This window comes from Emydura macquarii, unplaced genomic scaffold (assembly GCF_026122565.2).
Source record: "Emydura macquarii macquarii isolate MOO-44397 ecotype Brisbane River unplaced genomic scaffold, CSIRO-AGI_Emac_v2 contig_2924, whole genome shotgun sequence".
Classification (NCBI taxonomy): domain Eukaryota; kingdom Metazoa; phylum Chordata; order Testudines; family Chelidae; genus Emydura; species Emydura macquarii.
Window position 1 is genome coordinate 2957281 of NW_027133061.1, and position 137920 is coordinate 3095200.

The 137920-nt window shown below is 49.7% G+C and overlaps 10 protein-coding genes and 1 long non-coding RNA gene across 12 annotated transcripts; 9 read left to right on the plus strand and 2 right to left on the minus strand.

Moving 5' to 3' along the window:
* The first annotated feature begins 10632 nt into the window (after positions 1-10632).
* On the plus strand, positions 10633-14057 carry LOC137167492 (uncharacterized). Its single transcript, XM_067569706.1, has 6 exons — positions 10633-10669; positions 10952-11284; positions 11823-12134; positions 12798-12941; positions 13360-13406; positions 13962-14057. Exons 1-6 carry the CDS (start codon positions 10633-10635, stop codon positions 14055-14057), a joined length of 969 nt encoding a protein of 322 aa, XP_067425807.1.
* Positions 14058-18101: 4044 nt separating this feature from the next.
* LOC137167301 (immunoglobulin kappa light chain-like) lies at positions 18102-21849 on the plus strand. Its single transcript, XM_067569383.1, has 6 exons — positions 18102-18138; positions 18404-18733; positions 19576-19887; positions 20477-20599; positions 21015-21061; positions 21754-21849. Exons 1-6 carry the CDS (start codon positions 18102-18104, stop codon positions 21847-21849), a joined length of 945 nt encoding a protein of 314 aa, XP_067425484.1.
* A 3868-nt stretch (positions 21850-25717) lies between these two features.
* LOC137167520 (immunoglobulin kappa light chain-like) lies at positions 25718-29426 on the plus strand. The gene is made up of 6 exons (XM_067569736.1): positions 25718-25754; positions 26020-26349; positions 27154-27465; positions 28056-28178; positions 28592-28638; positions 29331-29426. Exons 1-6 carry the CDS (start codon positions 25718-25720, stop codon positions 29424-29426), a joined length of 945 nt encoding a protein of 314 aa, XP_067425837.1.
* A 3876-nt stretch (positions 29427-33302) lies between these two features.
* LOC137167370 (immunoglobulin kappa light chain-like) lies at positions 33303-37241 on the plus strand. Its single transcript, XM_067569477.1, has 6 exons — positions 33303-33339; positions 33606-33935; positions 34739-35050; positions 35642-35764; positions 36177-36223; positions 36981-37241. The coding sequence occupies exons 1-6, from the start codon at positions 33303-33305 to the stop codon at positions 37074-37076; spliced, it is 945 nt and encodes a 314-aa protein (XP_067425578.1). The 3' UTR covers positions 37077-37241.
* A 3732-nt stretch (positions 37242-40973) lies between these two features.
* On the plus strand, positions 40974-44640 carry LOC137167406 (uncharacterized). The gene is made up of 6 exons (XM_067569536.1): positions 40974-41010; positions 41282-41611; positions 42365-42680; positions 43248-43387; positions 43802-43848; positions 44536-44640. Exons 1-6 carry the CDS (start codon positions 40974-40976, stop codon positions 44638-44640), a joined length of 975 nt encoding a protein of 324 aa, XP_067425637.1.
* A 3643-nt stretch (positions 44641-48283) lies between these two features.
* LOC137167491 (immunoglobulin kappa light chain-like) lies at positions 48284-52623 on the plus strand. The gene is made up of 6 exons (XM_067569705.1): positions 48284-48342; positions 48614-48943; positions 49733-50044; positions 50850-50972; positions 51371-51417; positions 52528-52623. Exons 1-6 carry the CDS (start codon positions 48300-48302, stop codon positions 52621-52623), a joined length of 951 nt encoding a protein of 316 aa, XP_067425806.1. The 5' UTR covers positions 48284-48299.
* A 7041-nt stretch (positions 52624-59664) lies between these two features.
* Positions 59665-64808, minus strand: LOC137167407 (immunoglobulin kappa light chain-like). The gene is made up of 6 exons (XM_067569537.1): positions 64772-64808; positions 64189-64521; positions 63248-63563; positions 61900-62039; positions 60581-60627; positions 59665-59760 (listed from the first exon to the last, which is right to left on the minus strand). Exons 1-6 carry the CDS (start codon positions 64806-64808, stop codon positions 59665-59667), a joined length of 969 nt encoding a protein of 322 aa, XP_067425638.1.
* A 5127-nt stretch (positions 64809-69935) lies between these two features.
* On the plus strand, positions 69936-78326 carry APH1A (aph-1 homolog A, gamma-secretase subunit). The gene is made up of 7 exons (XM_067569591.1): positions 69936-70528; positions 72318-72488; positions 72794-72867; positions 73410-73532; positions 75048-75175; positions 75716-75839; positions 76558-78326. The coding sequence occupies exons 1-7, from the start codon at positions 70416-70418 to the stop codon at positions 76620-76622; spliced, it is 798 nt and encodes a 265-aa protein (XP_067425692.1). The 5' UTR covers positions 69936-70415; the 3' UTR covers positions 76623-78326.
* A 6078-nt stretch (positions 78327-84404) lies between these two features.
* On the minus strand, positions 84405-102297 carry CA14 (carbonic anhydrase 14). The gene is made up of 11 exons (XM_067569441.1): positions 102060-102297; positions 97582-97602; positions 92809-92988; positions 91031-91173; positions 90212-90307; positions 88812-88878; positions 86884-87041; positions 86463-86589; positions 85777-85797; positions 85205-85289; positions 84405-84885 (listed from the first exon to the last, which is right to left on the minus strand). Exons 1-11 carry the CDS (start codon positions 102118-102120, stop codon positions 84801-84803), a joined length of 1044 nt encoding a protein of 347 aa, XP_067425542.1. The 5' UTR covers positions 102121-102297; the 3' UTR covers positions 84405-84800.
* Positions 87735-118771, plus strand: LOC137167338 (uncharacterized). 2 transcript variants are annotated; one of them, XR_010924095.1, is made up of 5 exons: positions 87742-87866; positions 110740-110834; positions 111161-111342; positions 112717-112917; positions 118588-118771. It is a non-coding gene; the product is annotated as an uncharacterized lncRNA (long non-coding RNA). The 2 variants fall into 2 exon arrangements; XR_010924094.1 differs by lacking the exon at positions 110740-110834 and having other exon boundaries at positions 87735-87866.
* A 2832-nt stretch (positions 118772-121603) lies between these two features.
* CIART (circadian associated repressor of transcription) lies at positions 121604-131259 on the plus strand. The gene is given in 8 exon segments (XM_067569606.1): positions 121604-121733; positions 123048-123197; positions 124974-125555; positions 126400-126475; positions 128877-128955; positions 129807-129930; positions 130461-130539; positions 130542-131259. Coding segments are annotated over 6 exon segments (1467 nt in total). The 5' UTR covers positions 121604-121733; positions 123048-123197; positions 124974-124985; the 3' UTR covers positions 131081-131259.
* Positions 131260-137920: the final 6661 nt, after the last annotated feature.

A 137920-nucleotide genomic window follows, 5' to 3' on the forward strand; every position in this document is an offset into this window, starting at 1 on the left:
TTTCTTTCACTGACACTGGTGTACATCCAGAGGAACTCTGGTGAAGGTAGTGGAGTTACTCTGGGTTTACAGGGGGTCACTGAGAGCAGAAGACAGCCCTTTGTATTTCATTTAGGGCCAGGTGATGAACCTCTCACTCCCACTGGGGAGCCGTTATTCACAGCAAGAATCCCACTGAAGTTCTAGGGAGTGCTCACATCCATCACTTCTCACCAGCGTGGATACAGGTGTGACAATCTGACCCTTACGCTCCATGTTCTGTTACTGGATGCTAAACCAGCCCTGTGGCTCACCACAAGTAACAGTAAAAATATAAAAATTCAGGCCTGATTCTGATGTAAGTAGTGACCCCAAAGCCACAGCTCTACCTGCCTTGGACTGGGACCTCTTTAGATTGTTCCCTCCGCATAGGGTCAGTGCTTGGATGGGAAAACGCCTCTAGCATAGAAGGTAGCTTCACCCATTCAGTAGGTGACACTTTCACCCTCAATCAGCACCAAATTCCCATCCAGGTGATTGGGAGGCACTATGGTGCAGGAAGTGGCACCTTTCAATCAATATGGAAATCCAAATGCCCCATCATCACCCTACAGTCGATCCTGTGAAGGAATGGAGGTGTCAACCCAGAATACAGGCTCGGAGAAATGACCATGGAAGAGGTGGTATTTCAAGGAAACTCCCATCACATCCATAGCATGTTACAAACATGAGACTTTCTGTATTTCTCTCGCTTTTTCTTTCATTCTTTCTTTCTGCGTCTCTTGTTTTAATAAAACACAAACCATTTTTGTGAGACTGTCAATTACAGAGGAGCATTTCTATCACTGTACGTCAGAGTCGCATATTCAGTCTGAAACAGAAAAAGGAAAGATGAGACATAATTAATTTTATTTGGGAATTTCAAAGGGCATCAACTGATCAGCTTTTGTTTTATAAGAATATGAAAAATATATTTCAATGGTGCATATTTCTCTTCAGTCCTCAGTTGTTGTCTTGTCTTGGGTGCTGGGTTTAGTGTGCGTGTGGCTAGATGGTGTTGGTGGCTTGTGATATATGTGAGTTCGGACTAGATGTTCTGGTCCCTTACAGAAATATACACTGTACTATTTCACCATCCCGGACTTGCAGCCACCTCTGGGCTGAAACCCAGCAGTTCTTCCACTAGAAGAGCAGAGAAGAATAAATTCAAATGAAACCTCAGAGCATTCAGGAGCAATGTGTAGATACCAGGGCTGGAAATTGGTCAGGACAATGATTTTAACCCCATGTTGTTACTACATTATATCTCTCTGACATATCAGTGGTGGAAAAAGCAGTTTACCTGTGGCATCTGTCTCATAGGTATCTGATTCCCTCTTTGGACTGCTTTCCCTGTTGGATGAAACAGAGAAAGGGACAGTTATGTGGATGTGTGATGACTGGCTGCTTTATAGCAGTTAGAGTTGTGACTGAGTTACCTCTGGTGGGGCACTTCCTGCAGAGCAAGACCAGCAGCTGGATAAGGAGAAGGATGAAAATACAGGGCAGCCCGGCATAGAGCACAATCATACAGTCTCCTGCATCTCTTCTCTCTGCAGAGCATAAAAAAACTCCTGTCAGAACAGATGAGCAGCTTATCTCTACGTCTCATGTAACACCATGGACAAAGGGAAGTCTTTTTCCCAAACCTCCACACCCATTGCTCTATGTATGTTCTGTAGCATGTTGCCCTCCTTCTGTATGTGGAGGGAGTGGGGTGTGCAAAGGACAGGGGCCTTGCAAAAACCATAGTGGCCAACAGTCTGCCATGCAAAGTCTTTTTCTTTCTCCCTGCCTCCCCAATTTCTCCAGCGTGTGGATCTTTGAGTTTCGTGGTCAGATTCTAGTTGGGTCCTTTTTTCCCAGCAAATGCTGAAGCATTTAGAAAATTAACGGAAGGCTGGACGCAACTGTCTGCATCCCCTGGAATTGGTTTGGTTGTTGAAGGTGCCGATGACACTTAAAAGTTTTGCCACTGTAACGTTGTCTGCATAGCTCCTTCTGGCTCAGGAACTGAAATAAGCTGTGCTGGTGTAAGGCACCTTTATCCTAGTATGACTGTGGTGCACACTAAGGCTTTTATGGACATAGCTATGTTGGCAAAAATTCACACCACGGCCCAACAGAATTACCCAGTAAAAGTGTAGACCAGCCCTAACCCTGCCAGCCTGCTCTGGACATTGTTCCATGGAGCCACTTCCGCCATTGCAGAATTATTTCCTTTTATAATGGCTAGTGCTTTGTCCGGTCCTGTTTACAGGGACTTCCAGCCCTGCCCCTGGGCATCTCTGCCATTATCTCCAGGATCTCACAGTCAGGAAGCTATTCCTGACATTTATCCTGATTTCCCTTTGTTAATTTCCTTCCTGATGCTCCTAGTTATTCCCCTTTTGCTCCTCCCAAATGACCCTTCTGTATCCTTGTTCTGCTCACATGCAGGGAAAGATTCAGGCTGCTTGACCAGAAACCCATTTATTTTTCAACCCTCAATGGTGAGAAATGTTCTTAAAAGGCTGGAGATGGGAAAGGTGGGTGACGGGAATGACCATAACTGCCCGCCCCACAACTCACGCACCCTCTCGATGGTTTCCAAAACCTCTCCTCGCTCCCATTAGTTATCATTCACCTGAACCAGCCTGTCTGATTCTGTCTGTTTCTCTAGCTTGCAGTAGATGTCGCTGACTCTTGGTGCCCAGATACCATGGTGAGAGGTAGGTAGGTTAGGTTTGATGATACGATACTGGACCTGTTTCCTTGGAGACTGTAGCACTGATACGTCTCCCGGCGCTGCTCTCCTTGGCTGTACAAGTGCAGGTTGTCGCCTGGTTCCACCTCTCAGAAGGAATTGTCGTTAGGCTCCAAACACTGAAGACCCCTTTCCCATCTATGGCTCCAGCATCCATCTGACCCTCAGACTCCTCCTCCTCACCAGTGTCCCAGAGAACTGTCGTCCAGGGAGGAGTGACATCAGAGAGCAGGCAGAGCAGAGGAATGACAGGGGGAAGCTCAGCATCCTGCAGGACAGCGGGTACCAGGATGGAAAGTCTCGGCTCGGAGGCATCTAAAAAAGAGAGTTTGACTCACAGAAACTAGAGATTGGAAAAGCTATTGGCTCAGCTAGTCCATTCCCATCTCCTACCCCTGCCCCAGCCAGTGCAGCTTGTTTTTAATGTCTCATGGTTTGTCTGTTCCAGCTGTCAGTGTCTTACAATATGGGGCATCCACCTTGGGAGACTTTCTCTCTCCTTGCTTCTCGGAAGTTTGTCCTGACATGATCATCGTGAATTATTTGCTGAGTGCCGACAGTGTGTTGGGTTCTGTATGAAACGCATAGGAAGAGCTGGTCAGTCTGGTGGTGAAGACACAAGACTGGGAGTCAGGAGGCCTGATATCTGTTCCCAGCACTGTCTCTGACTTGCCCTGTAACTTGTGCCTCAGTTTCCCCAACTGTAAAATTGGGGAAATGATACTTACAAATGCTACTTAGGTGCTTTGAGATCTAGCTATGAAAAGCCTGAAAGAGGAGCCATTCTTACACAGACATAATAGTCAGTCTAAATGTTTCTATTACATTCATCTGATTAGTCTGAGTTACAGCCTCTAGTAGCACCTACAGTAATTCCTCACCTTCCTTTTTAGGGACACTCTTTGGAATATTTGCACAGAGTGCGGATCAAAAATATATAGCTATTACTAGTTGTATTTTTATGTTCAATTCATGCTGTGCTGCTTGAGACAGAGAATAGTCCCTTGTATGAACACATGGGCAGAATCATTTCAGGAAGCTTGGTGAATGCCTGGAAAGGAACCTGATTAATATTAAAGTCTTAATAGGATAGCAGGGCAGGTGAAACATTCCCCTCATCCTGGGCTCAGGCAGTTTCAGAAGGAATCATCTACAAGTGTGAATATCAAATCTGATTGGTAATTTAACAGCCTGCCCAGAATGCAGGGAAATATTAACACCTAGCTTTGATGTGGTGCTTTTTATCCATAGACCTCACAGTGCTTTTACACTGGAGACTCATCATTCCATTGTGAAGATGAGGAATCTGAGATGCAGGGAAATCCAGGGTCAGATTTTCCAAAAGATCCCAGGTTTTCAAAAGCTAGGTTATGATCGGAGCATTTTAAAAATCCGGTCATTTATCTGGGCACCAAAACGGGACATGTTGGGTGGTGATTTCTTTGAAAATCTTAACTTCAGTGCCCAGTGATTAAGGAACAGAACCCAGGTCTCCAGATTTCCAGCCCAATTCCCTGGCTCACTGCCTGGATCGTGCTGCCTCTTTGCACCAAAGCTTATGGCTTAAAGCTGAAGCAGGGGGATCGGTCACAATCTTGCCCAAAAAGAGGATGATTTTTTTTCACATCACCTTCTAGCACTGGGACATCATTGATCTGAGCCATTGGAAACTCACCTGTAACAATTAGTCTGGTTCCATTCCCGAAGTTGGGGTGTAGATAAATGGAGGCAAAGAGGCCACAGTAATAAACCCCTGAGTCATTTCTTTGTACATCATTGATGATTAGAGAAAAAGTTTTTTCTGCAATGTTCGCTTTATTTAAATATTTTCCATCTGGAGGCGCAAACTCGGAACTCTGATAAATCCACTGTAAACTTCCACTCTGTTGTTCGTTGTACCACATCACACTCACTTCTTCTACTGATATTTTACACTGCAGCTGTGCAGTCTCCCCAGACAGCAGCCACAGCTGTGCTGGGCTTTGAAGGATTTGTATCCCTTCTTCGGAGGCAGTCACTGTACAGGGGGAGAAAGGATTGTGTTAATATAGTGAGCACTGGAAAAAGGTTGAGCTTTTGCAATTCACTATAAAGAGCAGAGGATCCAAGAATACGCGAAATGCACCTCTTTGCTAAAGATTCATTTTAATTTTTCCATCTTTCTAGCTATTTATTTTGTTAGGATTCATGTAGCTGTGTGGGAATTACTGTAATGTAACAACAAAAAAACAACCTCCGAGTTCAGAACCCAGCAGCACAGACTTCCAGTTCCCTGAGCTAATCACCAGGCTACAAATATACACTCATTCTTGCCCAAATCAGTGGTAAAAAAACCCTAGTATTCTACTTAATTGTACACCGAAGAGTCGTTTATTAACTTAGCCATTTGTATTTCAAATTCTATTTAATTCATTCTGCAGAAGAGTACATCAGCCCATATGTACTACATCAGCACAGAAAAAAAGATAACTTTTGCATCTAATCCAGAATATTGTCCAGAATCAGAAACTATTTTCAAGGAGTTTGTGCCTGGCATTCAGATTGTTTTAAAACAGAATATTTGATCACCTTTCAAGATTTCAGTTGATAAACTGAAAGATGTGAATTATATCTCCCTCCCAAGTCAATGTTAGCCCCTCTTCAAATTCCAGAAGGTCCTTGTGCAGAAAGTGAGTTGTTTTCAGTGTGATAGAAAATAAGCGTGAAATACTTACTGTGTGGTTGAAAATAAACTTAAAGACTTACTCTGCAGATAGATTAGAATCATCCCAACTATCTGGTGGGACATCTTGTGCATTTCTTCAGTAATGAATAGGTGATGCTGTGAGACAGAGAGACGCCTGCTAGCAAATGGATCTCTTGATGAAAGACTTTATCACGTGGAGAGAAAAATGTTCTATTTCCTCTTAAAGATCTGTGGGGCAACATGCATGACACCAGAAGAGGGCCGGGAGATATTGATAACCCAGTTCAAAATCTTACTCTGAGAGCCAGTAGAGCGAAAGTGGTGGAGAATATTCCTTTGACTCTAAAATCTATTAGAGAAGAAATTTAAGCTCAGACTGGGTAACAGGCTGGTGTGTGTCTAGTGCAATCTGCTGGTTATAATTGGATGCCCATAACAAGACACTCTTTGACTGCAATTCAGGTGGAACAGTTTCTGTGTTTCAGGGGGCGTAAGATCAGATGGAATTAGTATCAATGTTGTGATGGATGAAAACTGTTAAAGTTGTGGTTTATCCCTTTTGAATTTCAGGGGGTTTCCTGGTCCTGCTTGCTGTCTGCAGGGAAGCATGCAATCTGGGCCTAGCAGCTGTCAGTCTGGAAAGAGCCAGCCTGGGAAAAGTTGGGGTGAGTTTTGCTTCTTTGCCTCAGGGAGCAGCCTGCTTCATCTCTCTCTGGTTTTGGTTACTGTGAGTTATCATTCTGGCTTCAAAGAATAAAAGTCATGTTAGGTTGCAACCCTGCAGCAAGAAAATTTGATGTTTATCTATCTTCTCTGTTTGTATGATGTGAACACAACAATTTCCAAGAAGCATATCACATGGATGTCAAGGTTTCCCCAAGATTTTAGCAGGGAATGGAGGAAACCAACAAACCGGCTCATTGGACACCATGTATGTGGGGAAATTAACAAAAATAATATTTAGCTTGTGTGTTAACTATAGATTAAGGAAAGGGTTGAGGGTGGGTTCCTCTGGGAAAGGAATGGATTGGGCTAGAATATGCAAGTAATAGAGTGACCCCATGTGGGAAAATTTGGGGCAAAACCAAACTTTCTGGTCACTTGTTTCAGATATGTGCTTAATGCCCGTTCCTTGGTGTAATGTTCAAAATTGTTTACAGAGAGAGCCAAGTGAGACGCCCACTAAGAGATTCAAATCCATCCCTTTTAAACAGTGTTCACCCAGGCAGTCTGGAATATGGTCATCTCTGTGGTTTGTCTTTACTGGGACGTTAAGGCTGAGAGTTTAAAGCTCCATCGGGGCTTTGGTTGCCAAGCTCACATTAACCTGGCATCCAGGTTGCTTTTTCTAACCTCAGCCTAAATAAAATCCGACTGCAGATCAGGGACAGATCCTCTGCTGAGCCTGGTCTCCTGTTACCCCAAGTTGATCTTCCGGCCGTATATAAGCCAGTCCTGCCTTGAGGCCGCTCTAAGCTGCACCAGCTGGTTATGATTCTCAAGGAGCCATTTGCAATCCGGAGATACCCCGCGTGCAGCATTCTCCGGCCACACGCCGAGGGCTGTTGGGCTGCAAGGGCTGGCTCTGCTGCCTTTACACCCTCTGCCACATGCAGCCAGGTCCTGCTCCCTCTGTGTCACTGGAGCAGCACAAAGGGAGCAGAGCGGGAGCCAGGGTCTGACCCGCGTCTCATTGCACCACATTAAACGTTCCCTGGAGCTAGGTATCAAACTCCTCTACTGGCCTAACTGGTTCACTGGGACTTTAGCACATGCTTGAAAAGAGGAAGGACGGTGCGATTGTCAAGGTGTCAGCTAGGCACTGGGGTCCTCCATTCAAATCGCTGCTCTGCCACAGGCTCCATGTGTGACCTAGGCCGGTCACTTACATCCCAATGACTCTCAAGGGATTTAAGTGCCTTCGTCCCTTTTGAAAGTGGGACTTTGACTCCTACGTCACTTTGGGGCTTTTGAACATGTTACCCCAAATCTCTCTGGGTCTCAGTTGCCCAGCTGTAAAATGGAGATGATGCTTTGTACCTCACAGGGGTAGTCAGGATAAATAAGTACGTACAGAGCTTTGCTGACCTGGAGCCCTAGTGCCATAGATGTGCATGGTACAGGTGCACAGGCATCATTCCATACAAAGTGCCTATGGGCCAGGCAAATCAGCTGAGCTAGAATTAATGCTGCTGCAATTTTGGCACGGAGTTAATGGTGGTGACACTACTCCACAGCCATAGCTTGGGGCTGGTGGGGCTGGGCCCAGCTCCTGATTGGCATCGTGACCCCTTTCACTCGGGGTCAATCAAATTTGGCCTTCGGCACCTACATCTCCATCTATGGAGAGGCGGATGTATCAGACCTGAGAGGTGCAGCGACTATGTGGGCCAGGTCGCCATGCCTGGAACTGGGCCCAGCCCCCCCAACCAGGAACCACCACTACACGGAGAGGGCAGGATGAGCTCGCTTTCAACCCTGACATACAGGTCCCCCGATACCCACCTTTCCATGACAGGTAGTAGTTTTCCTACACCTCTGCCATGAAGTTTATTTATAATTTCCCTGATATCATCATAGCCCTGGCTATAATTGTAACAGAATTACAGTCACGTTGGAGCAGACTCGTGTTTCGTGTGCAATGCAGACATACGCTTAGGCACATTTGAAAATTTTACCCTAAATGCACTTCTTGGGTACAAATTCACCTAACACTTGATTTTCTCCACTACACGTCTATTAAAACCCAAAGAGAACACTACTCCAATCATTTCCATTGATTGATTTGGTTTCCACTTTGTTTTACAGAAACAAATTAAAGCTGATCTTAAAAACCCACAGGCTAGAAGACAAACAGCCACCAGGAAGTGACATGAATTGCAGCACGGGCGCAATGGTTTCAAAGAAGGTCAGAGCCGGTTGCTCAGATAGTGGCACTTGCTTCTGTGGTCAGTTTCAAGCCATTCATTTTGCCACCTTTGTTTTGTTTGTTCAGCTAGCAAAGAGCTTGGGCTGATTGCTTTTTCCGTTCTCGCTTCCTGCTTGTAGTTACCCAGGAAATGGAGATTGCTCCCCCAGTTCATCTGTAGAGCAAATGGTTGGAGCAAAGGAGAAGCAGAGCAGTCCATGAAGCAAACACCAAAATGAATTCACCTCTCGGTAGCGTGAAACAAATGAAATTTCATGGCACAAACCAGATACTTGGAGAAAATAGATCAACGAATAATTCTCCGCTAGGCAGTGGTGGCCTTATGGACAGTGCGCAGGCCTGACACCTTGCTTCTATTCCTGGCTTTATCGTGGGTAAGTCACTTCCTGTCTCATTTTCCCCATCTGTAAAATGTGGTTAATGATACCGACCACCTTTGTAAAACTCTTCGAGATCTGCTTATGATGAACTCAGAATTATTACAAGGGAGGAGCCAAACAACATGCACAAGTATCAAATCCACCCCAGTCAGGGGATTAATCATGGTGTATTGTGCTGCATGAAGCATTCAGTAAACCCAGGATGCCCCTTGCAGCCCCACAAACTCTGGGCTAACAAGGCCAGATCCTGCGTTCCTTGTGCACCCAGCACTATTCCACTCAAATAAACGGGGGGTTTGGGGTGTGCAAAAATGTGGGATCAGTAACTGCACAGTTTGGAGGCAGGTGACCACGCTTGAGCTGTTCTGGATTCTGGAAATGAAGCCCCAGAGATTTCCTTGTGTTGTTTCTCAAGTGAGCTGCAGTGTCAGAAATTAACGATTCAAGATTCAGTTAAAGACCTCCAAGGGCCAGATCCTCACCTACGGCAAATCAGCGTCAGTTCATTGTTTCAGTGGAGCGATGCTGATTGACTCCAGCTGAGGATCTGGTCCCAAAGAACTGTCCAGTATCATGTCACGAAATGAGGTGCAGGGGTGGATAAAACACTGAGGCAGCAGGGACACAAATTAGCCCCGAAGGCCATTTCTCAAATGTTCATCACCCACAGGTGGGGCCACATTTTGAGACATGCCCAGCTCCCATGTAGGGTACGTCTACACTGCGGCTGGGAGCGTAGCTGCTCAAGAGAGGGCACTAAACAATAAACGGAACGTGCAGCGGCTCGGATACCCGCCTTAGTACCGTCATGCCCGATCTCCAGGGTACGTACTTGCATGGCTAGCCCGTGCCCTCTGCTATTTGTTGAGTATTAGCTGTAGTCAGATAGCACGTGGCTGTCTACCCACGCTCCCACCTGCAATGTAGATGTGCCTTCAGGGTACGTCCAGGCAGCCAAAAAAAACCCCCACAGCAGCGAGTTTCAGAGCCCGGGTCAAATGACTCAGATTCATGGGGCTCATGCTACGAGTCTAAAAGTATCAGTGTAGACATTCCCACTTGGGCTGGAGCCCAGGCGACGAAACCTGGTGAGGGGGGAGGGTCTCAGAGCCAGAGCTACAGCCTGAATGGGAACATCTACCCTTCTATTTTTAGCCTCATAGCACAAGCCCTAGACTGTTGACCAGGGCTTTGAGACTCGCTGCAGCCGGGATCTTTTGCAATGTGGACGTACCCTCAGGAACCCACATAAAGACCAGATTTTCAGAAGTGCTCAGCGCATTGGACGCCCGTTGGATGTTGATCTCTTGAGTATCTAGCCATAAGTGTGCCAGTGGGGTTTGCTGAGCCCTCTAGAATATCCTGTTGTTAGTCAGGTGCCTAATAGGAACTGGGCTCTTAAAAAATCTGGTCCCAATTGCGGGTGCTGAGCCCTTGGGAAAATCACTTGCAATAGGCAGCAGGTACAATGCTGTCTACACAATCACACCTTTAACCACTCTTGCATGCAATGGTCTGACCCATCAGAAAGTCCTGGTACGGGCTGCACAGAAGACATGCTTCTGTGTTGAGCTCTCTCTTCCATAGTCTGCACTGTGCCATGTCCTGGTGGTTATTTTATTATGCCGAATCATAACAATATATCCACGTTTGATTCAAATGCAGCAACAGATGATAAGAAATTGTTTGTCCCCAAAGGGTTCTTTAAAAAAACCCAAAAAACCCTGTTAAAAGCATCTATCACCACAGCACATCCCCCGTAGGAGGCGTTCCTCATCAGAACAGACCGGGGTGTTCATCCCTCTTCCAGCTGAGCAGCACATCAGATGTGTGCTTTTAGATTTCATCTTTCAGGACATTGTTTGTTCGAATAATGCTGTTGGCTGAATATCTGCTTTTGTCTTTCACAGGTAAAGTTTTTGCATTAGTCAGAGTGTTAAGCTTTGGAATTGAGAAAGGAGCCTTTTCAATAGGACGTCGGCTTTTGTAATATCTCGTAGCTTAGGACTGTTCTGCTGCAGCTGAGATGCTCTTCCATTCACTAGTGCTAATATAATTTCCAGTGTTCTGACAGCAGAGTATAAATATCATCCAGTTGCATTTGTTTTTGTTCTGATCTGTCTGACTTATTTAGGGCAGATCATAACCTACTGAAATTGACTCTAATAACAAACCCTCTTTTATACCTACAGTGATACAAGTGCAGTCATTTCTGCACCAACTTCAGCTGTTCCTGTTTGTGAACATTAATGATACAGCAAAGATCCAGTGCTCTTCTAAAGAAAAATTAGTAGCAGGAGGTATGACAATGCAGTGGTACAGGAGACGAGAAGATGAGGCACCAATGTTAATTAAGAAATGCTCAGATAAGCAACATGCAAATAAAGTTGCTTGCATATCTGACGGACACAGCTTGACACTGGAAATTTACAATGTCCAAAGGAGTGACTCTGGAGTTTATTACTGTACCGATTCATACAGTAGCTTCTTGACTTTTGACAACGGCTCCACACTGATTGTTGGAGGTAAGGAAACATAACTGGATGTTAAAGAAAGAAATTGAATGACAATGCAGACATATTTCATGTGTGCGTTAAAATCCCAAAAGATGGCGTCACTATTTATCAAAGCTTGAATTGTTAAAAGACAGATAGTCTGAAACCAAAAAAGAGCAAGTAAACATTAGTTGCTGAAAGAACAGAAAAAATGTACTTTGCGCAATTAAAAATATGAAATGAGTAAAAATGTCATCTTGAAGATATTCTGTCTGTCCTATTCAGGGCGCACACTGGGAATATTTGTAACCTAAGAGCAATATTTGAATGACACAATGTCTTGAAATTAGAAAATGTTCTTAGAAATGCATCAGTTTTTAGAATTTCACAGAGTTTCCCTTCTGCTAAGTGCAAATAAGTGTTTAGTTTTGGCTGGATAGCCATTGATTTTTCAGATTCTTCAGTTTTTCTTATTGTAGATACCTTTTTTTCTTTGAGCTATTTTCATCTCAATCAAACTGCAGCTCAGCTGAGCATCACACTGAACTCTCTGCTTTACCCTTCTCAGACAGTTACACCACCAGCAGTCAGGTGCTGCCTCTGGCTCCCTCTCCCCGCAGCCTCCTCTCCACTGGAACGGTTGATCTGGCTTGCCTGGTCCATGGAGTTTCCAACCCAGTTCAAATTTCCTGGAGTGTTTCAGGGGATCTGCTGGAAGAAGGGCTGATGCATTCACTGAAAGCAAAGAATGGCTCCTTAATGTTCATAAATCACATTAGCATCCCCACGGAGATCTGGACCAGTGGGAAGAATTTCACATGTGAAGTTAAATTTAACTCTTCTGGCAAGAGTGTTAAGAAAATTGCCAGATATACTGAAGGTGAGAGATTTTATATTAGCTTCTGGGAGTAGCGGGGAGGAAGATCTGTAGCACCCTGAGGGCTGGCCCAGGAGTCAGCCTGGGATTCCTAGGTGATATGGTGATTATGACGGTAATAAAATAGAATGCAAAGTGTCCGTGGTCAGAGCTACTTTCCTGTAATTTGTAATTAGAGAAAGTTGTGATATGCTGGGTGATATTTAGGAGCAGGCCGGTCTACAGAGAATTTTGGGAAAGGATAAAGAGGAATTGCAGTGCTCACAAGAGAGAAATTTCCTATGGAAACATTCACACCAACCGTACATGTGAAGCACCATCCAGAGTAAAATGTCGACCAATATCAGAGGGAGAAGGGAATGGGGGGCACTGGAGAGAGAAGGGAACAGGAGGGCACTGGAGAGAGAAGAGAGCTGATTTCTGGTCAGATGTGGAGAGGTGATGAGGTGAGGAGAGACCTACAGGGAGGATTTTGTAGATCTCAGGAAGTGCAGAGAAGATTCTCATTACAGGAAAAATCATTGGCCTAAGGAAAAGGGAGAGAGACTGAAAGGTGCTGAAGGTTCCCGTAGCTTCGCTCCTCAGGGGTTAAGGCCCATGGTGAAATGAGGTCCAGGAGAGAAGGGCTGGATGCGGTGGCATCATGAACCTCTTGGCTGAAGTCAGCCACTTGTGTCTCTTTTCTGGCTTCTTCCACAGCCCCTGCCAGGAAATGCACATATCACATTGTGGCCCTTGCGGCTGGTGCTGGTCTGCTGCTGCTGCTGGTGTCTCTGAGTCTGGTCTGGACCCTCTGCCCTTCCACTCTAGGTAATAAACACAGCCCACCCCAGACACTCTCCTGCAGAGAGAAATCCTACTCCCCTGCTTGCTACTAGGGACTGCAACTGCCCCACCCCACACATGAACACACTGCAAATGTCACAACTGCCAGGTCTGATCTCAGAACGTTTGTTTTCTGAATCTTCAGTTTCCTGTGTCTGGAGAATGTCTTTGTTCTCAGTGACAAAGGGAGCGATGTACAAAGGTTTCTACTGCCGATGGCCTACGCACCTTGTCTGTAGTTCACAAAGAGCAGTGGCATTTCTGATGAGCCTCTCTCCATTTGCCATGCATGGTGGTGCCCTGCGCACATACAGCTCAGATGCACCATTAGTTGATACACCACAGCTGGGGGAGTGACAGTGGAGGAGGAAATTTTATTGTTGTCTTTCTTTGTTTCTTCCAGGATTCCAGCCCAGGATCTCAGCACCTCCAGCTGCACAGGAACACCCGGTAGGGCACTTCACAAACTCTCTCTCTCCTAATCAATGTGTGTGTCTCAGGCATTTCTAATTCATCCACCAACTTAATGTATTGGGCACTTGAACTGATTGATCTACAAAGAGAAGATGACAGTGAGGTCCAGCTGTTAGAGTAACAGAAGGGGAGCACAGAGTCATATTGCTAGCTTTGGTAATATACTGTGGGATATTGGGCAAGTGAATTTTCTGGTATGTGTCTCAGTTACCCATATGTAAAAAGTGGATAACAAGACTTACTGGAAAGGATGATCTGAGTTTAATGTTCATTTGTTTCCTCCCTGTCCTCAGACTGTCCATTTATATAGTGTTTGAATGTGACAAAATATAATTAGCAGGTGAGTTCTTAAAGTGAGAATCCTGCCATAGTTTCTATTTTGATATAATTTATAGGAATAGCAAGAGGAGGACAAGAGATGAGAGGGAATTTTTCATCAAGCTAAACGCACTGGGATGTTCAGTTCTGTGTCAGCTTGTATCGCTTCATTTTACAAGGAGGTGGCTAATTTTATTAAATGTCACCAAACAGGATGGAATCTTATACGCTCATCTGGATTTTGATTCACGGAATCGAAACGGGCACATGATGCAGCGATCGGTGAGAGGGAAAAGTGTGAAACCATGAACTATATAATACCTGGGAATCCACATGTGGGAACTGATGGCTGGTTCTCTGCTGATTGGAAGCAGACAGCTGGAAGAAGGCTCTTTCTGTCTCAGTCTCTTTTATTTTTATTTTCTCCACTTCTCTGCTTAGAATATAAAGATCAGAAAATCCCCAAAGAGTCCAGCCTCATCAGGTGGGAAATCTCAATTTGGGATAGAAAGGCATCATGGTATAGATGACTTTACACTTCCCTTGTGTATTAGATTGGAAGCTCTTTGGGGCAGGGATTGTCTAATTGTTCTGTGTTTGTGCAGAGCCTAGCACAATGGGGCCCTGGTCCATAACTGGGGCTCCTGGCTGCTATGGTAATACCTTCATCATCATCATCATCATCGTCCCCCCATCTGCTGAGGGAACCGGACACAGCTGAACAGCTGCCGCTTCCCTACACAAAGATTGAGACCGGATGACAGGAGCTTGCAGAGGGGACGTGCAGCCCCTGTAGATGCCCAGGCTCCCCTGCTGCTCAGCAGGCACGTGCTCCCTTTGCAGTAACGTTACATGGACGTGCGATGGGATTCGGAAGGGGAAGGCTGGAGGCGGGACGGGCTGTGAGTGAGGAGAATCTGTCCCCAAGCCAGTGCTGGACCTGCTACCCCACTGCTTCCTCCACAGGTTGCTGCTTTCCCCCAAGGGCGAGATCCACAGGCCCCATGTGCCAGTTCCTCTGCCCCATCCAACAATAACACACAGTCTCAATGGCTGGAGCTCTCCTAGTACCATTCTGGCACGGTCTGTTTTCATCACAACTTGTTATTTTTCAAGCTGTCATTCTAACTCACTCATTAAAAAGAGACAGCAACCCCACTGGTTATGTTTGTGTTGCGTTTCTTACCTGTTGAATGCACTAAGGTCAGTTACACCACTTGTTGCACTGACATCTTCAAATATAGTAAGGGCTGTTTTAAGAGGACCGTGATCAATGTTCTCCATCTCTACTAAAGACAGGAGAAGACGCCATGACCTCAATCTGCAGTAAGGGAGTTGTGGTTAGATATTAGGAAGAACTTTCTAACTGTAAACGGAGTTAAGCACGTGAGCAGGCTTCCAAGGGAGGTTGTGGACTCCCCATCACCGGAGGTTTTTAACAACAGGTTGGACAAACACTTGTCAAGCACAGTCTGGGTTTACTTGGTCCTCAACTTGATAAATTTTGAGGTCCCTTCCAGCCTGACATTTCCATGAATGCGAATAAATTGAATGACTAAGGGCCTGAATCTGGTCCCGTGTTGCCCTGAGTACTGAACCCAGTAGGCTGCAAGACGGCCCATATTGCCATTGAAACTTAAAATTGTGGTCTTGAATAACTGGGGACTTGAACTCACTGACGATGTCATGATGCTTTCTGGAAGAGGAAAGTAGCTGGCTCTGGTGCCTTAGCTCCCTTTCCATTTGGGTATTAGTGGGGCTCGTTGGAAGTTTTTAGAAGAAACATTTCTTTGTCAGAAAATTCCAATTCATTGAAATGGGCTATTTTTATGGGGAAAGGACTGGTTTTGACAAACATTTTTTTTTACGTGGGAAAAGTTTTTCATAACTGTTGAAATGTTTTGTTTCAATGTTTTGTAAACTGAAAAATTCCAGTTTTGCAGTTGAAAATGACGTCTTGCTTAGAAATCTATGCTGATTATTGCTGCCTTTTTAAAAAATTTAATATGCTGAACATTGAAAGGAAATATTTCAAAAGTGTGAAAACGAAACACCTCCATTCACCCAGACCAAACATTATTTTTGGTTCAAGAAAATTTATTGAGATTATAACTTTTCATCCCAATTTGAGATGGGAAAAATTTTCAATATCTTAAAAATGTTTGTGGGCTGGGAAATCCATTTTCTGCCCAGCCCTGTGATTCCATCGCTATAAAATGGCTCCTGCAGCTGCAGTTGGCTACGTTGCTCCTTTTCACTTCCTGCCCAAAACTACTGTGCAGTGTTGCTGTGGGGCTGTTACACAGCTGCCCCCACTCCACCCCCAGTGTGGATGATGAGATTTCATTATGCAACGTAAGTGCCCAATCCTGCATGGTGCTGAGGCACCTGCTGACCGCCCTCAAACTTCAGCAAAGTCAAGGGCAGTGGTGGGCACTCAGCTACCCTTAAGATCAGCACCTCTGTTCAGTTCCTTCTAGCTCTGCACATTATAAACATGGTCCCTGGGATCCTTAGAGCAATAAATAGGGGGTTGTACCATTGCCAAGCAGTGTTACTAGGAGGGATATAACAGGCTCTTCGAGGAACTGTGCTGGGGAGACATTGTGCTTCAACAGCGTTAAGATTTCTAGGGGCTTATCTGTACCGCTGCTGACAACATGCAGCCTTGTAACAGCAAGCCCAGGGACCTGATTCTCATTTGCACTAAGCCCTTCCACCATGGTAATGTACCGAGGCCTGGAGGTGAGTGTGAGTGTAACTTGTGCTCCCCTAAACTCCTCTTTACACTGGTGCAAGGGGAAGTTGTGTAATTGTGAGTAATGCCCTTGGGCTAGAAATCCTGCAGAACCTTGGCCGGTCCAGCCGTCCTTCGTCAGGCCAAACTCCTGCTTCCATTTCACATTGCCTCAGTCGGGCTGCAGGAATCAGGAGTTAGCCCACATAGCTCCCAACAATGGGGGAAGGGAAAGAAAGGAAGAAGGAAGATGGTCCCCAGTAACAGAGAGCTGCCTGGAAGGGGTTTGTGACAGATCAATCCCCACTTTGCTGGGGGAGCTGCAGCTAGTCAGTGCAGCCTCAAAAATGGGGTCTTGTCTAAGGCAGTGGTTCGCTAAGTGGGGGGGGGGAGGTGCGGAGCAAGGGACAGAGCCAGTCCAGCTCCACGCTTCCCGGAGACAGAAGCATCCGCTGCCACCACCCACCTCCTGCCGCTGCCCGGCACGCACTGGTCATTGCTGCTGCCTCCCGCACTGTAGGCCCTGGTTTTTTTCTGAAAGGGGGGTGTTGGTGGGAAGGGGGGAACGCGATTGTTAGGGCCCATAGCACGGGACGCACCCCCTGGTTTTCTCTGAAAGGGGCCCCCCTTTTCAAAAGGGCGAAACGGGAGCGTGATTCAGAGGTAAGGGGGCGCGGTTATTAGACAAAAGTCCGTGGGCGGGCTCCATTTTAAACGTTTGAGAACCGCTGGTCTAAGGAGAGGTGGCCAGTGCACCGAGGGAATCTGGTCTTTTCTGAGCTAATTGCTCTATTCACTAGCCCATGTTGCCCTCTGTTGTCAGCTGTTTCAGAAGTGACATTGACAGATGCATTTTACATCTCTCCATACTTTGTGGAGCCAGATGCAGCTTTCTAACCAGCCCTGTTCAGTTCATTTTTAGCCAGTTCATTGCTAGATCCAAGAGGAGGTCTTTAACTTCCAATGACTTCAGTAGGAGTGAGTCACCTGACCCGCTTAGCTGTGTTTGAAAATCCCACTGAGCACCTCTCTGCATCTCTAGGCACCTAAATACCTTTGAAAATCTGCCTCTAAGTCACTTTTGAAAATCGTATCCTTCAATTGTCGTATTTCTCAAACATGTCAGAGGTTTCAGTTTGATGATTTAAAGTGCTGTTAAAGTCCTCCAAGCCCAGACTACAAATGATTGTTACAAATCAGCTTTGTTCTCTCCAGGAAGACGGTATGATAATGGACCAAACACAGAAGGCAGGGGAGAGACTTAGACTGGAACTGTCAAAAGACCTAAGTGATTTAGGAGCATTTTCCTTTGAAAGTCATGTTTATACACATATCCATAGGAGACACTGTGCCATGTTCTGGATGTTTAAAGTTATTCTAATTCACTATAGCACATCCCTGTGCTACTGGAATGCACAGAAATTGTACACGAAAGGCTGTACCCTCTGTACAGTCTTTAACCCACCCATCTAGCATCTGTCACCAGAGCACAACCTCCTCGAAGGCGTTCCTCACTGGAAATGACCAAGACACAGTACCCGCTCACTGCAGCAGTGCACTCGGCATCAGCCTCTGGGCTAGTGTCTCAGGATTTTTCTTTTCCTCTTTTTACAAAGATGATCTTTGCCGAGTATCTGGTTTTATCTTCCTTAGGTAAAAGGTCTGCATTGAATTTTGGAACTGAGAAAACAGCCTCTTCAATAGGATGTCAGTGTTGAACATATATCATGTGTTTGGAAACTTGTGCTGGATTTTAATTTCATTGCCATTTACTTGTACAAAGTTATAGCAGGTTATTTAGTATTTAGGTTGCAGAACATAAATATTATCAGATAAAGTATTTCTATTCCTGTCCAGTTCTTCTGTGGCAGTGGGAGACCCGCTGGATACTGACTGTAACAATGTTTTATTTCTCCAGTCCTAGGAGTGAAGTTATTTCTGTACCAGACACAGCAGATCCAGTTTGTTGAAGTTGGTGACACTGCAAAGATCCACTGTTCCTCCAAAGAAAATCTGGAAGGAGGAAGTAACATGTTTTGGTATTTGAGAAGGGAAGGTGAGACACCCACGTGCATTAAAAGGTGTTTGGATGATCAAAATGTAAGTAAATTTACTTGCAAACATGAGACTCATGGCTCAACACTGGAAATCAGAAACATCCAAAAGAGCGACTCCGGCATTTACTACTGTGCATTTAAATACAGCAGCTACCTGCTTTTCGGGAACGGATCCAGGCTGATTGTTGGAGGTAAGGAACCATAGCTTGTTTAAGGAGACTAATGACTGATTGACAAAGCATGTTTCATGTTCCCATTAAAATGTATGAAGATACCATAGCTACTGAGGAACCGTTAAAGGGAAAGCATACTTTAAGATAGTATCTTAAATCATAGAAAGATCAGCTGAACTGAACAATAAATGCTGTGGGCAGAGATGGAATATAATATGCATATTTTTCATAACTAAACAACTTCAAATTTGAAATGCTGAAAATAAGCCTTTGGAGTTTCTCTCTGACTGTTCAAAGCCCCCAGGTAGGGAATTTTTCCAAATTGAAGAGTCATTACAGCATGAAACAATATTTTGAGTTTAATTATGTGTTCTTACGAGAGCATCTCCTTATAAAATTTGAACATAATTTCCCTTCTGGGTAAGCAAGATATTTATTGCGCTGTATCCGAGTTAGTGTTGGCGTGGTGATTTACTATTTCCTTCAGCAGACATTTTTTTCTTGAATTAATGTCTTAGTGAATGATTGCATGCAGTGTTGTAGCTGTATTGGTCCTAAAATATGAGAGAGACAAGGTGGATGAGGTAATAGCTTTTATTAGACCCACATCTGTTGCTGAGAGAAGCTTTTGAGTTTAGGCAGAGCTCTTCTTCAGGTCTGAGAACGACACTGAGTGAATTCCCAGACCTGAAGGAAGAGCTCTCTGTAAGCTAGAAAGCTTGTCTCTCTCACCAACAGAAGTTGGTCCAATAAAAGATATTCCGTCACCCACTTTGTCTCTCAGAGTGAAAGTTTAACATCTTTAATCAGACTGCAGCTCATCTGATATCACACTGAATTTGCCACCTCCTTCTGCTCAGACAGTTATACCGACAGCAGCTGGGTGATGCTTCTGGTCCCATTTCCACATGGCATTCAAGCCACCGGGACAGCGAATCTGGCCTGTGTGATCCATGGAGTGTCCAGCCAAGTCCACGTTTCTTGGAGTGTTTCTGGGGATCTGCAGGAGCAGGGGCTGACACGCTCAGTGAAAGCCGAGGATGGATCTTTAACGCTCATAAATCACATTAGCGTCCCCAGGGACACCTGGGCCAGTGGGAAAATTTTCACGTGTGAAGTCAAATTCAACTCTTCTGGCAACAGTGTGAAGAAAAGTGCCAGGTATCCTGAAGGTGAGTAATATAATATTTGAGGCTAAAGGTGACTCAAATGTAAAATAGGTGTGAAGTGGTTACAAATCAGAACTGTTCAATGTGACTTTCCATTACAGAATGCGGGAATATTTTATGTCTTATTTAGAACTTCTCTAGAGAATTTGGAGAAAGGTAAATTGAGACATTATAGGGACCACAAGACAATGTAGCTCTGACCTCTAGGCAGCTTTCACCCAGACTGTACACATAAAGCCCTGTAAAGAGTAAAATAATCATAAATATCAGAAGTAATGGGGAATTAAGAGACATTTGGGAAGAGAGATGTTTTCCAGTGAGATATGCAGTGATGGAGAGGAGATGAGGGGAGGAGGAACCGACAGGGAGGATTTTGTAGATGGCAGGAGGTGCAGAGAAGATGATGATTACAGGAAAAATCACTGGGCTAAAGAAAGCGGACAACAGAGAGGGTGAAAGTGCTGAATACTCTTGTAGCCTCATTCCTCAGAAGCTAAGTTCCAGCGTGAAATGGGGATCAGGAGAGAAGAGCTGGAAGTGATGTCATCACGACCCTCTTGACTCAAGTCAGCCACTTGTGTCTCTTTTCTAGCTTCCTCCACAGCCCCTGCCAGGGAGTGCACATATCACATTGTGGCCCTTGCGGCTGGTGCTGGTCTGCTGCTGCTGCTGGTGTCTCTGAGTCTCGTCTGGACCCTCTGCCCTTCCACTGTAGGTAATAAACACAGCACAGCCCAGACACTCTCCTGCAGAGAGAAATCCTATTCCCCTGCTTGCTACTGGGGACTGCAACTGCCCCACCCCACACATGAACACACTGCAAATGTCACGAGTGCCAGGACTGATCTCAGAACATTTGTTTTCTGAATCTTCAGTTTCCTGTGTAAGGAGGATGGCTTTATTCTCAGTGACAAAAGGAGCGATGTAGAAAGGTTTCTACTGCCGATGGCCCAGGCACCTTGTCTGTAGTTCACAAAGAGCAGTGGCATTTCTGATGAGCCTCTCTCCATTTGCCATGCATGGTGGTGCCCTGCGCACATACAGCTCAGATGCACCATTAGTCGATACACCACAGCTGGGGGAGTGACACGGTGGGGAGGAACTTTTACTGTTGTCTTTGTTCATTCCAGGATTCCAGCCCAGGCTCTCAGCACCTCCAGTTTCACAGGAACACCCGGTAGGGCACTTCACAAACTCTCTCTGTCCTAATCAATGTGTGTGTCTCAGGCATTTCTAATTCATTCACCAACTTAACGTATTTGGCACTTGAACTAATTAATCTAGGAGGAGAAGGTGACAGTGAGGTCTAGCTGTTGGAGAAGCAGAAGGGGAGCACAGAGTCATATTGCTAAGTTTGGTACTAATTTACTGTGCGATAGTGGGCAAGTGAATACCTGTTCAGTGACTCAGTTTCCCCATGTGTAGAAAGTGGATAACAAGACCTTCTGTACAAGGATGACAGGAAGCTAAATGTTTTATTGTTTCATACTTCACCCTTTGCAGGCTTATTGTGTGGATCTGGGAATATTTTTGGAACTTAAAAGATAAATAGCTATAGGAAATTATATGCAAAGCACATGAAGATTTTCCAGTAACAGGTGCTATGGACCTGATCCAAAGCTCACTGTCCTCAGAATGTCCATTTACATGGTGTTTTAGTCTGACAAAATATAATCAGCAGGTGAGTTCTTGAAGTGAGAATCCTGCCATAGTTTCTATTTTGATATAATTTATAGGAAAAGCAGGAGGACAAGAGATGAGAGAGAATTTTTCATCAAGCTAAACGCACTGGGATGTTCAGTTCTGTGTCAGCTTGTATCTCTTCATTTTACAAGGAGGTGGCTAATTTTATTAAATGTCACCAAACAGGGTGGAATCTTGTACGCTCATCTGGATTTCGATTCACGGAATCGCAACGGGCGCAAGATGCAGCGATCGGCGAGAGGGAAAAGTGTGAAGCCGTGAACTATATAATACCTGGGAATCCACACGTGGGAACTGATGGCTGGTTCTCTGCTGATTGGAAGCAGACAGCTGGAAGAAGGCTCTTTCTGTCTCAGTCTCTTTTATTTTTATTCTCTCCACTTCTCTGCTTAGAATATAAAGATCAGAAAATCCCCAAAGAGTCCCGCCTCATCAGGTGGGAAATCTCAATTTGGGATAGAAAGGCATCATGGTATAGATGACTTTACACTTCCCTTGTGTATTAGATTGGAAGCTCTTTGGGGCAGGGATTGTCTAATTGTTCTGTGTTTGTGCAGAGCCTAGCACAATGGGGCCCTGGTCCATAACTGGAGCTCCTGGCTGCTATGGTAATACCTTCATCATCATCATCATCCCCCCATCTGCTGAGGGAACCGGACACAGCTGAACAGCTGCCGCTTCTCTGCACAAAGATTGAGGCCGGATGACAGGACCCTGCAGAGGGGACATGCAGCCCCTGTAGATGCCCAGGCTCCCCTGCTGCTCAGCAGGCACATGCTCCCTTTGCAGTAATGTTACACGGACGTGCAATGGTATTCGGAAGGGGAAGGCTGGATGCAGGAGAGACTGTGAGGGAGCAGAATCTGTCCCCAGGCCAGTGCTGGACCTGCTACCCCACTGCTTCCCCCTCAGGCTGCTGCTTTCTCCCACGGGTGAGATCCACAGGCCCCATGTGCCAGCCCCTCTGCCCCATCCAACAATAACACACATTATCAATGGCTGGAGCTCTCCTAGTGCCTGAGCCTGCACACGCTGCCTGTTTTGATCACAACTTGTTGTTATTCAAGCTGTCATTCTGTCACTCATTAAAAAGAGACAGCAACCCCACTGGTTATGTTTGTGTTGCCTTTTTTACCTGTTCAGTGCATCAAACTCAGCTAATTGTGTAATAAGAAAAGTGACTTCTTAAATCCTTTAGCCCTGGTTCTGCTCTGCTTTACAGCAGTGTGAAGTTGGAGAAGCTGTGTTCCATTCAATGGAGTTACTCTGCATTTACACCGCTATCTCTGAGAGCAGAATCCAGCCCTTTCTATTTCATTTAGTGCCTATGTTTCTTTGCCAGGATGATACAACAAATGTGGTATGCACCACTTGTTGCACATACGTCTTCGAATATGGTAAGGGCTGTTTTAAGATGACCATGATCAATGTTCTCCATCTCCACTAAAGGAAGGGCAAGAAGTCATGGCCTTAATCTGCAGCGAGGGAGTTGTGGTTAGATATTGGGAAGATCTTTCTAACTGTAAACGGAGTTTAACACGTGAGCAGGCTTCCAAGGGAGGTTGTGGAATCCCCATCACCGGAGGTTTCTAACAACAGGTTGGACAAACACTTGTCAAGCACAGTCTGGGTTTACTTGGTCCTGAATTCAATGACTTCTTGAGATCCCTTTCAGCCTGACATTTCCATGAATGCCAATAAATTGAATGACAAAGAGCCTGAATCTGGTCCCGTGTTACCCTGAGTACTGAACCCAGCGGGGCTGCAAGACGGCCCATATTGCCATTGAAACTTAAAATTGTGGTGTTGAATGATTGGTGACTTGAACTCACTGACAATCCCGTGATGCTTTCTGCAAGAGAAGAGTAGCTGGCTCTGGTACCTTGGCCACCTCCCCCTTTGGGTAATTACTGGGGCTGGTTGGCAGTTTTTAGAAGAAACATTTCTTTGTCAGAAAATTCCGATTCATTGAAATGGGAAATGTTTATGGGAAATGGGTTGGTTTTGATAAACTTATTTTTTAATTGGGAAACATTTTTCAAAATTGTTTAAATGTTTCATTTCGATCTTTTGCAAAATAACAAATTCCAGTTCCCAGTTCAAAATGATTTCTTGCTTAGAAATGTAAGATAATTTTAGCTGATGGATTTAAAAAAAAAATTTAATATGCTCAAAATTGAAAGGAAATATTTCAAAACTGTGAAAACAGAACGCTTCCATTCACCCAGACCAAAAATTATTTTTGGTTCAAGAGAATGACTGAGATTTTGATTTTCATCTGAATTCGAGATGGGAAACATTTTCACTTTCTTAAAAATTGTTGTGGGCTGGGAAATCCGTTTTCTGGTAATTACATCGCTATAAAATGGCTCTTGTAGCTGCAGTTGGCTACATTGCTCCTTTTCACTTCCTGCCCAAAACTACTGTGCAGTGTTGCTGTGGGGCTGTTACACAGCTGTCCCCACTCCACCCCCACAGTGGATGAAGACATTTCATTATGCAGTGTAAAAGCCCAATCCTGCACGCTTAGCACCCACAACACTCAGCAAAGTCAAGGGCAGTGGTGGGTGCCCAGCTGCTCGTAAGATCTGCATCTCTGCTCAGTTCCTTACAGCCCTGTACATTGTAAAGCATTGTGCTGGGATGCTTAGAGCAGTGAATAGGGGGTTGTACCATTACCAAGCAGTGTTACTGGGAGGGTTATAACAGGCCCTTGCAGGAACTGTGCTGGGGAGACATTGTGCTTGAACAGTGTTATGATTTCTAGGGGCTTATCCGTACCGCCGCTGACAACATGCAACCTCTCAACAGCGAGCCCGGGGACCTGATTCTCATTTGCACTAAGCCCCTTTCCAGCATGGTAATGTACCGAGGCCTGGAAGTGAGTGTGAGTGTAACTTATGCTCCCCTAAAATCCTCTTCACACTGGTGCAAGGGGAAGTTGTGTGATTGTGAGTAATGCCCTTGGGCTAGAAATCCTGCAGAACCTTGGCCAGTCCAGCCGTCCTCCGTCAGGCCAAACTCCTGCTTCCATTTAACATTGCCTCAGTCAGGGGCTGCAGGAATCAGGAGTTAGCCCACATAGTTCCCAACAATGGGGAGGGGAGGGCGCGGAAGGAAGAAGAAAGATGATCACCAGCATTAGAGAGTTGCCTGGAAGGGGTCTGTGACAGATTGATCCCCACTTTGCCTGTGGAGCTGCAGCCAGTCTGTGCAGCCTCAGAAATGGGGCTCTGTCTAAGGAGACGTGGCCAAGGCACCTAGAGAATCTGTTCTTTTTCCAGCCAATTGCTCTATTCACTAGCTCATGTTGCCCTCTATTGTCAGCTGTTTTAGAAGGGTCAATGAGAGATGCACTTTACTTCTCCCTCTCTATTTTGTGCAGCCAGACACAGCTTTCTGACCAGTCCTGTTCAGTTCATTTTTACCCAGTTTATTGCTAGATTCAAAAGGAGGTGCTTAGCTTCCAGTGACTTCAGTAGGAGTGAGTCACCTAACCCGCTTAACCATGTTTGAAAATCCCTCTGGACACCTCTCTGCATCTATAGCAATCTAAATACCTTTGAAAATCTGGCCCTAAGTCACTTTTGAAAATCATGTCCTTCATTGTCTTATTTCTCAAACATGTCAGAGGTTTCAGTTTGATGATTTAAAGTACTATTAAAGTCCTCCTAACTGAGACTACAAATGATTGTTACAGGTCAGCTTTGTACCATCCAGAACTACAGTACGATAATGGACCAAATGTAGACGGCAGGAGAGAGACTTAGACTGGAACTGTCAAAAGACCTAAGTGATTTAGGAGCATTTTCCTTTGAAAGTCATGCAGTTTGATTAGACACATATTCATAGGAGACACTGTGCCACGTTCTGGATGTTTAAAGTTATTCTAAATCATTATAGCACATCCCTGTGCTACTGGAATACACAGAAATTATACAAGAAAGGCTGTACCCCTCTGTACAGTCTTTAACCCACCCATCTAGCATCTGTCACCAGAGCACAACCTCCTCGGAGGCGTTCCTCACTGGAAATGACCAAGACACAGTACCCGCTCACTGCAGCAGTGCACTCGGCATCAGCCTCTGGGCTAGTGTCTCAGGATTTTTCTTTTCCTCTTTTTACAAAGATGATCTTTGCCGAGTATCTGGTTTTATCTTCCTTAGGTAAAACGTCTGCACTGAATTTTGGAAATGAGAAAACAGCCTCTTCAATAGGATGTCAGTGTTGAACATATATCCTGTGTTTGGAAACTTGTGCTGGATTTTAATTTCATTGCCATTTACTTGTACAAAGATTTGCAGGGTTTTTATCATTTAGGTTGCAGAACATAAATATTATCAGATGAAGTATATTCTATTCCTGTCCTGTTCATCTGTGGCAGTGGGAGACCCGCTGGATAGTGACTGTAACAATGTTTTGTTTCTCCAGTCCTAGGAGTGAAGTTATTTGTCTACCAGACTCAGCAGATCCAGTTTGTTGAAGTTGGTGACACTGCAAAGATCCACTGTTCCTCCAAAGAAAATTTGGAAGGAGGAAGTAACATGTTTTGGTATTTGAGAGGAGAAGGTGAGACACCCACATGCATTAAAAGGTGTTTGGATGATCAAAATGTAAGTAAATTTACTTGCAAACATGGGACACGTAGCTCAACACTGGAAATCAGCAACATCCAAAAGAATGAGTCTGGCATTTACTACTGTGCATTTCAGTACAGCAGCTACCTGCTTTTCGGGAACGGATCCAGGCTGATTGTTGGAGGTAAGGAACCATAGCTTGTTTAAGGAGGCTAATGACTGATTGACAAAGCATATTTCATGTTCCTATAAAGATGTAACAAGATACCAGGAAAGCATACTTTAAGCTAGAAAGATCAGCTGAACTGAATGTTAAATGCTGTGGGCAGGGAAGGAATATAATATGTGTATTTTTCATAACTAAACAATGTCAAATTTGAAAATGCTGAAAATAAGTCTTTGGAGTTTCTCTGAGACTGTTCAAGGCCCCCAAGTAGGGAACATTTCTAACGGAAGAACCATGACTGCATGAAACAATATTCTGAGTAAATGAAATGTTCTGAAGAGTTCTTCTCCTTATGAAATTGCACACCATTTCCCTTCTGGCTCCTGCAGATATTTATTGTGCTGTATCCTAGTTAGTTCTGGCGTCAGGATTTAATATTTCCTTCAATAGACTATTTTTTCTTTGAATTAATGTCTTAGTGAATGATTGCATGCAGTGTTGTAGCTCTGTTGGTCCTAAGATATTGGACAGACAAAGTGGAAGAGGTAATATCTTTTATTAGACTCACATCTGTTGGTGAGAGAAACTTTTGAGTTTAGGCAGAGCTCTTCTTCAGGTCTGGGAACGACACTGAGTGAATTCCCAGACCTGAAGGAAGAGCTCTCTGCAAGCTAGAAAGCTTGTCTCTCTCACCAACAGAAGTTGGTCCAATAAAAGATATTCCGTCACCCACTTTGTCTCTCAGAGTGAAAGTTTAACATCTTTAATCAGACTGCAGCTCATCTGATTATCACACTGAATCTGCCACCTCCTTCTGCTCAGACAGTTATACCGACAGCAGCTGGGTGATGCTTCTGGTCCCATTTCCACATGGCATTCATGCCACTGAGACAGTGAATCTGGCCTGTGTGATCCGTGGAGTGTCCAGCCCAGTCCACGTTTCCTGGAATGTTTCTGGGGATCTGCAGGAGCAGGGGCTGACGCGCTCAGTGAAAGCCGAGGATGGATCTTTAACGCTCATAAATCACATTAGCGTCCCCAGGGACAGCTGGGCCAGTGGGAAAATTTTCACGTGTGAAGTCAAATTCAACTCTTCTGGCAACAGTGTGAAGAAAAGTGCCAAGTATCCTGAAAGTGAGTAATATTATATTTGAGGCTAAAGGTGACTCTAATGTAAAATAGGTGTGAAGTGGTTACAAATCAGAACTGTTCAATGTGACTTTCCATTACAGAATGCAGGAATATTCCATGTCTTATTTAGAACTTCTCTAGAGAATTTGGAGAAAGGTAAATTGAGACATTACAGGGACCACAAGACAATGTAGCTCTGACCTCTAGGCAGCTTTCACCCACACTGTACATATAAAGCCCTGTAAAGAGTAAAATAATCATAAATATCAGAAGTAATGGGGAAATAAGAGACATTTGGGAAGAGAGATGTTTTCCAGTGAGATATGCAGTGATGGAGAGGAGATGAGGGGAGGAGGAACCGACAGGGAGGATTTTGTAGATGGCAGAAGGTGCAGAGAAGATGATGATTACAGGAAAAATCACTGGGCTAAAGAAAGCGGACAACGGAGAGGGTGAAAAGTGCTGAATACTCTTGTAGCCTCATTCCTCAGAAGCTAAGTTCCAGCGTGAAATGGGGATCAGGAGAGAAGAGCTGGAAGTGATGTCATCACGACCCTCTTGACTCAAGTCAGCCACTTGTGTCTCTTTTCTAGCTTCCTCCACAGCCCCTGCCAGGGAGTGCACATATCACATTGTGGGCCTTGCGGCTGGTGCTGGTCTGCTGCTGCTGCTGGTGTCTCTGAGTCTCGTCTGGACCCTCTGCCCTTCCACTGTAGGTAATAAACACAGCACAGCCCAGACACTCTCCTGCAGAGAGAAATCCTACTCCCCTGCTTGCTACTGGGGACTGCAACTGCCCCACCCCACACATGAACACGCTGCAAATGTCACGAGTACCAGGACTGATCTCAGAACATTTGTTTTCTGAATCTTCAGTTTCCTGTGTAAGGAGGATGGCTTTATTCTCAGTGACAAAGGGAGCGATGTAGAAAGGCTTCTACTGCCGATGTCCCAGGCACCTTTTTTACTTCACAAAGAGCAGTAGCATTTCCGATGAGCCTCTCTCCATTTGCCATGCATGGTGGTGCCCTGCGCACATACAGCTCAGATGCACCATTAGTCAATACACCACAGCTGGGGGAGTGACACGGTGGGGAGGAACTTTTACTGTTGTCTTTGTTCATTCCAGGATTCCAGCCCAGGCTCTCAGCACCTCCAGCTGCACAGGAACACCCGGTAGGGCACTTCACAAACTCTCTCTGTCCTAATCAATGTGTGTGTCTCAGGCATTTCTAATTCATTCACCAACTTAACATATTTGGCACTTGAACTAATTAATCTAGGAGGAGAAGGTGACAGTGAGGTCTAGCTGTTGGAGAAGCAGAAGGCGAGCACAGAGTCATATTGCTAAGTTTGGTACTAATTTACTGTGCGATAGTGGGCAAGTGAATACCTGTTCAGTGACTCAGTTTCCCCATGTGTAGAAAGTGGATAACAAGACCTTCTGTACAAGGATGACAGGAAGCTAAATGTTTTATTGTTTCATACTACACCCTTTGCAGGCTTATTGTGTGGATCTGGGAATATTTTTGGAACTTAAAAGATAAATAGCTATAGGAAATTATATGTAAAGCACATGAAGATTTTCCAGTAACAGGTGCTATGGACCTGATCCAAAGCTCACTGTCCTCAGAATGTCCATTTACATGGTATTTTAATCTGACAAAATATAATCAGCAGGTGAGTTCTTGAAGTGAGAATCCTGCCATAGTTTCTATTTTGATATAATTTATAGGAAAAGCAGGAGGACAAGAGATGAGAGAGAATTTTTCATCAAGCTAAACGCACTGGGATGTTCAGTTCTGTGTCAGCTTGTATCTCTTCATTTTACAAGGAGGTGGCTAATTTTATTAAATGTCACCAAACAGGGTGGAATCTTGTACGCTCATCTGGATTTCGATTCACGGAATCGAAATGGGCACAAGATGCAGCGATCGGCGAGAGGGAAAAGTGTGAAGCCGTGAACTATATAATACCTGGGAATCCACACGTGGGAACTGATGGCTGGTTCTCTGCTGATTGGAAGCAGACAGCTGGAAGAAGGCTCTTTCTGTCTCAGTCTCTTTTATTTTTATTCTCTCCACTTCTCTGCTTAGAATATAAAGATCAGAAAATCCCCAAAGAGTCCAGCCTCATCAGGTGGGAAATCTCAATTTGGGATAGAAAGGCATCATGGTATAGATGACTTTACACTTCCCTTGTGTATTAGATTGGAAGCTCTTTGGGGCAGGGATTGTCTAATTGTTCTGTGTTTGTGCAGAGCCTAGCACAATGGGGCCCTGGTCCATAACTGGGGCTCCTGGCTGCTATGGTAATACCTTCACCATCATCATCGTCCCCCCATCTGCTGAGGGAACCGGACACAGCTGAACAGCTGCCGCTTCTCTGCACAAAGATTGAGGCCGGATGACAGGACCCTGCAGAGGGGACATGCAGCCCCTGTAGATGCCCAGGCTCCCCTGCTGCTCAGCAGACACGTGCTCTCTTTGCAGTAACGTTACACGGACGTGCAATGGTATTCGGAAGGGGAAGGCTGTATGCAGGAGGGGCTGTGAGGGAGCAGAATCTCTCCCCAGGCCAGTGCTGGACCTGCTACCCCAGTGCTTCCCCCTCAGGCTGCTGCTTTCTCCCAAGGGTGAGATCCACAGGCCCCATGTGCCAGCCCCTCTGCCCCATCCAACAATAACACACATTATCAATGGCTGGAGCTCTCCTAGTGCCTGAGCCTGCACACGCTGCCTGTTTTGATCACAACTTGTTGTTATTCAAGCTGTCATTCTGTCACTCATTAAAAAGAGACAGCAACCCCACTGGTTATGTTTGTGTTGCCTTTTTTACCTGTTCAGTGCATCAAACTCAGCTAATTGTGTAATAAGAAAAGTGACTTCTTAAATCCTTTAGCCCTGGTTCTGCTCTGCTTTACAGCAGTGTAAAGTTGGAGAAGCTGTGTTCCATTCAATGGAGTTACTCTGCATTTACACCGCTATCTCTGAGAGCAGAATCCAGCCCTTTCTATCTCATTTAGTTCCTATGTTTCTTTGCCAGGATGATACAACAAATGTGTTATGCACCACTTGTTGCACATACGTCTTCGAATATGGTAAGGGCTGTTTTAAGATGACCATGATCAATGTTCTCCATCTCCACTAAAGGAAGGGCAAGAAGTCATGGCCTTAATCTGCAGCGAGGGAGTTGTGGTTAGATATTGGGAAGATCTTTCTAACTGTAAACGGAGTTTAGCATGTGAGCAGGCTTCCAAGGGAGGTTGTGGAATCCCCATCACCGGAGGTTTCTAACAACAGGTTGGACAAACACTTGTCAAGCACAGTCTGGGTTTACTTGGTCCTGAATTCAATGACTTCTTGAGATCCCTTCCAGCCTGACATTTCCATGAATGCCAATAAATTGAATGACAAAGGGCCTGAATCTGGTCCCGTGTTACCCTGGGTATTGAACCCAGCATGGCTGCAAGACGGCCCATATTGCCATTGAAACTTAAAATTGTGGTGTTGAATGATTGGTGACTTGAACTCACTGACAATCCCGTGATGCTTTCTGCAAGAGAAGAGTAGCTGGCTGTGGTACCTTGGCCACCTTCCCATTTGGGTATTACTGGGGCCAGTTGGCAGCTTTTAGAAGAAACATTTCTTTGTCAGAAAATTCCAATTCATTGAAATGGGAAATGTTTATGGGAAAAGGGTTGGTTTTGATAAACTTATTTTTTAATTGGGAAACATTTTTCAAAATTGTTTAAATGTTTCATTTCGATCTTTTGCAAAATAATAAATTCCAGTTTCCCAGTTCAAAATGATTTCTTGCTTAGAAATGTAAGATAATTTTAGTTGATGGGTTTTTTAAAAAATATTTAATATGCTCAAAATTGAAAGGAAATATTTCAAAACTGTGAAAACAGAACGCTTCCATTCACCCAGACCAAACATTATTTTTGGTTCAAGAGAATGATTGAGATTTTGATTTTCATCTGAATTCGAGATGGGAAACATTTTCACTTTCTTAAAAATTGTTGTGGGCTGGGAAATCCGTTTTCTGGTAATTACATCGCTATAAATTGGCTCCTGCAGCTGCAGTTGGCTACGTTGCTCCTTTTCACTTCCTGCTCAAAACTACTGTGCAGTGCTGCTGTGGGGCTGTTACACAGCTGCCCCCACTCCACCCCCAGCGTGGATGAAGACATTTCATTATGCAGTGTAAGAGCCCAATCCTGCATGGTGCTGAGGCACCTGCTTAGCACCCACAACACTCAGCAAAGTCTAGAGCAGTGGTGGGAGCTCAGCTGCTCTTAGGGTCGGCACCTCTGTTCAGTTCTTTACAGCCCTGTACATTGTAAAGCATTGTGCTGGGATGCTTAGATCAGTGAATAGGGGGTTGTACCCTTACCAAGCAGTGTTACTGGGAGGGTCATAAGAGGCCCTTGCAGGAATTGTGCTCAAGACGTTGTGCTTGAACAGCGTTATGATTTCTAGGGGCTTATCTGTACCGCCGCTGACAACATGCAGCCTCTCAACAGTGAGCCTGGGGACCTGATTCTCATTTGCACTAAGCCCCTTTCCACCATGGCAATGTACCGAGGCCTGGAGGTGGGTGTGAGTGTAACTTATGCTCCTCTAAACTCCTCTTTACATCGGTGCAAGGGGAAGTTGTGTGATTGTGAGTAAAGCCCTCGGGATAGAAATCCTGCAGAACCTTGGCCGGTCCAGCCGTCCTTCGTCAGGCCAAACTCCTGCTTCCATTTCACATTGCCTCAGTCAGGGGCTGCAGGAATCAGGAGTTAGCCCACATAGCTCCCAACAATGGGGAGGGCGCGGAAGGAAGAAGGAAGATGATCAGCAGCATTATAGAGCTGCCTGGAAGGGGTTTGTGACAGATCGATCCCCACTTTGCCTGGGGAGCTGCAGCCAGTCAGTGCAGTCTCAAAAATGGGGCTCTGTCTAAGGAGACATGGCCAAGGCACCTAGAGAATCTGTTCTTTTTCCAGCCAATTGCTCTATTCACTAGCCCATGTTGCCCTCTATTGTCAGCTGTTTTAGAAGGGTCAATGAGAGATGCACTTTACTTCTCCCTCCCTATTTTGTGCAGCCAGACACAGCTTTCTGACCAGTCCTGTTCAGTTCATTTTTACCCAGTTTACTGCTAGATTCAAAAGGAGGTGCTTAGCTTCCAGTGACTTCAGTAGGAGTGAGTCACTTAACCCACTTAACCATGTTTGAAAATCCCTCTGGGCACCTCTCTGCATCTATAGGAATATAAATGCCTTTGAAAATCTGGCCATAAGTCACTTTTGAAAATCATATCCTTCATTGTCTTATTTCTCAAACATGTCAGAGGTTTTAGTCTGATGATTTAAAGTGCTATTAAAGTCCTCCTAACCGAGACTACAAATGATTGTTACAGGTCAGCTTTGTACCATCCAGAAATACAGTACGATAATGGACCAAATGTAGACGGCAGGAGAGAGACTTAGACTGGGACTGTTAAAAGACCTAAGTGATTTAGGAGCATTTTCCTTTGAAAGTCATGCAGTTTGGTTAGACATGTATCCATAGGAGACACTGTGCCATGTTCTGGATGTTTAAAGTTATTCTAAATCATTATAGCACATCCCTGTGCTACTGGAATGCACAGAAATTGTACACGAAAGGCTGTACCCTCTGTACAGTCTTTAACCCACCCATCTAGTATCTGTCACCAGAGCACAACCTCCTCGGAGGCGTTCCTCACTGGAAATGACCAAGACACAGTACCCGCTCACTGCAGCAGTGCACTCGGCATCAGCCTCTGGGCTAGTGTCTCAGGATTTTTCTTTTCTTCTTTTTACAAAGATGATCTTTGCCGAGTATCTGGTTTTATCTTCCTTAGGTAAAATGTCTGCATTGAATTTTGGAACTGAGAAAACAGCCTCTTCAATAGGATGTCAGTGTTGAATATATATCCTGTGTTTGGAAACTTGTGCTGGATTTTAATTTCATTGCCATTTACTTGTACAAAGTTATAGCAGGTTTTTTATCATTTGGGTTGCAGAACATAAATATTATCAGATGAAGTATATTCTATTCCTGTCCAGTTCTTCTGTGGCAGTGGGAGACCCGCTGGATACTGACTGTAACAATGTTTTATTTCTCCAGTCCTAGGAGTGAAGTTATTTCTCTACCAGACTCAGCAGATCCAGTTTGTTGAAGTTGGTGACACTGCAAAGATCCACTGTTCCTCCAAAGAAAATTTGGAAGGAGGAAGTTACATGTTTTGGTATTTGAGAAGAGAAGGTGAGACACCCACATGCATTAAAAGGTGTTTGGATGATCAAAATGTAAGTAAATTTACTTGCAAACATGAGACACATAGCTCAACACTGGAAATCAGCAACATCGAAAAGAATGAGTCTGGCATTTACTACTGTGCATTTAGATACAGCAGCTACCTGCTTTTCGGGAATGGATCCAGGCTGATTGTTGGAGGTAAGGAACCATAGCTTGTTTAAGGAGACTAATGACTGATTGACAAAGCATATTTCATGTTCCTATAAAGATGTAACAAGATACCAGGAAAGCATACTTTAAGCTAGAAAGATCAGCTGAACTGAATGTTAAATGCTGTGGGCAGGGAAGGAATATAATATGTGTATTTTTCATAACTAAACAATGTCAAATTTGAAAATGCTGAAAATAAGCCTTTGGAGTTTCTCTGAGACTGTTCAAGGCCCCCAAGTAGGGAACATTTCTAACGGAAGAACCATGATGGCATGAAACAATATTCTGAGTAAATGAAATGTTCTGAAGAGTTCTTCTCCATATGAAATTGCACACCATTTCCCTTCTGGCTCGTGCAGATATTTATTGTGCTGTATCCTAGTTAGTTCTGGCGTCAGGATTTAACATTTCCTTCAGCAGACTATTTTTTTTTTAATTAATGTCTTAGTGAATGATTGCATGCAGTGTTGTAGCTCTGTTGGTCCTAAGATATTGGACAGACAAAGTGGAAGAGGTAATATCTTTAATTAGACTCACATCTGTTGGTGAGAGAAACTTTTGAGTTTAGACAGAGCTCTTCTTCAGGTCTGGGAACAACACTGAGAGAATTCCCAGACCTGAAGGAAGAGCTCTCTGTAAGCTAGAAAGCTTGTCTCTCTCACCAACAGAAGTTGGTCCAATAAAAGATATCCCCTCACCCACTTTGTCTCTGAGAGTGAACGTTTAACATCTTTAATCAGACTGCAGCTCATCTGACTATCACACTGAATCTGCCACCTCCTTCTGCTCAGACAGTTATACCAACAGCAGCTGGGTGATGCTTCTGGTCCCATTTCCACATGGCATTCAAGCCACTGAGACAGCGAATCTGGCCTGTGTGATCCATGGAGTGTCCAGCCCAGTCCACGTTTCCTGGAGTGTTTCTGGGGATCTGCAGGAGCAGGGGCTGACACGCTCAGTGAAAGCCGAGGATGGATCTTTAACACTCATAAATCACATCAGCGTCCCCAGGGACACCTGGGCCAGTGGGAAGATTTTCACATGTGAAGTCAAATTCAACTCTTCTGGCAACAGTGTGAAGAAAAGTGCCAGGTATCCTGAAAGTGAGTAATATTATATTGGGGGCTAAAGGTGACTCAGATGTAAAATAGGTGTGAAGTGGTTACAAATCAGAACTGTTCAATGTGACTTTCCATTACAGATTACAGGAATATTCCATGTCTTATTTAGAATTTCTCTAGAGAATTTGGGGAAAGGTAAATTGAGACATTACAGGGACCACAAGACAACCTACCTCTCACTTCTAGGCAGCTTTCACCCAGACTGTACATATAAAGCCCTGTAAAGAGTAAAATAATCATAAATATCAGAAGTAATGGGGAATTAAGAGGCATTTGAGAAGAGAGATGTTTTCCAGTGAGATATGCAGAGTGCTGGAGAGGAGATGAGGGAAGGAAGGACCGAGTGGGAGGATTTTGTAGATGGCAGAAGGTGCAGAGAAGATTCTCATTACAGGAAAAATCATTGGGCTAAGGAAAGCAGACAACAGAGAGGGTGAAAACTGCTGAAGGTTCCTGTAACCTCATTCCTCAAAGGTTAAGGCCCATGGTGAAATGGGACCAGGAGAGAAGAGCTGGAAGTGATGTCATCACGACCCTCTTGACCCAAGTCAGCCACTTGTGTCTCTTTTCTAGCTTCCTCCACAGCCCCTGCCAGGGAGTGCACATATCACATTGTGGCCCTTGCGGCTGGTGCTGGTCTGCTGCTGCTGTTGGTGTCTCTGAGTCTTGTCTGGACCCTCTGCCCTTCCACTCTAGGTAATAAACACAGCCCAGCCCAGACACTCTGCTACAGAGAGAAATCCTATTCCACTGTTCGCTAGTGGTGACTGCAACTGCCCCACCCCACACATGAACAGGCTGCAAATGTCACGAGTGCCAGGACTGATCTCAGAACATTTGTTTTCTGAATCTTCAGTTTCCTGTGTCTGGAGAACGGCTTTATTCTCAGTGACAAAGGGAGCGATGTAGAAAGGCTTCTACTGCCCTTGGCCCAGGCACCTTGTCTGTAGTTCACAAAGAGCAGTGGCATTTCTGATGAGCCTCTCTCCATTTGCCATGCATGGTGGTGCCCTGCACACAGACAGCTCAGATGCACCATTAGTCAGTAAACCACAGTTGGGGGAGTGACAGTGGGGGAGTAACTTTTACTGTGGTCCGTTTGTTCCAGGATTCCAGTCCAGGACCTCAGCACCTCCAGCTGCACAGGAACACCCGGTAGGGCACTTCACAAACTCTCTCTGTCCTAATCAATGTGTGTGTCTCAGGCATTTCTAATTCATTCGCCAATTTAATGTATTGGGCACTTGAACTGATTGATCTACAAGGAGAAGGTGACCGTGAGGTCCAGCTGTTGGAGAAGCAGAAAGGGAGAACAGAGTCGTATTGCTAGCTTCTGTACTAATGTACTGTGCGATAGTGGGCAAGTGAATTTTCTGGTCTGTGACTCAGTTACCCATGTGTAAAAGGTGGATAACAAGATTTACTGGCAAGGATTATGGGACGTTTAATGTTTGTTTCTGACTGTACCTTTTAAAGCATTTTTTGTGTGGAACTAGGAATATTTTTGGCACTTAAAAGATAAATAGCTATAAGCAATTATATTTGTAAAACACATGAAGATTTTTCAGTGACAGGTGCGATGGATGTGATCCAAAGCTCTCTGTCCTCAGTAGTAGACTTTCCATTTACACTGGTTTGGATCTGGCAAAATATTATTAATATTAATAAAATATTAATTATTATTAATAATAAAATAAAATATTATTAGTAGGTGAGTTCCTAGTGAGATGTCATTGGTCATTTCATGGGTTTCATTTTGAAAACGTGCACAATTTATAGGAAAAGCAGGAGGATAAGAGATGAGAGGGAATTTTTCATCAAGCTAAATTCACTTGGATGTTCAGTTCTGTGTCAGCTTGTATTGCATTGTTTTACAAGAAGGTGGCTAATTGTATTAAATGTCGCCAAACAGGGTGGAATCTTATACGCTCATCTGGATTTCGATTCACGGAATCTCAAGGGGAACAAGATGCAGCGATCAGCGAGAGCGAAAAGTGTGAAACCGTGAACTATCTAGTGCCAGGGAATCCACATGTGGGAACTGATGGCTGGTTCTCTGCTGATTGGAAGCAGACAGCTGGATGAAGGTTCTTTCTGTCTCAGTCTCTTTTATTTTTATATTCTCTACTTCCCATCTTAGAATATTAAGTTCAGAAAATCCCCAAAGAGTCCAGCCTCATCAGATGGGAAATCTGTTTCAAATATAAAGGCATCATGGAATAGATGACTTTACATTTCCCTTGTGTATTAGATTGGAAGCTCTTTGGGGCAGGGATTGTCTAATTGTTCTGTGTTTGTGCAGAGCCTAGCACAATGGGGCCCTGGTCCATAACTGGGGCTCCTGGCTGCTATGGTAATACTTTCATCATCATCATCGTCTTCCCCCCCCATCTGCAGAGGGAACTAGACACAGCTGAACAGCTGCCGCTTCCTTGTACAAAGATTGAGGCTGGATGACAAGAACCTGCAGAGGGGACGAGCAGCCCCTGAAGATGCCCAGGCTCCCCTGCTGCTCAGCAGGCATGTGCTCCCTTTGCAGTAATGTTACACAGATGTGCGATGGGATTTGGAAGGGGAAGGCTGGATGCGGGACGAGCTGTGAGGGATGAGAATCTGTCCCCAGGCCGGTGCTGGACCTGCTACCCCAATGCTTCCTCCCGCAGGCTGCTGCTTTCCCCCAAGGGCGAGATCCACAGGCCCCATGTGCCAGCCCCTCTGCCCCATCCAACAGTAACACACATTATCAATGGCTGGAGCTCTCCTAGTGCCTGAGCCTGCACACGCTGCCTGTTTTGATCACAATTGGTTGTCATTCAAGCTGTCATTCTAACTCACTCATTAAAAAGAGACAGCAACCCCACTGGTTATGTTTGTGTTGTCTTTTTTACCTGTTCAATGCATCAAGCTCAGTTAATTGCGGAATAAGATAGGCGACCACTTAAATCCTTTAGCCCAGGTTCTGCTCTGATTTACAGCAGTGTAAATCTGGAGGAGCTGTTTGCATTCAGTGGAGCTACGCCACATTTACACCGATATCTTTGAGAGCAGAATCCATCCCTTTCCATCCCTTTCCGTATCTATGTTTCTTTTCAAGGATGATGCAACAAATGTGTTACCACTTGTTGCACACACGTCTTCAAATATGGTAAGGGCTATTTTAAGAGGACCATGATCAATGTTCTCCATGTCTACGAAGGCAGGACAAGAAGTCATTTGCTTAATCTGCAGCAAGGGAGTTGTGGGCAGATAGTAGGAAAAACTTTTGAAAAATAAATGTAGTTACGCTCAGGAGCAGGCTTCCAAGGGAGGTTGTGGAATCCCCATCACTGGAGGCTTTTAACAACAGGTTGAACAAACACTTGTCAAACACAGTCTAGGTTTAGTTGGTCCTGAATTCAATGACTTTTTGAAATCCCTTCCAGCCTGACATTTCCATGAATGCCAATAAATTGAATGAGAGGGCCTGAATCTGGTCCCAGGTTACCCTGAGTACTGAACCCAGTGGGGCTGCAAGATGGCCCATATTGCCATTGAAACTTAAAACCGTGGTCTTGAATGATGGGTGACTTGAACTCACTGATGATCTCGTGATGCTTTCTGCCAGAGAAGGGTAACTGACTCTGGTACCTTGGCCACCTTCCCATTTTGGAAGTTTTTAGAAGAAACATTTCTGAGTCAGAAAATGATAGTTTGTTGAAATTGAGACTATTTCATGGGAAAAGAGTCAGTTTTGATTAATTTGTTTACATGAAAAAAAAAGTTTCAAAATTGGCAAATGAAAAAGTCTGGTTCTCCCGGGCGAACAGATGTCCTGCTGAGAAATTTAAGCGAAATACAGTTGAAACAAAAATTAAAATTGAATATGATCGCAATGGAATGGAAACCTTCTAAAAATAATTATTCAGACAGAATGCATTCATTCACCCCAACCAAACGTTACTTTTGGTTCGAGACAATCTGAGATTTTTGGCTTTTCATCCCAGTTCCAGACAGGAAAATTTTTCTATATCTTCAGAATTGTTGTGGGCTGGGAAACCATTTTCTGCCCAGCCCTGTAATTACCTCAGTGTAAAATGGCTCCTGCTCTGCAGTCGGCTACTAGCTTCTTTTCACTTCCTGCCCAAAGCCACTACACGGTGCTGCTGAGGAGTCAATCAGCAGTTACACAGCTGCCCCACTCACCACCGCCCTCCCCCCATGGATGGAGAGATTTCATTATGCAGTGTATGGCCCAATCCTGTCTGGTGCTAGGGGCATGCTGGGCACCCACAACACTCTGCAAAGTCAAGGGCAGTGGTGGGTGCTCAGCTCCTCTTAGGGTCAGCACCTCTGTTCAGTTCCTTACAGCCCTGTACATTGTAAAGCATGGTCCCTGGGGTGCTTAGAGCAGTGAATAGGGGGTTGTACTGTTGCCAAGCAGTGTTACTGGGAGGGATATAACAGGCCCTTGCAGGAACTGTGCTGGGGAGACGTTGTGCTTGAACAGCGTTATGATTTCTAGGGGCTTATCTGTACCACGGCTGACAACATTCAGCCTCTCAACAGTGAGCCCGGGGCCCTGATTCTCATTTGTACTGAGCCCCTTTCCCATGGCAATGTACCAAGATCTGGAGGTGGGTGTGAGTGTAACTTATGCTCCTCTAACCTCCACTTTACACTGGTGCAAAGGGAAATTGTGTGATTGTGAGTAATGCCCTTGGGCTAGAAATCCTGCAGAATCTTGGCCAGTCCAGCCGTCCTTCGTCAGGCCAAACTCCTGCTTCCATTTCACATTGTCTCAGTCAGGGGCTGCAGGAGTTAGCCCAGGTAGTTACCCAACAATGGGGGAGAGGGAAAGGAAGGAAGAAGGAAGATGGTCCCCAGCATTAGAGAGCTGCCTGGAAAGTGTTTGTGACGGAGGAATCCCCACTTTGCCAGGGGAGCTGCAGTCAGTCAGTGCAGCCTCAAAAATGGGGCACTGTCTAAGGAGACGTGGCCAAGGAATCTAGGGAATCTGTTATTTTCTGAACCAGTTCCTCTATTCATTAGCCCATATTGCCCTCTATTGTCAGCTGTTTCAGAAGTGACATTGCAAGATGCATTTTACATCTGTCTCATTACCCTGTGGAGTCACATGCAGATTTCTAACCAGTCCTGTTCAGTTCATTTTTAGCCAGTTCATTGCTAGATCCAAGATGAGGCCCTTAACTTCCATTATCTTCAGTAGGAGTGAGTCACCTGACCCGCTTAGCCATGCTTGAAAATCCCACTAGGCCCCTCTCTGCATCTCTAGGCACCTAAATACCTTTGAAAATCTGACCCGAAGTCGCTTTTCACAATGGGACTTTGGTGATTTTGAAAATCGCACCCTTCAGTTGTCTTATTTCTCACACGTCAGACCTTTCAGTTTGATGATTTAAGGTGCAATTTAAGTTCTTCAAACCGAGACTCGAAATGACCACTACAGGTCAGCGTCGTACCACCAAGAAACACGGTACAAGGATGGACCAAACATGGGCAGTTGGGGAGAGCTTTAGGTTGGGATTGTCAAAGCAACTAAGTGATTTAGGAGATTTCCTTGGAAAGTCAATGGAATTTGTGCTCCTAAATCAGGTACGTGCATTTGTTCAGTTCTTTCTTAAGAAATGTAAAGTCCTGTCCTGGATGTCATTCAAAAATATTCTTAAAAATTATAGTAACGCTTGTGCCCTTGGGATGCAGAGAAATTCTACAAGGCGTATGGCATCCTGTGTAGATTCATTAACCCAGCCCCTCCCCTCTACTTGCTATCACCACAGCACATCCCCCGCAGAGGTGTTCCTCACTGGAAATCACCAAGACACTGTGCCCACTCACAGCAGCAGTGCACTAGACATCAGTCGTTGGGCTAGTGTGTCAGGATTTTCTCTTCCTGTTTGTCACGAAAATGATCTTTGCCAAGTATCTGATTTTATCTTCCTTAGGTAAATCTTTTGAATTAAGCTTTGGAATTGAGAAAACAGCTTCTTCCATAGGGCGTCAGTGCTGAATATCTATGATGTCTTTGGAGACTTTTGCTGGATTTCAATTACATTTCCGTTTACTTGTACAAAGTTCTAGCAGGTTTTTTAGCATTTAGACTGCAGAGCATAAATATTACCAGATGAAGTATATTCTATTTCTGACCTGTCCAATTCATCTGTGGCAGTGGGAGATCTGATGGAAACTGACTGTAACAATGTTTTGTCTCTCCAGTGCTAGAAGTGCAGTTATTTCTGTACCGGACTCAGGAGATCCAGTTTGTTGAAGTTAGTGACACTGCAAAGATCCCCTGTTTATCCAAAGAAAAATTGGAAGGAGGAGATGAAGTATTTTGGTATTTGAGAAGAGAAGGTGAGAAACCCACATGCATTAAGAAGTGTTTCGATGATCAAAATGTAAGTAAATTTGTTTGCAAACGTGAGACAACCAGCGCAACACTGGAAATCAGCAACATCCAAAAGAATGAGTCTGGCATTTATTACTGTGCAGTTACAGTCACCAGCTACCTGATTTTCGGGAATGGATCCACACTGATTGTTGGAGGTAAGGAACCATTGCTTGTTTAAGGAGACTAATGAGTGATTGACAAAGCATATTTCATGTTCCCATTAAAATATAACAAGATACTATAGCTAGTGATGAATAGTTAAAGGGAAAACATACATTAAGCAAAAAGATCAGCTAAATATTAAATTATATGGATACAGAAAGAATATAATGTGTGTATTTTTAATAACTCAAAAACTTAAAATTTGAAAATGCAAAAAATAAACCTTTGAAGTTTCTCGGTGACTGTTCAGGACCCCCAGGCTGAGAGTGTGTCTAACCTAGGAGCCAGGAGTGCATTGAGCTAACAAAATGATCTTAAGAAGTGCATCTCTTTATAAAATTGCAGTTTTCCTTCTAGCTGGTGCAGATATCTATTGTGCTATATCTCCAGTTTAGTTCTAATATTTCCTTCTTAGTGAAAGACTGTCTGTAATAGCGCTGTACCCATGTTGGTCCCAGGATAGGAGAGATACAAGATGGGTGAGGTAATATCTTTTACTGGGCCACCTTCTGTTGGTGAGAGTGACAAGTCTGCAAGCTTACATTGAGCTCTTCTACAGATCTGGGACATGACACTGAGTACATTTCCCAGATCTGAAGGAAGAGCTCTGTGTGAGTTTCTCTTTCCTCAGCAGAATCTGGTCCAATAACAGATATTATCTCATCCACCTAGTCTCTCAGTGAAAGATTAATAAGACTGAAGCTCATCTGATTATCACACTGAATATGCCTCCTGCTTCTGCTCAGACAGTTATACCAACAACAGCTGGGTGATGCTTCTGGTCCCATTTCCACATGGCATTCAAGCCAACGGGACAGTGAATCTGGCCTGTGTGATCCTTGGAGCGTCCAGCCCAGTCCACGTTACCTGGAATGTTTCTGGGGATCTGCAGGAGCAGGGGCTGACACGCTCAGTGAAAGCCGAGGATGGATCTTTAACGCTCATAAATCACATTAGCGTCCCCAGGGACACCTGGGCCAGTGGGAAGATTTTCACGTGTGAAGTCAAATTCAACTCTTCTGGCAACAGTGTGAAGAAAAGTGCCAGGTATCCTGAAAGTGAGTAATATTATATTTGAGGCTAATGGTGACTCAGATGTAAAATAGGTGTGAAGTGGTTACAAATCAGAACTGTTTCAATTGTGACTTTCCATTACAGAATGTGGGAATAGTCTAAGTGATGATTAGAATTTCTCCAAAAATTTCAGGAAAGGTAAATTGAGCTGTTACAGGGGCCACAGGACAAAGTAGCTCTGATTTCTAGGACAACGTTCTCCCAGATTGTACATGAAAAGCTCTGTGAAGTGTTCAATAACAGTCAATATCAGGAGTAAAAAGGGGTTAAAAGGCATTTGAGAAGAGAGATGTTTTCCAATGAGAAACACAGAGTGATGGAGAGAGACGATGAGGTGAGGAGAGACCTACAGGGAGGATTTTGTAGATGGCAGGAGGTGCAGAGAAGATTCTCATTACAGGAGAAATCATCGACCTATAAAAAGGGCACAACAGAGAGACTGAAAGGCGCTGAAGGTTCCTGTAGCTTCGCTCCTCAGGGGTTACGACCCATGGTGAAATGGGGACCAGGAGAGAAGAGCTGGATGCGGTGGCATCATGAACCTCTTAGCTCAAGTCAGCCACTTGTCCAGTTTTTTTCTTTCTCCACAGCCCCTGACTGCACATATCACATTGTGGCCCTTGCGGCTGGTGCTGGTCTGCTGCTGCTGCTGGTGTCTCTGAGTCTCGTCTGGACCCTCTGCCCTTCCAGTCTAGGTAATAAACACAGCCCAGCCCAGACACTCTCTCGCAGAGAGAAATCCTACTCCACTGTTCGCTAGTGGTGACTGCAACTGCCCCACCCCACACATGAACACGCTGCAAATGTCACAAGTGCCAGGACTAATCTCAGAACATTTGTTTTCTGAATCTTGAATTTCCTCTGTCGGGAGAACGGCTTTGTTCTCAGTGACAAAGGGAGCGATGTAGAAAGGCTTCTACTGCCGATGGCCCAGGCGCCTTGTCTGTAGTTCACAAAGAGCAGTAGCATTTCCGATGAGCCTCTCTCCATTTGCCATGCATGGAGGTGCCCTGCGCACATACAGCTCAGATGCACCATTAGTCAGTAAACCACAGCTGGGGGAGTGACAGTGGGGGAGGAACTTTTACTGTTGTCTTTGTTCATTCCAGGATTCCAGCCCAGGATCTCAGCACCTCCAGCTGCACAGGAACACCTGGTAGGGCACTTCACAAAGATCTCTGTCCTAATCAATGTGTCTGTTTGAGGCATTTCTAATTCATCCACCAACTTAATGTATTGGATTTTAACCTGAGTTTCCGGAAGGAGGAGGTGACAGTGAGGTCTAGCTGTTGGAGAAGCAGAAGAGGAGCACAGAGTCATATTACTAGCTTTGGTACTAATTTACTGTGGGAGATTGGGCAAGTGAATTACCTGCTCTGTGACTCAGTTCCCCATATGTAAAAAGTAGGTAACAAGACTTACTGCGTAAGGAAGATCAGAAACTTCATGTTTTATTATTTCTGATTGCATCCTTTACAGGGATTTTGTGTGGAACTGGGAACATTTTTGGTACTTAAAAGATAAATAGCTATAAGCAATTATATTTGCAAAGCACATGAAGATTTTCCAGTAACAGGTGCTATGGACCTGATCCAAAGCTCTCTGTCCTCAGTAGAGGGTTTTGAATCTGACAAAATATTATTAGCAGGTGAGTTCTTAAAGTGAGAATCCAGCCATGGGTTTCATTTTGAAAACATGCACAATTTATAGGAAAAGCCGGAGGGTAAGAGATGAGAGGGAATTTTTCATCAAGCTAAATGCACTGGGATGTTCAACTCTGTGTCAGCTTGTATCGCTTCATTTTACAAGGAGGTGGCCAATTGTATTATATGTTGCCAAACAGGATGGAATCTTATACGCTCATCTGGATTTCGATTCACGGAATCTCAAGGGGAACAAGATGCAGCGATCGGCGAGAGGGAAAAGTGCAAAACCACAAACTATATAATACCTGGGAATCCACACGTGGGAACTGATGGCTGGTTCTCTGCTGATCAGAAGCAGACAGCTGGAAGAAGGTTCTTTCTCTCTCAGTCTCTTTTATTTTTATTTTCTTCACTTCTCTGCTTAGAATATGAAGTTCAGAAAATCCCCAAAGAGTCCAGCCTCATCATGGGGGAAATCTCAATTTGGAATAGAAAGGCATCATGGTATAGATGACTTTACACTTCCCTTGTGTATTAGATTGGAAGCTCTTTGGGGCAGGGATTGTCTAATTGTTCTGTGTTTGTGCAGAGCCTAGCACAATGGGGCCCTGGTCCATAACGGGTTCCTGGCTGCTATGGTAATACCTTCTTCTTCAGCATCATCATCATCCAGTCTGCAGAGGGACCTAGACACAGCTGAGCAGCTGCCGGTTCCTTGCACAAAGGGTGAGGATGGAGGGCAGGAACCTGCAGGGGGGACATGCAGCCCCCTGCTGCTCAGCAGGCATGTGCTTCCTTTGCAGTAACGTTACAAGGACGTGCGATGGGATTCGGAAGGGGAAGGCTGGATGCGGGAGGAGCTGTGAGGGAGGAAAATCTCTCCCCAGGCCAGTGCTGGACCTGCTACCCCAGTGCTTCCTCTACAGGCTGCTGCTTTCCCCCAAGGGTGAGTTCCACAGGCCCCATGTGTCAGTCCCTCTGTTCCATCCAACATTAACACACAGTATCAATGGCTGGAGCTCTCCTAGTACTTGCAGACTCATGCACGGCCTGTTTTCATCACAACTTGTTATTTTACAAGCTGTCATTCTAACTCACTCATTAAAAAGAGACACAAACCTCATTAATCGTGTTCCTGTTGCCTTTTTTATCTCTTCAATGCACCAAACTCATGTCACTGTGTAATAAGAAAGGTGACCTCTTAAATCCTTTGTGCCAGATTCTGCTCTGGTTTACAGCACTGTAATTCTGGAGGAGCTCTGTTGCAGTCAGGGAAGTTACTCCAGATTTATACTGGTGTCTCTGAGAGCAGAATCAGGCCCTTTCTGTCCCACTTATCCACCCGAAGGAACATCAAAAAAGTTACACATCATGTGTTACACACACATCTTCAAATATGTAATAAAAAGAGGATGGTGATCAATTGTTCTCTATCTCCATTAAAGGCAGGACAAGAAGTAATGGGCTTAATCTGCAGCCAGGAAGATTTAAGTTAGATATTAGGAAAAGGTTGTAAAGCTCTGGATTAGTCTTCCAACAGAGGTTGTGGGATCAACATCACTGGAGGTTTCTAAGAAATAACTGGAAAACACCTGTCAAAGGTTAACTTGGTCCTTCTGCAGCACAGGGAGCTGGACTTGATGAGTTTTTGAGGTCAGCCCATCATTTCTGAGACTCACTGAGGTTGCTTTTCAGCAAGACGAGAGTAGCTGGCTCTGGTACCTCGGCCAGCTTCCATTTGGGTAATTACTAGCGCTGATTGGGAGCTTTTAGAAGAAACATTTCTTTGTGAGAAAAAATAAGAGTTTGTTGAAATTGAGAATTTTTCATGGGAAAAGGGTCAGTTTTGATTAATTTATTTAAATAAAAAAAAGTTTCAAAATTACCAGATGAAAAAGTCCAGTTCTCCCGTGCGAACTGATGTCTTGCTTAGAAATTTTTAGCTAATTAGAGTTGAAACAAAAATTAAAATTTAATCTGGTCACAGTGGAAAGGAAACATTTTAAAATTATTCACACAAAATGGCCCATCCACCCAAACCAAAAATATGTTTTTGGTTCGCGACAATCTGAGATTTTTGGCTTTTCGTCCCAGTTTGAGACAGAAAAACTTTTCAATATCTTCAAAATCGGTGTGGCTGGGAAACCATTTTCTGCCCAGCCCTGTAATTACATCAGTGTCAAATAGCTCCTGCAGTGCAATTGGCTACCTTGCTTCTATACACTTCCTGCCCAAAGCTACTGTGCAGTGTTGCTGTGGGGCTGTTACACAGCTGCCTCCCTCCACTCGCACAGTGGATGAAGAGATTTCATTCTACAGTGTAAGGGCCCAATCCAGCATGGTGCTGAGGCACCTGCTGTGATGTCCTGGGCACCCACAACACTCAGCAAAGTCAAGGGCAGTGGTGGGTTCTCAGCTCCTTTTAGGATCAGCATCTACGTTCAGTTCCTTACAACCCTGTACATTGTAAAGCATTGTGCTGGGATCCTTAAAGTGGTAAATCAGGCATTGTACCATTGCCAAGCAGTGTTACTGGGAGGGATATAACAGGACCTGTGCTGGGGAGACGTTGTGCTTGAACAGCGTTATGATTTCTAGGCACTTATCTGTACCGCCGCTGACAACATGCAGCCTCCTAACAGCAAGACCGGGGACCTGATTCTCATTTGCACTAAGCCCCTTTCCACCATGGCAATGTACCAAGGCCTGGAAGTGAGTGTGAGTGTAACTTGTGCTCCCTTAACCTCCTCTTTACACTGGTGCAAAGGGAAATTGTGTGATTGTGAGTAATGCCCTTGGGATAGAAATCCTGCAGAACCTTGGCCAGTCCAGCCGTCCTTCGTCAGGCCAAACTCCTGCTTCCATTTCACATTGCCTCAGTCAGGGGCTGCAGGAGTTAGCCCAGATAGCTGCCCAGCAATGGGGGGAGGGAAAGGAAGAAGGAAGGAAGATGGTCTCCAGCACTAGAGAGCTGCCTGGAAGGGGTTTGTGACAGATCGATCCCCACTTTGCCAGCGGAGCTGCAGCCAGTCAGTGCAGCCTCAAAAACGGGGCTCTGTCTGTGGAGAGGTGGCCAGTGCACCTAGGGAATCTGGTCTTTTCTGCACCAATTGCTCTATTCGCTAGCCCATATTGCCCTCTATTGTCAGCTGTTTCAGTAGTGACATTGAGAGATGTATTTTACTTCTCCCTCCCTACTTTGTGGAGCAACACGCAGCTTTCTAACCAACCCTGTCCAGTTCATTTTTAGCCAGTTCATTGCTAGATCCATGATGAGGCCCTTACCGTCCATTGACTTCAGTAGGAGTGAGTCACCTAACCCGCTTAGCCATGCTTGAAAATCCCACTAGGCACCTCTCTGCTCATATATAGGGAAGTAAATACTTTTGAAAATCTGGCCATAAGTTATTTTTGAAAATGGGACATGGACACTTTTGGAAATCGTATCCTTCATTGTCTTATTTCTCACACGTCAGAGCTTTTAGTTTGATGATTTAAGGTGCAATTTAAGTTCTTCAGTCTCAGACTCCGAATGATCAATGTCAAACCACCAAGAAACACGGTACAGTGATGGACCAAACATGGGCAGTTGGAAACAAACTTAGGTTGGGATTGTCAAAGCAATGTAGTGATTTAGTAGACTTTTCCTTTGAAAGTCAGTGGAATTGGTACACCTAAATCAGGTGGGTGCATTTATACAGTTCATAAGAAACAGGATGTTGTTTAAAAATAGTTTTAATAATTATAGTACACCCTGATGCCATTCGAATGCAGAGAAATTCTACAAGGCATACTGCATCCTGTGCAGATTCATTAAACCGCCCCGCCCCTCTACCTACTATCACTACAATACATCCTCCTAGGAGGCGTTCCTCACTGGAAATCACCAAGACACTGTGCAGCAGTGCACTAGGCAGCAGCCTTTGGGCTAGTGTCTCAGGATTTTCTTTTCCTGTTTTGTATGAAAATGATCTTTGCCGAGAATCCAATTTTCTCTTCCTTCGGTAAAACTTCTGCATTAAGCTTTGGAATTGAGAAAACAGCCTCTTCCATAGGGTGTCAGTGCTGAATATCTATGATGTGTTTGGAAACTTTTGCTGAATTTTAATTACATGTCCATTTACTTGTACAAAGTTACAGCAGGTTTTTTAGCATTTATGCTGCAGAGCATAAATATTACCAGATGAAGTATATTCTGTTTCTGACCTGTCCAATTCATCTGTGGCAGTGGGAGATCTGATGGAAACTGACTGTAACAATGTTTTATTTCTCCAGTCCTAGGAATGCAGTTATTTCTGTACCAGACTCAGGAGATCCAGTTTGTTGAAGTTAATGGCACAGCAAAGATCCACTGTTTTTCTAAAGAAAACTTGGAAGGAGGATGGAAAGTATTTTGGTATTTGAGAAGAGAAGGTGAGAAACCCACATGCATTAAGAAGTGTTTGAATGATCAACCTGTAAGTAAATTTGCTTGCAAACTTGAGAAACACAGCTCAACACTGGTCATCAGCAACGCCCAAAAGAATGAGTCCGGCATTTACTACTGTGCATTTAGAAAAAGCAAACACCTGATTTTCGGGAATGGATCCACACTGATTGTTGGAGGTAAGGAACCATTGCTTGTTTAAGGAGACTAGTGAGTGATGGACAAAGAATGTTTCATGTTCCTATTAAAACGTAACAAGATACCCTAGCTAGTGATGAATGGTTAAAGGGAAAGTGTACATTAAACCAAAATATCAGCTAAATATTAAACGCAGTGGACTTAGCAAAATTTTTTTTCATAAGTAAAAAACTAAAAATTTAAAAATGCAAAAAACAAACATTTGAAGTTTCTCTGTGACTGTTCAGGGCCCCCAGGCTGAGAGTGTTTCTAATGTAGGAGCCAGGAGTTCATAAAACAATATTTTGAGCTAATGAAGTGTTTTTAGAGGGTGCATTTCTTCATAAAATTGCCATTTTCCTTCTAGCTAGTGCATATATCTACTGCGCTACGTCTTCTATTTAGTTCTAATATTTCCTTTTTCAATAGCTTTGTTTTCTTTGAATCAGTGTCTTAGTGAAAGGCTGTCTGTAATAGCGCTGTACCCATGTTGGTCGCAGGATATGAGAGATACGAGATGGGTGAGGTAATATCTTTTACTGGACCAATTTCTGTTGGCGAGAGTGACAAGTTTGCAAGCTTACACAGATCGCTTTTTTAAATCTGGACATGACACTCTGAGTACATTTCCCAGTTCTGAAGGAAGAGCTCTGTGTGAGTTTGTTTCTTTCATCAACAGAACCTGGTCCAATAACAGATATTACCTCACCCATCTTGGCTCTTAGTGAAAGATTAATCAGACTGCAGCTCATCTGATTATCACACTGAATCTGCCACCTCCTTCTGCTCAGACAGTTATACCAACAGCAGCTGGGTGATGCTTCTGGTCCCATTTCCACATGGCATTCAAGCCAACGGGACAGCGAATCTGGCCTGTGTGATCCATGGAGTGTCCAGTCCAGTCCACGTTACCTGGAATGTTTCTGGGGATCTGCAGGATCAGGGGCTGACGCGCTCAGTGAAAGCCGAGGATGGATCTTTAACGCTCATAAATCACATTAGCGTCCCCAGGGACAGCTGGGCCAGTGGGAAGATTTTCACGTGTGAAGTCAAATTCAACTCTTCTGGCAACAGTGTGAAGAAAAGTGCCAGGTATCCTGAAGGTGAGTAATATTATACTGGGGGCTAAAGGTGACTCAGATATTAAAAATACGTTTTACGTGGCCGTGATGAGAACTGCTTCTGTGTGGTTTTTCCATTACAGAAAGTTGGAATTGTCTATATGACGATTAGAATTTCTCCAAAGAATTTGGTGGAAGGTCAATTGAGATGTTACAGGGACCACAGGACAACATAGTTCTGATTTCTAGGGTGGCTTTCCCCCAGGTTGTATGTATAAAGCCACGAAAAGAGTTAAATAATCGATAACAGGAGTAAAGGGGAATTCAGAGGCATTTGAGAAAAGAGATGTTTTCTGAGGAGATCTGCAAAGTGATGGAGAGACAATGAGGTGAGGAGAGACCTACAGAGTGGCTTTTGTAGGTAGCTGGAGATGCAGAGAAGATTCTGATTACTGGAAAAGCCATTGGCCTAAGGGAAAGAGGACATCGGAGAGAGAATGGTGCTAAAGCCTCCTTTAGCCTCACTCCTCAGAGGTTAAAAACGATGATGAAATGGGGGACAAGAAGACAGAAAAGTCTAGTTCTTATCTAGTGTATCCATAGATCTTAAAGCACTTTACAAAAGAGGTCAGTATCATTAGTCCCGTTTTACAGATGGGGAAACCGAGGCACAGAATGCGGATGTGACTTGCGCACACTTACCCAACAGGCCAATGGCAGAGCCAGGACGGGAACCCAGGTTTCCTGAGTCCCCATCCTCTAGCCAGTAGGCCACACTTCCTCTTGGAAGGGCTAGGTAAAGCGTAGGTGGGACTGCTGAAATAAGCCTTTTGTCTCTCTCTTTTAGCCACCTCCACAGCCCACACCAGAAGCTGCCTACTTTTCATTGTGTCCCTGGCTGTGCTGAGCTCCCTGATGCTGTTGACTGTGTCTCTGAGTTTTGTCTGGACCCTCTGCCCTTCCAGGCTAGGTAATAAACACCACCCACCCCAAACATTCTTCTGCAGAGCATGATCCCACGCCATCCTTCCTCCTGGGGATTACAGTGTTATCCCGTGTGCTACACAAACACACTGTGAATGTCATGGGCACCAAGACTGAGCTGAGAATATGACTTGCCTGTGTCGGGGGAACGGCTTTGTTCTCCATGACAAAGGGAGCGATGAAGGAAGGCTTCTACTGTAGATGGCCCAGGTGCCTTGTCTGTAGTTCACAAAGAGCAGTAGCATTTCTGATGAGCCTCTCTCCATTTGCCGTGCATGGAGATGCCCTGTGCACATAGGGTGTGGATGCACCATCGGTCAATAAATTTCAGTTGGGAAGTGACAGTGGCAGAGGAACTTTTACCGTTGTCTCTGTCTGTTCCAGGATTCCAACACAGGACCTCAGCGCCTCCCGCCTCACAGGAGAACCAGGTACGTCCCATTACAAACTCTCTCTGTCTAAAGCAATGCCTCTGTCTCAGGCTTTTCTAATGGGTCCCTTACGTTAATGTATTGGGGGCCTACCAAGGTTATTTCCAGTCTGGCTGCTAATAGACCCTGCCATTTGGCAAATCACTAAACCGCTCTGTGCCTCAGTTTTCCTTTGTATAAAAAAAGAGACAAGACCTAATTCACAAGGATTATAGGACGTTTAATACATTATTGTTTCGGACTGTGTCTTCTTTCAGGGCCAAGTTTGTCTTCGCTTTGGCCCAGATTGTCAAAGGTATTTAAGTGCTTAATACCTATAGTTGGACACTTAAATACTTTGAAGATCTGGACCTTCATGTCTTACACACTTCAGGTCATGCTGTTGGCACTTAACAAATAAATAACAGCGAAAACAACGAGAGTTCTGTGGCACTTTAAAGACTAAGAAATTTAATTTTAGCAGGCATAAGCTTTCATGAGGCTCAGCTCACTTCGTCAGATGCAGAGGTAGAAATGAGAAACATAGGAGCATCATATACATATGCAAGTGCATAGAGAACAATGGGGGAGGTGGATGAAAGCCAGGTACTTGGGGCCTAATGACAGTCATTTACCTCCACTCAATGACTGAGGTCATCCACCTCCCCCATTGTTCTCTATGCACTTCCTTTGCTCACCCATTCTCACCTCATCTGATACTCAATGACTGTCTTATTAAAGTGCCACAGCTCTCGTTGTTTTTGCAAGACAGACTAACACGGCTACCCCTCTGGAACAAAGAAATAAGAGTAATTGACAGGACTAGAAAAGAACATTAAGGTTCTCGACTGAAGAGTGTTATAGACCTGATCCAAAGCTAGCTGACGGGAACCGGAGAGTGCGTCAGGCCCCAGAAGATCAAGACGTTATCACTGCGTTCTTAAAGTCAGATTGCAGTTTCCATTTTCATAGCACACACCATTTATAGGAAAAGCGGGAGAATAAGAGACAGGAGGGAATTTTTAGCACAGTCCATGGAAGCTAAACTCACTTGGACGTTCCATTCTGTCTCAACTTACATCATTTCATTTTACAAAAAGGGGGTTAATTTTATTAAATGTTGCCAAACAGGATGGAATCTTATACGCTCAACTGGATTTTGATTCGCGGAATTGTGACAGGCGCAAGATGCAGCAACCGGCGAGAGGGAAACGTGTAAATCCATAAACTGCCTAGTGCAGGAGAATCCACACATGGAAACTAACTGTTCTCTGCTGAGCTGAATGAGAGTAGCCAACCTGTAAGAAGGCTCTTTCTGGCTGTATCCTTTTTTTCTCTCCTCTTCTCTGTTTAGAGTATAAATGTCAGAAAACCCTAGAAAGTATTAGCCCCCAACAGGTGGGAAATCTCATTGTATAAGATAAAGGCATCATTGTATAGGTGATTTTCCAGTTGATTTGCATATTTTGAAGAACTGGTTGGAAAACGGCATTTTATTTTCTCATGAAAATTTTTGATAAAAGCAAAAAAAATATAATTTTCCTTGACATTTTCAGCAGCAAACTAACTATTTTATTGGGGGGGGGTTGTTTTTTTTTCCCAGCGTTTGACAACCAAAAACCATAATACATTTACAGCCAAAAACCAAGCCGTTTTTTATTTCCAGCTTTTCAATCTTCTGGCCAAAAAAAACTCCCACAAAGATTTTCCCATTGGGGGAGGGGAAGAAGCTTGGATGGAAAGTTTTCCACCAGGGCTGATATTTAGGAACAAATCCCTCACCCCTCTGTGGGCACAGCGGGACTCCCGCAAATTCATAGACAGATGAATGTGAAGTCCAGAAGGAATCCTCATGACCATCTTATCTGACCTCCTGCATAACACAGGCCAGAGAGCCGCTAGCCCATAGCTTCTGCTGGAGCTACCGTGTATCTTTTAGAGAGACATCCAGTCTTAACGTAAAGACTGCTGTGATGGAGGATCCACCAACCTTAGTAAGAATTGCCGCTGCAGTTTTGCAATTGCCGCTGCATGTCAGTGGGGATTAGGAATGGCAAAGCCGGATCTAGAAAGAGCCGGTAGGTCCCCGTCTGAGCAATGGAGCTCCTACTCCACTGATTCCTGTTATCCGTGAAAGGCCAGATCCTCAGAATCCCATGGTCCCAGTGCTATCTAATAACAAATAGTCAATAAAAGGGGCTCTCCGAGCCCTGGAGTCTGCACATGCTGCCTCTTTGGGTAACAGCTGGCTCTTTTCAAGCCCTCATAACACTACCGATTAAAACAATACGTCAGTCTCATCACTAACGTGTCTGTTGCCTTTTTGTGAGATGCTGAAGCTCAGCTTATTGTATCTGAAAGGGGACTTGGAAAATTCCTCAGGCCAGATTCTGCTCTCTCACATACCCGCGTAAATCTGGGGGAGTCGGTGCAGTTGCTCTGGATTCCCAACGTTGTCCCAGCCAGCTGAATCTGGCCCTCTACATTTCGTTTCCTATCTGGACTAAACTTGCTGCACATCACAAGTGGCCATACGAATGGAGAAGGGCCTGATCCTGAGCTCATTGTGCACACGGGGCCGCAGGAGGGGCCCCTCTGTCTGACGAAACTTAAAACTGGGGTCTTGGATGGAGACTGGCAGTGCCAGGCCACTTTCAGCAAGTGGAGAGGCCTTATCACCGCTGCCTTGGCCAGCTTCCCAGGTGGGTAACTGCAGCAGCCTGCTCAGCTTACCTGCTGTTGCCATGGGAGACGTGATTCGTCTTCACTTCCTGCCCTTAGCGGTAGCGGCAGGGCGGCTGTGGGGCTGTTAACCAGCTGCCACCTGCCAAGCCCGTTTTGTCGGTGGACGACAACATTCCTGAAGACTGTGAAAAGGCCTGGTCCTGTGGGGTGCTGAGGCCCCTGCTGTGATGGGCTGAGGTCAATAGTAGGGGAGGATGCTCCCCAGTTTGCAGGATCACAACCCGTGTCCAGAGTGCTTTGGGATCCTCAAAGCACTGTCCAGCTGGAAGCTAGTGGTAAGGGGAGGGTCATGGCAGATCCTTTCTGTCAGCAGGAGCCACACTGAGGAGACACTGACCCACATCCTCAGATGTATTTAGGCTCCTAACTACCATTGAAATCGATGGGCGTTTGGTGCCTAAATACCCTGGAGGATCTGGGCACTGTGCTTAAATAGCTGTGTGATGTCCATGTTCGTGTGTGTCTGACAACATGCAGCTTCTCACTAGTGATCCTGGGAGCCTGTTTCCAGTGCATAATCTGTAATGCAAGAGGAATTAAGCACTGCCTGATTCTCATTTGTGCTAAGCCCCTGGATGCTGCTCTGGTAGCGTCAAGGGGCCCGAAAGTGGACAGAACTAATGTACTGCCAGAATTGCACAAAGGGACCCATATGTAATGGAGAATAATCCTATGCAATATGGGCCTAGCCTGCTGTCCTTACCCAGGAACAACTCCTGTTGATACTGCATTTTGCCGGAGTACTGGAATGAAGGATTTTGTCCAAAGATCTCACTGCCAGCGGTCTGTTTTTGAAGGCATGATCTAAAGCATGGCCCGCCAGGGAATGACCCTAAAGGAACTGTGGATTTAAGGTTACTCTGTCAATATCAGAAGCAGGACACAGTATCACTGAGATGTTATCATGATCATAGGCAGCAGCAGCTAAGCAACCCTGGCTGCTTTAAGCCAGCGGCAGGTTTTGTGTGTGTACAGAAGATGCACAGGCTGGGCTGCTAGAGCCGGTGCAGGAAGGTCACACACAGGCCTGGACGTCTGTGACACACCTGCCCTGCAACGAGTTTTGTTTTGTTCAAAGAGTGAGTTCCATTTCATGGCAAACGCGCTGTCGCTCTTACAGTGGCCGGGGGGAGGAAACCGCACAGAGACAGGCAACAAGATCAGTTAGTTTCTTTACCGCTTTGAGAAACAAAAAATAGATATAAATCATATCTAAAAATATAAATGAGATACAGTAATGCCAGCCACCACACAGCCTCTCCATGCCATAGGACTTGTTCTCATTTATACTGAGGCCCTTTATGCCACTCTGGTGATGCAATGGAGCCTTCAAATATAATTAAACCCCATTTTAAGGTCCCTTTACGCTGCCCAAGTGGTGCAAAAGGGCCTAGGTGTAAATGACACTCAGCCCCTACAAGTTTACTGTGGCCCAGCATGGATTTCTCACATACGCAGGCGACCCACCCACGCTCTAGTGAAAACAGGAATTAATTCAGGGGAGTCTTATGGCCAAGAGGTCAGACCAGATGATCACAGTGGTTCCTCCTGGCCTAATAATCTGTGAATCCACGTTCTGACTTGGCTCCGTAAGCCTATCGGGGAGAGCTCAGCACAGCCCCGTAACCGTGCCAGTGAGAATATTTTCTGCACTTATCACCGATTGATCCGCTATGATGACAGTTATAAGCCACTGTTCCACGTGTGGATTGACCACGCTCTGAGCCAGCTCACCAGCGGGTACAAATCGGTGGAGTTGGACCAGTTTACATGCTCTGAAGATGTTTGATCATGGACTAGCTGTGACCTACTGAGGTCCCTTCCAATCCTACACGTCTATGACTCTATGATAATGTCTGTTGTGAAAGGCTAGATCTGGGTTGTCCTGTCCATGTCAGCCATTAAACGTGTTAGAAGAGAGATGCCCCTTCAAGTGCCGGGTGGCTGTGCCAGCTGTGACGCTTGTCGTTTGGACTGGCCCCGTGTGGCTCTCTCTGATGCAGGAGATCAGAGTCAATAGTGGGGCTGGAAGTGAAAACCAGGCAGAGGGATCTGAGGACTGATGATAACATTCTGAGCTGTGAACGCTAAAACAATGGCCGTCAGATGCCGTGCGTCAGAGCCCAATGCACTGCCCAGCCCAGCTCCAGACCCCCATTGGAAGTGAGTGTGTCAGAGTAGTTGCTCCTGTTTCCAGAGTCCAGACATGCCCGGTGACTGCTGCACAGCCATTCGGCATGACCAGCACCTGCAGTAAGTGCTCGCCGACGGCCGCTTCCCCCACGGTCGCAGGCAGGGGCTGCATCCAGGCGGAGTAGAAGACGTGCCGACTCCCTGGGCAGAATTCAGTATGGCAAGGAGCTCCAGATATATGTGTAGCCTGTGTGTGAGAGGCCCAGACAGACAGGTCCGAGGGATACTTACCCCCATGTAGGACCAGGGCCTTGTGATCTGTCAACCAACTTCAAGAAAAATGTAGCTAGGAGGCCAGGCCCCTCAGCTGGCGTAAATTCTCATTGTTGCATTGACTTCTATAGAGCTATGCTGATTTACACCAACATTGGATCTAGCCCATCGGTTTCAATGGAGCTGCCCCACTTTATAGCAGATGGGGATGTGGCCCACCAACTTCAATGGAGCAATGCCAATTTATGCTAGCAGGAGATCTGGCCCCTTGACTCCAATGGAACAATGGCAATTTACACCAGTTGGGAATTTGGTCCATTGACTACAGTGGATTTACACCAATTGGGGATGTAGCCCTGTTGATTTCCGCAGAGCAATGCTGATTTACATTAGCTGGGGATCTGGCCCATTGACTTGGATGGAGCTGTGGCTGATTTTCACCAGCTAAGGATCTGTTCCAGTCTTTTTATTCTTGACGAAACACAGCAGTGAAAAATGACAGCAAACTCACTGTATTTTGCTAGCTGGAAAATTTACACTCAGGAGCTGTGACTCTGTGGGTTAAACAAACCACAAATACGTTACAGCCAAAGTCTCAGTAAACAACAAACTTCCGGCTGCTTTGACCTTTCTGACCACTGCTGCTTTCTCATGCTTTGCAGAGAGAGTGCTGCAGCTTGGGTTTCAGTCGTATTTGTCCCTTTTATTTTACATAATGTGAAACATGCAATTCCCCAGCAGACACAAAGACCAAATCATAAATCACCAGTTTTCCCAGTATCCACCATCTGACCCTGCCCTTTCTAGCAGGATCAGGCTGGACAATCACTGCTAACCTCTAGTCTCAAGTAAATGCTCCCATAAACCTGTCAAGAGGAAGTGGAGTTAATTTTTAACTTGAATTGAGCGTTGAGCCTCAACTAAAAACCTAGATCTGAATCTTTGTGAGATGTTTATTGAGGAAGTTCTGGTTTGAATCCTGGCTAGTGTGATGAGTGGGTTGTTGGCAGTGGGAATCAAACTGCGGGACCTCATGAGCATCTACTGTAGGAGCTACAAGATACAGTTTTATTACCTAAGGACGTAGCAGGCCCATCAACCTCTATCTGTAGCCCAACCACAACTAGAGGGGGGACAGAGCATGCTTATAATTGGACCCATCTCTACATACAGTATTGCATTGTCCAATACATTCCCCTAAATTAGGATGTCCTTTTTCTGGAGCAATCGCTAGGAAGCAATTTAGCATAGTGATAGCGAATGCAACAACAGCTGCTTACATGGAACAGTATTAGCAATAATTCCACTTACTGGGCATGCAAGTAGCTAGATCCCAGTAATTAAGGGAGGCTTAACTAACATGAAGTTCTAAATTCCAGTGATGGAATACAGACAAAGATTTAAAGAGTAAGAAAGAAGAGGAAGTGCCGGGATTAGCATTTTTGTCCAATCTGATGGTTGATTTCGTGGAGTCTTTTCAGACTGTTTCTCTCCCCTGACAGATTCTTCTCTTGGGACCTGTTTCACTTTGCACTGGGGTAAATGATTGCACAAGGGGCAAGGCAACCATACATTGGATCTTTACGGGGAAAGCTGATCACTTGATCCAATAGACCTATCCCCCAGATGTCCCAGTTAACACGCCTGAGCTGCATTATTTTTCCCTTTGCTCCAGGGGTGTGTCTAATCTGGTTTTAAATAGTCCCACTTCCCGGGAGAGACTTTCCCACCCCATGAAGTCGATTAGCGTTCAAAGGGAGTTCAGCTTTCCCTCACTGTAAGTGGGGCCTGTATGAACTGACAGGTGACTTACAGGCAGGGAATAGGTAGATGGCAAAGACAGGTAGCCATTGGAGGACTAGAGGCCCTCAAGAGTTGAGTCACAGCCCTAGCCTGCGTCCACACAACAGAGCGGTCGTGTTAGCAGCTGACAAGTTGGGCTCAGTTTGGCATTAGCCCGTACCCACAGTTGGGCCAGCCAGCTCATGTCACTACCGCCACCACGCATGAGAAAGGTTCTTTGCGTGGGGGTGGGGTTGAGTTAACAATGGCGCTATAACACAAGTGAATTTTGCAGTGAAGATAGGTGTGGCAGGGGGTGCACTACCCATTTAAGGAACTGTCTGGAGACGTCTGCTGAAGCCAGCCTGGGTACAGTCAAGGGGGAGGGGGCGCTATTTAAACAGGAAGAGGAAACTGAGCAGGAGTTATGGAGACTGTAGCTTCTCTTAGCTCCTGGGGACTAGCCTAGATGGGCCCAAAGACTTTGTTTAGGAGCTCTGAACCAAGGCCCTGTGAAATTTATTAAGGCAGCTCCTTCCCTGAGACCTTCTTAAAGGGGACATATTTGTTTTGGCGTCCCCTGGCTTGGATCCTTTACAACCAGGCTGAGATTGTGCTGCGCAGATTTAAAATTAATCTAATACCAGTATTTATAAGGAGAGTCTCTTAATTCATGGGAAGGGAAGATGTGTGGCGAAATCCCAGCAATTGTTTTTGATGCAATTGTTGAGAAAATGCAAGGTCACGGTGATACATAATACGTATGGATCCTGTGCCAGTACATCTGTGGCTCTGCGTGCACATGCTGTACGTGACGTAACTTCACGTGACAAATCCGTGGGAATTGCTAGTGGTACAGCAGGAGAGTAAAGGCCAGTTGACCGTGTTTCCAGCTGCGATCCAAGAATGAAAGAAGAGACACTGATCTGCACTCAGGGCCAGAGTCCCAGCTGGTGTAAACCGAGAGCTATGGAGCTATGACAGCTTATTCCAGGTGAGGATCTACCTGCCCAGTTTTTGCACCAGTTTAACTAAATCAGGGGGAAAGAATTGTGTTAAATCTATGCAAGCCCCAGTGTGAACAGTTATAAATGGTGTTTATTGGTATTGCTTGTATGAAACAATATAACTAACCCCAATACCTTTCAATTAGCCATAAAGTTGCATCCCCACAGGGGGCCTACGTTAATTTAACTAACTTGGTTCTTCTACCTGTATTGCGAGATCGGTGCAGAAATTGAGCACAGATCAGCCCTGGGACCCAGGAAGAATCTGGCTTATCCCACTTGGATCAGCAGTGCATTTCCCAGTTCAGATTCCCCTGTACCAGGCAGGTCAAGATTTTTCGCTCTTCCCTCTCGCCGGTCGCTCCATCATGCTCCGGCCACGATGCCTTGAATCAAAATCCAGATGAGAGTACAAGATTCCATCCTGCGTGGTGACATTTAGTAAAATTAATCCCCTGCTTGTAAAATGAATTTATACCAACTGTGACAGGCCTGAACATCTAAGTGAGTTTCGCTTCCACGGGCCTTATTAAAAATTCCCTCTTGTGCTTCTGCCTTTCCTCTAAACGGTGTGTCATCAAACTGAAAACCGTCCCTGGAATCTGACTTTAAGAGGTTAGTGATAAACTTTGCTCCTACAGGGCCTTTCATTAGCAAGTTTCAAAGGGCTTTAAAATACTATTTCTCTCTCTTTGTGGTATTTATCTGCCTCACATTATATTAGTATCTGAACACCTTGATTTTTTAATGTGTTTGTTCCCGGCAGGGCTATTTTCCCCATTATACAGATGGGAGCTGAGACACAGCCAGGCTATGTGACTTGCCCAAAGTCACACAGGGAATCGGTAGCAGAATTGATGCCAGGTCTCCCAAGTCCTAGGCTCATACCCTAACCACTGGACCATCCTTCCTCTCTCTGTTAAGGGATAATGACATGCTCATATAATGAGACAGGCTCTGTCCTGAAGATCTTTCCACTGGAAACAGTGAATGAAACCTCCCAAAATTCCCCTGCTTCTCCCTATTGTACAGGTGGGGAAACTGAGGCACTGAACAGTTTGTGGACTTGCCCAGCATCACACACAGAGTTGAGAGTAGAGCCCAGTTCCCTTCTCTTCCCCCGTTCTGCTACTTTTCCCATTAAATCCACTTTATGGACCAATCTATCTAGGCCCCTAAGTGAACGGGAGCATCTGAAATATCTGAGACAGACAGCGACAGAGGAAGCTGGTAAGGTGCCATACCTGGTTCTCCTCTGGGGCTGGAGGTGCTGAGCTGCTGGGCTGGACCCCTGACACAGACAGAGAGATTTGTAAGGTTCTGTTCATTGGCATTTCCCCAAATTGGAGCATACAGACCAAGGGGGCGCCCGTGCAATGTGCGGGCATGGCTCTGCCGTGCCAAACACAGGGCAAGCAGACAGATGTTTGTGTATAGAGATTTAGCGCTGATAAGCTTTACAAAATATGGACCAGGGATCAAAGGCACCTAAGGGATCAAGGGCCGGATCCTCAAAAAGATGTAGGTGCCTAACTCCCATTGGGACCAAGATCATTTTAGTGCTTTTGAGAACGTTGCCCTTGGGAACCTAGGGTCATTGAAAGTCATTGGGACTCGGGCCCGGTCGACACAACAGACTTGGTGCAAAGAGAGGTGAGCCCCGAGTGGCAGCTGTGCTGGCAGGAGCCCCCCCAGTGTAGACAGAGTTATACCAGAAAACTGCACTTTTACCGGTGTAGCTTTTCTTGCTTCGGGGAAGCTGGACTAATCTACACTGGTAAAAGCACAGCTTTGCTAATATCAGCTGTGACCACACGAGGGTGCTTTGCCTGTCTAGTAATGACACCAGCAAAGCCTTCCACGTGTAGACCGAGCCTAAGTCTCATTGGAAGCCAGTGCTCCTAAGGGCTAGATTTGCAAAGGTATTTAAGTGCCTAAAGATGCAGATAGGCACCTACTGGGATTTCTGAAAGCACCTCAGCAGGCTAGGTGCCTAACTCCCATTGGTGTCAATGGGATTTAGGTGCGTTTGCAAATCCCACGAGGCGCCTAACAACCTTGGAAAAACTGGCCCTCGGTCACTCCCCTTCATCCACAGCAGCACCATTCGTCCATCGTTCGCTTCGTCGCCAAGATCAAACCTTTCTTCAGCGAGAGGACAGGAATTCCAGATGGAGGGCCCGATTTAGTCTGCCCTGCACCTCATACACACCCATCGGAGCCACTCAGCACTGCTCTGATCCAGTAGCGTTTCGCACAGGGTTACATGACCACAGCAAGAGCCCAGTTCCCCTCCCGTTCGCACCAGGTTGGAACCCGTGTAATTCCATTGCCTTTAGTGGGGTGGACTGGATTCACAGCAGGCGAGTGGAAGGAGAGTCAGAATCATGCTGCAGGGCAATGGAGAGTCAGGACCTTGGAAAGCAAACCTACTGAGACCATGCAGGGTGCCTATGACTTATACAGTGTGTTCACTCATCCCGGGGCTAGTATTGTCCTGGGGTTAAACGTGGGAACAGCATTTCGCTCTGCAGGAGTTTCTGGGATGAGCTGTGTTTATTACCTAGAGTGGAAGGGCAGCAAATCCAGACAAGGCTCAGAGACGCCATCAACAGCACCAGGCCTCCCCCTGCTGCTAGGGGTATGACGTACTGAAAGCATCCTCCCTCAAAGGCTGTGGAGGAAGCAGACACAAATGGCTTACTTGAGGGGTGAGGGTCATGCTTGCACACGGTGTAATGAACTGGGCAGGAAACGGTTTTCCAGTCCCATGAATGTTCTCCAAACATTGAAAAATGTTCCCGTCCCGAATCGGGACCAAAAGTCAAGATCTCAAATTTCTCTGACCCAAAAATCCAAAACAAAGAAACAAATACCGGTGTGGGTCAATTCAAACGTTTTGTTTCAATTTTGACCTTTTTTTTTTTCTTAGTTTATTTTTAGTCTCAATTTACCAAAACTTCTACACGAAAAGATTTCACCTGGAAACATGACGCTTTCCCATTTAGCAACGTAGAAAGGGACATTTCGATGCCTTTGAAACTTTCCTCCACGAGTTTTTCAAGGCAGAAGATTTGTCCAGACTGACCTTGTCTCCTGAACTGTTTTGGTTTTGACAAATTGACACTTCTTGGCAAAAGAAAGCTAATTGGAAAATCCCCAACCGGCTGTACCATGTGACATTTCACCCTGAGTTTGTACTGCTGCAGGACAAGCCAGCAGGCGCCTACAGTCCATTTCACTCTCCCTTTTCAATAGGCCAATGATAATCCCTTGGGTCAGTGATTTAACCAGAATTTACTCTGCAGCTTCTGCCACTCCTCTTCCTTCTAAACCCCATGAGAGCATCTCTCCCAGGATTCTTTGGTACTGTTTCATCATGTAACATACTTCACACGTGTTTTTCATGCCAGTTGTCTCAGGCTAGGTCTACGCTACAGACTTTTGCCAACAGAGCTATGCCAGTCGGAGGGTGAAGAGGTGTGAGCCCTCACCGACAGATGCCCCTACTGTAGGCTGTTACCAGTACAGCCTGTTTCACTCATGGGAGTAGCTTTGCTATGCGGGTACAAAACCCAGCTTTCCCGGTATAGCTGCATCCACACTGACAGCATTTTGCTGGTATATTGCACGGCTGTTTCTATACCAGCAAAGCATTCCTAGCTAGTGTAGACATGGTCTCAGAAAGAAGAGTGGTATTCTCTTGCAATCATTGCAATGCTTTGCCTTTCCCTTCTCACCACTGCCAGGCACTCTACACTTCACTGAAATGATTGGTACATTCCAGCTTTCTGTGATGACAAACTATTTTTTTAATTTATCATTTCCAAGTAGCTCTGACTGAGGGCGCTTCCCGTGGCTATAGTTGAGATATGAGTCCCCTCTAACTCCAGAAGCAAATATAAAGTCACTCACCTTCGATATACTTGGCACTTTTCTTAACACTGTTGCCAGAAGAGTTGAAATTGACTTCGCACGTGAAAATCTTCGCACTGGTCCAGGTGTCCGTGGGGACGCTAATGTGACTTATGAGAATTAAGGATCCGTCCTTTGCTTTCAGTGACCGCATCAGCCCCTGTTCCTGCCGATCCCCAGAAATATTCCAGGTAATTTGGACTGGGTTGGAAATTCCGTGGACCATGCAAGCCAGATCAGCCGTCCCGGTGGAGACGAGGCCATGGGGAGATGGAGACAAAAGCAAAACCCAGCTGCTGGAGGTGTAGCTGTCTGAGCAGAATAAAGCAGAGAATTTATTGTTCCATCCTGTGTCTGACTCACAACAGACCTGCCGGCTGTTTATTATCTAATTAAGGTACCAATTTTACTTTGTTACAATTGTACACTTCCACCACTGATATCAATACAATTACACTGGTGTTTGTACTTTGGGAATGTTAATCTCATGAAATGGGGATTCATTCGAAGTAAAACGTTCTACAAAAAGAAAAGATTAAATTTCACTAAATGAATTCATGGCTTTTAGGACAGAAACGTCCCTGATCTTGTGGCAAAAAATAGTGATGAGGGGTAAAACTAAAGTGCCTTGAGATCTACTGGCAGAAAGCAACAGGTTTGGACTAGGAAGGTTTATTATTATTATTCAGGAGCTCTTTTTAAAAAAAATCTCTGTCGTCTTTGACCATTAAAGGAACATTTTTAATTGAGTTCCCAAAAATGCAGAATCTGCTTCTTAGCAGTTCCGTTTAGTTGTTATTTTTCAGCTTGGTTTCCCCCTTTCCAACCATTTCAGCTTTGAAAATTGTACCATGTTGTTCCATTTTCCTGTGTTTTTTTAACATCTCTACATTGTCTATCACTTTTCCCCTTGAGTTACACCATTGTCTTTCCTTACCTCCTACAATCAGTGTGGATCCATTGCCAAAAGTCAGATAGCTGCTGGATTTAACTGCGCAGTAATAGTCACCCGACTCACTCTGCTGGACGTTGTAGATTTCCAGGGTCAAGCCGTGTGTCTCGGATTTGCAAGCAAACTTACTTACATTTTGATCATTTGAGCATTTCTTAATGCAGATGGGCACCTCACTTCCTCTTCTCCTGTACCAGTAAACTAAAAAGCCACCTCCTTCCAATTTTTCTGTGGAAGAACAGTGGATCTTTGCTGTAGCACTAATTTCAACAAACAGGAATCGTGGAGTCTGGTACACAGATAAGCATGCTCCCAACACTGCAGAGATAAAACAAGGTATGGTTATTAACATCCATTCTTCCTCTGCTCCCAAATAAAGGGGACAATACAAATTAAAAGGAATTAATCTGCATAATGTTCATGTTCTGTAACAGTGCCTGGGTAGAGATCATTCTAAGACCATATCAAAGCATCTAGCTCTCTTAAATTCCCTGATCCCATAATAGGAGGCATGCTGTTTTCTCAATTCTAAAGGTAAATGCTCTGAGAAATGCTGAGGGGGTTTTACCCATGGAAGACAAGAGCAGGTATCTGGTGAGCAGCATCTTTGTAGGAGTAAATAATTATCATCTTGCAACCCCAGCTCAAAGGTAACTGTCTACTAGACTGCGAAAGAGTCCAATGATATGGGCAGTGAACGCCTCCCTGTGGGGTGGGCTGTGGTAGTGATAGGTACAATTAGCAGGTGCCTGCACAGAAATCACACTGGATGGGGCATGTCTGGTGTTTCCTAGAATAGATCGCCTCATTAGTTGAAGGTGCCGGATTAGTTCTGAGAGCCCCAAATTGCCCTTCTGGTTTTTCATAACGATGGGCAGCAAGTGGGACCCGGCTCACGGTGTCTTTCTAACAGGGCAGCATGTTTATTCACACACACGCCGATCGCAAGCATGCCCTTTGCTCAGATCCAATTTATAACTTCAAAGTGCCTAGAACTGAAACCAGCTCTGGGTAGGGCTGTGGACCCAAAGAGACAGAGCATCCCATTGAAACTGTCGCCCACTTTGTCTGGGTCTAAAAACAGGCTGGTTGGTTTGACCCTGCACTGCGAGTTGCCTGGACAAATCCCTGTGCTTACACGGACCCCCATTAAAGTTATAGGGGTGCTGGAGTGTGATCGCGTGGTCTTCAGGTGCAGGATCAGGGCCTTCGCTCGTGTGTCCAGCATCGCTTGTTATCGCTTGTGTTATGCTGAAGTAAGGCCAGAGGAACCTGTTTCCTTCAGACTCATGGAAACAGGATGGGGGGGCGCTGATTTTCCATCCGCACTGATTGACCTGCTCCTTGCACCGTCACTTAGGCCAGTGCAAAATGGGGGGCCATGCTTCATTTGCCTAGGAGGGCACCATTCTGCACCCACATTGCACAGAGGTAAACGGCTGCACATGCTGGGAAGTGAGGCCCAAGAGGGGTGCATCGTGAGCAGGGCAGGGCGAAATTTTTCCTCCAAGCTTTTTGTTGGTGAGCAATGCTGCGTCGGCGACGCCAGACATTTTGCAAATTTGTGTCTGTTTTGCCAAATTCTTTTGGTCTAAAAGAAACAAAGAAATTCAGGAAAACTCTAAACGTTTCGATTTTTTGGTTCAAAACGACTTTTCTCCCCCAACATTTGCTTGAATTTTATTTTTTTAAAACAAATAAAAAATGTATAAAAATGGCCGGAAACAAAATGTTTTGTTCCACCCACAATCTTTTGCGGGTTTTTTAAAACTTTTTGATTTGCTGAAAATTTTGAAACATTGTGTGTTTGGTTTGGCCTGAAACGATTTTTTCCCCCCATAATTGCCAGCAAACTGGGAAATCCGTTGTTCTCCCAGCTCTAGTTCTGAGTATTCACCGTGTGAATAGCTGAGAATGAACTGGTTTTACAAAATTGCCTAGCTCACACCCCAAAGTTGCTTGGATTGCTTTGACTATGATTTAAATGAAAGAAAGATTGATATTTTACTCATCCATCAAAAATAATGATTGGCTCCTGGTGAAAAGGTGAGTGGAATTTTGCAAGGCTGCAATGAATGAAGAAATACAGCAGCGATTATTGTAGTAACACACAAGGGCTCCAACTGAGATCCCATCGTGCCAGGTGCAGCATAAACATATAGTGACAGACAGTTCCTGTCTTAGATACTCATCTGGCCCCCATTATCATAGTATCTGAGCATCTCACAGCCCTTCATGTATTGATCTTCACACATACCACCTGTGGGGCAGGGCAATTATCCCCCTTGTACAGATGGGGAAAATGGAGTGACTAAGTGATTTGTCCAAGGACACACAGCAGGTCAGTGTCAGAGCTGGGAATAGACCCCAGGTCTCCTGAGTCCGCATACAATGCCCTGCCCACTACATAATGCTGCTGCTCCATGTGATGCTCAACCATGGAAACGTAGCTGTCCTTATGTAGTTTGTTTGCCTCATCTGGCATTTTATGCTCCCAGTTTCACAGGCTGCGTGATGTCCGTGTGGGTATCCGTAAGTGGGAATGGAAAGAATGTGTATTATCTTGAACTGGATTTCTGAAAGATTTGACGATGCAGGCTATAAAAAGCCTCCCGGCCCTGACGCTGCTTTTCACTGGCCTCATTTAAAATAAAAATGCAACAAATGAGCCACATCATAGAGTCTGTGGCCTTAGACAAAAGGGTGAGTCAGAAACCCAGAAATATGGTCAAGGTGAGAATTCAAAGAGCTAAAGTCTTGATACACTAAATGGAAAAAAAAAATACGGCCAGTTCTGTTTCATTTCCTTTCTGGTCTCGCCTTCAATGAGAACTCAAAATTAGATGCCAAAAGTTGGGGGAGCTTGTGAAATACTGCAGACCGGGTTTACGCTGATGGTGGAACCTAAAGGAAATGCTAGTGTAGAAGTGAGTGCTGCAGAGCAGGGCAGATATCACCTAGCTGTCAGCATGGTCTCAGAGGGCTTTGCAAAATGATCTTTCTACAGCAAACGAGAGTCCACAGGGGGGTGTATGGTTTCCGGGGACAGGGAATGGGCTCTGGAGCTGCCTTGTCTAGAAGAGCTGGCTGAGACTTTTCAGATGCAAATTTTTTTCTCTGGAAAATGCTAATTTGTTAAAATGGAAGCTGTTCGCGGGAAAGGTTTGGTTTCGGCGAATCTCCCAGTGAGAAATCGGGGGGGGGGGGGGAAGAACAGTCTTGAAATTGTCGAAACATCCCATTTTGACGTTTTCTAAATGAAGAGTCCCGTTGTTCAGTTCACAATGACTTCTTGTTTTGAAATTTGAGCCACTTTGACCTAGAGAAAAGGTTCAAACTAAAAAAGGAGAACATTGAAAGGAAACATTTCTATTGACCTAGTGCACATTTTTTCTTTTTTTCAGATATTGGTTTGCAATTTTTTTCAAGCTTTCAAGTTTTCATCCCAATTCGGGGTGGGGAAAAAATGTCAAAAATCTCAAAAACTCTCACAGAATGGGAAAAACATCTCCCACCCTGCCCTAACCTTGTCTGTAAGTAAAAGTTGCCATGCTTTAACTTGACTGGTATAGTTAAATCAGTACAACGCCCCTCGTGGGGATCCCATTATACTGATATAAAACTGCTGACCACAGCTCACTCCCTCATGGAAAGGGGAACTAGCTGGTATGAGGCATCTTCTGCACGAGGGCTGTAAGCTATTCTGGTGAGAAATCACATTGCTAGCAAACACAGACATACCAGTAGAACTTTGAAATGCAGACCCGGCCTAAGTCACGGGTTCAAATCATTGCCATTTTGGTGGCTGCTGTGAAATGCTGTAGGACTCAAACTAAAACTGCTCAGCGCCCACACGTGGTCACTTTGCATTTACTTGTTTGCAGTCTCGGCAACAGCACTCCCAGCTCAGGGTTGAGACTGATGTGGAGAGAGGAGTTTGCCGTGCTGTGGGAGCTGGCACACAACCGGAAGGTCTCCTGCAGCCAGCTATTGAGCCCAGTATCTAGTCAGGGCACATTAATGGCCGAAGACAGCCCCTGCTCTGTGCGTGGAACTCCCTCTGATATGAATAGGGTCTGGGTCATGGTCCGCAGGCCATATATTTGGATCCTGCACAAACACTAGGGCAAAGACATTCCATTGAACTCAATGGCGTTAGACACTCAAATGCCTTTTGAAAATCTGGGCCTTGGAGCATATAATGATGAATTAATAAACCAAGCCATGAATGGTAACAAAGGCTGATGTTTAGAAATGCTTTTCCGCTCACATTCACTTCATTTGGCATTGTGGATGCCTTGAAAATCAGGCCTTAAGGGGTTTAAAAGCAGAAAAAATTAATACTTCCCTTTACTTCTCCTGGGGCTTTTATTTTCAAAGTTTATTCCCTTTCGTCTTCTATGAGACTGGCTTTGTGTGCAGTAATAAATACCCTTTGACGTGGGAGTGGTTTTTAAATTCAGGAGGAAGATTGCTAGCTCGGCCGGCTGTCCAAGCAAGGCGGGAGCTCAGCTCCTCTGAAATGTTTGCTTATTTCAAGCACAGGCTGCAGTCACTGGTGGGTTACTTATTTTGTATTCAGAGGGTTAATTGGATTGCCAATTCTGTGTGCTTCAATGAAATGCGATTTTGCCACAGTGACACCTTGTGGCTGCATGGAAATTTCAGGCCGATGACTGACAAAAAAATCCTCAGAGTCATACAGACCCCATGAAAAACTGTATTGCCAACCCCAGGCATTCAAAAATCATGTCAGGCCCCCTAAATCATGAGATTGGCTTAAAAATCATGTGATTTTATAAAAGAACCACTTTGGGATCCTTTTCATTTGTTTTCTGGTGTCGTAGCCGTTAGGGTTCATATTTTCACATTTTGCTCGGCAGAAATGAGTGCGAAAAACTTATTTTTGTTAAAAAAAAGCAGCTGAAATTCTCACATTGTGATATGACTCTAGGATCTGGGGCTTTAAGAAAAGCTCCCAATATGCTCTGTAACCCATTAAATAAACATAATCAATAATAATCATACATTACTCATTAATTTTATTTTTTGTGGGGTGGCAGCACACAAGAGGCACCAATCCTGGGTCAGGACTCCGCTGTGCTAGGAGCTGTACAAAGACAGAACAAAAAAGGGACCCACAGTGAGCTCATTAGAAGGGTTTTGTCTCGTGGCCACTCGTCCCACATGGGAGGAGGCCCTGCTCTACCCCGCGCCGGTGGATGTTTTTTAAGGGTGCATCGGTTTTTACAAGGGATTTCTACAGTGAGTCCAAACCAAAACTCTGGAACTGGGGCAAGTTTAGTCCCGGATCCAGACGTCCCAGAGCTTGGGGTAGGGTGACCCAGATAGCATGTGTGACAATCGGGATGGGGGTGGGGGGTTCATAGGCGCCTCTATAAGAAAAAGCCCCGAATACTGGGACTGTCCCTATAAAATCAGGAGATGGGGTCACCCTGGCTTGGGGCCGCTTCAGCCCCAGAGCCAAACTTTGCAGCTTCAGTTTTCTGCACATGTTTTTACACCTAGACATTAGCAGCCCCCAGCCCCGCCCCGCCCCGCCCCGCCCCTGCCCGGAGCTGGCCGCCAGCCAGGGATGCTCCGCCTCGCACTCTCCGCTCTGAGCATCCGAGGCCTCTTGCGACTGCCCGTGGCCCCGCCCCGAAAACTACAACTCCCGGAATGCCATGGGGCGGGAGGAGCGGTTGAGCGGTGCCTGCGACAACCGAACCCGGGAGCACGCCCCCTTCCCCCGCCGCCCATTGGTCAGCCAGGCTACGTCCGCCCGCTGGAGGCGGGGTCCACCCCCCACCCGGGCCTTTGGGCCTTCTCCTTTCTTTCTTTGTCCCCTGCTCGGCTTCCGTACGGGATCCGCTCCGCGGGTGCAGCCGGGGGTGTCGGCTCCCAGCCCGGCCAGGCGGGGCAGCTACTGGGGCTGCCTGACTCCGGTCCCTAGAGCCTGCCCCTCCCCCCCAGTTCTGGGCCCCCCCCCCACTCCGCCTGGACCCCCCGAGACTGACCCAAACCGGGCCCCAGAGCCTGCCCCTCCCCCTCCCCCAATCCGCCCCCCCACCCGCCTGGACCCCCCCGAGACTGACCCCAACCGTCCCCCGGGCCCCAGAGCCTGATCCCCTCCCCCCCCCTGATCCTGCCCCTCCCCCATCCCCGGCCCCCAGAGCCCGAGGACCCCTCCCCCCCCGGACCCCGCAGCCATGGGGGCCGCTGTCTTCTTCGGCTGCACATTTGTTGCCTTCGGCCCGGCCTTCTCCCTCTTCTTGCTCACGGTGGCCAGGGACCCGCTCCGGGTCATCATCCTGGTGGCGGGGTGAGTCTGGGGCTGGGCACCCCCTCCCCGTGGAGATCTGCCTGGCGGGGGTGGGTGGGAACGGGGACGTCTCCTCGTGGGGGGGTCGGGAGGAGCTGGGTCCGAGGGTGGCGCTGAGGGGACTCCCCCCTCGGAAGTCATCCTAGGGCTGGAAACCCGCCCTTCCCACCCCCTGCATGATCCACTGGGTGCTGGGTTGTGCCCATACGGGGCATCCCCTCTGGGGCGGGCTGGATGTGTCTGGGGCGTGCTGAGGTCCCACCCAGGGTGTGTGCTGAGGTGCTAGAGACCCTCTGGGGGGGGCTGGGTCAGCCGGGGGGACCTCTTGGGTGGTCATACTGGCAGCTGGGGGTGGGGACTCACTGGGATATGGGATTGCTCGGGACCCCATCAGGTCGATCCTGCTGGGGTTGGAGAGTGCAGAGGGAAGAGGTCTGGAGGGTGAAAGTTTTACTCCTCTCTGAGTTAGTCTGGGGGTTGCCTGCTGGCATTTGGGGGGGGATTAGGCTTGGGCTAGGCTGAGTCTCCCCCGTTCGGGGCAGAGTTGAGGCTTCAACTTTCTATCACTGTTTGGAAAGTGGAAAACTAACCCTGCCTTTCCTGGCCTCCCACCTTTTGTTTTCTGCCTTTCTGACATAACTCCCAACATTCTTGGGAGGATTAAGTTGCCTCCTCGTTTCCCGGCAATTGAGTTCCCAGACTTCAACTCTCCTGCTCCAGAAGGGACACAATGGTCACGAAACTGCAACCTTATCTAGAGCGTAGCCGTGTAATCTGTGCACCAACTGTGCAGGCTGCGCGAGACGTCCCTGACTGGTGCCAAACAGCCGCTACGGAGCAAGCATTGTTGGGATTTAAACCACCTTTGCTGAAATCTTTGCGGCTCTAAAGTCCAGGCCGTGCTCAGTGTTTGCGCTGGGCTGTTTCCCCTTGGGCAGGCCCTCTTTGAAGTGGGGGTTTCTGATTGCTTGGCTGCTTAAACTGCCATGCAGTGTCATGCTCTTAAAGAGCTGGTCACGCGTGTGTCCCGGCTGCAGGCTGACCCGTAATACAATGTCTCTCAATGAGTCTCTGGCAGCGGGGATTGAACATTGGACCTCTGGGTAGAAAAGTAAGAGGCTCGACTGCTGGAACTAAAAGACCCAAACAGTAGCAGGTTCATAAATGGCCCAGCCGCCCCCTAGCAGGTGACAGAGCACCACACCAAGTGGGCAGGGGTTACAGGCTCCTCATGACAAATGCACAACTTTTGTGACCAACTATATGGAAACCTTGCACAAGACCCCAATAGTTGCTCCTCTGTGTTGGCTGTTGCAGGGTTGTGGCTACCAGTTGTTTAGTAACCACACCTGGTCATGCCCATGTGTCAGCCGCAACAGGAAGCATTTGCTGCTTATGGAAGAGCCCAGAGCAGCCCAGATCCACTGCGGTAGTGGTGCATTTCTCACCGCAGGGATGGGCCCGTGAAAGACCCATGTTCTTGTGACTTCGAGGGGCTAAGAATACTAAATAGCTTCCCCATTTTACAGCGAGGAAGTGACTTGCACCCATAGTTGCTAAGTGAGTCAGTTTTCGCTTTAGGAGTAGAACCTAGGACTCCAGATCTCCTGTTAGTTTACTGTGCCACCCACTTCCTTCATATCCACTGCCTGGGGATAGCATGTGTCTCACAGGAGCATGATCAAGTGTGGTAGGAGATGATAAAACTTCCTTATTGAGCGCGTGACCCAAAGGGAACATGCTGCATTGACAGCACACATCTTAACTTGTTTGTCTTGCTCTCTGACAGGGCGTTTTTCTGGCTAGTTTCCCTGCTGTTGGCCTCCTTGATCTGGTTCATTTCAGTGCATCTCAGCAATCAGGAGAACTCCAGGCTGCAGTATGGCCTCCTCGTCTTCGGGGCCGCGGTGTCAGTGCTGCTGCAGGAAGCATTTAGATTTGCCTACTTCAAGCTACTCAAGTAAGAGAACCTCTCTGGGAGCAGGCTATGTCCCCCTCTGTGAAATGGGGACAGAGACACTGCCGTCCTTGGTAAAGTGCTTCGAGATCTACTGATGAAAAGCATTAGATAAGAGCTAGCGATGATGATTAGAAACCGCGGGTGGCAACTGATTGTAGAACTTGCTCCCTAGTGTTGCCACCTGTCTCCCTTCTAGATATTGTCCATGAGCTGCTCTTCTTTGCTGTCTGCCGCTTGCTCGATAAACGCCACCTCCCCTCGTTTAACCGCCAAACTTCCGTTCTCTTCTTTCTCTGACCCCCCAGGAAAGCCGATGAAGGCTTAGCGACCCTCAGTGAGGATGGGCAGTCTCCCATCTCCCTCAAGCAGATGGCCTACGGTGAGTAAGCCGCTGGGCGAGAGCTTGTGCTTTCCCCCTTCCCATGTAAATGACTGACCCCTTCACACACCATTTCAGTCGTGCCCTGCAGCAGGCCCAGGGGGCTCAGATACCACAGTGATGCGGGCGACATAAGAATTGGATCAGGGTAGCTGGTGTGCAGCAATGGCTGCCTTCCGGGCACTGCCGACTCTGCTGCAATCTGCAGCAACAGCCTGACTGGCTCTCATGCTTCCCTCTATTAACTTCGGCCGCTTGCCAGTAGCCTTGGCATGCACTTAGGATGCATCCCCCTCCGCTTGCTGGTCCATCCCCTCCCTGCCTCAGAACACATTAGCTGCAGCCCTGCAATGTACAGAATTGGCAAGGCATCTCCGAATGGTTGGTCCATCTCTTTGCCTCTGGGGAGAGCAGGGATGATGTGGAAAATGCTGGGGAACTTCCCCCGTGCTTGTCAGTTGAGTCCAAAGCTGCTTGTGGTGCTTTGCACAGCCATCGGTAACTTCAGCGCTGTTAGTCAATATCCTCTTCCTCCTTCTTAGTGTCGGGGCTATCCTTCGGGATCATCAGTGGGGTCTTCTCGGTCATTAACATCCTGGCGGACTCCATAGGGCCAGGCATCGTAGGGATCCATGGGGATTCGCCTTATTACTTCATCACGTCAGGTAAGGCAGGAGCCCCTGTGTGCTTGGGAACGATGAGATCATCTTGCCCTGACGCCCTGGGGATGGGCTGCGGGGCCCGCTGCCTGCCTGAATGGTTTTCTGTCCACTGCAGTGCTAGCTCCTTGCTTTTAATGTCCTGGGTGGTGCCATTAATTGGGTTGGGCTCAGACCCCGGGTCAAACACATCATGAGGAACCAGCTTTTGCTCCAGTTGTAGAAGACTGGATCTAACCAGAACCAAAGGAGACTGGCCGGGGCATGATGCAAGTCTGCCCCATTCCTCCCTGTCAGCCAAGAGCTGAATATCTTACCACTGCAGCATCCGTCTTGGGAGGCAATGCTGTCTATTGGTTAGAGCAGGAAACTTGGAGTCTAGAGATCCAGGGTTACATCCTGGCCTCATTGAAGTAAATGGTGAACCTCCTTTGACTTCAGTGCTGCCAGGGTTCTAGTCCCGGCTCTGCCATGGACTTGTGTGACCCTGGGCCCTCGCTAAAAATGTGGCTACCTGGTGGGGCTCTGAATCTTGATGACCAGACGGTACCTGGAGAGCCTGGATGAAAGGGCTAGAAAAGTGTTACTGTTACGTAGCCTGCGAAGAACTGCCTGCGGCTGGAACTGTGAATCCCCTTTCCCAGCGAGATGCAACCCCAAGTCCCTCATTGCTTAGTCTTGTTCTACACTTTGGAGATAAGGCAGCTTGTGTCAACTTAACTATGTCCGTGTACACGCTGTGACTGAGGCAAGTGCCCTAATACCCCAACAGCATCACTCCACCCCCACGAGAGGCATAGGACTTACGCTGGTGCAGTGAGGGCCGCGCAGTGTCAGTGTAGACACTACAGGTTACTTACCTGGGCTGCTGGCTGTCATTCTTGTCAATTTCACAGCTCTGTGCTGGAGCCGTGACATTGACAAGAAAGCGGGGGGCAGGTATGGGGACCCAGTTACAGCCTGCCTGTCCCCCAAGCTCCCTGCAGCTTCCCCACTCTCAGCCCCGAGCTTCCATGCAGCCAGGCTCCCTGCGGGGACCCTCCCACCCATCCACATGGCCCCTCTTAAGTCAGTGGAAGCGCTCCCGGTGAGGACACCCACCACGGACAGAAGGAGGGTAGCGTGGATATGAACCACTGCAGTGGCTGTAAGTCGACCTAACATAGGTCAACTTACGTTTGTAGTGTAGACGTTTCCTTGGGGTCGCTAATGACCCCGAGGCACTTCCCATAAAGTCTGGGATGTTAGCCCCAAATTCATCCCCTCTTCCAACTTCAGATTTCACTGGAGAAATGATTCCCCCCTCCTCCTATAAAAAGTATCGTATGGGGTGGCTGCTGGGCTCCACTCCAGAGGTGGCTGCATTTCAACAGCCGATGCACAAACCAGTCTGCAAAATGCTTCAGGATCCTACCAGCGGAAAGGCGCTATGGAAGCGGGGAGACTGTGGTAACGTGTCGCTGTTGGGAAGGTGTGGGGTGCTGACACCTCACTGGTCTGTTCCCCTCTCTCTCCTCCCAGCATTCCTGACCATGGCAGTCGTCTTCCTGCACACCTTCTGGGGGGTGATCTTCTTTGACGCCTGCGAGAAGCAGCGCTATTGGTCCGTGGGGCTGGTGGTGGCCAGTCATCTCCTCACGTCGGGGCTGGTGAGTGAGGCTGCCGGTGATCGGATAGGATGGGGATGGTCGGTGGGGCGGGGCTAGCTGGCGCTGACCTGTGCTTCTGGGGGAATGATGGGGGGGGGGGGATTGTCTGGGCTGCCTCTCCTTAAGTGTCATCAAAAGCCAATTCAGAGGGGTTGGGTGAGTCAGGAACTGTTCTGCCCCTCCCCCTGCAGCAGCTGATCCTGACATGCTGGTGGGGGATGGGGGGGACTTAAGCAGTGTTAATAAAGCCCTTGCAAGGGGCTTTGTGTTCTCCACTAAGCTCCTCCTGGTGAAACCGATGGGCAGAAGTTGCAGCAGAGCTCAGCATGGCGCTGCTCTGCTTCGAGTGGGGGTTGGGGAGTTGGTGGGTGGAGGGAGGGGATGCTGCCTGTCCCCGCATCCCCCCCAAACGCTTAGAGGCCTGAAGGCCTGGAGCAGAGAGCCTGGATCAGGGGCACTGGCTGGCATGGGGTGCCAGGACTCTGCAGGCAGCTGGAAGGTGGCGGCATTTCTGACCTCATGTCCCTCCATCTCTCCTAGACCTTCCTGAATCCCTGGTACCAGGCCAGCCTTGTCCCCATTTATATCATCACCATCTGCATGGGCGTCTGGGCCTTCTTCACCGCCGGAGGCTCCTTGCACAACATCCTCGCCTGCCTCTCCTGTAAGTACCTAGCAGCCGCCTGGCGGGAGGGGAGGGGGGGTGACGTGGTCACTGGGGTGGGTGGGTAGGTGGGGAATGGGCCAATGCCACGTTCGCTTACAATGCTGGCGAGCGGCTCTAGCCCAAAATCCGTTCAGGAGACTCCCTTGGCCTACGGGTGCTTTGGGGGGCAGTAGCACATGGAGAGCAGCCACTCCCAGCTGGTGGGTGCGCACAACCCCCACCCAGTGACCTGCTCCAGAACGATTGCCTTCAAATGACACTCAGAGACTCTCAGCCGGGTGCTGGGACTGGTGTTGTGCCAACGCTGCTCCATCACTAACCACCTAAATGCCGCGCTGGGGAAACAGCCCCCGGGAATCCAAGTCATCCTGTAGCCCCAGGAGCCAGCAGACCGTGCGCAGCCTCAGCCCTGCCCTCGGGCGACATTTGCTGTCCATTGGCCTGCTCGGTCCTGACCCTCTCACAGACCCCGGCGAGGAGGGGGACGTGGGCCGCTCAGTGCCGGTGACATCCACCCTGAGGCAGCCTGCTCTGCTGAGACCCAGGCTGTGGTTGATCTCAAGTCTCTGTTCCATGCGGCCTTCCTAGAGAATCTGGATTCGAACCCGTGACCCAGCGGTAGAAGGGCGTGAAACCATTAACAGTCCCTTAAGCCACACCCGCCGCTTCACGCCCCCCGCTGCCTGAGTTACTGGCTTTTGCCCTTCCCCTGCAGGTAAACAGGAGGAAGACAACCACGTGATGGTGTACTCTGCGCTGCAGGTCCCGGTCGAGGACTGAGCGCCTCCTCCGCCCAGGACCTGCCGGCCAGACACATCCAGGGAAGACCAATACCCAAGTGCCCTGTTCTCTGCAGCTGCGAGCAGCCTGTGACGCCCCCTCCCCGTGGCAGGAGCTGGGGTGTGGGACTCGGAGCCTGTCAGAGCAGATCCCCCTGCTCACGCTGGGGCTGTGCCGCCATCTGGGACTGCTGGGGTTGCGAGGCTGGATCCCATGGGGCCCTGGCAGTCTCTGGCCATGGATTCAGGGGCCTGGGGCTCTGCCCGAGTTTTTTCCCTCCTCCTGTCAGCTCTGACTGCGAAAGACTGAGGCTCTGAGCAGGCCTCTCCGACTCGATCGAATTGGAACCTGCCCAGAATTGGGGTCATGGCAGGACTTGCAAACTCGGCTCCCCACTCCCGGTATGAAGACGCTGCCCACTTGGGAGCTCCTCTGTCTAACTGGTGCCGCGGCACAGCGGCCTGGAAAGTCCTGTCTGGCAGCATCGGCGACTGTCGCTTTTGGAACCACTTTAGAAATGGTCCTTGATTGGGGTCTAAGCGGTAATGCCTGGTCTGGGTTAGTGCCTCGGTTGGGTTAGTGCCAGTCTGCCCTGGGCTCAGGGGCACGGGGCCACAGAGGGCCCCCTGATCTCTCAGCCGGGCCCCTGGGTTTGTGGGCGGGAGGACGGCTGTGGCTCCTCTGCATTTGCTGCTGCAGCCTGTGACTGACTCAGCTGGAAACTCGGCCCACCGATAAAGGCTTGGCCTGCTTCGGGGAGGGGTCAGTTGGAACAGAACCCTAAAAGGATGGGGTGCTTCCCCCCTCGAAGTGCAGCCAGCCCTACTAACTTCTCTCCAGGGATTGCTGGTGAATGTGCCCCCAGCAGGTTTAGTTAGCCCAGGATCCCTGGGAGAAAGGGGTGATGGTCTGGAAACACTACAGCACTCAGTCCTTGGGCTGCAGGGCACGCATGTGTCAGTCCGAGGGACGTATCTAGGGACCACAGCCTGGCGGGGGTTAACATCGCTGCCCCCCACGAGAGAGCTGCACCCCTAGCTAAGTGTGGGGACCAGCTGGGGAAAAGGTAAGTGTGCCTCCTGTCTCGCTCACAGGCGCCCTCTAGTGGGAGGCCAGGCAGAGCGATGCAGCGTGCAAGTCGTGCCCCGGATCGGAGGGCGAGGATCTGATTTAGGGAGGGCTGGGGCTAGCACCACGGCTGCAGAACGGGTCTTGGTATCGCTGCCTCTGCGAGCGCTGATCTGGTGCAGCAGGCGCTGCCCCAGCTGTGGGCATTAGCGGGTCTCCTCCACAGGCCCAGATGCTTCCAGTGCTGTAGAAGGGGGCTAAGCAGGGCTGCTGCTCTCAGGGGATAAATCGATTGCCCCGCGAATCTTGCCCTGGAGACCCCCTGCCAGTGGAGAGCGGCGGCGAGCCGGTTGCTGTCTGCTACGAGAGGCTGAACATCTCAGCGTGTGGTTTTTGTCTGAGGTTGGGAGAAGAGTCACTATCAGGCGGTAACGTCGGGATTTTTAAAATAGTTTTTTGATTCAGAGTAAAACCCTTTTAATAGAGACGGTATGATGCCTAATAAACACTTTTGTAATGGGCCTGGAGTGAGACCTGGTGTTTCCTTCTGGCCACGTCTGGGCAACGTTTGGGGTAAATCCACTTATTTTATGAGGGGATTGTATCCCTGCCTAGGGCCATCTAAGGGCCATCCACTACCATTACTACCATAGCAGTTGGGATCAGGCCCTGCCCAGCCACTCAGCGAGCTAGGCCCTGCCCTGAAGAGCCGCCAGTCTAAATACACTGGGGGAGGAGGAGAAACTGAGGCACAGCGTTGCCGTGACTTGCCCAAGATCATGCAGCAGTTTGGGAATAGACCCCAGCTCTCCTGCATCCCTGTCCAGTGCATTACCCCCGACCTGTGCTGGGAGAACCCTTGCGACATGCTCAGCTGAGCCGGGGAGAGTTGCGAAAATGCACTTTCCGTTCGGATTGTGAAATCTCTGCCAGCCGCCTGGCGCCTTCCTCAGTGAAGCGTCTCGTGCCCAGGGCTAGGTGCCTTGTGATTCTGACGAAATTCCTTCGCTAGCGTTTTCCATCCAAGCCTTACATCCTGTACGCATTAATTAACCCTTGCCCCTCCCCTGCGCAGCAGCTATTCCAGCTGCAGGTGCTGCTAAACTCGCCGCACAGTCGGCGACAGAACCCAGGAGTCCTGGGGCCGGAGCAGAACTCTCTCTCTAACTGGCTTTTTGTGGCACGTCCTTGCTCTTTCTTCTCTCTTCCTGCTTTCCCGGCTTCCCGTGATGCAGAACTTGCCCATCGAATAGCGAAGAAGCAGGGGTGGTAGCGCACAGCCACCAGCAGAAGGAAAGGATGTTTCTCAGGCCCTGTCCGTGCGGCTGCGGTAGCCAGGGTAGTTGCAGCTGTTTAAGGGCGCAGGCAGTTGCCTCTCCTAAGTAACAGGCTGTGGTTTGCGTCTACACAGCCGCATTTCGGCCATCGTGACACGTTTCGGCATCTGCCCCAAGTGCGCTTTCTGCTCTGTGGGTGGCAGCTGTCAGCACCACGAACTAATGGGTGACAGTTTTGGGCCTCAGTTTCCCCATCACCAAATTAGAGACCCCTCACGCTGGCATGGTGGGGAGGGGAGGTTAATGCAGCAGTGGCTTGAGATCAGGCGGCTGAAGGCGCTAGAGCGATCGCAAAGCAGCGAATAGGAGGGTTTGTCTCCCCAGTGTGTCAGTGAATCAGCTGTGAGACCCCTCCCAGCAGTAGAGACTGTGCGTTCTAGGAGGAGCTCGGTAGATCTGTCTGCACCCCGACAGCTGAGCTGTACCCAGAAACCTCCCTCTCCAGGACTGTGGGGTGGGTGCAGGCTGTGCCTGAATGTCCCAGCATGAACAAAAGCCACGGCTCTGTTTTGTTTTAGTTTTACAGCCGCTGTCTCCTAAACCTGCCTCCTACTACTCTGGATTTCTAAGGCACCTTCCATGTGGATCTGTGTCCACAGCCTGTGGGTGAAGAACAATCCTTTAACGGATGGGGAAATGGAGGGACAGAGAAGCAAAGTGGCTTGCCTTAAGATCCCCCAGGAAGTCCATGACACAGGCAGGGAAGAGAACCCAGGAGTCCTAGTTCCAGTTACTCCCACCTTGAGAAGAGTCCAGGCTGCCCTTTACCCCACCTTCCCTCTCCATCCTGGCAACCTATTTGGTTAAAAAATAGCCGCCACACGGGGCTAGCTCTGGCATCCCCAGTTCTCCACTGACCAGCAGCAGAGACAAGGGCCTGGAGTAGTGGAACTGTGCATGTAACGGGCAGGACACTGGCTGGCCCTAAACATGCAGGCCAGCATGACGGGTGCGAGCGGGAACGCTGCCTGCAGGTGCAGGAAGAGGCTTTTGATTTCAATCTTGCTGGCCACCAGGGGGTGCTCTGACCTCGGAACTGGATGTGGGAGGAAGAGGAGGAGGGAGGCGAATTGGCCCTATGGGGCTGGGTGAGAGCCACCCTCACTAGCAGGGGCTGCCACCTGGCTGGTTTTCCACGGCCTTGCTGGGTGCAAGGTGTAAGCCGCACACTTGTAAGCTGTGCGGCCGCCGGGCGATCTTCCAGCCACCGCTGCCTGATGCCTTTTTACACTCTCCTTTTAGAGCTGCGGCTCCCTCCAGCCTGGCGGGAGAGCAAACCGGGGCCCCCCAGACTCTGGGGCTAGCGGAAGAGGGGGCAGGTGCTGGGCCGGGGCGTGGGGTGCTGTGGGGGCTCCAGCTGATCAGTGCACACATGGCTACTCAAAGGCAGGGGCTAGGCGGGAGAGCCCAGGCTGGAGTTTGCTGCCTTGTTACTGACTCACCGGGGCCCCTTGAGCAGGTTGTCTCACCCGCCTTAAGTGTAATGGGTGGATGTGGGTATAATATCCACCGCTGCCTGAGAAGGGCTTTGAGCTGCTGGGGAAGTGCGGGGTGTCATACGGAAAGAAGCCTTCAGTGTACTTAGCCGTTGTTCTTTTCCCCTGCTCCACCCCAGAGCTGGCTGCATTACACAAGGGAGAATAGCGCTTCTGGTGCATAGATGGTTCCTGGGGACTCGGGGATAAAGGCTGATGCTGCTGGAGCCCCAGACTCTGGATGCTGTGTGTGGGACTCCATGCAAGAGCTGCTGCCCTGTGGAATCTGCCACAGGGGGACCGGCCCTTTAAGAGGAGATGGGTCCAGCCCCACCTGAGCCTCCTCCCCAGGTAGAGAAAAAGAGCAAAGTCGGGTGGTGGGGGGTAGCTCAGCCTGCGGGGGAGGTAAACAAAAGCCTGGGGGGAGCCAATGGGGAAAGAAGGGAGCTTGCAGGTCGGAAGCCTTGGGAATTGCTGCTCACGAGATGCTTTCTATGGCCTGCTTCTCCCTCACTCCCAGGCGGGGGGCTGGTGGGGCAGCCTGTAGGGAGCAGGAGCTGGCTGGGAAGGCTGGGGTGCAGCAGCAGCAAGAGGCAGGACTGAGACCCCGAGCGTGGCCAGTGAGGAAGGCTGCGGGGGGAGGAAGGGTGCTCGTTAACGAGCTCGAGCCCCAGGAAGGGCCATTCCTCCATACGTGTTAGTTGTTGGTGGGGGAAACTGAGGCAGCAGCCGGCTGGGGTAGGCGGTGCTGTGACTGGGTCCCAACGGCCTGCGTGAGTTTGATTTTTTGGAAGATGAAAAAAATCCTCCCTTGATTGCAAAAGGGGTGAGGGGCTGAAACCCCCAAGCTGCTGGAATAGGCTGGATCTGCCCCTAGCGCTCCCGGTGGGTGGGGAACCAGCCCTTTCCCATTGGGCAGCGCATTCCTGGCTGCCCTCCTGGCTAGCCCAGCCTGGTAAGTTTCTCCCATTGACCCTGGCTCTGTCCATGCAGCCCTGCCTGGCGTGCACGGTGCCGGGGCATTGGGGTGGCTCTGGCTGGGGTGGGAGCATCCTACCGCGGCTACCGTGGGCCCAGCGCTTGGCAGATGCCTGGGCCTGGTTCCAAAGCAGCCCAGGAGTTCTGCGGCGCTGACCCGCTCTGCAGGCTGGTGCTGGCTTCACTGATTTATTCCCCCATCCCCGCCCCTCAGCCTCATGTTGTGATACCAAATCCCGGTTACCAAGGAGCTTTTCTCTTGCGGGGATTAGACCAGCCCCTGGCTCAGGCCTGTGTGATCCTAAGAGACTCCAACCACCCCAACCCGGCTCTGAATAATCCCAGCCCAGCAACAAAGACTGGCTCAGAAGGGACTGGAGTGGGGGGATGGGGAGTGGGCTGGGCCCCAGGCGGGGGAAGGGAGGGGGCTGGAGGGACCCCCTGGTAAAACACCCTGAGCTGTTGGACCTGGCAGCACTGTGGGTAAATAGGCAGGCCTGGCTGTGGAGCAGCTGGGAGGCCGGTGTAGGGCGGAGAGAGACTCCCCGTATGCTGAAAAGGGAGTAATTTATTCTCCGTCCCTGAGGATCTCCAAGCACTTTGCAGCTTTAAGGGAGTCACACCGGGATGAGGGCTAGTTTTAGCCCCTTCTTAGAGTGGGGGAAGCTTTGACAGCAACAGTGGGAGCGACTCGGGCCAGGCTCACACATCAAGTCCACGAAAGAGCCGTGAACAGACCCCAGGGGTCCTGACACCGTCTTCTCACCAGCCGGCTGTGCTATGGGGCCCCACGTAGAACCCACGAGTCCTGGCTCGGTTCCCTGAATTCAGTTCTAGCCGGTCTCTGCTGTTCCTGGCCAGAGTCAGCGATAGAACCCAGGAGTCCTGGCTGCTGGTCCTGCCACCCTGGGCTAACCAGTAGGCCACGCTCCCAGGCCTGGCTGGAGCTGGAGTCCCGTGTTCTCGCCCACGCCCTCCTAAAATTGTGGGGTGTGTTTATTTCTCAGGGCACTTGATGCTAAACAGCCGCAGCAAGGCAATAAACCACAGCAGGGGAGACGCTTCCAAAAGCACCCAAGTGACTCAGGCGCCCCAGTCCAGTTTTTCAGACGTGGCCCGTACACTTTGGCGCTTAAATCCCATTGGCTTTTGAGGCGCTTTAGCTCCCTTAAGTCACTTGGAAATGTGACGTAGGCTCCAAAATTACTCGGGTGTTTTTCTGCTTTGTAAACCCTGCTCAGATGGACGCCCCCACTGCCCTGCCCCCAGCGAAGCAGCGCTAGAATAGACCCCCCCAACCTCTGGCCAAGTTACTGACATCCTCAAATCTTGAGTTAAACTTCACGTAAATTCACGTTACAGAGAACCATCATTTACACTAGTTTAAACCTGCAGGTGGCCTGTGCCCCGTGCTGCAGAGGCAGGCGGCAACCCCCGAAGGGTCTCTGCCAATCTGACCCAGGGGAAAAAATCCTTCCTGACCCCAAATCTGGCGCTCAGTTGGACCCTGAGCATACGGGCAAGACCTGCCAGCCAGGCAGCTGGGAAAGAATTCTCTGCAATAACTCAGAGCCCTGCCCAGCCAGTGTCCCATCGCCGGCCGGTGGGGATATTTGCTGCCAGCAGTCGCAGATTGGCTACGGGCCATCGTAGGCAGGCTCATCATCCCCTTCATAAACTTGTCACGCTTGAAGCTGGTTAGGTATTTTTGCCCTCCACTGCTCCCCTTGGGAGGCTGCTCCAGAACTTCGCTCCTCTGATAGGAACCTTCGGCTAATTTCAAGACTAAATGTGTTGATGGCCAGTTTATATCCATTGGTTCTTCTGTCCATATTGGCACGTAACTTAAATCACTCCTCCCCCTCCCTGGTATTTATCCCGCTGATGTATTTATAGAGAGCAATCAGATCTCCCCTCGGCCTTCGTTTGGTCGGGCTAAACAAGGCAAACTCTTTGCGTCTCCTCTCACAAGGCAGGTTTGCCATTCCTCAGAGCATCCTAGCAGCCCTTCTCTGCGCCTCCGCCAGTCTGAATTCATCTTTCTTAACCATGGGAGACCAGAACTGCGCACAGCATTCCAGATGGGCTCGGCTGTGCTGAGAGCTAAAGGCACGCTGTCGCTCACTGTTATTTTTTAACAAGGGTTTTCACACCGGAGCACTTGGGCAGGTGTGTTTGGGATCCAGTTGCCTTTGATGGGTCACTTCCCTGCCAGGGGGAAACGGACTCATTCTGGGGCTGCGTGCAGACTGTCTGGGCTGGAGGGGTTTGCAAACAAGCCCCGATGCTCAGAGCTGCTTGCGTCTAACTCCTAGGCATGCTGGCCCTTTCTACATGGCTGCTTAGAGAGAGCTGCCTCCAGAAGGAAGGCCCAGTGGTTAGGAGCTACCCTAGGAGACCCGGGTTTAATTCCTGGTTCTCCCCCTGGCCGTGTGAGCAGATGTTTTTCTGGCCTAGCTCCTCAAAGGTATTTGGGTGCCTCACTTCCTTTGAAATCGGTAGAATTTAGAAGCCTCAATTTGAGGCTTGGGGCGTCAGGTCGCACGTGAGGAGCTGGTGCTGAATCCCCGCAGAGCAAAACGACTTGGGGCTCTTCTGTGGGCGGGCTGGGAAGGCATTTTATTTCGTTAGCACCACCGTTTCCGGGGAACAATCCCGCCTGCCCCGAACTGCTGCTCTCGCCAGGGGCGAACTCTCCACGGGGCAGCGACAGGCCGGGTCGGGGGACGTGCCTGAGACCGGCACAGGGCAAGAGCTGCTGGATTCGCTCTCGCCTCTTGGGGCTTCTAGCCCGACTCTCCGCTGCGGGATGGCAACCAGGTCTTTGCAGGAGGCAGTGACCAGCGGGGAGGGTCCCCTCAGCCAGGGGAGGTTAGATCAGTGAGCTGCAGCGTCAGGCTCCCCCCGCCTCCCACTGCCCTGCTCATGGGCATTGGTCTTGATGCAGAAGGACCCTGGGGGCGGGTTCAGTGTGGAAGACCTCTGAGCTGTTGGCAAGGGGGCCCGGTCAGTACCAGCAGTGCTGGTGGGTTTGAGTGACGAGGGCATGTGTTCTCCTGGGAACCGGGCTGAGACCCAGAGCTGCCACCCAGCAGGCAGCGGATGGGACCAGCTGTGAGCTCCCCAGTGTCTGGGGGGAGGCTCCGTGTGCTCTCTCCGGGCGGAGCGGGAGGTGTCCCCCTAAGGGGAACCTTCTGGGGCTGCAGAGCTTTGGGCGTTACTCCTAGCGCTAGAGTGCCTGGCGCGCCTCCTACCCTGCCAGCCCCTGGGCTGTCTGCGGCGCTCCCCCATGGGGGCAGGAGGGGGGCAGCTGGCGGCGGTCAGGGGCGGTGGCTGTCGCCTGACGCTGCGCGGCTGGAAGAGGATTTGAACACGACGTCCTTCTGCTCCCGGATCCTCTTCGCTCTGGCTCGGGAAGGAGAGACAAGCAGAAATGGTAGGGTTACCCCCAAATCCCATTCACACCCGCTGGGCCTCTGGCCTGGGGTCTTTGCCAGGCGCTGCCCTGCGCTGCTGACAGAGGCTGGTGGAGCCTGGCTGGCGTCTGGAAGCTACAGGTGTTTAAAGGGCTCTGCCTTTAGCAGCTCCAGCCCCCTCCTCTCCCCACAGCCCGACCCCCGGGTGGTGCAGGGGAGCTGAGACAGCATAGCCAGGGACAGGGCTAACACGGGCCTCAGGCAGGGAGGGGGCAGCCCCTGGCGTCCACACCCCCCCCCCCACTCACCGCGCTCGCTTCACCACAAAGTAGAAGGTGAGGAAGATGCTGAGGCAGACGAAGAGGGTCCCAAAAACGATGGCGACGATTTCACCTGCCCGAGGAAGGAAAGCGGAGGGTGAGGGCTGCCCTCGGGGATGGGGCGACCCGGGGCAGAGGTGGTGTGATCCCAGTCATTCCCGCTGACAGCCCACGCCGGGGGTTTCCAGCTGCTCTTCCCTGCTGCCCAAGGCTTTGGCCAGCCCGACACCCGAGAGTCACTGTTCCCCGCTGCCAAGGAGCATCCGGTGTGCCCTGCTGGAGCCGGTGTTGGCAGTGCACCCTATCACTTTAAGAAAAAGGCGTGGGGGGGGGTATGTGGAGAGGGGCCTTCCAGGTCCTGCTGGCAGCAGCAGTCGGAGTCAGTCCGGAAGGAGCCGGTTTAAAATGAGGTGGGGTGAGTCGTGCCTCAAGGAGCAGCCTGCTTGCTCTCTCTCTGTTTTTGGGTTCTTGCTCGTTATCCAAAGTCTCAGTGGATATGTCGTGAACGTAACACCATGGGCCCCTCCCAGCCCCACTATGCATAGCAGAGAGGACCTTACCTGCAGAGTAGGCTGAGGGACCTGCAAGAGAAGAGACAGGCAGATGTTGAGGATCTCTAAGGCCCTGGACAGGCTCAGGCCCTTAGGTAGATTGTGACAAACACATGGCGTCCTGGTACCTCCCAGCTGTCATTCTGCTGCCACAGCCTGGTGGCCGTGGGGCTGGAACTCAGACCCTCCTGCTCCAAAAGTCCAGCCCCACTGTCTCTATGGGATAGTCCCCATTCACTGTGTGTGGTACAGGGCTCATGACACACAGGCGAGCAATTCTAACTCCTTCCAGCAGAGGGCAGCGGTGCCACACAGCCAGTTCATTAGTGTGTTCCCCAGTGGGGCATGGTCTATTTGAATGATTCCAGCCATGGAGATGCCAGGAAGATAGAAGCCCTGATGCTACCACCAGCCTTTTGACTCCAGGGTCAGAGCCCTGCGTGTGTGGAGCTGGATTCTACCTGGATGTAACTTGAGACATTGCTCCATAGACTGGTTGTTGCATTTTGGCTGGGGGTGGCTGGCAGCCGAAGCATTAATGAGAGGATGACGTCCTGTGGAGAGAAACAGGAGTCAGCTCCTCCTGACCGGCTGAAATCTAAGGGGGGGAGGGCCCGTTCTCCCCTCATTGGATCCTGCACACACACACACACACACACACACACCCTAGTGCCGTCTGGGCCCAAAGCACTCACCCACAGGGAAGGAGGAGAACACCAGCCTTTCATGCAGCAGTTGAGGGGCTCGGTAATTGTCCGCCAGGGGCACGGGCGAGGAATTCTCAGCCTTGGTGGAGTACAGCCCCCCCTGCAGCCTCTCCAGCTGGAAGAGAAGGGAGCTGTGAGGCGATGTCCCCCCCAAGTCCTGGGGTTCCTCCCCTCCCCCCACACACAGCATGATGAGATGTCCCCGCCCCATGGCCTGGGACCACCTTCCACCCTCTCCACAGCTCAGTGAGGCGACAATCGCAACCCCCTTAGCCCTGGCGCCTGGGGGGTCCTGCCCCCTCCCCCCGGCATGTGAAAGGTGAGTGTTAACAGGGCAGATGTTTAAAAGAAAACCCAAGCCGACCACCCCCTCCCCCCGGAGCGCCCTGCCCCAAACACCAGCGGGTACCTGGGAGGCGGAAATCTGCACCCGCTGGTGGAAGACGGTCCAGAGCACGCTTTCGAAACAGGGCGGCGTGGTCAGGGAGCCGTTATAGCGGAAATAGCGGCCCAGCTGCCTGGGAAGCAACTCACGAACGTTGAACGGCGGGATGGAGACTTTCTGCCCTGCGGGGGTGCCGGAGGAGACAGCGTTAGGGACGCAAATTCTCCCGGCCTGATTTTTTGCAGAGGAGCCGATGTGACGTATGGAGCCTGTTGGGTCTGGCCATGAATTGGCCCGGAGCCATCATCTGCTCTCAACCACGTTTCAGCCGGTTGGGATTCTCCCCCCTCCCCCCTGCAGGCACTTGGACCAGGTGTCAATGGCCTCCAGACAGAGAACGAGGTCTCTTTTGCTGGCCACCGAAGTCACCAGGCGTCACGTCTGCTTCCCGACTGGGGGCCTAGACCGTCGGGTAGTTTTGGATGCAGATCCCAGTTCTCGCCCTCCCTCGCGGGCCCACGTAAATAGGAGCATCCCAATCAGCACCAAGAGTGAATGAGGAGGGGCGCTTCCATGCCACCCAGTTGCATTCGCTGCTTTCATCCCCAGCTCCTTCTCTGCAGCACTAGCCCAGACCTCACATCTCAGGGCATAAAGCAGCAGCCATGCCTGAGTGCTGAGAACGTCCTGTGTCGGCTCACAGACATCAGAGCTGGAGAACTCCCACCAGATAGATCCCACCAGGCCCGTGAGGTTGGATTGTTCCCTGTGGGGATGGGGGTAGACAGACCCCGCGCTGGCTGGGGAAGGGTTAATGAGAGGCTGTGGGCTCAATCAGCCCCACCTGTTACACCTGGGAGAGGGGTCAAGCCTGGAGGGCGGGGTTAGAAGAGGCAATACCCAGCCCAGAAAGGCTGACTAGAGCAGTGTCTCTTGTGCTAGCCCCTTGAAAGAAGGTCTGGCTGGGACCCAGGGGTTGTTAGACACCGGATCCTCCCCAGCGACAGGTAGGCCTGGCAGGCGACTGTCACGTGTGCTTTGTTCCCTATGACTGTTGTATTTTCCTTGTGGGATCTGCAGAGGGGAGCCCCCGGGATGCTCTAGGGGCAGGGGTTATGCAGAGATCTTCCAGGGAGTACATCAACTCATCTAGATATTTGCCTGGTTTTACAACAGGCTGCATAAAAAGCCCTAGCAAAGTCAGTACAAACTAAACAAATCATTGTCTGTATGAGATTTTATACTGCTCTGTGCTGAAATGTAAGTACAATATTTATATTCCAATTGATTGATTTTTATAACGGTATGGTTAAAATGAGCACTTTTTCAGTAATAGTGCGCTGTGACACTTTTTTTTTATTGTTATGTCTGACCTTGTAAGCAAGTAGTTTTTAAGTGAGGTGAAACATGCGAGTCCGCAGGACAGCTCAGATTCCTGAAAGAGGCACAGTAGTTGTGAAAGATTGAGAGCCACTGGCCAAGATGATCCGATGAGCCTTTCTGGCCATAAAATCTGTGAGTCTGTGCCACCATCTAAAGCAGGGGTGTCAAACTCACTTCCTATGGCGGGCCAGATTGTAATTAAATGTAATTCAAGTGGGCCATACCCTCGTCCTACCCTGCGGCGATAGCTCACGGCGTCTTACCCTCTGCCAAGAAATCTCACAGCGTCCTACCCTTTGGTGGCAGCCGCCAGGGGCTGGACCAAAATCGTGGGCCGTATCCAGCCGTCAGGGGCCGGACCAAAAAGGATCGTGGGCCACATCTAGCGCATGTTTGACACCTCTGAGCTAAAGACTGTCTTCTCACTGCTAGGCATCTACCACAAACTGTCCTTTGCTCAGTCTCCTCTCAGCATCTTTGCCCCTTCGCGCACCCCCCTGCCCCAAACAATTCCTCTCCCCTGTACTGCGGCCAGGCCCCGCCACCCGCCTGGGAACTGAGGGCCTCACCTGCGTACTGGATGTTCTTCAGCTGGTTGAGGATGTTGTCGTAGGCGGGGTTGGCCACGTCACCGACCTGACAGAGGGAACGGAGACCAAGAGGCTTCCGGTTAGCTCTGAACCCAGCCTTCCCCTGGAGGAAAGCTCACCAGAGAAGCAGAAGCCGGGTGGCTTAGTTATATGGCTGGTTGAGTTGGGCTTTGCCCCTGTTGGGGGTTCTTGGGAACCCCCTCATCACACGGTGGCATCCGAGCACCTTCCAGTCCTGCGTTGAGCCATGTGACGCACATCTGACCCCTGGGGTTCTTTTTCTCGCGTGCTCTTTCCGGGGGAGAAGCGTGTGTGAGTGGAATGGTTTGTTTTGGTAGGGTTGCTTTTTTTTTTTAAATGCTCAACACTGGCTGTTCCGCGCCTCCGTTAAGGCAGGTCGGAGGAGCACACTCTGCCCTTGGAGCAGGGGCTGGAGAGGGTGGTGATGGGCTGCAGTCTCCAGGGGAGTTTGTTCCGCAGTCTGGGGACCGGCCCCCAAGAAAGCTCAGCTGCCTCCTGCACAAGCTTTATCTTCACTCAGACATCAGCTGGCCGGTCAGAGATGGAGCAGGAAGGGTCCCTGACTGGCTCAGCCCTTGAGAAGACATGGACAAGGGAACTGCCAGGGAGGGGCTGGCATTTCTCAAGGCAGGGCCTTTCCCATCTGCCTTGAGGGGCTTTGTTGGCCTTTGAGAGGGGACCAGCTCATCTCCTAGCTTTCCAGCCATCCATCCAGGTCCTTCCATAGCATTATGAGGGCTATGGGAGCTCCCAGCCTCTGTGCTACCTTGGGGCATGCTGGGGAGTGGGTAGCTGGGCTTTCTCCTGGGGTGAAATTCACCTGTGCACAGAGAGCCAGCATGAGACTAGGCTGCACCTTCTTCAGGCCTCACCATCAATCCCAAACCTGACCCAAGGACAGATGCTTTTGCACAAGAGGGGGTTAAGCCTGTGGAACTCCTTGCCACAGGACGGCAGTGAGGCAGGGATTCAGAAAGGGACGGTTTATCTGGAGAGCAGGAACACGCGGAGTGAGACTAGCTAATGCAAGTAGGGAATTCAGGGCTTGGGCCGGTTGCTAACGCTCAGAGACGGGATGAGATCTTTATGGGGGTGGGTTACCCCAGAAGTGGCCACTAGGGGGTTTCTTGCACCTTCCTCTGAAGCTGCAGATCTGGTCTGGCAATGCCTCTGTTCTGCTTAGCGCCCTCTCTCTACCCAGGAGGGAACTGCACCCCTGGCGAGCAGGTGGCTCTGCTCAGAGGCTCCCCTTCTCTTCTCCCCCCACCTCCCGGTCTGTTCTCAGGCTGGCTGCCTCAGCAGGTCACCGGTGGGTCGGGACGGGGAGGCGTGGCTGGCCTTAGCTGCAGCGAGCTCACCTCGATGAAGATGCCCAGCACGGCCAGGCCGTCCGCCTGCCGCTTGGCCTCAGTGATGTTGGCGTAGCTGTCCGCGTTGTAATGCACAACGTGCAGCTGCAGGGAGAGGGGGAAAGAGGGTGAGAAGGGCCCCTTAAAGGCACAGTCTCTCTGGGCGGTGACATGGCCCTTTCTCCCCCCCCCAGCCATTAGCGAATGTATCCACGCACCATCTGCTTGTGCGGGGACAGGCTCCGGGAAGGGAAGTGACTTGCCTAAGGTTGTCTGAGGGGGGCAGTGGCAGAGCTGGAAATACAGCCCAGGCCTCCCAAGCTTAGCCCAGTGTTCTGCCCACGCCTGAGTGCTGGTGGCTCCCGGGGGGGGGGCAGAATGGGGCTTTTCTTCTCCTCCCCCGTCGGCTCCTCTAATCCCCCAGCCCCAAATCGGCATTTCCAGGTATGGTCTCCCCCTCCACGGCTCTGACTGGCAACCTAGCGGGGTGGGGATTATCCACCAGATGGTGCCGGCATGGAGGAAGTAACTGAACCCTCCTCCAGCCCCAGTTTAAACCCTTTGGCTTTAGGGGAGACCTCAGGGCCATTTGAAAATGTGGAAGGGGCTGCAGAGGGAAACCGGCCCTGGTGACCCCATAGACTTCAGTGGAGCTGCACCAGCGGTAGCTCTGGCCCCAATCATCTGGCCGATCTGGCTAAGATGGGAGAGGATACGTGTTCCACAGATGCTAGTGGCAATGAGATAACTGCCCCATCCCTCCGGCCCAGGTTGGGGCCAGCCTGCCCCCTTCCCTCCCCGGCAACCCTGGGGCAGGAGCACACTCACTTCTGCAGGGAAAGACTCCCCATTCACCAGATGCTCCGACCCGCCGGCATGGCCCCTGCTGCCCCAGTGGAAGTGCAGCTGGACGGCCACGTAGGTCTGCGGAAGTCCCCGGAGGAACATGGTCTGGGGCAGGGACATCTGCACTGTGGGGACAGACGAGGGGATGTTAGTGCCCGCCACGGAGTCTCCCAGCCCCAGGTCTCCGGCCGGGTGGGGAGCAGAGACGGGGCCGTTCTGGGAATGCTAGAGGCTGGGGTGCAGGGAAAGGCGTCTTATCACCGGCGCAGGCCTTTGGGAGCGGGGCGAGAGCTGGGAGTCTCCGGAGAGGCTCCGCTCACACATCCCGTGTTGCTAACCTCCAGCGTTCAACCAGGCCGACTCCTGGCCCCAGGGCAGCAGGAGATGTGACCAAAAGAATCAGGGGCAGGGTCTCTTCCTGACTGCTGGTTCCCCGGGAGCACTCAGGCCGGGTTTTCAGGCTGTTCTCCCCGGATCGCGTTGTGGGCTAGAAACTATTCACCAAAGCAGAGAGGCTGGCGTATCACCCTACCTCCGACACGGAGCATCACCAGACTTGCCACACATGTACGAGTGCCGGCAACGCTGTGACGTTCCTTTCACACCCCGACTCCCTGAACCGCTGCGCCGCAGAGACACAAACATCTCTTTCCCCCCTCCCCCCCACACACACACTCCACTTTCCCCACACACTCCACAAAAATACACAAGCCTCCCCACACTCGCATTACACACACACACCCGTCAGTGAGACACCCCTCTCCACACAAACACACTGTCACACAAGCACATCTCCCTGCCTTGGGCCCACTCCACACAAACACATGTCCCACACACACACCTCTCTGTGCACACCTGTCTCACACTCCCCTTCCTATACACACATGACAAACACCCTGTCTCACAGACAACCCCACAGACACACACTCATCTTTTCCCACACACACCCGATCACACCTGCACACAGACACACACCCCCTCCAGTGCACCACCTCTCTGACTCGCCCCTGCTCCAGGCTGGGGGGTGATGCGCTGGGCTGGGAGGGACTGAGCGGTGGGGCTGGGAGACCCTGCCGTGGCCCCGGGGGCACTGATTTGGGGTCCTTTTTCTCCAGAGCGCTGTCTCTCTCCCCACTGCTCAGGGCCTGGGGGTGTTTGCCACATGTTAGGACTGGGACTGGCTGGCGTGTGGGGCAAAACCCTCACCCGGCACTTCCAGGCCTCAGTCCCTCCTGCCCCTGGAGCCCCAGTGAGAGACTTTCCCAGGGGGGCAGGAGGTATCCATGACTTCCCCCCACATGGCATTGTCCGTGGGACCCCAACATGGCTGACCGCTCCCCGGCGCCATAGCAACGGGGCGATGGCTGACCGCTCCCCGGCGCCATGCAGGAAGCTGGGGGGCATAGCCCAGCAGTGGGGCACTGACTGCGTTTCCTAGTGAGATTTAACAGGACAGTAGCTGCCGAAAGAGGGGGTAGGGAGAGGCTGCTGCAGCGGCGGGCATGGCAGAGGAGGAAGCTCTCACACCAGCAGTGGGGAGAGGGACGGGAAAGGCCCGTGACGGGAAGGGGCGGGACAGGCCTGGGGCGGCACAGAGGAGGAGACAGTTGCCCCGAGAAGTGAGATTGTGCCGAGGGGCGCAGAGAAGGCCCGGACGATGCTCTCAAGGCCCCTGGGGAGAAACAGGAGGGTCCCAGCCTGCCGGGGGATGCCCCTCCATCCCTGGGATAACTCCCGCCCCAGCCCGACCGCAGCCTCACCTGTGTGGCCGTTGTTGAGGAGAGTGAAGGCCCCGTCCCCAGGGCTCTGGTATCCCTGGGGCTCAACAGGCGGCAGGGCTGGGTCGTGCTGCACGGACTTGGTCTGGATGTCGATGGGGGACTGGGCCTGCCGGCTGCAGTCCGGGTAGCTGTCTGACCAGTGCTCCTTGCCATGGGGGCCTGAAAACAGGGAATGCAGGGGGTCAAGTCCCTTGCGGGGGGGGGGTTCGTGGGCCAGTTCTGGCGCCGGCAGAGCAATTTCCCACCCTCGGTACAACGCATCGTATACGTCTCTGTCCCTGGCAACGCGCAGCATTTCAGCAGCACCTCCTGGCTGGGGATCTCAGGGTCCAGCCCCCCGGGAGCTGCAGCTGGAAGGGACAATCCCTGGCCACTGAACCCAGGAGTCCTGGCTCCCATTTTCCTGCCACTGGAGCACACCAGCTCACCTGCACAGTGCCCGGCTTTTTACAGCTGTGCCTCACTTCACTTGTGCAAGGACCTTTCCTAAGACAGGAGAAAGGCTGGCCTTCCGGCTGGGCACTGGGACTTAGGCAATGTGGGTTCAAGTCCTGACTGTCACCGAGTGTAAAGGGGAGGGGATGATGCTTTCCGATGGGGGCGGCGATGAGGATCCATTTGTAAATGCTCAGCAAGCGCTTGGACAGGAAACAGATAAAACCCTCAGTAGAGAAAAGCGACAGCCCGAGTTTCTAAACACTGTTCGGAGTTAGATGTGAAGCTCTTTGGCTCCTCTTTTGTTTGGCACCAAGACCATTTCTAGGGCTGCGTCAATCACCATAATCCGCTTTGTCTGGCTGCATTTTTTCCGGCTGGGCCAGGTTTTCCTAGGAGCTCAGGAGCGGAATTGCCAGACCGCTCGGCATCCTCCATTGACGACGGACATCCAAGAGCTTCAGCGCCCGGTGGCTCCCACCGAGACACACACGGCTGGGTTTTCAAAGACCTCAACAGCTGATAAGCATCCTCGTTGTGGGTGCTAAGCACTTAGACTCCGTTATCTACAAGGGGAGTTAAGCACCTAAAAACCTTTAAGGAGTTGGATGCTAGACCCCTGGTTAGACGTTCTCTTTCTGTTCGGGAAGATACAGTGAGGGAGGCTATGATCTAAATCCAAATAACCCTGCATAAGTAGTTATAATGACGCCTGTCACTTTCTAGGCCATGCCTAACTTTCACTTTGCCCTTGACTGTCCCCATCTGGCAGGGCTGGAACCAGGCTAATTATGCCTCTTTTTAAAAGACCACTCTTCCTCGCCCAGGCCGCTCAAAGGCAAATCGGGTTTTCTCTGGTGTTTGTCTGAATGAGGAGGCTTTTGTATTAAGGACCCAGCTTGGGAAGGGAGGCCAGAGCTCTCCAGTCATTTGCATCTGAATATAATCTCTGCTATGGTAATTAGTTTGCTGGAAACATTTTCCAACTGGGGAAGCACAGATAAAGCTGTTTGCTTTTCCTGCCGCTGAACAATTGTTCTTCCACTGGCCCCAGACCTGAAGTTACCGAGGAAAACAAAGAACCTCCCAATCAGATATACACACAAAATACAGCCATGGTGTTCCATCTGGCTGCTGCTAGGAGCTCCCAGAAGCCTCTGGGCCTACGGTGCCTGACGTCAGTGCCGGCTACATGAAACATGCACGGGTGTCTCATAGGTGGCTTGGGTCTGCTGGGGTAAATGGGCTGGGATCAGCTTGCCTGTTCAGCCAAAGTCCCCCTGCTGAGGTAAGAGCAGGCACCGATCTGTGATTCACCCCCATGCTTGAAATCAAAGGAAACTATTGTACTTGCTAACAGCTGAGTTGGCTTTTTTTCCTGCCCTTCTCCGTGGGTGTCTCTGCCCCCTTCTCTCTCTGGGCTTAGCCGTGTTACAGAGCCTGCCCTGGTGTCACCGACCGCTTTAAAATCCATCTCGTTAAACCCCTCCTGGAGATGCCCTGAAACCCATTTCAGCCGAGCCTAGAGTGATGGCTGGGACTGCAGTGAGCGAAGTCGCTGTAAGGGTGTCCGGGCGGGGGCTTTGCAGCAGTGCAAATAAATGGATGGAGTTCCAGCAGGGCAAGGAACCTGCATGTGGGCCTGTCCCCATCCGGGTCCGTGGCCTTGCCCCCACCTCTCTTGCGCACACACAGGGCCCGGCTGAAGTGGAAGGGAGTTTTCCCAGGATTTTACCCACTCTACAGGCTGAGTCAAAATCAGTCCTGGAGCTTCTGTGGGGCCCGGCTGGCTCCCTCTTCCCCCCTGCCCAATCCCAACGTTCTCCCTGTGCAGGAGAGCACCCTGGCCTTTGGGAGGGGGGAGATATCCAAGCAAACTGTTTTGGTGACGCTGGGGGGCATTATTTAGCCAGAATCTAATGAGACTTCAGAGCAGGCAGGATTTCTGGCCTGGGCCCATCTTCTGTATTAGGGAGGGCCTGATCCAGAGATCCTCAGTGAGACCCTTTCCTTTGGGTCATGCTCTCCAGGGAAGGATGCCCTGAAGCAGGGTGAGCATCCCGGCACACGTGGGACCCTGATCCCACTATGGTACTTACAGGGCCCCCATCTCTGGAGTATCTGAGCACCTCTCAATCTCTAATGTATTCATCCCTTGGAGGCAGGACAGGGCAACTATCCTTATGGTACAGATGGGGAAACTGAGGCAGAGAGAGACTCAGGTCCGCAGAGGAATTTAGGCACCTAATTGATTTCATGGGGAGGCAGGCACCCTAAATATCTCCCAAACCCCTGAATCTCAGGCCCCTGCTTTTGCCACTACACTGTACTCTCCTCCCAGGGCTGGGGACAGGACCCACTTCTCCCCTGTCAGGTTATAAGTAGCACCCCTGACACTCACTCTGGGTCTGGGGAAAAAGTGTGGTTTATTGGTTAGAGCAGAGGCTGGGAGTCAGGACGCCTGGGTTCTAGTCTCTGCTCAGGGAGGGAGTGGCGGTTACTGGTCAGCACAGAGATTGGGAGTCAGGATTCCTGGGTTTTCAATTGTAATGGGAATGAGGTACCATAATGCCTTTGAGGGCCTGGACCAAATGATGTTCCCAAAGCTCCTGTAAGGACTCACCCCCACCTCTCCCCCATGGTAGGCAAGGGTTCTAACCACTGGGCCACCCATCCTATCTCATTGTAACACCCCAAGGAGCCCCGTCCAGCCCAGCTGCCCTACCACTCCAGGCTAGCACACTCACAAAGTCGCCCTGGGGCCCTGGTATGAATCAGGGGGGTTGTTTCCAGCTAATTTTCTGTTCCTACCAATCAGAAGCAGCCTGTAAAACAGTAACTCTCTTCCCACCTAATGCCAGGCAGGCCCCGAGCACGGGTTCAAACGAGTTCCTGCCGCCCTTTCCAGGTCCCTGCACAATGCTGTACTTTCAATGCCCGAGCTTGGGTGAGGATTACGTCTGACCCCTGTGCAATAGGATCAGCTGTGCCCGGCTGGCGCTGGGCTGCACTTTTGGATAGGTGCTGGCTCTGTGCTAATTGGATTTGTTAGGCTTGCAACATTTATCTGGAGATCTGGATGGTGGCTCTAGCATTGTTACATAAGGGCCCCGGGAACACAATGGGGCCATTCTAGCATGTGGCTGGCCGGGGGAGACTCCAGGAGGCCCAACACTCCCGCAAAGCCAGGGGGCGAGGGCTATAGCGTGAGGTAGGGACTGGGGTGTGGAGGTTCAGTGGTTAGAGCAGGGGACTGGGAGTCAGGACCCCTGGGGACCTGTCCTGCTGTGGAGATGAATCCCTCTCCTGCTGTAAATACCAGGCCACGCTCCCTTCTAAAGTCTGGGATAGAGAGCAGGAGCTCTGAGTCTCTGTGCACAAACTCTAACCACCAGACCTGATCCCCCTCCCAGGGCTGGGGACAGAACCCAGGAGTCCTGAAGCCCAGGCTTCCCTGCTCTCATCCTCCCCTCCCCTTCCCAAAGCTGGGAACAAAACCAAGGAATCCTGACTCCCTGCCACGCTGCTCTAACCACTAGTCCTTTCAGAACTGGGGACAGAACCCAGGAGTTCAGTTCTCCCTCTGCAGGATATGAGGTCAGTAGGAATCAGACCGCTGGGATCTGTTCCTAGCTCTGGGAAATGGTGAGGCCTATTGGTTAGAGCAGGGTCTAGGAGCCAGGACTCCTGGGTTCTATGTTCAGCTATGGGAGAGGAGTGGTGTCCAGTGGTTAGAGCTGGGGCCAGCAAGCCATGACATGAGTCCTAGTCTCCGCTCTGGACGAGAGTAGTGTATAGTGGTTAGAAGAGGAGGCTGGGAGCAAGGACCCTTGGGTTACATTCCCAGGTCCGCCACTAAGTCATTCCCTTTCCCCCTGTGTAAATGAGGGTGAGGTGTGGCCGCTGCACGGGGTGCTGGGTTTAATCCCTGAGGCTTTGCAAAGCCCCCAGAGCTCCAGGGCTGGAAAGGACCCAGGACGGGCCAAGAGCCGCTCTACAGTGCCTGGTCATTCAGGGGGCCTCCTCGGTCTGGGGCTCTCCGGAGCAGACAGTGTCTGTGGGAGATGCCCAGCTCTGTCTGTACCAGGCTGGCAGCGGCTGGAGCTGCTGCGCAGAGAGTGCACTCAACCCCCAGGAGGAGGAGGGACAACTTAGGTCACCATCCAGTGCCCCCTGCTAGCCAGCACGGGCGAGGCGTTGGCAGGAAGGCCGGGTGTCCTGCCCCGCTAAGCTAGCAAGAGGGAACTGGGGCCTGGCAGAGAAGGAACTCAATGTGGGGGGGAAAAAAACCAGGATAAAATCCTCTTCCAACTGTACCTGCATACGTCCAGTGGGAGCCTGCAAAGCAAGCGAACAAAAAATGCTTAGTCTGCATAATTAACCCTCGGTCAGCCTCAATATCCCCTGCCAGCAGTAAGCCTTAACACCATGGTGGAAATCCTCTGGGGTCTTTAAATCCCACCCCACATGCTTACTTCCTCTCACCCTTACCGCCTCACTCGGAAGCAGTCTCCTCCTTCACTCCCGTTCCTGAAGGAGAGGCCTTGCGGCTGTTAAAGAGCTGCTGTGTTCCGCCCCAGAAGTGGCTGCATGTCCACATGGGGGAAATGGCTCCTGCAAAGAGCTTTGGGATCAGACGTCTTGCGCCCACGTCCGCTGAAGTCAGAAGCGAGTGGCTTTCAATGGGGCGATGGAGCAGACCCTGTTGTTGCCCAGGGTTTCTTCTCCTTTTCTCTTTGAAGTTCCCTGCCTTGCTTAACTGCTCCTGTAATAGCAGCCTGGAAAGAGGTCACCCTGCTCCCAGTGCGGTAGGCGCAAACAGTCAAACTCTGGCGAGCACGTTAGGCCCTGCTGGTGTAACGGCTGCCGGTTTTGGCCACCACGTTGGGGACTGAGCGGGGCATCTATGGAGCTAAGAGCCTGAGCTGTTACAGGTTGAACTAACAAATCCCAGCCTTTCGCAGCTGGGGCTATAATCAAGTCCTGGGTCCCAGCGAGGGCACTGTAACTCACTCACTCACCTACCTACACGTTACCCGTGGCTTCAGGCCCCTCTCTGAGCTGCTTTCTCCCACTAGCCCTAAAACTCTTGCACCAGAATGAAAAGAACACGGGCAGAAAAGGTGAAACTGAAGCCGGGGCTGGGTGAGATTTTAGCAGCTCTGTCTCGAAAGGGCAGCAAATCCCCATGGCAGAGACCTGAGCTCTGGTGAAGTTTCCCTGACCTGAGCTAAAATTAACCCCCCCGTCTCAGCAAACTCCTTTAGAAAGCTGTTTGGGGGCTGAGAGAACCGTGGGCTTCTTTGTGCTTAAACGTCCCCTCTCCCCCCCCGTACCTGGTATCCCATAACTGCCCGTCTTGGGAGCTCTGCACCTTTCTAGGAAGCTGCTTGTATTGGCTGCTGTCAGACAGAAGAGTGGACTTTATGGGGCTGATTCCATTTCCAATCCTCTCCTGCTGCTAACCAGGGACGGCTGGGCCCCTCTGCTGCCCAGGCAAACCACACGCGTATCATTGGGGTGAATCTTCACCTCCCGGACAGAGAACTCACCCAAAAATACCCACGTAAATTATAAAGGCAGTCACCAACTGGGAGGGCAGTTAGATCACCTGGTCTGACCTCCTGCATAAGCCAGGCCTGAGAACTCCTTACAGTTCCCCCGGCTTGAGTCCAATAACTTGTGTCTGACTCGAGCATCTTCCAGTGAGGCCTCTAGTTGTGCTATGAAGACCTCAAGGCTAGGAGAATCCACCACTTCCCTGGGCCCACCTTCACTGGCAAAAACATCTGCCCTGTTCTTAATTTGAATTGGTCTCACTTCAGCTTCCAGCCGCTGGTTCTTGGTCTGCATTTCTCTGCTACATTAAAGGTATCCAGTGTTTTCTCCCATTAAAGTACTTGTACACCCTAATCAAGTCACCTCTTGATTTTCTTTCTATACACTCAGCAGATTGAGGTGTTTAAGTCTCTCACTGTCAGACTTTTTTTTTTTTTCTCCCCAGCCCTCAAATTTTTGGGGTTGGTTGGTTTTGGTTTTTTGAGGCTGTTCTCTGCCCTCACTCCAATTTTTCAACACCCGTTCTAAAATGCGGCTCCCAGAACTGGACGTAACGTTCCAGCACCGGTCTCATCACGCAGTATAAAGCGGTACGATTGCCGCCCCTTCGGCCACCTTGACTCACGTGGCCTGGCTGATTTCAGTGGGGTCGCTTGAGGGGTAAGGCCCCATTTGGCTCAAATCAGAGTGGTTGCACCTGGCCTTGTGTTGGCATGTGAGCTGATAAGGTGACATTTCTTCAAGCAGTTAGCACGTTACAGCCCTTTCAGGCTCAGACGTTGACGTTCATATGCGTCTTTGACAGCGCTCAGGAGAGCAGCGGATATTGGAACACCTTGCTTGCTCTGGGACAAGAGGTGGGAATGCATTGCAACGCTATTACTTTTGCTTGTCGCGTCTCTTTTTGCTCGGGATGGGTTCAATTCTGCTCTTGTTTACGTGGGTGTAAATCCAGAGTAACGCTGCTGAAGATGGTGGAGCGACTCCAGATTTACACCAGGGTAATTTTAGAGCAGAATCTGGCCCAAGTTTTAAAGGCATCAAAGGAAACTAACAATACATCTCTGCTCTCTTAGGTGTTTTGCTTCTAATGTCAGAAAGAGCAGGATCGGGCCCTGTGTAGGTGGCATTTGCTTACCTTATTGCCACTGTTTTGCTACAGACCTCAGGACCATTTCACAGCACAAACGGAAGTTCCCAACACTTGTCTGAGACCAAAAAGTCAGGTCATTCGGGAAAGAGATTCCCAGTCCACTCCCAGCCTTGGGCTAATGAGACTGATTTGGGGCCTGATCCAAAGCCCAGGGCAATCAATGGGAATCTTTCCATTGACTTGCAGCAGGTTTTGGATCAGGCTCCAGATGAAAAGATTCCAGAGGAAACAGTGCAAATGGCAGACACAGTCACAGGACCCGGTCGTGGGGAATAGTCTTTGGGGAGTTACTTTTCATGCTAAAATCAGGCTTATTTAAAGGCCTGGTTGAAAATTGGAGTTTGATTAAATGAAAATTAATTGCAGATCGTGTCTGCTTTCCCTTAAAACTTTTTTGTATTTTTTTTTCTCAGAAAACTGAAAATATTTAGCCAAATCCCACTGTTTTGGTTTTGGTTTTCCTTCCCCCCGCTCTTTGGGCCAATTTTCAGCTGAAAATTTTTTCAATTAAAAGTCAAAATTTTCCATGAAAAAATCCCAAACATTTTCTGTCCAGCTCTACTTACTACCTGTTTTCATCAAGTCTGTTATTCTGCCTACCTGCCGCATCTGCCCAGGCGCTATTTTAGCTACTAATCACTGTTGATCAAAGAGTAGAATGCGTCTACCTGGCATCCCTTCTACTCTCCATGATGTAATCCCAGCAGTGAAAGGTCCTCAGGATCCAGAGACATTTAGATAAGACATTTCAGCCTTATTTTTACAAATAATATCTTAAAATCTTTACACCTGCGTAGCACCTGACGTTACCGTTCTTTACAGCCCCGCTTTGTTAAATAAATAATCCAGATTGCAGATTAAAAGGTGAATTGCGGAGCCTTGGAAATGACTATGTCACAGCAGTTTTGGATTCACACAACTTCCCTTTAGGGTCAGTTTTCTAAAGATGCCACCTTTTCAAGCATCAAAGAGCAACCCCCAACAGCCCAGAAATCCAGGTGAATTACAAGTGTGGTACAAATTCAACTATCCAAACCTCACTGACACCAAAAAGGGGCAGAATCCTGGATGTATATTAATTACAGTGAACATCCCCTTGCTCACGCAGAACTTCAGTCACCCATTTTACGCAACGTCCCCCGTGACATTCAGAACCTGATACTGATCACGGGCTCCAATCTGGCAAGTGTTGAAGACGTATCTCCCAATGAGTCCAGGATGCTCAGCTCCTTATCATGATAGGGGATGTGTCTGATGGAATACGGGAATACTATTTCCTAAAGGGCCTTGGGGTATATTTATAAATACGCTGCTGATATTTACATTTTCGGTGGCATTTTACCGATCACCAAATCAGGATTATATTTTTAAAGCACAATCAATGGGCTTCTGTAGCTTTCATGTAAGGCAATGGGAGTCAGGCACAACCACTGAAGGAGATTCCCAGCTGTTGACAACCAGCGAAGAAATACACAAAAAATAAGCTCAGAAATGCCCCTGCGAAATGCATTAGGATTAAGGGGAAGCTAAATTTTGCCTTTAAAGAGAGATGCTAAAGATTAGCAAAAGAACACTTTCTCTCAACACCTTCCAGGCTTAAATCCCTGCTCTGAAGTACACTTGCTTCGATTTAGCGCACAACTCAGTCGGACCCCAGTATAATGTCTTTGGAGCAGGGACCTGAGGGTTCGATCCTGTGCCCATAGATGTCAATAGGGCAGGATCAGGCCTTTCGGGAACAACTAGTAATCTAAGCCCTTTGCAGAAGTTCTGTGGGTACTTGTTAGTGGCGTTTGCTCAAGTCTGCGAGGGCTGGGAAGCATCACAAAGCATTCGGTGTACCGTTTGTTTAGGAAATTGGTTTCTAACGTGAACAAAAGAAAAGGCCGAGTGGCCCATGGGACTTGGACCAGTATCCCGCTGTGGACACAAGAAAGGAACAGAGTCCAGCACTTTCTGAGGTTTCCCAAAAAAAAATGCAGCTACCCAACCCCTCATCACAGCCAGCAGCCCAGAGCACCCAGAGCTGTGGAAAGGACGAGCTGAGCATGAAATCCATGTCTTTATAAGCGAGGCAACTTACCGTGGTTTGCAGCCAGGACGTGGGAAAAACCTTGCAGGAAGATCAAAGTGAGAAGCATCATCCGAGGCACAGAGTTGTGGCAGGTGATTTGTGGGGGAAAAAACAAAAAAAGCCGATTGTTTTTGGATAATAAATGTGCCCTAGAGAGGATCCCTCCCTTCTCTTCATCAGCTGGAGGGGACAGGCACAGAGAGCTGCCTCGCACCCCCCTAGTTCTGAAGGCTGGTGACCGACTGGATCTTCCCCCTACTCCCTCCACCTTCCACTTGACTTCAGAACACAGACCTCATGTTGCTCACAATTGCCATTCAGGCAGTGTGACAGGGGCGAGCAGTTTTTAAGGTGGCTCTGGGAGGCAACGCCAGTCCAGCCCTTGATGATGTTCTCAGCTCCTTAAATACTTTGTCCCAACAATGTTTGTGTTGTGGGACTTCACAGGAGGAATCTGGCTGGGCTCAGAGCCCGGGGCCGGCCAAATCAGTTCGCAAATTCATTTTCTTTCAGCTGGATTAAACACACACACACACACACACCCCCAAGAATTCAGTAGCAGATTTATAAAGGCACGAGAGGCACATTCAGCATTGTGAATAAAGTGGCCGCCGTGTAAAGGACCCAGAAGGATCTTTACAGAGCATCTTTCAACCACCACATTTTACAGCCGACAGGTTCAATTCTCCATTCTACAGCGCTCATGTCCTAGTGTCAGTGGTCACAGAGGGATGTAACCCTTCTGCCAGATAGTCGGCGGCAGCAGCAAGGGCCGGGTTCTATATCTAGGGGTCCCTGTCAATGATACCGCACCAAACTGGCTCGCGCCCCCAGCCAGTCACCTGGGAAATCACACGCTATCCCCTGGGCGCCCCAAAGGGCAATACTTCCCCTCTCGCAAGCACAGAGTCTGAGTGTAGAAAGTAAACCCTTTAATAACAGAAGGGAAGTAACACAGCACTGGTTTGGGAAACAGTGCAAACCGAATTCATGAACTCAATGAGCCAAACCCAGCCCAGAGTACTGGGGAGTCTCCTTCGCCTCTCCCTTCTCGGTTTCCCCTGCACTGACCAGTGGAGCTGCAATGCCCACCTCTTGGTTGGGGCTCAGCCAGTCCCCCTCTGCAGGCCCCTGCTGGATGCAGGCTTGACCAGGCCTCCTCCACTGCTGCTTCCTGCCACCTCCAGGCCTCACTGAGTCCCCACTGCTGGCTCCCGCCGTCTGCTGGTCCCCCTCTGTCTACAGATGCTAACTGATCCTGGCATCTGCAGACGCTGACCACTCCTGGCTCCCGCTGTCTGCTGGCACCGACCAATCATGCCAGCTGCAGGTGCTGCCCATTGCTGGTTGTCAGTCCAGGTTTCCCAGTCTCTCTAGTGATTCAGCTCTTAGTGAATTTCAGCTCATGGGAAAACCTGCTGACACAGAAGCAATGTCCCTGCTTTTAACAAGCAAAAGACTCCAAGAGGAACCATTAATTCTACCCTTTAACAGTGGGAGGAGGTCATCACTCCATGCCTGAGGGTAGCCCTTTGCGAGGACTGGTGCTGTCTCAACGGGAGACTTCTCACCCCTCCCTCTCCCCTTGCAACATCCACCCTTTTTAGGCTCTGTTTGGGTGAGAGTGAATTTTTTTTATCAGCACAGGCTAAACACAGATCTGTTCATACAATCAAAGGACAACATTTCATTACCCCTGCAGGTAACACAAAAGTGACTTGTAACACAATACCAGACACAGTGACCATTTCCCATCATGCTCAACACCTAAGTGTGCTTATGCAATATGCTGAGTACTTAATTGTACTCGTGCAAATACAAAGCCCATGCAAATAACGTACCCCCCTTTCAGCTGCTGAGCAGGGAGAGTGCCACTCAGACCTTGCTTACAGGGACAAGAGTGTGCTCCTCTCTAGAAAGGAAAGCTGGGGCAGGCAGTGATTAGGATGCTTGTTAAGGGACCTGGAAAAGCCTGGTCTAATTCCCTGGTCTGCTACATTCCCCCTGGGTGACCTGGGGCAAGTGATAGAGTTGCTTTGTGCCTCAGTTTCCCCTGTACAATGGGGATAGCAGCCCTGCCCTGCCTCCCAGGAGGCTTGTTATGCTAACAGTATTATAAAGATTGTGATGTGCTCCGATCTTAAAGCGACGGGGTGTAAACCCCACCCCTGTAAACAAAGGGTGAACAAGAGTCTTCAATCTCAGTTAGACCACCTGGCTGTCCCTGGAGGGTGGGTTGTAAGGATGGATTTGTTATCACAGCCAGCTGGGCCTTCTTCATGCTGGAAGGGAGTGAAAGCCGCAGGGGACGGTACCGTAGAGTAGCTAGAGGAGAGGAGAAAGGCCCTGGGAAAGGAGCCCGGCTCCAGGGGCGTTGCCCTGTAGGGTCTGGGTCCTGTAACCAGAGTGGTGAAGTGGGAAGAACCCAGCAGGACCAAGTGCTCACGCCTGGATGGACAGAGGTTAGCTTGTTTAGTTTTTTGGGGGGTTTCATCAGAGGGATCCCCTTGCTCTGAGAAAAGGGAAGGGCTGCAGAGGGGCGCAGGCTGGGCGGAAGATGCAGTGTGGATAATGAGGGTGGTGTGCGACGCCGTTTGTACGAGACGTTAATACCCTGCAGAGGGTGAGACTTTAGAGTGATCTGGTGCTGGACTCGGGGCAGAGTCACAAGGAAAGGCAGACCCTGCCCCAGGGCTGGACTGGCTGGTGGCAGGGGATGCTAGGTGGGGAGAGCCTGCTACGTGGTACCTAGCCACGAGGGGGCGCCCCAGCAGTGAGTCCACTCAATGCAGGGCCATATAAAGTGCCTAACAGACAGATCAATTACTTTACCCATCTCTGAAATGCAGCCTCCTCTGGGGTGGAGTATTCTAGTTTAACAGTGCATGGCAACAGGACACAACAGTTCAGGAGCTAAAGATGATCTATAAGAAGCTGCCTGAGCGGTGTTTCAAGCGGGCAGGGTGGAATGACCCGAGCTGGGCTAAGACAAATGTCTAGGGCTTTTAAATCAGTGCACTTCCGGTGCCACTCTCCGCCTAAGCAGGTTGGACTATCGCTGTGGGAAGCTGCAGACTCCTGCAGTGCTCAGTGTTGCCTGGAAGGGTAAGATGCTGTGGTGGCTGTGGGCAGGGTGGGTTGTGACATTCCTCAACGGGGGGGCAGAGTTAAGGACGTGGGGTGGGGTGAACCTTGCCTCCCGATGTGCTGGTTTTCCGAGGTTTGGGTGTAGGTGAACCTGCCATCCTGGAAGGACACAGTGCAGCAAGTGGCAGCCTTAACTCTGCATTAATGAATCCTTTGGGCAGCGAATGCTGAGTTCTCCTTCCACACTCAGCTCTGCAGTGAGGAAGAGGGGACAGGAGAGGAAGATGGAAGGGAGCCCGGCAACTGCTGCCCTGGAACATGCCTGCTACTGAGCAATGGGTCTGCGGGCCAAGGCAAGGGCCTCGCCTTTCGCTTCTGCCTCTGGTTCCCAGTGGATTGGCACTAAAAAATATAAAAGGTGTGGACATAAGTGTTGGGTCTATCCCAGACGGGCCAGCAGGGGGTGCTGCGAGTCAGGAATGAGCTGGATTGCTCAGGGGAATGGAAATGGGCAATGGACCTTTCACCTGCATTGAAACCAGCTCAGCCCGTTAGTGACAGAACCTCATTATCGGCTGATCTTTGTTGCGTGGCTCGCAGGAAATTATTTATTGGGCTCACCCCCGTTTCCTACTGGAGCAAGACCCGCCTCTCGCAAACTGCTGTCAGGGGTCAGAGAAGGAAACTGGGAGCCAGGACGCCTGGGTTCAATTCCCTGGGTAACCTCATGGCAACTTCGTCTTTCTGTGCCTCAGTGGACTGACCTGCTGAATGGGTCCACTAAAAATACCAGGACTGGGGTGAATTCACCTTTGTAACTGGTTAGTAGAGCAGTGGAGAACTGCAGCTTCCAGATAAGGCGCGGCTATTCCGTAACTAAAACCCACGCTCCAGGGAATCAAGACGATATCCTTAAACCCAAAGCGAAGGACACAGTGTGTGACAGTATTCCTGCCAGGCTTTATGTTCCTGCCCTCTCAGCGGAGCTGCAGCTCTTAGAAACTCCGGCATACAGTAGCTGATATTTCCTCAGACCATTTCAACAGGGCTGACGCGAGGGCGTCATGCTCCTGGCTGATGCTGATGTAATAGTTGTTGCTCTTGGAGCATAGTGCCGATCTGGCTTAAGATCTACTGGGCAATTCCCTGGGGAGCCTCTGGGCCTCACTTGCTGGGAAGGGCGAGGAGTAATGCCTTGCTAAGCAGACCTGGTAAGGAGTTTGACAAGTACAAACGGGTGGAGCTTGAAGCCCTCTGAACTCTATAGCCCCGCTGCCCGTACCATTGGACTTTCTTTAGACATTTATTTGAGCCCTTCATTATTAATTTATCCTCACAACCCCCTGGGGAAGCAGGGCAGGGCTGTTCTCCCACTTGTACAGCTGGAGTCCCAAGCTCTGGAGAGACTAAGGGGACCTCTACCCTGCAACTACAGGCGAGGTGTAATTCCCAGCACAGGTAGATGGGCATGTGCCTAAAAATAGCATTGTGGTCATGGCAGCACGGGCCAGGGACATCCCTGCCCGAACCCCTAGGTATGTATTCCGGCAGCTAGCCCAAGTGGCCGCCCAAACCACGCTGCTATCTTTAGGTATTAGCTCCAGCAGAACTGGCCCCGTGTCCGTCTATCTGAGCTGGGAATGACAGCGCCCAGCTGCTGGTTAGACATACCCTCACAGACTTGCCCCAAGCTAACACAGGATCTTTGGGAGGGAAACGGGAGCTGAACTAGTGTCTCTAACTCCCCCAGCCAACCCCAGTGCTCTAACCACTGGACCATCCTTCCTTTCCGAGAACCTCTCTCTCCTTCCATTCACCACCCCATGGACCCACCTCAGACTATTTCATTCCAACACAGAGGAGACCCTTTCCACCTAGGAAAGAGAGCCAAGCGTTTCACTCAGTGCTAAATCACGGCGGCCCTTAAGGATTTTTAAAAATAAAATTAAAGCACGAGCGTAGACTAGAACGGGTCAGTAGCAGTCGTGGATCATCGGCCCGACAGCTCCTGAGATGTCATGAAATCAAGGGAAACATTTTAAAATGAGCTGTAAAATAGCCAGTAAATCACTCCGGCTCTCCTTCTCACAAACTGTCTCTTAGGAAAGGCACTTTCCCAATCCCATGTTGATTTCAAGCAGCCACCTTTGGCTTTAAATGGGGTTATTCTGCCCCCTGCTGCTCATCGGACTGGATGTAGCCATAATAAAAGATGTTGGGGTGTGTAGGGGGAGAAACGGGATTTGGAGGCTGAACGCAATAGAGACCAAATTCCTTTCCATGGTTTGTTAAGGGGGAAGCACGGTCTTGTGGTTAAAATACAGGTGGAAGAGGTGGGCTCGAACTTCTAGTCTAGCCATGGACATCATGTGGATGAGAGTGCTGGCCTGCACTTCCGAGGGGCTGTGAGATCAGCAGAACTGTGACTGCTCAGCTTCTCCGCAGGGCAGGCTCTGCTCCTCAGTTACCCCTGGGGGATAATCCTGTGGGGGATCATGCCCACGGCCCAGCTCAGTTGTTTGTAAAGTGCATGGACATCCTCACTTGGAAAGGGCTAGATGCAGCATAAAGCATTAGTAGTCATACAGCAGGGCACTGGGGTACCACTTGTAAACAGGAAATCGGCATTGAATGGTGTATTTCTAGTGGGGTCCCGCAGGGATCGGTTCTTGGCCCTATGCTGCTTAGCGTTTTCATTACTGAGCTGCAAGAAAACATAAAATCCTCCCGTATAAAGTTTGCAGATGACACAAAAATGGAGGGAGTGGCAAATAACGAAGGGGACAGGTCACGGATTCAGAGCAATCAGGACCACTTGGTAAGCTGGGTGCAAGCACACAGCATGCATTTTAATTGGACTAAATGTAAATGCATATATCAGGGAACAAAGAATGCAGGCCAGGCTTACCCGGCTGGGGGCTGGCCTGGGAAGCAGTGACTCTGAAAAAGATTTAGCGCTTGTGGGGGAGAATCAGCTGAACGTGATCCTCCAGTGAGACACTGGCAAAAAGAGCTAATGCAGTCTTGGGAAGCATAAACCGAGGGATCTGGTGTAGGGAGCAGAGAGGTTATTTTACTGCTGTATTTGGCACTGGTGTGACCGCTGCTGGAAGAGTGTGTCCAGTTCTGGTCTGCACAATTCAAGAAGGATGTTGATCAATTGGAGAGGGGTCAGAGACGATCCACGAGCATGATTAAAGCATTAGAAAACCTGCTTTATAGTGATAGACTCACAGAACTCAATCTATTGAGCTTAATAAAGAGATGGTTACGGGGTGAGTTTCTCACAGTCAATAAGAATTTACCTGGAGAACAAATATCTAATAATGGGTTCTGCAATCCAGCAGAGAAAAGTCTAACCCGGTCCAGTGGCTGGAAGCTGGAGTTAGACAAATTCAGACTGGCACTGAGGTGTAAGTAAGGGTGGCTGACCTTTGGACCAATTTACCAAGGGGTGTGGTGGATTCTCCATCACAGGCAATTTGTAAATCGAGATGAGATGTTTTTCTACAAGGTCTGGTCTAGGAATGATTGTGGAGCAATTCTCTGGCCTGTGTTATATGAGGGGATCAGACTTGGGGTGACCAGACAGCAAGTGTAAAAAATTGGGACAGGCGCTGGGGGTAAGAGGTGCCTATATAAGACAAAGCCCCAAATATCAGGACTGTCCTTATCAAATCAGGATGTCTGGTCACCCTAGTCAGACTAGATGATCCCAGTGGTCCCTTCTGGCTTTGGAATCTATGAATCTACTCCCAGCTCTGCCATTGACTTGCTGGGTGACTTGGGGCATCTTTTCCCCTCCATGCTCCAGGTTCCCCCTCCCACTCATTGCCTGCCACGTCTATTCAGGCTGTGAGCCCTGTGGGGCAGGGCCTGTCTCTCACTCCGTGACTGTGCCGTGCCTGCCTGGCAGAACCACACTCAGTTGGGGCTTTGAAATGCCACCACAATAACTTTTAACATGAATGGGCCGTCGCTCTGCTGACGCTGGCCAGGTTCAACCCTGCTTTGCTTTTTGAGACGTGACCAATCCCTTCTCTGGGCATAAAGGAAAACTGGACATTCCCTGTTGGCCTCCCTCCCATTTCCTACTAGCCCACACTGTGTGGGTCTAACCCCAGTTAGCCCTACCTCCGGTAGCAATGAGACTTAGTGCTTAGAGAACTGCCCTGGGTCTCCGGACACCTGGGTTCTATTCCCAGCTCTGACACTGGCCTGCTGGGTGATCTTGGGCAAGTCACTTCCCTTGCTTCAGTTTCCCCATCTGTGAAATGGGAGCGATGATACTGACCTCCTTTGCAAAGCACTGTGAGCTCTGCTGACGCAAAGGGAGCGGGGTGGTGTCACAGCACATGTGCACAAAGTGGGCCGTCACCTCCCTCCCCCTCTGGGGTTCACTCGCCTGCCTGCCCCGAATTCACGTCACACCCGCCCAGCTGTAAACCTAGATTCCCGCAGCCTGGCTCATGCGCTGAGCATTTCCTCCTCCCTGCTGCAGAGCTGGCACTTTCACTACCACAAGCCGCAGTCTCCTGCCGGCTCAGAGACACTGATTTTTAATTTGGTTTCCACCCCTGTGAGTTTAGTGCTGCAGAAAGCCACTGGCTAAGATCCCCAGTGCCTGACAGCCTCTGCTCATCCAGCCAGCAGGTACTGCTCCATCTGCAGCTGGGCCAGAATCCCCAGTCCACGCCCTCCTCCCCATGGGCCTTGTCCCTCCCCTGGAGAGATGCCCTCCAGGGGTGCGAGGGAACATCTATGTCTCATCGGCCTCTTTTCAGAGGCTGCCAATTAGAGCTAATTGTGGTGGTGTCATTCAGAACTGGGTCGAGACCTACTAAACTCATTTCAGCCCGATCACCAGCCTGCTGCTACCCATGGGGCCTGGGATACGAGTTGGGCACCCGAGAGGCGAAAGCCTCCCCTGCGTCTTGTTCACATTCAGCGTAGCAACCGGAGGCTCCACCCAGGCTCCTGCCCCAGAGAGATCACAATGGAGATAGATACAGGAGCGGAGGCAGCGGGGAAGTGATTTGCCCAAGGCCACCCAGTGGGTCCACAGCAGAACCCAGGTTTCCCAGCTCCTAGCCCAGTGCCTTAGCCACTAGACCAGCGGTTCCCAAACCGCGGTTCGCAGGCCACCTCCCAATGGTACGCGTCCACCTGCTGCTGGGGGGCCGGCCGCGGAGCCTCCAGTGGTGCTTTGCCTTGCAGGGACAGAGCGCAGCGGCCCCCAGTACCCAGGGCAGCCTGGCTGTTCTGCCCCCATCTATCCTGGGGACACAGTGGCTGGCCGGGAGCTGCTTCCGTGCCGGCCTCCCCACCCCCCATCAGCGTGGTGGTCACTCCCCCTTCCCCGCCCATCCTCTCCCACGTGGTACTGGTGGTACTACAGGTGGTGGCATTTTATGTTAGTGGTACCGAACCATCGTACTAGACCATACTGTCTCCAGCCCACCTGCCCACCCTCCCCAGCCATCTAGTCCCCACATACCCCCCTAACGGGTACACCCCAGCTTCCAGCCAAGGAGCTGGCAAGTGGCAGGGTCTCCTTCCGTCAAGCTCACTGTCGCAGCCCGTTGTTTCTCTGCATCCCTAGAGACTACGGGAAGGATTATGCCAGACTCCAGGACACTGGGATGGGGACACTACAGCTCTGTAGCCAGGATGGGGCCCTCCTGGGAGACACTGGGGGTAAGCCAATGCTATGCTTCAGGGCCTGCGTGGGTCAGGAAGGAGTCTGTCCTCTCCTCGTGACACGGAGGGCGTGGGATGCTTTGCCTTCCTCTAGATTGGAAACTCCTTGGGGTAGACACCATCTTTTAGCTCCGAGTTTGTGCAGCACCTATCGCATGGGGTTGTGGTCCATAACTGGGGCTCCTAGGTGCTCTGGTAATACCCATAATAAGGAAGTATCTAGCACTGGCCACCGTCAAAGCCAAGGTAGTGGGCTTAATGGACCAAGGGTCTGATCCAGTAGGGCAGGTCTTACAGTCTTTTCACTCTTCTATCTGATGCAGGATTCTTCTTCACTTCCTGGCCTAAACTGTTGTGGGACATTGCTGTGAGCGGTTGCACAGCCGCCTGGGTTCCACCCCAGAGACAGCTGCATTTCGGCCACCCCTGGGATGATGCAGCAGCATGACTGTAGATACAGACTGTACAGGCCTTTGGGAGCCTTTAGAAAGGTGCTTCATAAATGGTTAGCCTCTTCTTCTTATTCTGTCCTTGGCTTTGTTTCTACACATTTTCTCCACCGCTCTGAATATCATTTTAAGCATCTCAAACCCAGGCAACTCAGCCTCTACCCTTCACCTGGCATTGGCCCCAAGTCACAGTTTCTCTGATCCTGTGCTTGTGAGGGGGTCGTGCCCCCTTTGCATGCTCCCAGTATTTATCAGGTCAGCCTGGCCCCCCCGGTGCAAGTTAGAGCAGCTTCAGGGCTGTTGTAATTTCCACTCCGCTCCCTGTGCCCCGTGGGAGGCAGAGAACAGGGCAGAGCGCTCCAGCCACGCCCTACATCCACCCCCTATGCTGGGGGCTGGGAGCAGGGCAGGCGCAGAATATAAAGAGGCTGAGAATCAGGACCTTTTCCTTAGACGGGTTTGTTATGCCCCAGGGACCAGCGGCGCTGTGCAGAGAACTAAGGAAATCATCATGCAATGAACAACAATTAATAACCTGACTAATTTGTAATTACTAATGGATGACGGTCGCCAGAACATCCCGTGATCACACTGCTGAGTTAATCCAGTGCCCTAACACCTAGGAGCAGCCAGAGCTGCAGTGCTTTGCTCCCACCTCCGAGCCAGGGCCCATAAGCGGAGCGTGGCAGCCGAGGGGTCGCCCAGCCTTTGACTTTCACCCGTGCTGCTGCAGCATCCAGGAGCTCCCCCACCCCCGCCAGCACCCACGGGGCAGCCCGGCTGGAGGGTGATGTTGGAGACGGCTGCGGCGCGCACGGGGCAGCAGGCCCAGGGCTGAGCTACACACAGGGGCTTCTCTGTAACCTGAAGTCTTTAAATACCACGATTTGAGGAGGTCAGTGGCTCGGCCAGAAGTTCGGGGCCTATTCCAGAAGCGGCTGGGCGGGGCTCGGTGGCCTGCATTGTGCAGGAGGTCAGACTAGAGATGATCACCGTGCTCCCTTCTGGTCTTAAAGTCTCTGAGTCTATATGGGTGGCACCAAGCTGCCAGCCAGGGAGCGAGCCCAAGCGTGCGCATGCACGCCCGCCCGCGCGCTCCTTGCTCTCCGTTATGTAACCAGCGCTGGCCTCCAGGCTGGCTGGGGGGGGGGAAGCACGCTCGCTGGTCCATCTGCCAATCACACGCAGCTGGAGGGTGCTTCTCCATTGGACCCCGCAGCCCAGTGGGCGGGGGAGAGGGTCCATTCAAGGCTTGCTCTCTTGTTACTCACGCTGTCTGCTGACAGCCCCGCCGCATGCAGGGACACGTGAGCGCCTTGCCATCGCCTCCCCCTCCCCCAAAGCCCTTCTTTGAAAAAATCTGGGCAGCCTTTTATTTAAAAAAAATAAAGACAGGCCTTAGACCTCCCCCTCTCCCCCCCATTTTGCAGGGATCCCTGCCCATGCTCCTGAGATGATCTCCGCATTGGCCCATCAGAACTGAGATTGCCTGGAGTTTTCTCAAGGAAGATGCTGCAGGAAGGGGGAGGGGGATGCTGGCCCTGGGAACCGCATCACACAGCCCAGTGGTTCCGAAAGAGGCATCACAAGCTGCAGCTGCGAAGGAAAACTGATCAGCCCGGCATGGAGAGGTAACCGGGAATCCTTAGTGAAAGCCTGGCAGCTGGAAGAAGCATCTGACCCTTTTCTCCTTTCTGGGGCAGTTTGCTTTTGATTCCTTCCCTGGCAGGAGTCTTTTTCTGACTCTGCTTGCTGCAGGGCTGGGTCCAGGTTCCTTGCCGCTCTGTGCAGCGGGTGCAAAGCGAGTGTAAAATCCTACCGGTCTGACCTGCTCGGTGCAAAGGGCGGTGGCGGAGAGAGGGAACTGGGATCCCGGGAGCTTGGTGGTGTCTGGAAAGACAGAGATTTCCCTGTGACCAACAGTTGGACCCATGATGAGAGTCGCCACTGGCATCCGCTGGGGGCTTCGGGCACAAACACCCCCAAACTCACCTGCAGCAAACTCCGTTAAACTGTGATCAGGTTAGGGGAGCCGTAATGCAGGCCTGATGATTAGGGATGCTCAGATCCCAAAACACGAGCTGAAGAGCAGTAGCCAGTGCTAATTGGCTGGTGCAGGGGTTAGAGCACTAGCATAGGAGTTGAGAGACCTGGTTTCAAGTCCCTGCTCTGCCACAGACTGCGTGGGTGACTCTGGGCAAATCACTTAGCTGCTCCGTGCCTCAGTTTCCCCACAAGTACAATGCAGATAATAGCACCGCTCTGCCTCACAGGCTGTGGTGAGTATAAATACGGTAACAGTTGTGGCTACTGCAGTGATGGGGGGCCAGATAAGAACCTAAGATAGAAAAGCCTGAAAAATCAGGCCTTTAAGTAACTAAAGCACATGACTCAGAGCCAGGACCCGTGGGTTCTAGGGGGCCGGGGTAAGCAGCTAAGTCCCACAGCCCTTGCTCACCTGATTTAGTGCCACTGAAGTTCTGTGGGTGAAGAGTACAGGATCAGTCTGGCAAGGCTCAGAGCCTCAGTTTCCCCATTTGTAAAAGGGGAGAACAGTTATGTACCCACCATGGGAAGGCTTCATTCCTGTTCAGAAAGGGCTCTGAGATCCTCAGGTGAGAGGTGCTAAGGAAAAAAAAGGAGGAGGCTCTTCTGGGAGTGTGAGGGTTTGTAGCCCTCTTACTGTGACCCTCCCCCCAATTTAGAAGTTGGGTGGGGGCAGTCTTCCAGTTATTTACTGTCTCTCCCATGCACCCCCTTGCAGCCAGAAAGAGGGGGGCTGTGATATAGGGCAGCAAGGGCCCCAACCTTGGGGTAGGGCAGCAGCCTGAAATGTTGGGGGGTGGAGTGGGGTGGGGTGTGTTCCCCGGCAGAGATGTGGCAGGGGTTGTTCCCCAGGAGAGGGCTGGATGGGACTGACCACTGAATTACCCATCTCTCTTGATTGCATCATTCACTGGATTGGGGGAGGGGATGGGGTTGCTTCCTGAATAATCTTCCAGGGCATTTCACGTGGGAGGGAAGCAGACAGGTTGCTGCAGAATTGGACTCCCGTGTGGTGCTGGGATAGATGGTCCCCGTGCAGCACCCTGGGTGACAGCCATCGGCCCAATTCGCCACTGCAAAGCGAGTGCAAAAAGCTAGCAGATCAGAAGGGGGATCGCTCTCCCGGTCGCTTTGCGCCGGTGCCAATGAGCGGGTGCGGGACAAACAGGGACTCAAAGCCGCTCTTGCTGTGGGCTGGATCAGAACCAGCAGCCCCCCCCCCAAGAGACACCCAGGCTCTGCACCCGCTCAGAAAAGAACCAGCTCCCCTGACGCAGCAGCCTGGCTGAGCATGCTCTTCCCCCAGCTGGCTGGCAGCCACAACCCTGGCTCTGTATGTATTTATTTATTTACGCCTGTGCTGACTAACCACCTTGTTCCCAGCAGCTGGGGCGGGGCCGAGGCAACCGAGCTGGGAGAACATTATGTCCTCTTCTCAGATTTTTGATTAAACTCACAACTGCCCCTTATGTAACAGACTCAAGAAGGGATCTGTGCACGTTCCTAACACTGCTCACTTGGTGCAGATTTTCCTGGCATCCGTCGTGTGGCTGGGTCTCAGATCCCTCTTCCCACGCTGGAGCCTGCCTGTCTGTCTTTGTCAGAGGGCTGAGTATTATAGACAGTACCTAGCGCAGGGTCAGCTCCCTTCATTACAGACAACTGATAGTGTGGGGGTGTGCTAAATGCAGGGGAGGGTTAAAGCCAAGAAGCAACTATTGACCTAACAGGAATCATCAGTGTTATGAACCGCTCCAGTTCTCATGCTGACTGCTTTGACATGGATCTGTTTACTAACACTCAGCACTTATATAACACATTGTACAGGCATGTTGCCATGCAGGCAACAACCCAACTTCCCAGCCTGCCTTGCTCCTTTGGGGTCAGTCATTATTATTATGCTCAATTTATAGGTTGGAGAAACTGAGGCACAAAGCCTCAAAGAGACTTTACCCAGGTCACATAGCTGTTCGTTGATAGAACCAGGACTAATGCCCAGGAGTCCTGACTCACAGTTCCCCCTGTTCTAACCAGTAGTCCACACTCTCTTCCATTGCCAGGAATGGAACCCAGAAGTCCTGACAGCCAGTCCCTTGCTTTAACCACACGCCCCCTCTGGAATTCCTCCTATTTATAGTATGCCCTTATATAACTACTCATACCACTCTTTGGGTGTGGTCTAGGTAACCCTTTGCTGACCAAATACTGCAATGGCAACATTATTTATTTGCATTGCCATAGCACATAGAGGTCCCAACCGAGATCAGGTACCATTGTGCTAGGTGCTGTACAAACACAAAATAAGAGACAATCCATCCCCGTAAGAGTTTACAAGCTAAGATAGACAAAGGAAACAGAAACAGGGCAAAGGGCCTGTCCCCAGTCAGCGGTAGACTTAGGCTTAGAACCCACCTCTCCTGAGTCTCAGGCCAGTGCTTTGTCCATTAGGCCACACTGCCTCTCGCTAAACCTACATCATCAGCCGGTGGCCCAGTGCCGGGGTCTACCTGTCAGTCTTTAGACTCCTGCATGAACTTCAGTGGTGATGTTGTGCGTTCGGTTATTTGCACATGGTGGGCTAGGCCCGGTCCTGCAGAGACTTGTGGATGTGGGTGTGACCTGTCCATGCCTAGGGCAGCCCCCCTGCAAATGCCAAGGGCAGGGCATGCTGCAAAAGGAGAGCAGATTCTCCCAGCACTGGTAGGTAACCCGGAAGTTAGATTCCCAGACCAGTCACAAACAGTGCTCCTGATTAGCCACACAGATTAACTACAACAAGAAATACACGGCCCTCCTTACTGCATTTCAGTCTCTGGTTCCCAATCAGCAACAGGGTCCAGTAAAAAGATAAGTTCTTTAAAGTCTATTCCCTTTACCAAAATGTTCTCCTGATCACCAAAGGGTCAGTCACATTGCCAGACCAATATAAGTTTGGTTCTTACCCAAAATACCACGCTGCCAGCCAACCTTTTAGTAACCGAAAGTTTATTATAAAAGGAAAGAAACAAATAAGAAGAGAGATGTTAAATGGTCAAAGCAATCAGATACATACAAATGACTTTAAAGTCCATATATATCAGATTCTCAGCAGAATTGTGGCGTTTGCCGGCTTGGACAGTTCCTCTGGTGTACCTGGATGGGTCTCAGTCCTTTGTTTCACAGCTTCAGTTGTAGATGAGTTGATCCAGAGGTAGGAAGCAGGAATGAAGACAAGATGGAGATGGTGCAGCTGCCTTTTATAGTTTATAGTTTATGCCATGGGGCTTGTACTTCCTTTGTCCCAAACCCAGTCACACAGCACATGGCATGGAAAAGCCGCAGAGTCTCCTGTCCATAGGCATGTCCCTACACGTCCTGGTGATTCATAAGGTGCACCCCTGGGTTCTTTCACTGGATTCATTGTCCATTTGAGTTCCCTTGATGAGTCATTAAGCAGGCTTACTGCTGTCTGGGGGTGTCCCTAGAAACACAGCACAAGTTTGAAATACAAATATACCCAACACATTTAGAACCCATAATACAAAACTGATACATATAAACAATATTATTATACTTAGCAAATTATAACCCTTCCAATGGTACCCGACACAGCATATTTTGTAAGATTCATTGTAATTTTGCAATATTGATATAAATAATATTATAAATGCTCACATATATTCCAGACAGCGTCACAGTGGGTGTCAAGTAACCTGCAGGAAAGTAATTGGTCCTAATATGACAAATCACGCTTTCTCTAGCTGTCAAGGTCCTAATTTTGTGTAAATATCTCTAGCAATTACAAAAAGAGAAGAAGGCTGCCCTAGAAAAATATATGACAGAGGTAGAGCCTTTTCTAACTAAGCATTGGCATTCTTATGATGCCCTTGATGCTGAAGCATCCCAAAACAAAATACAAAATATATATTCATCACTTTGCCCACCACTGACATGCAGCCACCTCTGGCGTGGAATGAGAGAGCCGCTTAACAATGCACAACACGCTACACAACAGTTTGGGCTGGGAAGTAAAGAAAAATCCCATACGCGGCTGAAACTGCAGAGGAAATTTAAAGAGGCAGAATGTAAGTATCCAGAGGGAGACTTAACCAGGAGGAACTCAAGGTGAGTAGTCCTCCCTTTGCTAAAAGGGCATCCGGATCTTTAATGGTCAAATGATCCTGAACTGCAAATGGTCATGAACTCAGTTCTTTGTCTCATCTGAGATGAACAGAATATGAAGGAAACACCTTGTCTCTTGCTCTTTAAGACAATAGCATCTCGCCTCACTGCAGACCTGTATTAGACATTTCTAGTCCAAGGTTTTGAAATGGTTCCACAGAGACACCGTTTTAGATTTGCTTGCAATCTGTTCTGTGCTCAAGAGTCCATGCTATAAGAAAAGACACAGGGTTAGTTCCCCTCTAATTAACAAGCTGTACACCGCCTGGTAGCACCACACGCAGCAGAAACTGAGCTTTCATTCCCTTGGGTTTTCTAGACATGGCTGGGAACATTGGTGACATCAGACCATGAGCAGTCACAGCACCTGCCAGCAGATTTTGAACATGGAGGCTGCGGGAGAATCACCGTTCCTCCACAAAGGACTGGGAACCCAGTGATGAGGCTGAGTTTGCACAATGAGAAGAAATTGAGACATTCAGCTCAGCTGGATTCTGCACAGCAGTGCCAGATGCTCAAGAGAAAGACATTAGCAGCACCAGATACCACAGTGATAGGCACAGCATAAGGGCTTGTCTACACTCATGCTTATGCCGGCAAAACTTTTGTTATTCAGGGGTGTGAAAAAAACACCCCGCTGAGTGAAATAAGTTTTGCTGGCATAAGCGCGAGTGTAGACAGCGCTATGTCGGCAGAAGATTCTCTCCCGCCAACATAGCTGCTGCCTCCTCATTTAGGTGGTTTTATCATGTCGGCGGGAGAGTGGCTACACTAGTGCTTATGTCGGTGGGGTGTTTTTTCACACCCCTGAGCGACAAAGGTTTTGCCAGCATAAGCATGAATGTAGACAAGCCCTAAAGGATATCTAGCTAGATAGATGGATGTGTATGGGGATGGATGAATAGACGGACAGCAGGGTGTGAATGTGGATGAATGGGTGGATGGATAGATTCATATGGTGAGGGGGTGAGAAAGAGAAATAAAATTAGATAGATGGAAAAGTTTTTCTAATCTCTGTTATTTTTCTTTAGTTTTTAATCGGGTTTGTTTTCATGGATGCTGTCAAAGTAACAGGAAAATTGTGTATGTTCCAGATTTTAACCTGGTTCGTACTGGCTTGCCTCTGATGTAATATACATGGAAGTGGATGGAGTTTTTCTTGATGTACACCGGTGTCCTGGGGAGCAGAATTGGACCCTTGCCTATGTTATTACTAACTGCATCTCAGTGTCTTAAAAGAGAATGATTAAAGAAAATCCAGTTTGCTTTCAATACTGATGCAGTTGGCTTCCTGTTTGCATTTCACTCAATTTGGACAGGAAAGGTAGGCTGGTCAATATCACTTTTTGTTTGCAGTCAGGTTCAGTGCCTGGTCCCAATGCACTATCTCAAGACCGCCAGCACTGCTGGGGAGGCCTGGAACGAACCATACTCTCATTGAATAAATCACAGCGACATCTCTATTCATGTTCAGTTTTGTAAGATCTCTCTCTCTCTCTCACTTTTTTTTTTTGTGTGGGGTTGGTTTCAATAAGCAAATCTCTGTTGGGGACCCTAAACTAGGCTGACGCTGTCCCTTTAATGTAGTGTGCATTGGATAAACATAGTGGACTATTTGAATCACTTACCGAGCAGCATAATCAGAGAACAAATTCTATTCCAAAGAGGCTGCGTGCATACTAATTAAAGCAGCAAATTCATCCCTGGTGTAAATCCACTGAAATCAGTGGATTCACCATAGGGTGAATCTGGCCCCAGGAATCTATTTATGCCCAGAACATCCAAGCTTCCTAGCATTGTATTTAGGCATATATTTCAGTTTATACATATCAAACAAAGTCTTCCATCCACAGTGCAGGGAGAAAGAACAGCCATTTTCCTATTAGAATTGTTCTTTAATTGAGGATATTTACAAAACACAAATGAATCCCCCCTTCCAGTTATGGGGGGCTGCTGTAGGGCAGTTACATAGATCATCGTAAACCAGCTGAGATGCAGGACTCCTGGATTCGGCTTACTATTAATCATTTATTTTACAGCAACAACCAAGGGCTGCACTCAGGATCCGAGGCCTGATTGTGTCAGGCATCTTCTACTTCCCACCACTGGAAGAAAGTGGTCTGTTTTTTAGAGCAATGAGACTAGGAGGCAGGACACCTGGGTTCTATTCCCAGATATGCCACTGACTCAGTGTGAGGTGAGATGTAAGTCACTTTCAGTCTCTTTGGCTCAGTTTCTCCCTCTGGAAAGCGAGGAAAGAGTAATTGATTATAAATTACTGGATGGGAACATTAATAGGAATGCAGCCCAGAGATGGAACAGATCTGCTGGAACTGGATGTACTATCTCTTCCAATGCAGGATCATCCCCTTCAGAATGTTTTAGAGTGTTTAGGCCAGCTTAGTTTTAAGTGCTGACCACAACAGCCCGTAGAGAGGGGAACAGATTGGCAGTGACAGATCACAGCTTACCTATACATTATGTGCGCAACTGATACTGATGTCAGCAGCAAGGAGCCTAGACTCATAAACCTCTGCATATAACAGCACTTTAAAAAAAGCCACTTAACTTTTCTGACCTTTCTGCCACATCCCAGTGCTGTAGACGGGCTGGCTATATGCTCCCGCATGCAGTCACGGTGACATAACACTGGAGGTCACGAGCACGAACGCAGCAGTAAGGTTTCTCATGCCCATTAAGGCCCTAATTCAGCAAAGCATTTAAGCACGTGCTTAACTTTAACTCCCCTCTGAAGTCAAGGGGACTTACGCATGCGCTTAAGGGCTTTGATATATAGAGACAAAAGTGCTGATTTGGGGACTAAGGGTCCCAGGCTTTGCAGTGCTGTGTGCCCTTTATTCCTGCTGACCCATTAACAGGACATTCCTGTTTGCAGCTCCCAGCACTGGGCTCCTGGCCAGCACCCACCTTTACCAAGTAACCTCAGCAGGAAGCGCAGGAGGGGACACTGTTCATTCAAAAAAGCCAAGGTCACTTTGGGGAGTGTCATTCATCCTTGGAGGCAAACAGGTCCACGTGCCTGGCTGCCTGACTGACAGGCACTGGGAAGGGGCTTCTTGTGCCACTGAGCCGAGGCTGAGGGAAATGCAGAACAGGCTATGCCTTCACCCACTCCCAGTTCCTCACCCCAGCGCTCACCTACCCCTCTTTTGCTCTCTTCCTTTCCTCATCCACCTTTCATGTCTCATTCCCCTCATGCTCCCTGTCTCTGGTGCTCTCCCCTTAGCAGCCTGCTGTGCACACACCCTGCCTGTGCCCAGCCTCTCCCCATCTCCCTCCCACCTGTGCCTCTCCCCTAACTTCTCCCACTTCTCTGCCATGTCCTCTGGCCTCTCCACTGACAGTGTTTCCACAGCCATAGCCCCCTCCCTCTCCTATCGCCCCAGCCCTTGCTGCCCCCTCTCCTCTCTGTGTCCCCAGCGGCTTCCTCTCCTGAGCCCTTCCTCCACCTCCTCTGCCCCTTAACTCCCTGTGGCCCCTCCCTTCCTCTTCCCCCCTAACCCTTAGGGATCTACTGTGCCTCCATCAGCTCCCCCTCCTCTGCCCCACTGGCCTCTATGGGTCCCCCATCACTCCCCCTCCTCTGCCCCACTGGCCTCTATGGGTCCCACATCACTCCCCTTCCTCTGCCCCACTGGCCTCTATGGGTCCCCCGTCACTCCCCCTCCTCTGCCCCACTGGCCTCTATGGGTCCCCCATCACTCCCCCTCCTCTGCCCCCTGCCCTCTATGGGTCCCCCATCACTCCCCCTCCTGTGCCCCGGCTCAGCCCCCCAGCCCCCTTCGATGCGGCAGGCAGAGACAAGGGGGCGTGTCCTCCTCCCTTGCCCCGCCCCCCCCGACTCCTGTGCGTCTAGTTGCCGCAGCCACATGTAGAGGCGTGGCCTCGAGCCCCACCCTCCCGGCCAATCGGTTCAGCGCTGCTCTGCCATTGGGCAGCCGGCGAGCCGCCCAGCCCCAATTAGGGGCAGGGGGCGTGGCCCGAGGGCGGGGGCTGGCGGCATTGGGTGGGCTCGGGCAGCCAATGGGAGCGGGGCGGGCGGGACCCAGCGGGAGGCACGTGCCGGGCCGCACGTGGCCGCGTGGCGCCCGCACTGAGCCGGGGACGGGGGGCGGGGACCGGCCGGGCGCCGGGCTGGGAAGTGGGACGGGGCTGGGTGTGGAGCGCGGAGCCCGAGCCGCCCGCGGGACAGAGAGAGCCGAGCCGGGCACGGGAGCAGGTGAGGAGCCCGGGGCTGGCTGGGAACCGGGGGGTCCGGACGGACCCGGTGCTCGGGCAGGGACCAGGGAGCCGCTGCGGTGTGAGCCCCGGGGACCCGGGGTCGGGGCCGGGGGAAGGGACCCTGCGCCCCCCGGAGGATGCTCGCCCCGGCATGCAGCGATCCAGACACCCCCCCCCCCCATGCACGTGCTTCCCAGGGGGGCGCGGAGCGTCTGGATGCCGGCCTCGTCCCCGGGCACAGAGGAGCCGAGTCCGGTCCGGACCCCGGGGGCGAGCAGCGTCTGGCGATGCGGCTCCCGGCAATTCCCGGGGCGAACCCCACCCCGGAGCATGCCAGAGGCTTAGCGCGCCGGGGCCGGGCAGGGATTAAACTGCCCCGCGTGTGTCTAAGTGGGGGTGACCTGAGTGTGGAAGGCGGGGGGTGGGGGGTGTGCAGCTGTGTGCATGAATGGCGGGGGCGGGCGGGGGGTGAATGGCAGTGACTTGAGTGTGTAACACGTGAGGCGCGCGTGTGCTGGGGGTGCGTGCGTGCAGGGCGGTTGGAAGCGGGGGTGTGTGTGTGTGTGTGTGTGTGTGTGGTGGGGGGAGCGAAGGCCGGTGGGAGTGAGCGCGTGCTGCGTGTGCACGCCTTTGTCACAGGGCTGCCTGCAGAAAAGGAGGCGAGGGCTGTGTGTGTGTGTGAGAAATTCCCGGGGCCACCCGCCTGCCCGGCGCTGCGCAGCGCAGCAGGGGACAGCCGCGCCCGTGATTGCAGCAGCCGTCCAGACTGGGTGGCTCTTGGTGTCGGGGAGCGGATGCATGCTTAATCTGGGTCAGCAACGTGCCGTGCCGTCGCAGGCCAGGTGCTTGCTTGGCTCTGGGTCCTGTCCTGGGGTGTGGAGGAAGGCGCTAACCCTGGGCGGCTCTGGTGGAAGGAGGTTTGCTGGGGGCAGGATGGAGCTGGTCCTGTGCTGAGAAAAAGCTGCCCTAGAAATCGCCTACTGAGCTCCAAGACTAGCCGGCTGGTTTCTCTAGCAAGGGGACTGGAGGTACTTGCCAGTTCTAAAGTTAGGAGGGGGTAATGGGTCTTGTAAGACCAGCAAAACTGGTCTCCTGGAAGCAGGGACCAGGGCTGAGGCTGGCATGGCACAAGAGGGTTGACTTCTTCGGGAAGAGACATGGGGTAGGGGGGAGAAGGGAACGTTCTGTAGCAAAGAGAGTGGGACCAGCACCCTCCACTGAGTCACCACCAAGTCACCCTGCACAGAGGGAAAGAAAGGTGAAAACAGCTGATGGCAGCTTGTAGGTTAACTTGCCTGTTCCACCCCCCCAGCCTTCTTGGATAAGACACCTGCTGCACCTGGAAACCTCCCCCTTTTTGCAGCAGTGCAGGCAGAGAGCGGTAGCACCAGACCAGGAAACACCCAGGCAGATTCAATTCCCTGCGAGGTTGACACGGCCCTTCATCCTTCTTGGGAGGCAGGTAAATTGAGTCTCATGGGGCTTCCTGTGTAGATGTATTGGGCTAGACCTGGAAAACAACAGACCTGTGTATACTAAAAAAAAATCCCTCGTGTGTGTGTGTGTGTTTGTGTGTGTGTTTGTGAACGCAGGGTGTGCCATGTAGGGAAATGCTGGCAGGGGGTGGGAGTGGTAAGTGAGTTGATCCCTTTTGCTCATAGGAAGTGGGTGCAGGATGGCAGGCATCTTAGTGATGCAGCACATATTGTATGTAGTTTGGGATCTCTGGGGATGGAAGGTGCTGTGAATGTTTTATCACATCGTACTGAATGGCGTGCTCTTAGAACAGCCTCTCTGGGATTTTTCCCTGCCCCCTGTTCTCTGTTGGCCGATTTATGGCTGAAGTGCCATATTTCTCACTGCAGCCTTGTTGATTTCTCTCCAGCTGTTTGGCTGGCAGTGGGGCAGCTGCCATGGGTTGCATTTGGCATCTGTGAGCCCTAAAACAGGGCAGGAGAGTAAAGAGTAGAAACTTCATGTGCTGGATTTAACTCTTGCATCGCACAATTCCAAGGTTCTCTGATTTGATTTGATTTTTTAATTCACTTTTTTACTGTCTGTTGGGCACTTGGGTTTAGTATATTGGCTCCTGATCCGTTCATTTTATACCAGGCCAAATTGAAAGGACATTGACTAATGTTACTCTAGTATTACATTGTTAGCAGTCACTTTTGTGCCCTGATGTTGCTAACATTTCCTCCATGCACCACAGAAATGGTTTAATGGGTTGATTTCAGTTCTGCAGAAAAGAGGTCTTACTGAGAAACTAAGACTGATCACAATGTCCCCATGGATTTGTGTGTGTGTGTGTGTGTGTGTATTTAAAGCCAGTCTTTGTTCTTGTTTTGTTTTAAACCTTTCCCAGGCTGTATTTGCAATCCAAACATTGCAGCAACTGTACCTGTGAGCTGGAAAATGAAAAACCAAGTTGTGTGTTTCTGTTTGTCCAAGTGGGAAGCAACCCCTCTCCCTTCCCCCACCTCATTTTCATGGGGAAGGCCCTGATCTCTGATCATAATACAAATAGTAATTGTGTTTCCCCTTGTTAATATCTTGCAGTCTGTGTTGTAAAACAGGGAAGGAAATTCAGCTTTTTCTGAACTGATTTTGAAAGGGCCTATGTCTGAGGTTGCTAGGATATTTTGTTGTCCATCTCCTGTAGTGCTTCTGGATGAAGTAATGCCACAAATAGCTGCAAGGGAAGCCTCTCATTGTAAACTTTTGCTTGCGCACCCCTGCCCATTAGTTCTGGCTCCCTGCATGTCACTCCGCCTCCCGCTCCCAGCAAGTGTCGGGGAGCTTGTGCACTCACTCGCTGCTGAAAGGAGGCTCTCTGGACCCTTCTGGCTGCACCTGACAATGAAACGCTAACGGGTACCTTGTCACGGTGCGGCCCCCGATGGGAGCTGACTTGTCGCATCTGGAACAGCTTCTGCTGGAAAGCGCTAACCAGGAGCTGCAACTACACAGGGTCCATTTAGCTCCCTTTTTCCTTACCCCTTTGTTTTCAGCCCCCCCACCCCACCCCGCAAAGTCAACCAGAGGAGAGCTTGGTTTTTAGTTGTCCCAGAGGACATTATTCTAAAGCCTCCTTTTTTTTTTAAAACTTGGTTCAATAACGCTGCTAAAAGACGGTGAGCTATAGCATCTGGGGATGCCAGGGAGGCAAACGTTAGGATCTCGAAGGCATCTTTTGTTGGCAGATTCTTCATTTGTTTGCCCGTTTGGTCCCTGACAGATTCCCGTAATTATGGAGTCCAACAGCATGTCGTCCTGCGAGTCTTTGTATTCAGTCGATAGTGCCACCAGCGACGACGAGGACAAGTGTTACGACTTCAGCGTCTTCCTGTCGGACAGCGAGAGCGAGGTGGAGAAGATGACGGATGGCTTGAGCAGCCGGCGAGGCGCCTGCTCCAGAGGGAAACGGATTCTCTTTTCACCCAAGTCGGAACGGACTAGCCCCAGCTTGCCGGGCCGGGACTGTAAACGCAGGACGCTGAGACCCACTTTGCAGAGCTCGGCCAGACAACGGCCTTCGAGTCAGCGTGGCCGGTTTCCCGGTGCGTTGGAAGGCAGATACCCCTCAGCCTGCACTTATTTGATTGAGGGGGATGGAGGTCTGGCTGGGAGGACTCTGAGCCAGAAGAGGATGGAGAGTGGACGGAAGCATCTGATCCGTCCTGCGGGGGAGAGGGAATATCCTGAGTATGCTGCAAAGCCCACTGCCCGTGGGATAAAAAGGCAAAGGAATGGGGAAGCGGAGATGAGGGAGGCTCCAAGGTCGCCCTTGACCGAGGGCGACCAGTTGTTTGCACAGAAGGTGAGTTCTGTGAGAACGTCCGGGGAAGGGGATGTCAGCGTGGAGGGAGTTACCTAGGAAGGGGGGAAGCGTGCAATCAAATGGGACACATGGGCTGATCCAGGCTGGAATTCCTCACCTGCCGGCTAGCTGCACGGATGCCATTGGCAGAGCCTCACCATCTTTGCACCTTTGATCCCACCAAATAGGGAAAGCCCCGGAGACGCTTAAGCTGATGGGTGGAGTAAGTGGTGTGAGCCCGCTGCACATCCGGCCGTCTGTGTTATGAGCATCAGGGTGGTCGTGCCTCAGTTTCCCACGTGCTATGGCCAGTGCAGACTCAAATGTGAGCTGGGCACCTTATGGACTGGGAAAAACTGGAAGGCAGTGAGGAAGGACTAGCCTTGGGGAAGGAAAAGGTGCCATAAGCTTTGTTATAATAGTGAAAGGATGGAACTAGAACCCTTGCCCAGACTTTTGGGGGGGAGGTGTCACTTATATTGGCACCATGAGCCCTTCTGGATTAATGGTGGTAAGTATTCATATTGCGGTAACATGGCCCCATGGTACTAGATGCTGTACAGATGCAGAACAAAGACTGTCCCTGCCCCCAAAAGCTTACAGTCTGAAGATGGTCACTGAATGAGAAATAGCAGCTGCCTTACTGGGGATTAAAGCGAGTGCTTTAGGGGCCGCCTTGATCTGTTCAAACCCTGCCACCCAGCACACCTGCACGGGAGTTCTGCCTTGGGTGCAAAACTAGCCTCAGGGATGTGCTGGGGAGAGGCGTGTGTGGAGGGGTTGGAGGAGCGCACAAGGGGGATCGGCCCAGATGGGTTGACTCACTTTCTGTGTTTCTCTGCAGTGCCGGGAACTCCAGGGCTTTATCCGGCCTCTCATGGAACTTCTGAACGGGCTGAAGAAGGGTCGCTATGAACGAGGTAAGCGCTGTTCTGGCGTGTGTCCATCACCAGAGTATCTGCCGCCGCCGCCCGGCTACTTAACTAGAGAATTATTTTCCCTCTCTCCTTGTTGTCCCATTTTGGTCCCTAAATCGGAGGCCTTTGCAGTGGCCATCTCCAGGCTGGCAAAGGCTTATTTGTTGGAGTGGCATTGATAGGGTGGGAGAATCAGGGGCCAGCTTTCCAATGCCGGTGAGACATGCCTGCTGCACCATTTCCCCATCTGTGGATGGTGCAGTTTTTCCCCCACCTCCTTTTCTTCCCGTTGAGTGCTAATATCGCCCTCTTACAATCAGCCCTTTGTTCCATCAGGGGCCCCAAAAGGAGTAGGGCAGAGAGCTTTCCCCAGCCTTTGTCTGCTCTGAGATGCAAACATCTTCAGGAGGGGGCTGGGTTGGGAACCAAGAAAGGAGTGGCAGGGACGTGTATGATCCTCTCACCAGGGAGGGGGACGGGTTGGGCAATTAAAGCTGCCCACACTGCAATTGCCAATTTGGAGACCGAACAGAAAACACTTAAGAGCTTGATCTTCTCCCAGAAGCTGGGTGTTTTGAAAGAGCTAGGCAAGCTGGGTGCTGAGCCTGACTGAAAACCCTGCCACAAATGTCGCGTTGGGAGCTGAGCACATTGGATGATCTGGCCCCGGTAGTGTGTGCTGAGTGCCTGGCAATCTGGTCCTGGGAGTCCATGTCTGAGGAAAGCGGTAGCGTCTGAGCCATTTTCCAGGCTTCCCTGCGCACATAAAGCTGTGCGCTCGATTAATGATCTCTAATAACCAGCACAGGGCAGAGGGTTCCTGGCTCCGATAATGTGTGTGTGTTGTGCTGCAGAATTTCTCACTCTGCATAAGGGTGTATCAAGGGCTTTACCCCAGTGCTAAAGACGCTCTGTCCCAGGGCTGGATTCTGAGCTCTGTTATGCTATGGTAACTCCTTTGATTTCAGTGAATTTATTCTTCACTGATGCAACTGAGATCAGAATCTGGCCCTTAATTATGGATTAATGGAAGCTTGTAAAGTGCAGCGTAAGTGTTAAGGATCTTTCAGCCTTAATGCCATTGAGAGAATGGGTCTGGTCCGCAGCTGGTATGCATCAGTGTAGCGCCACTGAGGTCAGCAGATCTGTGCTGAGAATCTGATCCAGTGCCTCTGACTTACTTGTGATGGATATTTCATCATCTTGGCCCGATAGCAAAATCGAGTGTCCTGTTTAAATATTGATCTGATTACATCTGTTAGCAGGAGACTGTCGTGCCCTGGGATGGGAAGGGATTTGAGGATCTAGTAGGTGTCACGGCTCTGTGATGCTATAAATTCCAGGATACTAGATACAGGTGCTTTACTGCTATTCAGTACTTAGTTACTGATGTAATCGATAGCCAAGACTGATTGATTATTTTCCCCTTACTCCTTTGCTCCATCTGCCCCCGAAAAGAATTGAAGTGCCAGATGTGGTCTAATATGTAGTCCGTTGGCATTAGCTTATTCCCCTTACGAGATCCTCTTCTCTAAATTCCTTCTTTCTGGTTATAGCACTGTCCTTGGCCCTCGTCTGAATTTCTGCCCCTTGGTTTACTGTGCTAAACTGCCTAGTAAATAAGGCTATTGTAAACTGCACTGATCACAAAGTGAGCTGAGAAATTCACAGGGAGCTGTTTGAATCGCTGCTTTCCTGCCCTAATAACACTCTCTTGGAAATATGAAAGAGAAGGCTTTCATTGAACCTACCGCTTAGCGCTGGGAGCTTGCTCTCCTTTCACTCTCAGCGTGCTGTTTACACGTGTGTGCCCATGTGTGTGTATTTCCATCAGTCAGACACGTGTCTAGCTGCCTGCTTGTGTCACGCCCACTCTTGGCTGTGAAGAAATAATGATGGCTTGGAATAACATACAAGAAGGCAGCTGGTGTGGTGTGACACTTGCCTTTCAGATTGTCATGACCTGGTGCTAATAGAGCCTGGGAAGCCTGCTTCTCCAGCATACCCGCCTTTTCCACACTGGCTGCATTACAGGGGTGACTACTTCTAGTGCAGCAACCTCCACTGCAGGGAGCTCAGGCTGACTGGTAGCGTTCACTGTATCTGCAGAGGGAGGACAAAGTGGTGGCCAGGGCTCCCTCCTCCTCCCGCCAGCATTATGCTGCCCTTTTCATCCAGCTAGATCTAAGGGCTAGGTTCTCATGTCAGTCCACGCTGCAGGTAATTGGCGTGATCTCTCCGTAATCTCCCCTGGGTAATCAGAGTCTGAGCAGTGGAGGCAGAATCAGCCTGGCGCTGGCTTCCCAAGCGACTGCCTTCTGTCCAGGCGCCCTAGAGCAGTGAAACTGGTTCGCTTTGTCTGTGAACTAATAGCTGGGCCTTGCTGTGGTTTTTCTTTTCCCAGGGTTAAGCAGCTTCCAGCGGAGTGTGGCCATGGACAGGATTCAGAGGATAGTCGGGGTTCTGCAGAAGCCAGAAATGGGGTAAGAGCCTCCCTCCACCACAGCTTTAAAATCGTTATCACAGATCAGCCGAGGCATGTGTGGGGCCGGCGGGGGGAGAGGGGGAGCCAGACAGTTCACAGACTGCCCAGCATTTCCAGAATCGGCAGACTTTGCCGGTGCCCCAGATATCTTGCCGTTTGATTCACAAGCCCCTGAGGTTAAACACCCCCGGGACTGACTCCCCCCTGGGGTGTCAGTAGAGAAACAGCAGGATTCTTCCCTGCAATATCAATCTGTCCTGCTTCCCTGATCCCTCCACTGGCAGCAGTTGCCTGTGACTCGTAATGCTGGACCGCACCGTCACACGCAGCCTGAGAAAAGCCTCTGGGCTTTTCGCACTCAGTCAAGTCCTGGCGTATGTTGAAACCACAAATTACATGCTGCCTCGGTCCCTTTTCTTCATTTAAATCTCTAACCCTGTCGCAGAAGGGAGTCTTTAAATCCCTGGGGATGGATTGAGACGTTTCTTGCAGGCAAAGGGGAGGGGAGCGTCGAAACGCTGCGTTTCCGATATTCTGTAACTTGACATTCCAGGCCCAGATCTTACAAATTGGGGCCCTTCTTTTCGTTAGTGGACCGTGGCATGTTTTGGAGACGTCTCGCTCTGAAAGAGATGCAGCCGTATTGAATAACGGGGCCGTCTCCCTGCTGCAGGAGCCTGACTGTCTCTTCGGGTTTATCTGTCTGACTCTTCTTCTCTGCGTCAGTCGTGTGATGCCCACATGAGACGCCAGCCCTATGACGGAGCCTTTTGGGCTCTGCAGGATAAAACTATGCACCACGAGCTCTCCTGGCATCAGAGCAACCCAGTTTCTTTTCTCACCTTGCAGGGAGCGATACCTGGGCACCCTCCTACAGGTAGAAACAATGCTGAAAGTTTGGTTCCCTCACGTTGCCTTGAACAGTTCCTGTCCTGATTCCAGTACAGCGGAGAATGCACGCAAGCTGGCAAAGGTAAAGGGGCTTCCTTGATTGCTAACCGGACCTTCCGAGCCCTTCCATTTGTATATGGACTAAAGGCCCATGGGTGAGGCTTCTCTAGGCCTGTCCAAGTGCTGGGCCGTTCAGCAGGGTGGAGGTAGCCGTCCCTGGGAGGAGGGGTGGGAATTACTAGAACTGCAGCGTGTAAAAAGCTTTGATCCAGCAGAATGGGGACGTTGCTGGGTCTGGCTGGCAGGATGCTGGCTGAGAGGGGAGGCTCTCCTATAGCACGTGCCGCACTGGGGACATGGGTGAAGTGGGTCTTATAGGGGCTTGCCTGGTGCCAGCGAGAACCGTGCGTTGCCAAGAGGGCTGCCTGGTTTCCCATGGGAATGCCAGCCTCTCGCTAGTGGCACAGCTGTGGGTTCACCTTAATCTGTGCTTGCCACATCTGTAGGCCTCGCGGGGAGCTCCCACGGTTCGGCTGGCGTGGGAGAGGCTCTTGAAAGTCAGTGCCGCCCCAGCCTAAGATGCCCCCCCCCCCCCCCCCCCTTCCCCTCCAGCAGCCGCACCCCAAGCCTTCAGCAGCAGACAGCCCCATAGGGAAGCAGGCACTGCCCAGCAAAGACTCCGCCCAAAGCCCCCCGCGGAGAAGCTTCACCAAACGCGCCGTGAGGACCCAGCAGCAGCCGACAGCAAAGCCAGCGCGGCATGGAGGGAGCAGGCACGCTTTCTGGCCGACTGGTCTGCCATGAACTTGACCTGGATGCACACCTCGCCCATCTGCAACCCGCCACTGGGGCTGGCAAACCTAGGGCACTTGAATGCTGCTTTCAGCCAGGCCCTCCTCGGACCAAACGCCTGCGGCGTCATTCTCTTCCTCCACAACAACCTGATGGCCCCCGCCCCCTTCTTCCGCTCGACATCTGTCACTCCCACCAAGAGCTCTCCTGCTTCCTGCCACCCCAAGCAAACCCCAGGTATGGGAGAGCCCCCCAGATGCCAGAGCCTGCCTGGGGCCATGGCAGGAGGGAGCTACGTGATGGGCCAGCGTCCAGGCAGCCACTCCAAATCTTTGCCTCACTTGCCCACATCCGGTAAGGAACCCGAGGAAGCAGCCGCTTGGACTGGGGATCGAGACTCAGAACTGCTGGTGAGGAAAGGGCCCGCGTATTACTCTTGATGCTTGGTTATATGCACTTCCCAAAATGTGTGAATTTTTTTTTATTATTATTTCTGCCTTTTGGGTTTGTTTTGTTTTTTTTTTTTTTTTTAAGTGAAACATTTCACGCTTGTGTAAAAGCCTGATAAACTTCCAGGAGGGAGAAATTTAATGTTATTAAAAGGTTTAAACCAAAGCAGTTTCCAGACGAATGTGATCTTTTGTTGATCAATGCTCTGCGGCAGAAATACCCTTCCCCTTCCCGCCCCTCCAGTAAGACCCTGGTTACTCCAGCAGCTGTGGTCCTCTGTGCTTCTCCAGAGCCTTTCCTGTCAATGTGAACTCTAAAGACCCCCAGCCTCCCAGAAAGGTAGATAAATTGCCATGCATATTTTCGGCATAGAACTGTGAGCCCAGAACTCCTGGGTTCTAGTCTTGGTTCTCCTACAGACGTGTGTGGGACAAGTCCGCTCTCTCTGTGACTCTGTTTATCCATCTGTAGAACAGAGATAATACTGTCTTGTGTACAATACCGTTAACGTAGCTAGTCGGTACTGCCTGCTGCAGAGTAATCTGAGCTATCCCGCAGTTCGTAGCATCTCTTTCACCAATACATATTTAACTAGATGACACAGAACCTGGCACATCTCTGGAAGGCTGCGGGGAGAGACAGTAAATGCAAACTGCTAAAGGGATAGTACGCCTAGGTATGTTGTTAATGCCATCTCCCAGGAGAATGTGTTGCTCTTGTATAAGACAGGAGTGGCCGTGCATCATATTACCCTGGAATTACACATCCTCCTTGCATGTTTCTAAACCATGCACACTCAATTTACATGGATGGTTGAACAAAGCATTTGCCTTAATACCTTATGTTGTTATGGTGCCTTTTGTTTTGATGGATCCCATGACATTAGGCAAACCTCTTGAGGGCTGTCTTCACCTGCTGCCAAAGTTGCACCTAGCTCTGGAGTGGAACGTGGTCACTGTTAGCAGGCAGCAACACTACTACACATGTTCCAAGGCAGAAAATGGAAAAACAATGCCTGAAATGATCGGGAATTTAGGCAGGTGAACTGTAAGTGCCAGGAGGGGAATTTGGGTTGGATGCCAGAATTCTTGCAATAATTGGCATGGGATCTTCAGTAATGCCAAGGGGTCAGGATTTTGCTTGTCACCCAAGGAACCAACACCAGTAGGCAGCACATCCATCTCCAAGCTACAGCATGGGTTCAGGATGGACTTGGAGGTGAGAGCATCATTTTTTATTATTTGTATTACCATAGGCCAGGAGCACGTGGTGCTAGGCGCTGTACAAACACAGGACAAAAAGACAGTCCCTGCCTCGAGGAACTTACAATGTAAGTATGTAATTGAATTGTTAATGTGTCCTCCAGCATCTTGAATTCGCCACGTCTCCCACTTCAGTATTAGCCCAGCCTAGGCCACATAATAGAATTGGGACGCACCAATGGGTGCTATAATTGCAATGGAGAGGGTAAGAACAACAATTGATGTCTTATTGAAATCCTAAACTGGTTCAGACTGAATAAATGAAAGATGTTCAGTTACTTGCTATTCGATAGTCCTGATTATTTGACTCTAGAAAGCTCCTTCTATTGTCAAGGCAAAAAGCCACCTTGAGTTTTGAAAAGCATCATGCTTGCTAACCCAAAACACTCGTCCACCAGAGCCAGCAAGAGCTGGAATGGATTGCAGGTGGTACGTTGCCCTTAAAGCTGTTTGATTTTAAGTGGAAATGTGAAGGATCAAAGCTGCCTGCACTGTGCTTGAAGAACATGGTGCAATGTGGATTTCGCAAACGCTGCAGTGCATGACGACCTGCTCTTTGTTTGCTGCTGTTTTGTTTGATTTTAAAGATGAAGAAACCTTTTGAAGTTGGCCAGAAACCTGTCTCAAGGGTTTAATGGTGTTAGGACTTCTCTGTTGTGCTTTGATCCCAGATCCTCTATTAGGATCCAGTGGGCTTACCCATGTGATCAGTTTCCTTTGACTGTAGGGTCTTCTCAAATTCTTCAGCCAGATCCAAATTTTGGGGATAGCCAACTTCTGAACCTGAGCGTGGATTGAAATGGCCTGCGTTTATGATGGGCTGTGGACCGGGACCCCAGTGTGCTAGGGGCTGTACATTTTTAATGCTAGTGGGTATATTACGGTAGCACTTAGACACTCCAGTCATGGGCCAGGACCCCAGTGTGCGAGGGGCTATAGAAACAAGAGAGGCCTTGCCCCAAAGAGGAGCTGACAAACTGGGATAATGAGAGAAGGGAAAACAAGCCACTCCTATAAAACATGGACCAGCCCACAGGCTCCCCTGTAAGGCTTGGCTGTTGTATCTGTGCCCAATCTGCAGAGGAAGCAGCTTGCCCAGCTCCTGGGAAGGGAGCTTGGGAGCCTCCCTGCAGCTTCAGTGCTTGCTCAGTTCAGCTGTCTCTTGGGAAGGAGGGTATTAGCCATGCTGCCTTGGCATGGGGGAGGGGGAAGTGGAGGGGAGCTGTCCAGAGGAGATGTGGCCCCACCTTGTTTGGCCAGCTGCCTCAGAGGCATAAAGAGGTAAAGGTGAGGGCGGCTGCTGGTCTCTGCAATCTCCTTCCATTGTTTGTGCTTGGTGATTAAATCTGCCTGGCAGATTGTGTCCCATGCACAGGGCCTGCAGCTGGGAAAGGATCAAGGCCAGTGCCACGTCCCGCCTGCTGCGCTCCGTGCTGACGCAGCCCGTTCTGCCGGTTTGGAGCCCAGACGGTTCCCTGCACGTCACTGTGGCTAGTGGCGCGCTTGGCAGAGTGTGGGAGAACTGGATTCAGCTGAGCAGTCTTTCTTTTGACACCCTGAACGAGGCCGAATCTCAGCCCGTGCTCTGACTTGCAGAGCGAAGCATGTGTCTGGCCAGAGCATGGCTCTAAACTCCTGCTTCTTTGTTACCTCCAAAGAACCCGTGCTCACAAGTTTAGCCAGGGCTTGGCATTATTTTCTTAGGCAGCTGCCGTTATAGTGTAAAGAACAAGGGAAAACTGGCATTTGGGATTTGCAGCACCCTCAAAACAGCAGCAATGCCATAAACAGAGTGCTCCAAACCTCTGGGCTGAAATAGCAGACTCCCAAGACCAGTCAAGTCCCAGCAGGTCAGTTCTGCCCTTCCAAAATAGATCAGAAGAGGGCCATGCGGTTTACTCTAGATGGATCTTTTGGATAAGATTTTTAAGACCCCATCATCCTGTCTGCTCTGCATTAGCTTTAAAGCTTCCCGTCAGCAGAGGGGTTTGTCTAGGAGATCTTGGCCCAAATTTCCCACCTGCCCCTGCTGTGTCTGTTAGTTGCTCCCCTCCACTCAAGAGTTAGCTGCATTTCCCTGGTGCTGTATGTGTTCTATATGAAGGGCTGGTGAAAGGTGACAATCCGTAACTGCAGTGATTAAAAACCTGAAAGGGGGAACACTGAAGACTGAAATCCGCAGCTGCAGCACGACTAAGGTTTGCATGGCAAGCTTCCTGTGCCGATGTGCTGCAGCCCTGCCCAGAAGGACAGCGATGGGAGGTAAGAGAGAGGTGCCTTCATGACGCTATGGGGTTGGGCACATTCAAAATTTGTAGCTAGTTCGGTCTCTGTGCCAACTCAGTCTCTGGGCTCTTTGCTGAGCCAGCCTCTAAGGGGCTATTCAGGGCGAAGCGTAGTGATGGTTTCTCTGACACTGACCCCTCTCCATCAACTAGTTTCAGCCAAGCCGCTGGCCAGTAATCTGACAGTAACACCTTTCAATTAAACCTAGATTCAAACGGGGCAACTGGAGGGAAAGACTCTCTGTCTCATTACCAGTCCCCCTGCTCCCCTCAGCTACAGAAGAGTGCAATCCTTTTCCTCTTCTCATCAGCCTCTCATCAGTGTAGGCGGCGGGGAGGGGGAAGAAAACCAATTCATATGAAGTGTGACCTTGGAATCAGATCCGCTCATGTCCAACGTCAATCACTGGCATGGCACTATGCCCTGTCAGCACGTATCATGAGCCAGCTGCTCTCTGCCATTAGGCAGGGTTTTATTCTCTGCACAAGCTGTGGTTTTAGGCAAGATGACCGCATCTGGGCTTCAGCCCCTTGGCCTTGTCACCTGAGGCCAGTTCATTCTCGAAGAGGTGCTTGAAACAGCTGTGAAGTTTTCAAAGCAATAGACAAAGCCCCAGAATTTCTTCTGTTCAGAGGACTGCAGGACCATTTCTGGCCCCTACCATGGTGGTCCTGCTGTGATTCTGTCTTGCGGCTTGTCTGTTCTAAATCAGGTGATTGCTGTCTCATTGAGGGAGTTGCACAGTCTGGACAAAGTCCCTGCATGGATTTCACCTTGATTTCAGTCATGAGGGCGTGTAAGTCATGGTGGAATTTAGCCCTTGTGGCTTGGGCAATGATGGGTGACTCAAGGTTTGGATTAACGCCCGGCCATTTGGCTGATGATATGAAGGATCCAAACCTCTTGGTTCGGAGCCAGTAATTGTCCAAGGAAGCTCTTTCCTATGTGATTCATAGGAACTGGGCAGCGCAGAAGGGTGGGGAAAAGTTGTTTTTAAATAATGAGCCAATGGGATGTTTCCAAGGTTTGGGGCCCGAGTTCAAGTGTTGGCCGAAGAGCTGGGTTAGTTCTTAAATAATACACATCTGCTCCTGCAAGCGTCCAGAGAGCTACTCTAGGCTGGCAAATCCCTGTGCTCATGCAGAGCCATCGGGAGGCATGTGGCCTCAGAGCTTTGTCTGCAGGGAGCAGCTGGGCGTAGCTGTGATTGCATAGAGGCCACTTGCTCCCTGCTCTTGGACTCTTTCACCGGCGCTTGGCTTGTGACTGAGATTGTCTCCAGATGCCCTCATGCCATCTTAAAGGTGAAGATTTGGGGAGGGGAGGGTGGGCTGGGCTGGTAGGATACTGTCCGTGAGACTGAATTAACCCCCCTTCAAACCAGCTGAGCTTCTGCTTTGCCCACAGCACGGGGGTGCTCACTGGAAGCAGAGTGCGCAAAGCACTCTGCTTGACGTCTTGCCAGGGCACGACGCTTTCCTGCTGCCGGATGCCAAGTCTGTACATGCCGTCATGTCAGGATAGCTGTGCCAAACTCCGAGGCCACCGACCGCCATGGAGCGACTGGCGGCTGGAGCAGTGATGGGTGCGTGTGACGGAGGCAGGGCTGCCTTCGCTGAGCTAGCCCTCCTCCAAAAATGAAGATCTTGATGTGGTCCTGGGCCAAGCATTCCCGCAGCTCAGTGAAATCAATGAGAGCTGCCAGTACTCAGCACCCCCAGAGTAAAGATGTGCGGGAAAACATTAACCCTGGAAAGGCAGGCAATTCCCTGATGACTGACTGCTTAAGAGGGACGTTGTCTATATGGCCCCAATCTCCAAAGGGTGTAAATTAAGGCCAGCGGCAGGTAAGATTGTGGAACGAGGAATGGAAACTGGTTGCCGCCTTGGACTGGCGCTTTTTAAAAAAGGCTTGTAAAGTCCAAAGCGGAAAATAGACTTGTTTTCCTTGTCGAGACACGACTTACGCTCTGCCTAGGCTGTGTGGGGCTCTTTTCCCAATCCCCCCTGCTGGGCTTGGGGGCTGCTAATGTGAATTATTGAAGATGAATGCTCAGTGGAGCAAGGGAAAAGACGAGGCAGGAATTAGACCGAATGGCCGTTTCCATGGAGACCCAGGAGGGGGGGACGCTATCCTTCAAGGAACATCAAAGCCTTCTGCTTTTAAGGAATACTACTGCATGGCTCAGCCACCCTGTTAGTGAGCCCTGGGCTAAGTGGGATGCAGAGATGGCAGGGTCAGAGTCCCACTAGTACCCTGGAGTGGAGACCACCAAATGTTTACAGCTGTCTGGTCCGATTAGCCTCACGGTGCTTTAAAATCCTACATCTGACCTACACCAGAGTCTAGGCTCACAATGAGAGAGGGAACGTGCTTGGGAATAAGCGAGTGTGGTTGGCGTGCGGGTGGGTATGTGGCCAGGGGAAGAGCGTGTGTGCGTGACCGAGCGAGTGCAGGTACTTGGGGGTGGTGGGCACATGCATGCAAGGCTCCATGACAGGGGTGCTAATGGGCCCCTCCGTGGCCATCTCAGCAGAGAGGTCAAGCTGTCAATGGGCTATGGACACAGCTCTCCTCAGTCTCCTGGTCGGGATTGAGACACGCTGATCAGATCACACTGCCAGTCTCACCTGGCTGTCACCTGTTCTGCAGATTCACAAAGGATTGGGGTCTCCAGGGCTATGGAGCCATCACTTTAAATTCACACCCACACACACAAAAATGTGGGTCTTCTCTGAAAAGTGATGTTGTAAAACTGGCCCCTTTGTACTCTCCAGCTGCTCCCCATGGGTTTCTGAGTCACCTCTGCCACTGGGACCTGCCTGAAAAAGCGCTTCCTCCCACCGGCTCTGCGACAGCCCATGTGGCTCTGGGCAAGCAAGCTGGGGTCCATTCTGCCTCGCACGTCCTCAGCAGAATCCTCTGCTACATTCTGACTGAAGGATCTTTATTACTGCTGATGAGGTGAGAGGCAGGAAGAAGCCCGGCTGCTAATTCGAACCCCCCGTTTTCAATCTGAAGAGGTGCTTGGTCAGCTAGAAAAACATCTTTGGGCTTGTGACCTGAACTGCTTTGAGAAAACATCGAGGAGGAAGAAAGGGGGAACCCTCTCCGCCCAGGTCACTTTGCAGGCTAGAATGATGTTTGAGGTGCGACTGTGTCCGTTCAGTGGGAGTTTTTAAAAATCCCAAAAGACAATTCATGGAAGGCTGTTATGCCCTGATTTGTCACTCAGAGGCCCCCTACTGAGCTCTTCCGGTCTGCTAAGCAAATGTGGATGT

What these genes read in the sequence shown, in the direction of transcription:
- LOC137167492 (XM_067569706.1), top strand. Translation starts at nt 10,633, where the DNA reads ATGCTGTTGGCTGAATATCTGCTTTTGTCTTTCACAG. An exon ending in CTCCACACTGATTGTTGGAG is followed by an intron (nt 11,285 to 11,822) that starts GTAAGGAAACAT and finishes TACCCTTCTCAG; the next exon opens with ACAGTTACACCACCAGCAGT. An exon ending in CAGCTGCACAGGAACACCCG is followed by an intron (nt 13,407 to 13,961) that starts GTAGGGCACTTC and finishes GTCACCAAACAG; the next exon opens with GATGGAATCTTATACGCTCA.
- LOC137167491 (XM_067569705.1), top strand. Translation starts at nt 48,300, where the DNA reads ATGAAAATGATCTTTGCCGAGAATCCAATTTTCTCTTCCTTCG. An exon ending in AAGTGCCAGGTATCCTGAAG is followed by an intron (nt 50,045 to 50,849) that starts GTGAGTAATATT and finishes TCTCTCTTTTAG; the next exon opens with CCACCTCCACAGCCCACACC. An exon ending in CCGCCTCACAGGAGAACCAG is followed by an intron (nt 51,418 to 52,527) that starts GTACGTCCCATT and finishes GTTGCCAAACAG; the next exon opens with GATGGAATCTTATACGCTCA.
- LOC137167370 (XM_067569477.1), top strand. Translation starts at nt 33,303, where the DNA reads ATGATCTTTGCCGAGTATCTGGTTTTATCTTCCTTAG. An exon ending in TCTGGTTTTATCTTCCTTAG is followed by an intron (nt 33,340 to 33,605) that starts GTAAAATGTCTG and finishes TTATTTCTCCAG; the next exon opens with TCCTAGGAGTGAAGTTATTT. An exon ending in CAGCTGCACAGGAACACCCG is followed by an intron (nt 36,224 to 36,980) that starts GTAGGGCACTTC and finishes GTCGCCAAACAG; the next exon opens with GGTGGAATCTTATACGCTCA.
- LOC137167520 (XM_067569736.1), top strand. Translation starts at nt 25,718, where the DNA reads ATGATCTTTGCCGAGTATCTGGTTTTATCTTCCTTAG. An exon ending in ATCCAGGCTGATTGTTGGAG is followed by an intron (nt 26,350 to 27,153) that starts GTAAGGAACCAT and finishes CCTTCTGCTCAG; the next exon opens with ACAGTTATACCGACAGCAGC. An exon ending in AAGTGCCAAGTATCCTGAAA is followed by an intron (nt 27,466 to 28,055) that starts GTGAGTAATATT and finishes TCTCTTTTCTAG; the next exon opens with CTTCCTCCACAGCCCCTGCC.
- LOC137167406 (XM_067569536.1), top strand. Translation starts at nt 40,974, where the DNA reads ATGATCTTTGCCAAGTATCTGATTTTATCTTCCTTAG. An exon ending in ATCCACACTGATTGTTGGAG is followed by an intron (nt 41,612 to 42,364) that starts GTAAGGAACCAT and finishes GCTTCTGCTCAG; the next exon opens with ACAGTTATACCAACAACAGC. An exon ending in GCCAGGTATCCTGAAAGTGA is followed by an intron (nt 42,681 to 43,247) that starts GTAATATTATAT and finishes TCTTAGCTCAAG; the next exon opens with TCAGCCACTTGTCCAGTTTT.
- LOC137167301 (XM_067569383.1), top strand. Translation starts at nt 18,102, where the DNA reads ATGATCTTTGCCGAGTATCTGGTTTTATCTTCCTTAG. An exon ending in TCTGGTTTTATCTTCCTTAG is followed by an intron (nt 18,139 to 18,403) that starts GTAAAAGGTCTG and finishes TTATTTCTCCAG; the next exon opens with TCCTAGGAGTGAAGTTATTT. An exon ending in CAGTTTCACAGGAACACCCG is followed by an intron (nt 21,062 to 21,753) that starts GTAGGGCACTTC and finishes GTCACCAAACAG; the next exon opens with GGTGGAATCTTGTACGCTCA.
- APH1A (XM_067569591.1), top strand. Translation starts at nt 70,416, where the DNA reads ATGGGGGCCGCTGTCTTCTTCGGCTGCACATTTGTTGCCTTCGGCCCG. An exon ending in GCCTACTTCAAGCTACTCAA is followed by an intron (nt 72,489 to 72,793) that starts GTAAGAGAACCT and finishes CTGACCCCCCAG; the next exon opens with GAAAGCCGATGAAGGCTTAG. An exon ending in CCTCAAGCAGATGGCCTACG is followed by an intron (nt 72,868 to 73,409) that starts GTGAGTAAGCCG and finishes CCTCCTTCTTAG; the next exon opens with TGTCGGGGCTATCCTTCGGG.
- LOC137167407 (XM_067569537.1), bottom strand. Translation starts at nt 64,808, where the DNA reads ATGCTGCTCACCAGATACCTGCTCTTGTCTTCCATGG. An exon ending in CCTGCTCTTGTCTTCCATGG is followed by an intron (nt 64,522 to 64,771) that starts GTAAAACCCCCT and finishes TTATCTCTGCAG; the next exon opens with TGTTGGGAGCATGCTTATCT. An exon ending in GCCAAGTATATCGAAGGTGA is followed by an intron (nt 62,040 to 63,247) that starts GTGACTTTATAT and finishes TCACCCCTCAAG; the next exon opens with TAAGCCATTTGTGTCTGCTT.
- CA14 (XM_067569441.1), bottom strand. Translation starts at nt 102,120, where the DNA reads ATGATGCTTCTCACTTTGATCTTCCTGCAAGGTTTTTCCCACGTCCTG. An exon ending in TGCTGGGCATCTTCATCGAG is followed by an intron (nt 88,879 to 90,211) that starts GTGAGCTCGCTG and finishes TCCCTCTGTCAG; the next exon opens with GTCGGTGACGTGGCCAACCC. An exon ending in GTTCTCCTCCTTCCCTGTGG is followed by an intron (nt 85,798 to 86,462) that starts GTGAGTGCTTTG and finishes CTTCTCTTGCAG; the next exon opens with GTCCCTCAGCCTACTCTGCA.